Source organism: Felis catus, chromosome F1, assembly GCF_018350175.1.
Source record: "Felis catus isolate Fca126 chromosome F1, F.catus_Fca126_mat1.0, whole genome shotgun sequence".
Classification (NCBI taxonomy): Eukaryota; Metazoa; Chordata; class Mammalia; order Carnivora; family Felidae; genus Felis; species Felis catus.
Window position 1 is genome coordinate 3,208,627 of NC_058384.1, and position 144,179 is coordinate 3,352,805.

At 42.7% G+C, this 144,179-nt stretch overlaps 1 protein-coding gene and 2 long non-coding RNA genes across 10 annotated transcripts; 1 reads left to right on the top strand and 2 right to left on the bottom strand.

Moving 5' to 3' along the window:
* Window positions 1-15,931: 15,931 nt before the first annotated feature.
* Window positions 15,932-17,580, bottom strand: LOC109495434. The gene is made up of 2 exons (XR_002150834.2): window positions 17,070-17,580; window positions 15,932-16,397 (listed from the first exon to the last, which is right to left on the bottom strand). It is a non-coding gene; the product is annotated as an uncharacterized LOC109495434 (long non-coding RNA).
* Window positions 17,581-17,901: 321 nt separating this feature from the next.
* AHCTF1 (AT-hook containing transcription factor 1) lies at window positions 17,902-100,030 on the top strand. 8 transcript variants are annotated; one of them, XM_023247872.2, is made up of 37 exons: window positions 17,908-18,040; window positions 20,979-21,078; window positions 29,945-30,069; window positions 31,873-32,126; window positions 36,173-36,350; window positions 42,814-43,021; window positions 44,636-44,752; window positions 49,931-50,015; window positions 51,574-51,724; window positions 53,082-53,214; window positions 53,301-53,482; window positions 54,139-54,200; window positions 55,069-55,197; window positions 58,486-58,576; window positions 59,845-59,934; window positions 62,396-62,536; window positions 63,162-63,266; window positions 64,149-64,242; window positions 65,836-65,959; window positions 66,097-66,153; window positions 66,966-67,112; window positions 67,658-67,845; window positions 72,056-72,200; window positions 72,277-72,408; window positions 73,320-73,470; window positions 73,964-74,114; window positions 74,694-74,792; window positions 77,254-77,446; window positions 79,753-79,956; window positions 80,583-80,997; window positions 82,302-82,425; window positions 84,336-84,421; window positions 87,118-87,326; window positions 89,099-91,094; window positions 95,589-95,722; window positions 97,391-97,473; window positions 98,284-100,030. In XM_023247872.2, exons 3-37 carry the CDS (start codon window positions 29,952-29,954, stop codon window positions 98,471-98,473), a joined length of 6,966 nt encoding a protein of 2,321 aa, XP_023103640.2. In that variant the 5' UTR covers window positions 17,908-18,040; window positions 20,979-21,078; window positions 29,945-29,951; the 3' UTR covers window positions 98,474-100,030. The 8 variants fall into 8 exon arrangements, 7 of the variants coding, with proteins under 7 accessions (XP_023103641.2, XP_023103640.2, XP_023103644.2 ...); XM_023247876.2 differs by having other exon boundaries at window positions 55,087-55,197; XM_023247875.2 differs by having other exon boundaries at window positions 51,574-51,712.
* Window positions 42,631-49,277, bottom strand: LOC123382883. The gene is made up of 2 exons (XR_006592004.1): window positions 49,083-49,277; window positions 42,631-42,992 (listed from the first exon to the last, which is right to left on the bottom strand). It is a non-coding gene; the product is annotated as an uncharacterized LOC123382883 (long non-coding RNA).
* Window positions 100,031-144,179: the final 44,149 nt, after the last annotated feature.

Here is a 144,179-nt window from a genome sequence, read left to right on the forward strand (position 1 = left end):
CCTGTTTCTGCCTTTGGCTGAAGCTGCCAGGCCATGTGGTGGGGGAGCGTGCGCCATATTGGGGGATTTCATTCTCCCTGTTTAACGGTTCTTAATGCTGTTGGCTCTCGGGGAAATTCAGGACAAGTTTCTTCTGTGGCTTCAGGGTTAGCCTGATTGGCAAGGGAGTCTGTCTGGCTGAGCACAAACTGAAGCCATTTGTTCGTTTGTGTGCTAGTAACCTTGTATTCAGGCACAGTTGTTCTAAGGATGGCAAAATGGAAGACTTCAGAATTTCTCATAATGTTGAATGGCTCTCCTCTTGGGACTCCTTAGGGTCTTAGCGGAGTCCCGTGTGCCACACTTACCCCCAGTTTTAGGCTTCTTTTTTCTTAAAATGCACAATCAGCTTCTAGATCCAAACTTACAATTTTTGATGGCCTTCCAGAATTTGTGAATGAATAGAACAGCAGTTAACAATGTCACTCACATTAACCCATTTACATCTACTGGAATCTGCCAACGTTCTCTTACGCTCCTGTCCAAGGGAGGCCTGGCATGTGAGCATATGAGGAAACATGTAGTACAGCAGAGCAAAGCCAGTACTGAACCAAGATTCCAGGAATGTGATAAAACCTGGCTATTGGGGACTGCGGGTCTTCCAGTGGGGACATGCCCCTTCTTGTATGGCCCAGGCCTGGCCAGATCCTTTCGTTGGGTTTCCTTCAGCACGGCTGAGAAAGGCAGTACTTTCCAAAAAAGAAGTTACTGAATACTGGGGGGAGGGGAGGAGCGGGGAAGGTGAATTACACACAGAGACTATCGTAATATCATTTATCCAATGATTCATTCAAAAAATATTCAGGGGCACCTGGGTGGCTCAGTCGGTTAAGCATCCACCTTTTGATTTCGGCTCAGGTCATGATCTCACCATTCATGGGTTCAAGCCCCACGTCGAGCTCTGTGCTGACAGCTCAGAGCCTGCTTGGGATTCTCTCTCTCCTTCTCTCGCTGCCCCTCCCCTGCCCTCTCTCTCTCTCAAAATAAATAAACTTAAAAAAATATTCATCAAGAATCTAGTATACACTGAAGACACAAATGGTGAATGACACTTTAAAGAGAGCTTGAGTCCCCACCACCAGCCCCTTAAGCTTATAGTTTTTAATACCCTTTGCTGATTTAAAAGACAAAACTGGGGCACCTGGGTGGCTCAGTCGGTTGAGCGTCCAGCTTCAGCTTGGGTCATGATCTCAGGGTCCATGAGTTCAAGCTCCACGTTGGGCTCTGTGCTGACAGCTCAGAGCCTGGAGCCTGATTCAGATTCTGTGTCTCCCTCTCTCTCTGCCCCTCCCCTGCTCTGTCTCTGTCTCTGTCTCTGTCCCTCTCTCTCAAAAATAAATAAACATTAAAATTTTTTTAAAAAATATAAAAACTATGTGCAAAATACAGGGAGACACAAAAAAAACAATTTTTTTTTACAATCACCCGTGTATAATTACAGGGGGGCACAAAAGAACCCTTGAAAAATATTCCCTGTGGTCCCTGTTCTCGTGGAGTTTCCATTCTAGTTGTAGAAGCTGTTCTTGGGAAGTTAGACAGGAAACAAATAAAGGTGACGTGTGTCAGCTGGTGCCATGAAGACAGGGCAGGTAAGAGGACGGAGGGAGGGAGGGTGAACTCTAGGCGGGGGGTGTGGGGTGGGTCAGGGAACACCTCCCTAAGAAGGCCCGCCAACTTCATTCTATCTCTTTCTAGTCCCAAAGGGCTGGCTCAACTTTGCAACACCTCGCTTCCCAGGCTCAAGCGTCCCCAAGCGATGGACCCACTTCATGGAGGCTGGTTTTGCAGACAACTTGGATTCCTACAGCGAAGGGCTGGCTCTTCTCTTCGATTGACCGGATACTTGCTTGTTGGTTCTACTTTCCGGTCTAGGAGCCTGTATTATGCCCACAAACTGAAACTTACTCTCTCCCCATCATGGAGGCTAGACGTCCAAAATCAGCGTGTCACAAACAGCATCATGCCTGTTCTGAAGCCTTCCGTAGAAGATCCTCCCTTGTCTCTTCCAGCTTCTCGTGGCCCCAGCAGTCATTCCAGTCTCTGCCTCTGTCTTCACGTGGACATCTTCCCTCCATGTCTATGTCTCTTCTCTTCCTAAAGGACACCAGTCATGTTGATTAAGGGTCCATCCTACTACAGTATGACAAGGAATTATATCTTCAATGACCCTTTTTCCAAATAGGGTCACACTCTCAAGTACTGGGATTAGGACTTCACCACAGCTTAAACAATTTTTTTTTTTATAATTTAAGTACAGTTGACATACAACGTTCCATTGGTTTTTGCACAACATGGTGGCTCAAGAATTCTTTTGTTTTTTTCTTATGAAGGCTCCATGCCCAATGTGAGACTAGAACTCCCAACCCTGAGATCAAGAGTTGGACACTCAACCAACTGAGCCACCCAGGTGCCACTGTGACTCAGCACTCTATACATCACTCAGTGCTCACACAAGAAGTATAGTCACCATCTGTCGCCATCCAACATTAGTGCAAGGCTTTGACTATATCCCCTATGCTGTGCTTTTCATCTCCATGACTTACTGATTTTATAGCTGGAAGTTTACACCTCTTAATCCCCTTCACCCATTTTGCCCATCCAACCCCTCCCCTGGGGCAACCACCAGAGTCTGTTTACGAGTCTTTTTCTCTTTTTGCTTGTTTGTTTTGTTTTTTAGAGTCCACATATAAGCGAAATCATATGCTATTTGTCTTTCTCTGACTGACTTATTTCACTTAGCATCATACCTTCTAGGTCCATCCATGTCGTTGCAAATGGCAAGATTTCATTCCTTTTTATGGCTGAGTAATATTCCACTGGGAGTGTGTATATACAGCACATTTTTATCCATTCATTTACTGATGGCCACTTGAGTTGCTTCCCAATCTTGGCCATTGTAAATAATGCTGCAATGAACATGGGGGTGTGAGTTGTAGAAGTTCTTTATATGTTTTGAATATTAACCCGTTATCAGATAAATCATTTGCAAATATCTCCTCTCTCACGTTCAGTAGGTTGCCTTTTCATTTTGTTAGTGGCTTCCTTTGTTTTGCAAAAACTTTTTACTTTGGTGCAGCCCTTACAGTTTATTTTTGCTTTTGTTTCCCTTGCCTGAGGACATATATCTCAAGTATGTTGCTAAGGCTGATGTCCAAGAGATAATGCCTGTTTTCTTCTAGGAGTCTCGTGGTTTCACGTCTCACATTCACATCTTCAATCGATTTTGAATTCACTTTTGTAAATGGTGTAGGAAAGCAGTCCAGTGCCATTCTTTGGCATGTGGCTGTCCAGGTTTCTGCACACCATTTGTTGAAGAGACCACCTTTTCCCCTTTGTATACTCCTGCCTCATTTGTCATGGATGAGTTAACCATATATGCATGTGTTTATGTCTGGGCTCTCTGTCCTGTTCCATTGATCTGTATCAACGTATCTTTTAGGGAGGACACAATTCAACCAAAAACAGAGACCAAGGATGCAGCCCTTGTTTTCTTCCCAAAACAAGTGACTGGGTCAGGAGTGACTGACATCGTGATAAATGAGCACACACACTGAGAATTTCTTTGTGCCTCCATAGGAGGCTGGTTGTACGGCAAGCCTTTGTGTGGGAAGCACGATATTCCTATAATCTGAGTAACACCGTTCGGTCATGGGAGAACGATGAAGGTCAAACTCTTGGTTTATTACTAACTACATGTTGATTGGTAGTATACAAGGGAATGTCGATCTGAAGAAACTAGAGACTTCTTGTTTCATTTTCTTAAATTTATAGTGATTGTAAGAATAACTAAACACTTCCTGAGCACGTTAGGGGCCAAGTACAGCTGACCCTGGAGCAACGTGTGGGTTAGGAGACGAACCTTCTACAATAGTCGAAAATCCACGTGTAACTTTCGACTCCCCCCAGACTCAACTACAAATAGACTACTCATGACCAGAAGCCTTACTGATGACGTATATAGCCGATTGACACATATGTTGTATGTTATACGCATTTTTTCCCATATTCTTACAATAATACTAGAGAAAAGCAAATGTTTTTAAGAAAATAGTAAGAGAAAATACATGTACTGTACTGTGGTACATTTATTTTTAAAAATCTGCATATAAGTGGACACGTGCAGTTCACACCCAAGTTCAAGGGACGACTGTACTATCCCAAAGTGTTCTATACAGATTAAGCATTTCATTTCCCAGAGAGCACTACGGCATAAACCTACCGTCTTTTTGTATATTGCAAACGAGGAAACAGAGGCAAGGAGTGGTTACGTAACTTGCTCCAAGCCGTGTGGGGCAATAAAACGAAGACAACTTTGCAAATCCCTATAACTTTTCCCTGCTTCTGTACCAGAAGCATTATTTTAATTTTTTTAATGTTTATTTATTTTTGAGAGAGAGAGAGAGAGAGAGAGAGAGAGCGAGAATGAGCGGGGGAGGGGCAGAGAGAGAGGGAGACACAGAATCGGAAGCAGGCTCCAGCTCTGAGGTGTCAGCACAGAGCCGGACACGGGGCTCGAACTCACGAACCTCAAGATCATGAGCCAAAGTTGGACACTTAGCCGACTGAGCCACCCAGGTGCCCCATATAGGGTTGTGTATAATCACAAAGGGTAACAAATCTGAACCTCTTCGGTAATTATTTTTAAACCACTCAGGACAGGGGTCCATCTCAGGTATACATTCATTCTCCTGATTGTAAGCAAACACCAGTTAATAAAATTAAGCAAAAGCAGGAGGTGACTAGATAAAGGTGGTGAGCGCAGAGCCTTTCACGTTGCATTATGTGAACATCTCATTCGTTCACCTGGATTCCAGCAACTGAAACCTGGTCTGTGACTTTAGCACAATAACTTAAATTTTTTTTTTTTTTGTAAACGGAGAACACAGCCACTTAACAATAAAACACAAATGCCCTCCCTTCTTGTGGCATGAGATAAAGAAACATGACTTACATGATAAATTTTAAAGCCGAATTGCTTCGACTCATACGTTTATCTGTCATAAAATGTACTGTCTCTATATTTATGTTAAGAGACACGTACACGGTTGTTACTGCTTACTGATGGTTGCGGTATATAATAGAGCAGTAATCGGTCTTTTCCATGACTTTGCAATTTGGAAAAGGTATCAGCAGTCACACTGACCACATACTCAATGTCCAGAAGGCAGGCAGAGGTGAAGGACCTTTGAGGAGGGAGGGATCAATCACTCTGGGGACATGTAAGAACAAGAACATTCAGGGGGCGCCTGTGTGGCTCAGTTGGTTAAGTGTCCCACTCTTGGTCAGGTCATGACTCACGGCTCGTGAGATCGAGCCCTGTGCCGGGCCCTGCGCTAATAGCCTAGAACCTGCTTGGGATTCTCTCTCTCCTTCTCTCTCCGCCCCTCCCCGAGCTCATGCTCACTCTTTTCTCTAAATAAATAAATAAATAAATAAATAAATAAATAAAAGAAGGAGAACATTCAGCTCAGTCAGAAAGGAAAGCCCACAGTTCAAGGGAGAGAGCTTTACCGAAGACAGTCATCTCACGCTTCCAGCACGGCCATATTGAGCCAGCCAAAGTTCAAGTTCACCTGTTTCTCGCAGCATTAAGTTAGAGAAAAACACCACAATAATGGTAGGCCGATTTTCATTCTTACGAGCAGTGTCCTTCCACTTTGTTCCTACCTTGGACTGTTTTTTTCTTTCTTGAGTTCCGGAGTTACTGTCACCTTTGGAAAACTTCTGCGTGTGGTTGTTCCTCTGAATATTGCGCTACTATTCTTGAAAGTATCTACAAAGCCAGTCAAAACGAAGGAGGAAAACTAGCATTTATTAGACCCCTCTGACGTGTTTGGCACTATTCTGAGTGTGTTACTCGGGCTGTGAATTTTAGGCCCCAATAACAACTCGGTGTGTGTGTGGGGGGGCCCTATTATCATCCCAGTGTCCAGATGAAGGAGTAGATGATGAGAAAGAGACGCTCTGGGGTCTGCAGAGTCGTGAGGTGAATGGCAGTTTGTAAATCCTCGGCCTCTCTGTTCTCTTCCCCTCTGTGAGCCTGTCGCTGCATTACCCTTGCTAGAAAATTCTGCTGTCAGTGCTAAGCTACAATAATAACAGAATAAAATAACACAACAGACAACTATGCATTGTACTCCTGGCATGGATCGTCATTTTTTTAAATCAATTCTTTGAATTTTATTTAATTAATGAATTTATTTTTTTATTATTGTTTTTAAGTTTTTATTTTGATAGAGACAGAGCATGAGCGGGGGAGGGGCAGAGAGAGAGGGAGACAGAGGATCCCAAGTGGGCTCCATACTGTCAGCACAGAGCCTGACGCAGGGCTGAGATCACGACCCGAGCCGAAATCAAGCCTCGGATGCATAACTGTCTGAGCCGTCCAGGCACCCCTAATCATGGATCATCATTAAGTGTACCCCTAAAATAGCAGCTCTAACAAGCCTCCGCGGTGTGTTCTCTGTCCCGTTCCTTGCCACAGTTTGACGGTAAATATGTTACACTAGAACAGGTGCTTTTGTGAAGGAGCTGTTAGAATTATAGAAGAGTGTGATATCGGTACATAGTAATTCGGGGAAGAGAGAGCAAGATATCCCCCAAGAAGATAAAGGAAATCAAATTGCCCCCTTTGAGGCTCAGTCTGTTAAGTGTCTGACTTCGGCTCAGGTCGTGATCTCATGGTTCGTGAGTTCGAGCCCCGCATCAGGCTCCATGCTGACAGCGTGGAGCCTGCTTGGGATTCTTTCTCTCACCCTCTCTCTCTCATGCTCCCCCACTCATGCTCACACACTCTCTCTCTCTCAAAAATAAGTTAATTAACTATTAAAAATATTTTTAAAAAATAAAAAAAATGTTATTTCAGGGCGCCTGGGTGGCTCCGTCGGTTAAGGTCTTCCTTATCCGGCTTCGGCTCAGCTCATGATCTCATGGTCTGTGAGTTCGAGCCCCACGTCGGGCTCTGTGCTGACAGCTCAGAGTCCAAAGCCTGCGTCCGATTCTGTGTCTCCCTCTCTCTCTGCCCCCTCCCTCACTTGCACTCTGTCTCTCTCTCTCTCAAAAATAAACATGAAACACATTTTTTAAAATTATCCTTTGAATGACAGAGGAATGAAATTCACCCATGTCATGGGTAGACTTGACCATCGGTGCGAGTGAACTGAGAGACCGTGCATCGAGAAGTTGGAAACGCCCATGTATCGCTCACAGTGACCCGGAAGCAATCTCAAGAGAGCCAGCCTGGTTGTAGTTTCACCAACAAAAACCCAGTCTGCTGTGCTGGGCCCTGCCTGGACTGACCTTGCGCTCCAATTGGCAGCCGTGAACCTTTTCTCCCTGGGAAAGGAATTCAGGGACCGGGAGCCGGCAGTGTTTGTCTCGCACAGACTGTCCTGTTGTGAGGCAACTGTGAGCCATCAGGCGTCTCAGGCTCGGATGAAATCTCTCTCCAAACAATTCCCGCCCTTCAAACTTCGACTTAGTGTTCATCAAGCAGTCTTTTGGTCATTCCATTTCCCAGATACCTCAGCCCCAGAAAAGGGGGTGCTCTGGATAGGAGTCACGGGGATCCTAGCAAAAGCAAGGAAACGTCCAGGACTGTAAGTCAATACATTAGAATTGAGGTTTGTGTCTATAAACTTTTTACGAATGTGCTTCCTACAAATCAGTCTCCTGGAGACGGATGAGCGCTGGGGTCCTGGCACGGCTCAGTTTCTGGACTGAGACTAGAGCCAGGTTCGTGGTGCTGTCACCCTGAGCGTGTCTGAGGGGCTGCCGGCCAGATGCCTTTGCTCTCAACGCTCTTCTTTCCAACCTTCGAAAACAAGCGCAATGGTTGGCCACGTAAATGTCAGGAAACAAGTAAAAAGTCCGAGAAGGTAAGCAAACTTCTCAGAAGGCTAAAAGTGAATCTGATGGCACACGACTTGAGAGAATAATAGGAACCACATAATTCAGAGAAGTGACAAAGAGGGGGGCACCTGGGTGGCTCAGTCGGTGGAGCGTCCGACTTCGGCTCAGGTCATGATCTCACGGTTCATGAGTTCGAGCCCCGCGTCGGGCTCCGTGCGGACAGCTCGGAGCCTGGAGCCTGCTTCGGATTCTGTGTGTCTCTCTCTCTCTCTGCCCCTCCCCCGTTTGTGCTCTGTCTCTCTCTCTCTCTGTCTCTCTCTCCAAAATAAATAAACATTAAAAAAAAAGTATTCAGAAGACAGCGTCAGAGAGATGTTGTAACGCACAGCCTGAACACCTTTGGGTTTCAAGGCGGCCGGCTTCTCGACCAGTGCGAATAGCACCATTGCTCATTCGTGCCCCTTATCTGGAGAGTCCCTTCCATTAACTTGTTGCAAACACATGAGATAATGGCAGCAATTATGGGGGAAGGTATTTTTTATTCAGGTTCATGAAGCTGGAAACGCTTTGTTTCTCTTTCATATCGCAACTGCGTTTTGTTTCCTGTCTAATCACCCATGTTGATGTTTTAAAGTGGCCAGGAGAATAGGTTTTCTTTATTCTGCTCGCAGTTGTGTCATAAAGGGTAATTAATTCCCTTCGGGTTGAAGTGGATGGGACACAGGAACTCAGGAACCCCGCGGGCTGTTTAGGTTTGCCAACACGAGATGTCACTTTGAGCAAAAATCCCATTGAAACACGCTGGATTAGGTCATTTCGAAGGGCCCCCTGACTCTGGTATTCTGTGATTTATGTATGAAATTATATAGTAGGTGGGTTAACATTAAGAAATCAATGACTAGCTGGGGCACCTGGGTGGCTCAGTCGAATAAGCGTCCGAAGCTCAGTTTCGGCTCGGGTTGTGATCTCATGGTTTTGTGAGTTCGAGCCCGGCATCGGGCTCTGCGCTGACAGTGCAGAGCCTGCTTGGGGTTCTCTCTCCCTCTCTCTCTACCCCTTCCCTACTCACACTGTCTCTGTCTCTCTCAAAATAAATAAACTTAAAAAAAAAATCAACGACTAGCAACTTAAAAAAAAATCTTACTGCAATGACGGACCGTAGCCCGATATTCACGTAGAACAATGCATCGAAAACGATAGAGAAACATGTTCCGTGCTATCACTCATTGTTCTTATCTACCCAGCTTAAATAAGTCATCTGATGTCCAACAAAACATAAGCAATAGCAAACACTTGGTAGAAGTTTGAAGTTTACTACATATTTTTACACATAGTCCTCACAACAGATGGAGAAACTGAGGCTTGGACAGTCTGAGGTCTTTTTGCACAAATGCACTGATACCAAAGATAGCCCAGTCATCAGGATTCACATGTACATCTGCTTCCTGTGAATTCAGTGCTTTTGTGTTTCAACACGCCGCTTCCCAAAGTGTTTCACACATTTGAGGAAAGTCTCAGAATACCGCCTTCAACCACATGCTGTAGATACCTGCCCTCCCTTGTGTGTGCGTTGAGGCTGGTCTAGAGTAGGATATGACTTGGGCTGACCTGGCCTGTGGGCCTGATGGTCTGGGGGGACTTGAAGGATGGCCTAAAGTTGGGAGTTCCAGATCTCCTCTTCTCCAGGAGGCTGACAATATGCAGGTTTGAAGTCTGTCGGCAAAAATAGCAAAGGAAAGAAAGGATTCTAATTAAATACCGTTAACAAAGCCAGTGGGTTCTTAAGGACCCTGCCTGCAACTGTCATTGAATGGCTTATGGAGATTTATTCTACGTAACAGATGGTTTCCAGTTCAGCTGGACTCACACCCAAGTTGGCCAAGGTTGGTTTCCGTGCATCTCTTTGTCCTTCGTGGTTCTGCCTCATGACTCCACCCAAGTCTTTTGGTGTCGGTGGGACTATAATTACTTCTTTGAAACCTTCATGGTCTATATTTATTATTTTGGGGTGGGGAGGGGGAGAAATCTGCATGATGTTTAAACTGAGAGATTCTTGATTTTCCAATCTTTGGGTTTTTTTAATTTATTATTTTTAATTTTTTATGTTTACTTATTTTTCAGAGAGACAGAGAGACAGAGTGTGAGCAGGGGAGGGGCAGAGAGAGAGGAAGACACAGAATCTAAAGCAGGCTCTGGGCTCTGAGCTGTCAGCACAGAGCCCAACTCGGGACTCGAACTCACAAACCATGAGATCATGCCCTGAGCTGAAGTCGGATGCTTAACTGACTGAGCCACCCAGGCACCCTTCCAATCTTTGAACACTAACTCAAAAAGACAGAATCTTGGGGTGCCTGGGTGGCTCAGTTGGTTAAGCAACCAACTCTTGATTTCTGCTAGGGTCATGATCTCACAGTTTGTGAGTTCGAGCCCTGCATCAGGCTCTGTGCTGACAGCGTGGAGCCTGCTTGGGATTCTATCTCCCTTTCCCTCTGCCCCTCCACCCCCTCAAAAATAAATAAACATTAAAAAATATTTTTTAAAAATTAAAAAGACAGGGATTCTTACACCATGGCTCTGCTGGGTCTCTCCTCACCCTCTTCTTTTTAGAGTTAAGGTTTCCACTGTCTACCCTGCCGAGGAGACAGCTACCAGCTTTATTTACTAAAGATTTTTCAAGTGTCTGTTTCCTGAAAGTTGCCCCATTGAAGAGGCAACACATGCTTGTCTTAGATGGGATTGAAAGAGCCAACGAGTGTTGTGCACGTCCCCCAGAAAACGTAGAAACCTCCCAGCCATACAAAAACATAAGTGCTGTGGGAACGGTGTAGGGTAAGGGGGTGTTTTCTATTTGTACTTTAACCAAAGTCGTCGACTATATTTAACACCTGAAATTCGCCAAGTGTATCCAACCCTCTTGTCCACCATCTGTGGCAAAGGTAAGGAAGGGTAGTCATCTAACTTTAAAATTACACCCTTTAAAATAAGAGAATGTAGAATCGTACAAACAAAAGAAATCTGAGAGATTTCTATTATTCAAAAATAGCCAAACATAAAAGTAGCAGGCTTTCCTTAAAAGTGCCTTTTGCCCACCTGGTGGGAAATGAGTCTGTGACCCAACCCATTCTTTGGAATACATGGCTTGACCAAAACCAGAATGGGATGCTAGAATATTCCCACGACTGGCTAGGGCACTGAGTGTTCATTGTAATTATCAGTAAGATATTTGAGAAAGAGTTGTAGCACTCTTTGATTTGAAAGGAGGTTTTAGAAAAAAAAAATATTTCAAACGAAAGTTAATTTTTCCTTTCATTCTGTTCTCCTGATTGCATTGCTGAAGGACACAGGTACTGGTCTTATCAAGCTTTGTATCCCCAGTGCCTTGAGTAACAACCAGCCTATTGAAAACACTCAAATAATATTTGCTGGAATGAACAAATGAATGAACGAATGACGGAGAACAGGAACAAAACTATACTGAAAAATTCGATTTGACAATTATGATTTAGAATCTTAAGGATGTGGGGCGCCTGGGTGGCTCAGTCGGTTAAGCCTCCGACTCGGTTTTGGCTCCGGTCATGATCTCACAGTTTGTGAGTTTAAGCCCCACATCAGGCTGTGCGCTACCAGCCCAGAGCCTGCTAGGGATTCTCTCCCCCGCCGCCCCCCCCCCCCCCCCCCGTCTCTGCCCCTCCCCCACTCACACTCTGTCTCTCTCAAAATAAATAAATAAACGTAAAAAAAAATTTCTGTGTTGTTTTCTTCACTAAGCAGGAATTATGTGGTCTACTAATAAATAATTCACTTCTGAACCCTGAAGGTCTTCTACGTTGAAACTTATCTTCAGGAGGAGACTGCCTTAGGCTATGCTGAACTTTATTCTGGACATTCCATTGCGGCTCTATACATAGGGCATCCTCGTGAACATCTTGCTTTGATTTTCCCAGACACTTCACGGTGAAAAACTGATACCATGTCACCTACACCTTTCTCCAATCAAATCCAACAAGTCTCCCTGAAGTTTATTAAAAAACCAGACAGAGGACCCCAGGAGGAGTAGAAGAAGCAAAAGGGAAAACAAATCCACAGTTTTTCATCCAAACCATGCAGAGATATTGTTTTGACTAACGATTTAAAACACTTCAAAAACTGAAAGTACCATGCAAATGCCACGGTTGATCAAGGACACGTGCGCCCAACGGGATTAAAATACGTTTATGAGAAAGAGAGGCTGAGGATCTAATGAACCAGGCACGAAGCAATTGCTAAAACGGGTGACCTATTCCCTCAATGCAATATCAGATTTGGCCGTGGTCATTTCCATGACTTTTCAGCTCTGCAGAGCCGACTTCTCTGAGCTGGGTTTCCTTAGAGGCCGGGAGCTTCAGACAAGTGAGGGATCTGTGACTTCAGAGCAGTATTTGCAACACCACTGACTAAAAGCAGCTTGTTAACTATTATGTGCCCTCTGGAATCTGGTATAACAGCGCTCTAAGGCAATCGCGAGTCTTGAAAAGGCAAAGGTTGAAAACAAAAATGCAGTGATATGTGTGTGGCAGAATTTCAAGATCTGTCATTAAAATGGTGTTTGGTCGGGGGTGGGGGGGGGATTAAGGAACAGAGAAATCAGAACCTTGACAGTTTTAGTTAAAATGTATAGATTTGGGGGCACCTGGGGGGCTCAGTCGTTGAGCGGCCGACTTCAGCTCAGGTCATGATCTCGCGGTTTGTGGGTTCAAGCCCTGCATTGGGCTCTGTGCTGACAGCTCGGAGCCTGGAGCCTGCTTCCGATTCTGTGGCTCCCTCTCTCTCTGCCCCTCTCCCACTCATGCTCTGTTTCTCTTGCTCTCAAAAATAAATAAACATAAAAAAATTCTTCTTAAATGCATAGATTTTAAGAAGTGATATTGGGAGAGGAAAATGTGAAAGAAAGGGAGAGGCAGAAAGGGAAATAATTTTTAAGAAGAGATTAATTATGATATCATGTTTATGACAAATACTATCATTGTTTAGAGAAAGAAAATATGTGGCTTTTTTGGGTATCCCTCATTTAGAACATTTTTCAGGTGCATAAACACTGTTTTAATGACAGAAATATATTACTTTTCTTCTTTAAAAACTGTAGATTTGATTTAATGTCTTTATTTTTTTAATGTTTATTTTTGAGAAAGAGAGAGCGTGAGCAGGGGAAGAGCAGAGAGAGAGGGAGACAGAATCCGAAGCAGGTTCCAGGCTCCGAGGTGTCAGCACAGAGCCCGACGTGGGGCTGGAACTCACCAACCGTGAGATCATGACCCGAGCCCAAGTTGGAGGCTTAATCGAATGAGCCACACAGGCGCCCCTGATGGGGAGTGGGAGGGTGGGTGATGGGCATTGAGGAGGGCACCTGTTGGGATGAGCACTGGGTGTTGTATGGAAACCAATTTGACAATAAATTTCATATTAAAAAAATAATATCTTTTTTTATAAGGAAAACAAATAAAATCCATTCCAAAGTATTTGTGGAAAATCATTTGACCATCCGTTTCCCCATCTATAAAATGAGTTGTTTGGCCTAACTATCTCTAGGGTCCTTTTTAATCTAATATTGCATATTTTGCTTCGAATGGTGAAATTGATAAAGACATACTAATTCACTAAACAATTATCTTATTTACACGTTGGCATTATACCATCTCTGGAGATGTCATGGGGAACAAGAAAAATAAGATTCTTCACTCACCAAGCTGATTGTCAATTGGAGAAATCCAGGCTGGGCACTGCTGGTTATAACCCATAATCTCTACAAAAATGATGAAAATGTAACTGTTCAGGGCAAATGATCGCCTCTCTTTGAGTCTGGCAAGCTCCACTCGTTGTTGTTAAAGTAGCAAAGCTCCCTGCCCCCACCCATTTCTTTGTAAAACAAACCAAAATCTAAATCACAATACTTCAACGAGATTCTAAAAGTCCCTGAAATCAGATGGTCGTTGGTGGCTCCCAGGATGCTGGGCTGGTATTGAAATATTGCCTTTTAAATAAAACATTCCAAATGGAAGCGGGAGGGGCCATGTCATTATCATTTTCTAGGCTTTCTACCGAAAGAAACCCCCTGAAAAAAACAAAAAACCAACCTGTTGACCATTACAGGTAAAGAGGGAATGAAGTTCTGAGCCGGGCACATACTTCTCCTTAATCTCTGCAACAGCCCCGCAAAGGAAGTGAACAACATCATCCTTTCTCCCCAGTTAAGAAAACAGGCTCAGAGAGCGAAGAAATTCAGTTAAAGTCATGTTGCCAGAAAGTAGCGAAAAGGATTAAAAACCCAAGTTTTTCTGGCTCCAAATGACCATAGTCTTTTCACTACACAATGCTTCCTCCAATAAGGGAAAGGTTTGAAGCTGCCTTTACTAAGGTCCATTCTGGGGAACACTAATGAGGCAAGATGATCCAGGAGGGAGCCTAGATGGAATCCACGGTCACGTAACTCCGGGCAATGCCAAGCACATTAAAGGCGGTAAAATATTACATGAAGGAAATGTGTGATTTTGTTTAGTCAGCTTTTCCCCAAACTCATCTGACTACCAAGCCCAGATTGTTTTTTCCATTTAATACACCTTGTTGGAGGAAAGCATCCTCGAGACTTTTGACTGGAAAGCTGGGGCTTTTGGTGAATGTGCCAAGCTCTGCCTCTAGACTTCTTCCCAGCCTGCACTTAACCTGCAGGTTAACCTCCAGCCCAGCCATCCCTGCTGCAGACTGGCATCCCCCATGGCCACATCCTTCTATCCTGGCCGTTTCTCCCATCTAATGGCGTCTTGTGAAAATACGAGTTTTTCATAAACATTCATTTCTATAGACTTGAGTCAACCGGGAGATTGTTGTAGGAGGAAATCAAGGACCTCCCTTCAGTCAACAGGTTTTCACTCTGATTCCAACCCAAAGTTTCATGCATCTTCCTAGTTTACTACTCACTAAATGTGTGAGTGCCTTCACCCCCTTCATTATTCTACATTCTTTTAATTTTTTTTTCAACGTTTATTTATTTTGGGGACAGAGAGAGACAGAGCATGAACGGGGGAGGGGCAGAGAGAGAGGGAGACACAGAATCGGAAACAGGCTCCAGGCTCCGAGCCATCAGCCCAGAGCCTGACGCGGGGCTCGAACTCACGGACCGCGAGATCGTGACCTGGCTGAAGTCGGACGCTTAACCGACTGCGCCACCCAGGCGCCCCATTTTTTTTTTCTACATTCTTAAAGTCCTAATTTAGCTTTACACCTCCGACAAGGTGAAACGACCAGTCAATAAAATAAGAAATAACCACGAAAAAAAAAAATACACATTAATAGTTCTTGAAGCTAACAAATAATTTGGCATATGCTTAGTTCAATGAAAAGAGGGAAAAGGGTTGAATGAGAGCTTTGAAGTGAAAATTCTGTTTTCAAATGAAATTAAAATAAACAACTAGCAGTTATAAGGGAAGCACTTAAAAAAACGTATAAGATTGGGGCACCCGGATGCCTCAGTCGGTTGAGCAATCGACTCTTGATTTAGGCTCAGATCATGATCTCACCGTCCATGGGTTCGAGCCCCGCATAGGGCTCCTCACTGTCGGCTCAGAGCCTGCTTGGGACTCTCTCCCTCTCTCTCTGCCCCTCCCCCCCCCCAATAAACTTAAAAAAAGTAAGCCATCTCTCAAAAATAAATAAACATTAAAAAAATGTAAGGTACATTCTGCTTTCATGGTAGCTGGGTGACAGGGGTGGTGGACGGATGGACAGAGTTGGAGGCAGACAGGGAAACAGACATAAAATAATACAATTAGCATATTTTCAGCGCCAGTTCTTAATAATTCATGTGGGCTGACCCTGAAGGGAGACTCAGCCTAGGGAGAGAGAAAAAGGGACGAGGGAGAGAGAAAAAAGGCTCGAGCTGGGCCCTGAAGGATATTGAGGTTTAGACAGGCGGAGAGGCTGGGGGACAGTGAAAGGCAAAGATACGTTTGGGGGAGAGTCGATACGGGATTTGTCAAGCCCACTGGCCAAGAAAGAATTCTTGAGACACTTCACAGCGAGGAAAGATGTTTTTATTACGGCATGGGGAGAAGATCCGTGGGCAGAGTCGCATTGTGATTGTCAGGAGTGACGGATCATACAGGGTTTTCTACCCTATGGAGGTGGAGGTGACTAGGGCTCCAGGAGATTGAGTCCAAGGTTCCTGGAGGTCTGTTATTAAGATTGTGTTTTCCTTGTAAATCATTAAGACTGTAGCGGAGTTTCAAGTCCTACATGACTGTGATCTTTATCGGTTGACCATTCGTTCTTCCTTTGCTTCGTTCTTAGCGGTTACTGGTACCTGAGGAATCCCCCCTCAAGGGGGGTGGGTTGTGCAGTGTCAGGGCCCGATTTGCCCTCAGTTTGCCTTTTGCCCCCATCAGAGTGAAGAAAGGATCCTCACAGCTACAGAGGGAAATCAGGAAGGACAGGTAGGGTTGGTCCAGATTTTAGATAGCCATACAGAAACCATCCTGCTGGTAAGGACGGAAGGAAAGGTTAAAATCTGACTTAGGAAGTCCATTAAACTGCATAGTAAGTACGAGGAGATAGATTTTTGAATTTTACAACTGGCAGGGCCCTTAGAGAAAAGCTAACAGATGTCTGTGTAACCCATTAGTCAATCCTCTAATCCAGTCCCCTTTACTCTACACATCTGATAACTGAAGCCCAGAGAGGTCACTCGATTTTCCGAACGTCACAAAGCTTCGGGAGCAGGAAACCAGAATCTAGAACTCCTGTCTTCCGACTACCAAGACGTTTAGTAGTCATGAATGTGGCCAAAGAAAGGAAGTGTAGGACAGGGGCAAGGCCCTGACACAGGCACATTTGCCAAAGGGGTGGTTTCTGTTTGAAAAAGTCTGTTTAAAATAATTAAGACAAACAGCCAAAGACCCCTTTTAACTGCTCCGCCACAACTTAGCCCAGCACCTTTGCAAATACGTGATGTTCAGAGGCTGCTGTCAGTAAAGACACCAAAATTACAGAAAAAAAGGAAATTATATTTCTACAAGGCAGCATATCTCAAAAGACATACGGGAAAGAGTAACAGAAAAGGATAAACTTTCCTGATTAAAAAAAGCGGCCTGCTAGGATCTTCCCTTTACCCCACGTTATGATCCTTTTATTGTTTACGATTAGGGACATACTAGGCATCTAATCGCTTGAAACGTGTTTGGGCACGAAAACCACCACAAGCTGAGGCGCCTCCCATGGGGGCAAAGACGGTCACGCGGCCGCTAGCAAGCGGGGCCACCTGCTAACGTGGCGACGACTCTCCCGCCACAGCGGCGCTCCCTCCCCCCGCCCGCGGGGCGGCGAGGAGGGCGGGTCCCGGCCGGCGCCGCGGACCGCGGGCAAAAAGACTACCACTCCCGACTCCGCGCGGGCCTGCGCGCCCGGCCGCCGCAGGCGTGTGGCGCGCAAGGCATGGCGGGACTCGTAGTTTCCATACACACACACGCCCCGCCCCCGCCTCGACCCCCGACCCCGTCAGCGCTTTGGAGGCGGGGAGATCCTGTTTTATGTAAATGACCGGCCCTTCCCCAGCCGGCTTCCCTTTCCTCCCTTACCCTCCCCCCACCACCTCCTCCGAGAGTTTGAAAATTCCCGCGGAGCAGGCGCCGAGGCCTCTACACTCGCGAGAACTCAGGCCTCCGCGCCGCCATCTCCTTCCCCCGCCGCCCTCCCTCCGCTCCCCGCGCCCCGGCACCCCGCCCCTGCCCCCTGCCCCCCCAACCCGGGTCCCGCCCCGCCCCTCCCCTCCCCTCCCGGGTATATAGGACTCGGTCGGTCGGCCCAGGGTAATGCTCAGAACAGGGCTGGCGGCGTCAGCGTCGGGGACGCCGAGTCGCGGGGAGGAGGACCCGGAACCGCCGCGGCGTTTGAGTCGCTGAACGGCGCGCCGGCCTGCAGCCGGCGGAGGCGCCCGCAGGGCTGTGGGGCTGCCGCGGCCGGCGAGGTCGCGGGCGGAGGCTGGAGGTTCGGTGCGGCGGCGGCGGCGAGCGCGCCCTGCCCGTGGCGGCGGCCGTGTCTCCCGGGAGATGCTGTGACGGCCCCGCGCGGGAGGAGCTCGCGCCCGGCCTCGCGCCCCCTGCACTCGGCCGTCCGCCCTGCGCAGGTAGGGGAAGGGCGGGAGGGGCCGGGCCGGCGCGCGAGGGCGGGTCCGCGCGGCCTGGGCCGCAGGGCCGCGGGCCTCCCCGCGCGCGGCCGGGGCGGCGGCCGGCGGGCGGACGCGGTTGGCGGCGGGGGGCGGTGCGTTCCGGGTCGGGGGGGGGGGGCCTCCGGCAGCGGGTTACATAACCACCTCCCGGCAGAGCGGCAGCACATGGCGGCGGAGAGGCGTTGCGGGGTCCACCCCCCACGACTTCCCCGCCGGCGTCCCGCCCGCGCCGTTCTCCGGGGCGGTGGAGACCTTGGCCGGCCTGTCCCCGGCCGGGCCTGCGGGGCCGTGGGGCCGCTCCTGCGCCGGCGTGCGCTCCACATGCTCCTGGGCCTGGCTCGGGTGAGTGGGGGCGCGGGGAGTGGAAAAGTGCGGCGTGGAACCGCAGGACGTCTTGGAGCGGCTGTTAATCTGCCTTCCGTGTCCCCCCTGCCAACCTGAGGACCGTCACTTTGTTACTAGTTGACTTCTGCGGGGCGGTGGGGGCGGCGGTGTGTGTGCTCAGCGCCAACGGGGTCCATGCTCGCTGTTAACCTTTTTTCAAATTGGCAGTTTGAGAAGTGTTTGGAGGAACCCGGGTCCTTTAGGATAAAACCCAGGTCTCTCGGAAACTCTGAACTTCAGTTGATTCTCAAAATATCCTAAAGAACTAGCAGATTTTAAGAAGCTCTCGTGAGCTTTGACTGTCTGGGTCAGTGACCGGGGGATGTCAAGCCCAGCTCAAGTTAATGCCCGCGGGATGCTCTAAGTGCGTTAAACGCCACCGGAGAAGTCTGCCTTCTCTCCATCCTGTAATTTTTGACCCCTTTTTTTCCCCACAACCTACTACCGAAGTGTTCCCAGGTCGCAAGACAGCAATAATTAATATACACTTAAAAAATATTGTTCTTGGGGGATAGATTCCTCTTGATTAAAGAGGAAATAAACATTGTCTTCTGACCATGAAGATGTTCAGGGACTCCTCATTTTTCTTGAGAAGGAAGACTGACTTCCCCAGGTTAGGTCAGCGGTCTCTAGAGTCCACGTCTGTTCTGTCCAGACTCAACTGTGCTTCAGCTCTTCCAGAAAGCTCCCCCACTGCTGGGCCCATTTTCTTGGAAATGTACTTCTTACCCTTTTGCTTGGAGCCTTGGGCGCGCTACGTGCTTTCTTTCAAGTGCTCAAATTTCACACCTTCCTCAGCTTAAATGCCATCTTTTCTAGTGACTTTTTCATTTCCCCTTCTCCCACATCATTTATCTTCTCTTGTAGCATTTATTTGTGTCTGATATTCTGTCCTTGATTATGTATCTCCTAGAACGCAACTCTTTGAGGTCAGGAAGCAGGTCATCTCTCTGCCCTTGCATTCCCTTCCAGCACAACTTTTTAAAAGTTCTTGGAGCTTCAAAAATGCTTGAGTTAACTTTGAAAGAGCAGCCACTACAAGGCTGGGGATTCCAGAGTTCACTGGCAGCTTCTATGTGCATCATAATTCTTAGTCTTTACTGAAAAGAGCCAAAAAAAGTAAAAATGCATACAAAATGTTCTGTAGATGTTTGTTCAGTATATGTTACACAAGAATTACTGAATTATTTGGTGGAATTCAGCTGCTTTCGAGCATATGTATGTTTTCTACAGAACTGATTTGTGGTATTCTGTTGCTAATAAAATCTTTCCTAGTAATTTTGTGAATTTTGTTTTGCTTCTTAATGTGGAGACAACATGTGTTTAAAAATACTTAAAAATAAGTTGGATCCAGTACTGGAACCCAATATTGAGCCTTTTCTTTTTAAAGTCGTTTTTTGTTTTTTTTTTTAAGTTTATTTTTATTTTGAGAGAGACAGAGACAGCGCAGGTGGGGGAGGGGCAGAGAGGGAGGCAGAGAATCCCAAGCGGGCTCAGCGCTGAGAGTGCAGGGCTCAAACGCACAAAACCATGAGATCATGACCTGAGCCGAAACCAAGAGCTGGACGCTTAACCGACTGACCCACGCAGGTGCCCCGTGAGCTTTTTCTTTTTAATAGACTTTATTTTTTAGAGCCGTTCTGCTCACAGCAGAATTGAGTGGTAGGTACAGGGAGTTCCGGTACACTTTCCCCCATTAGCAACATCCCCCGCTAGCGTAGAACACTTGTTACCGTTGATGAACCCACACAGACACGTCATTGTCACCCAAGTCCATAGTTTGTATTAGGGTTCACTCTTGGTGGTGTGTGTTCTGTGGGTTTGGGACAGATGTATAGTGACATAGATCCACCACGCTAGGATCATTCAGAGTAGTTTTTACTGTTCTAGAAATTCTGTGTGCTCTGCCTCGTCCTCCTTCGCTCACTGCTAACCCCTGGCGGCCACTGCTTTTTTTTTTTTTTTTTTTTTTTTTACTGTCTCCATAATTTTGCTTTTTCCAGAATTGTCATGTAGTTGGAATCATGCAGTGCAGTATGAGCCCTTTCAGGTTGCCTTTTTTCACTTAGTAAGAATTCATTTGAGTTTCCTCCATGTCCTTTCATGGCTTGGTAGCTCATTTCTTTTCCCAAGTTTTATTTGTTTGGTTTTTAAGTAATCTCTGTGCCCAGTGCGGGGCTCCCAACTCAGGACCCTGAGATCAAGAGTTGCAGGCTCTACTAACCGAGCCAGCAAGGCACCGCACTCATTTCTTTTTAGCACTGAACAAATTCCATTGTCTAGATGTTCCACCACTTAGTCAACCCTTCCTTCATTCTGAAGGACATTCAAAAGGACACCTTAGTCCTTAGTCCTCATACCTGTGAGGAAAGCTGTTTTAACACCTTTTGTGTCGTCTCTTGTGTGGACATAAGTTTTCACCTCCTTAGAGTAAATACCAAGAAGTATGATGGCTGGATCGTATGGTAAGAATACGTTTAGTTCTGAAAGAAACTGCCAAATTATCTTCCAGAGTGGCCGTTTCCACCAGCGGTGAAGGAGAGTTCCCGTTGCTCCACACCCTCACCAGCATTTGGTGGTGTCAGTGTTCTGGATTTGGGCCGTTCTAAAAGGTGTGCGGTGGTATCTCATTGTTTCAATACACATTTCTCTGATGATATATGCTATGGAGCTTCTTTTCATGTGTTTATTTGCTATCCGCGTATCTTCATTAGTGAAGTGTCTGGTAAGGTCTTTGGCCTTTTTAAAAAAATTTTTCTTCTTGTAAGGTTTATTTATTTTTGAGAGAGAGCGAGTGAGCACGCACAGGCGAGCAGGGGAGGGGCAGAGAGAGGGAGACACAGAATCTGAACAGGCTCCAGGCTCTGAGCTGGCAGCACAGAGCTCTGCGGGGCTCGAACTCACAAACTGAGATCAGGACCTGAGCTGAAGTCAGACGCGTAACTGAGCCACAGGCGCCTCTGGCCATTTTTTTAATTGGGTTGTTTTCCTGTTGGTTTTTCAGAATATTGAGTTTTTAAAAATTGATTTTATTGTTCAACATGTCTATTTCTGTTCCCTGCTAGTATCTGGCTGTCCTAACTCACCGTGTTTTAGATCTGTTAGTTGCAAGGCATTGTGACTGTCTGGAATTCACAGGAACAAGATATGCTTTTTAACTTGTAGGAATTCATATGATAATGGGGAAGACCGGCAAACATAAGTAATGAATTTCAAAAATATTTATGATTGCTTACCTAAAGGTGGAAAGGAGCGAGCTCAGAGATTCGATTAAGTGGGAAAGGATGGGTCTATTCAGACCACGCTGGGAATTTAGCGTTTGAGTGGTGGACAGGGTCTTGGCAGATGGAGATGGAAAGGGTACAGCATAGAAGAGGGAAAGTACAAGGCTGTAGCAAACTGATGATGGTTTGGGGAGGCAACACTAAAGATAGTCTGGGACTGCCAGGTTGTAGAGGACTTTCATTGCCTGAGGCTGAGGCTGTCTTTTTTTTTTTTTAATTAAAAAAAATTTTTTTTTAATCTTTATTTATTTTTGAGAGACAGAGTGTGAGTAGGGGAGAAGCAGAGAGAGAGGGAGACACAGAATGCGAAGCAGGCTCCAGGCTCCAAGCTGTCAGCACAGAGCTGGACACGGGGCTCGAACTCACGAACTGTGAGGTCATGACCTGAGCCGAAGTCTGACGCTCAGCCGCCTGAGCCACCCAGGAGCCCCGAGGCTGTTGGTTTTTGTATACGTAGTAGGCAATCATTGGAGGGTTTGGAGAAGGGAGTGACATAACCCATCTGTGCTTTATCAAGAAGATGAACAATATCTTTAGCTCATTGGCAGCCAGCACCACGTCATGCTCTGCCTACCTGGCCCTTGAGAAGGTGTTTAAACTTTCAAAATTCCCTTTCAGAGGCCGCCAGTGCTGGCATGTCACGAAGGCCGGGATTCTACTTAATCTTGTACGATACTGAGCTTGGCGGCTGAATGTGTGTTTGTGAACATGCATGTCTATATGGGATGTTCTTTCTAATGGTATAATTTTTAGAAGTTCTCTTCACTGTGCTTAAAATGTTAAAGTTCACACTGTAAATTTGGGATTCGAAAGGGCTTGCTTGAAACCAGTTTTTCCCCTGTAGATTCAAAGGCTAACTTGTAAATTTGAACAACTTTCTCTTTCATTCACTGAACACCTTTTCGAACTCCTTCACGTCGGGCACTATGATAAGCTAAGAGTTGGAGAGAGAAGTATTCACCTTTTCTAGAAGCTTGGGTGTGACATGAAGACCGTATAGAAGTGCAGCATTGCATGCACCAGTGAGTGGTAGAACTTGGACTTAAAGCCATTCTAATTCAAAGTTCCTGCCTTTTCTAGTACTCTGCATGGAACCTGTGATTATCGTTTACCTTGCTACCTCTCCTTGAGAAGCACCTTGAGAGCTTTGAGAAATTCTTTTTACTCTTGACATAGGCATCAGTGTAGGGTGGAAGTTTGAGAACCCTGCTCTAATTCCGGACTAAAGGCTTAAATTCCTGTAGGTAGGTGGAAGCTAAGTGTAATTAACTTGCAGGACCAAAAAGTGGATTTTAATTGTTACCTTAATCCTGAGAAACAATTGAATAAAGAGGGGACATGGTGAGATGAAGATAGAAAAAGACTTAGGAGGAAGCTAGGATTTCAGCATTTCATTTTTGTGCATTTTAGCATATGGTAAGCATTTAGTCTTGGTTGAATGAATTAAGGAATAGATTCAGAATCGATAAACTGATTATCCCTTGAGTGTGGGGGTTAAATAGGATCACTAAAGAAGTTAGCACCTTCAAGAATTCAAAGTTCTAGAGTCTTCACATTTAATTTCTAAGTTTCTAAGGATAGCACTAACCTAACATTGTTATACTGTTAACCTTTTGTGGAAATTTCTGGGCCGTAGGACAGATCTACAGTGTATTTGGGATTGCTGTAAAGGAGCACCTGTTGGGTGTGCTTGGATGTATGGTGTTGAAGTGGCTGTAGGCTGTCTTGTTACCAGCCTGAGTTGAAAGGCGTTTGGTTAGAGCAAAAGTGTCAGAGCTTTGGAGAAGTATGGCTGCACCCTGGATGTACCTTTACAGAAATCTGTCCGCATTATGCGCTTGTGACTGGGCCCAGCAGAGAGAACATCACAGATCAATTTGGGAGAAGTACTTTTACAGAAAAGCTGTGCCTGAGAACCGGCGTGGCAGGCCTCTCCCCATGAAGACCAGCACAACCTCACCACCCCCACCCCCTCACCCCCTCACGCTCCACCCCCATGTGCCACTGACAAGAGTGTCTACTCTTGTCTACTGACAAGAGTGTTGCAAAGCTTCAGCTCTAGTGGAAACAGCATCAGGTCTCTTTTCGCAGGCAGACCAGAGTGGACCCTAGTTGAAACTCACCACACTGTGGCCAAGGTCCAAACACTCCCCACTCAGACGAGGAGAAATTCTGCAGAAGACTGATTTGAGAGAAAGAGCAGCCAAAACACAGCAGCGGAGTGCACACAGCATACACCAGAGACGCTTCCTGAAGCACCAGGCCTTAGATAGTATATGACCTCTTCTTAGGATAGGCATTACTCTAAGGAGTGGTGTGTTAGGCTTTCCTAAACCAGAGAAGAAGACAGAGCCCTAAGACAAAATGTCAAGATGGAGGAATTCATCTCAAAAGAAAGCAAGAAAAGGTCATGGCCAGGGATCTGATCGAAACAGATACAAGTAATATGCCTGATCCAGAATTTAAAACAATCTCAAGGATACTAGCTGGGCTTGAGAAAAGCATAGGAGACACCAGGGAGTCCCTTACCCCAGAGATAAAAGGTGTAAAAACTAGTCAGGCTGAAATAAAAAATACTGTAACAAAGATGTGAAACCAATTGGATGTGATGGAAGAAGATGAAGAATGAATCGGTGATACAGAAGATACAATTATGGAAAGTAAGCTGAAAAGAAGAGGGAAAGAAAAAATATTGGATCACGAATGTAGACTTAGGAAACTCAGTGACTCCATGAAGCATAATAACATTCGTATCATAGAAGTCTCAGAAGAATACAGGGAAAAGGGGGCAAAGGTTTATTTGAAGAAATCATTGCTGAAACCTTAAGTAATCTGGAGAAGGAAATATATCCAAATCCAGGGGAGGCACAGAGAACTCCCAATAAGATCAACAAAAGCAGGTCAACAACAAGACATACCACAGTTAAATTTGCACAATGAGATAAAGAAAAAAATTTATTTTTGTCATAAGTGAAATAGTTCCGTCTCTGGTCTCTCACTTTTGTTAATCTATTTCTTTATGTTGGTAGTTTTTTTTTTTTGTTTTTTTTTTTTTTAATTCTTAGCAACCAGCTTTTGATTTCACTTCTTTTTCTTTTTATTATTATGATTTTTCTGTTTCATTAAATTCAACTCTTTTATTCCTTCTGCTGATGCTGGGTTTAATTTGTTCCTATTTGGTTTCTAAAGGTGGAAGCTTAGGTTACTGATCTGAGATCTTACAGAGGTTTGGTGCTATCACTTTCCCTCTAAGTACTGCTTTATACTGCATCACACAAATTTTGATACGTCATGTTTTCATTTTCATTCAGTTCAAAGTACTTTCATTTCCCTTTTGATCTCTTTGATCCATGGCTCATTTAGAAGTGTGTTATTTAGTATCCAGATATTTGTAAATTTTCCAGAAGTTTTACTGCTTTTTAGTTTCCTTGTGAGCAGAGGAAAGGTTTTGTATGATTTGAATCCTTTTAAATTTGAGATTTTATGGCTCAGGATATAGTCTATCTTGGTAAGTCATTTGTGTGAGTTTGAAAAGAGTGTGTAGTCTTTTGTTCTTGGGTAGAATCATCTATAAAAATCAATCAGGTTGGCCAGATGTGTTTAGGTCTTTTGTGTCCTTACTGCTCTTCTGTTTAGTTGTTCTATCACTTGTGGAGAGAGACGTGATGAAATCTCCAATTACAGCTGTGGGTTTTTATGTTTCTCCTTTCAGCTCCTAGTTTTTGCCTTATTTATTTTGAAGCTCTATTATTCAATATAAATGTTCAGGATTGTTAATGTTCACTTGGTGAGTTAAGCACTTTATCATAATGAAATGAACCTTTTTATCCCTGGTAATATTCTTTGCTCTGAATTCTACTTTGATATTCATATGGCTGTTCTACCCTTTTTTTTTTTTTAATCAGTGTTAGCGTGATCTAGCTTCCATTTTTACTTTCAACCTAGCTAGCCTTTTTACTTAAACTCTTGCTTTTAAAAAAAAAATCCAATCTGACAGTCTGCTTTTTAATGGGATCGTTAAAGTCATTTCATTAATGTGGATGTAACATGGTTAGGTTTGAATCTACCATCTTCCAATTTTTTTTTTGTCCCATCTGTTCTTTCATTTTCCCTCTTTTTGTGCCATCTGTTGGATTAAGTTTTTATGGTGATATTTTATCTCTTTCATTGGTAAATTAGCGATATAGTTCAGTGCGTGTGTGTGTTCAGTGGTTGTTCAAGGGTTTACTGTGTACATCTTTAAATTATTGCCGTCTACCTTCAAACAGCATTAGAGCATTTAACATACAGTATAAGAACTTTGTAACTGTGCTTCCATTTCTCCTCTCAAAGCCTTGTGTTATTGTCATTTGTTTAACTTGTAAATATGTTATAAATTACGTATATTATTGTCATTTTTGCTTCAAATAGATAATTGTCTTCTAAGGAGATAATTGCCAGTTTTTGGTGGTCTGTATTCTTTTGTGTAGATCTAGATTTCCATTTGGTATCATTTTCTTTCGTCCTGAAGGAATTTCTTTAACATTCCTTGTAGTGCAGATCTACTTTATTTTACCTTTTTTTTTTTTTAAATGTATTTTCAAGTTAGCTAACATACAGTGTAGTCTTGGCTTCAGGAATAGATGCCAGTGATTCATCACTTGCATATAACACCCAGTGCTCATCTCAACAAGTGCCTTCCTTAATGCCCATCACCCTTCCCCTCCCACCCCCATCAACCTTCATTTTGTTTTCTGTATTTAAGTGATGTTTTCACTGGATGTAGAATTCTAGCCTGACAGCTTTTTTTTTCAGTTCCATTGTTTTCTCTCAGTTATTGTTCCATTGTCTTCTGGCTTGCATCATTTTCCACAAGAAGTCTCCTGTCATTATTACCTTTTTCCTCTTTGCAGTGTGACACTTTTAAGATTTTGTCCCTTGATGAGGATGTATTGGGGGGGGGGGGAGTTTCTTCGTGTTTCTGGTGCTTGAGGTTTAGTGACCTTTTTGATGGTGGGTTTATAGTTTTCATCAAATTTGGAAAATGTTGGCCAATAATTTTGAAATATGCCTATTCTCTCTTTTTGGAGATTGCTTTTGCATATATTAGGGTACTTAATGTTGTCCCACAGCCCACTGATGCTCTGTTCTTGCCCTTTCTGCCCCAGCCTTTTTTCTCTTGGTGCTTCATTTTAGATCATGTCTATTGTGGATGTTTACATTAAGTAATACTTTCTGTGTCTGTCTATGAATCTCAGCATATTTCTCATCTCTAGAAGTTTGACTTAGTCTTTTTAAATATCTTCTGAGTCTGAGTCTTTCCTTGATGTGCTTATGCTTTCCTCTGTCTTCTTGGACATGGGGATTATAGCTAGAATAACTGATTTCGAGTCCTCATCTGGTAATTCCAACTTCTGTGTCATTTCCTGGTCTGTTTCTATTGGTTAGGGTCCCCCCCCGCCCCCCGCCTTATTATAGGTCACATTTTCCCACTTCTTTTGCATGCCTGACAATTTTTGACTGGATGCCAGATACTGTGAATTTCACTTTCTTGAGTACTGAATATTTTTTTGCATTCCTTTATATATTCTTGAGGCTTCCTTGTTCTAGGGTGCAGCTTAGTTATTTGGAAACAGTTTGATTCTTTTGAGGCTTGCTTTTGTTTATACAGGACCAGAATGAGTATTAGACAAGGGCTAATTTTACCCCCCCCCCCCATCCCGCCCCCCACTGAAGCAATCAACACCATTCCAAGTACTCTACTCAGTTCTCATATATTATAAGGCTTTTCCATTCTGGAGCTATTCCTGGCCTTCTGTAAGCTTTAGGGACTGTTTCCCTTCTCTTTTTCCAGTGATCCATTCCTTGGCCTCTGGTGGTTTCCTTACATGCTTACGCTGATCATATAAAGATTCAGGGAACCCACTGCAGATACCTGCATCTCTTTGCATCTCAGATCTTTTATCGGATCACCATTCGACCTGAAGCCTTCTATAGATAATCTTTTCAAACTCTCGTTAAGGGAGAGTTTATTTGTGGTGAACTCTGTTTTTCTAAAAACGTGTTTCATATCTAATGATAACTTCAGTGATCTATAATTATATGTTGACAGCTATTTTTGCTTAGAATTTTGAAGATATTCCAGACTTCTGGCTTTCACTGTTGTTGAAAAGTCATTTCTTTTTATTTATTCTATATAGGATTCACTGGTCCTCCTGATTCCAAAGAATTGGTGTGTCCAGGTCTGGGAAGTATCTTTCAGAATATTGCTTCTACCTTATCATTTAATGTTATATTCTGAGGGATTTGGAATAAACATATGTTGGCCCTTCTCCCTCTCTCGTCTCTAACTTTTTTAAGACTTTAGTTTTAAGTAATCTCTATACCCAATTGGGGGCTCAAACTCCCAGTCCCAAGATCAGGAGTTGGATGCTTCACCGACTGAGCCAGCCAGGCGCCCGTCTTGGCTGTAACTTCCAACTGCTCATTTCTTTTTCTCTGTCTTAGGTTCTGCAAGAGTTTTGGGGCTCTCTTTCTCTTTCTAGTATGCCATGTTACTTCTTTTTTGATTTGGTTTTTGTTGACTTTAGGTACAAAAGGACTATTTGCTGAGTGGATATGAAAAAGAATATTTGTAAGTTACAAAGAATCTTGGTGCAGTGAATACGTGTCTGCTCACCGTGGGGTTTTAGAGAAAGAACATTACTTTGGAGTCCTTGCGTTCCCATCCCTTTCCCTCTTAAACTACTGTTGGGTTTTTGTGTTTATGGTTTCCTTGTTTTATTCATAGTTTTGCTATACATGTTTGTATTCTTGGTATTATTTTGCTTAGTTTCACAGCCTTTTTAACTCTATGTAAATGTAATCATTCTGCGTGTATTTCTCCTTTTATTGTTTAGTGTCGTACTCTGGCGTTTTTCCATCTTGTTGCATATGCCACAGTTCTTATAACTCCATTGAGGTTTTTTCTCCGTTGAGTTCTCAATTTTACTTAATTTTTTATTCCATAAGTTCTCTAATTTTTGTCAAATCCGCTTGACCACTTTTCATTATTTTTGTGAAGTTTCTTCCTCATTAGCAAGCTAGAACTTTGATTTCTTTAAACCTATTAAACGTAATTTCTGTTCTCTGATCGTTTTCAGCATCTGAAGCTGATTCTGCTGGCTGTTGATCATGGTATCCTTGTTACAGTTTGTTATTTGACTGTGAGCTCATTTTCTTGGAGTTTCATCTTTGAGAACTCTTTGAGATTCTGGAGACTGTTTGGTGGTTTCTGTGGATTGTGTGGAGCATTACCAACCTGAGAAAAATTGATAAGAAATCCTTCCCTGGGTGTTTTCAGATAACGTAGCTTGAATTCTGGCCACCAGTTTGTGTGAAGGGAAATTTTCGGAATAGAGACTCACAGTCATGGTCAAAACGGGCAGCATTCATTATTGCTCCCGTCTTGCACACTGGGTGCTTTTCTCGCTGGCCTTGGTGCCGATGATACAGCCTGTGGAGTTCGGTGGGGGGGGGGCTCTTCTTAGCTTGCCTTGGCTCTGCCAGCCCTTGGCTTTACCTTCTGCCTCCGTGGATCTCAAGAGTCTCAGAAGAAGATCACGGTCACCGCAGTGGATTTGGTAGCTAATTTCCAAAATTCCTGCTGTCTCTTCGTGTTTGACGTTGCCGATTTCATTCAACAAGTGGTATTTTAACCATTATTTTCGGTCGTTGACAATAGAAGGGTCATTCCAGGAATCTAATCTTCTATACGTTGGAAGTGAAAGATAATTTTCAGGTTTTTTTCTATCCAGTTAAAGATCTGTCCCAAACTCAATCCCTGAGATTATTGTGTATTTGGACTCTTTTTGTGGACTTTCTCCCCCTTTCCCGTAGCAGTAGTTTTTGTAAAATTCATCAGTTTTTCCTGTTTGTGTGTGAAGTGTTCTTTCAGAGTAAGTCAGGCAATAAGATTAATTGCACAGAACCAGGCTTCGAACAGTCTGGGGAATCATGTATATCCTTAGGCCATCTGGCTTAATAAATCTTTACTCCTAAAGCCGTTGGGAAACATTTTATTAGGAGGGAGTACCTCAGACCCAGAAGCACATAAAATGTGTTTTATGATCAGGTTTTAGTTTATTTACTCTCGTGTGGTGGCTGTTTCTTTTTTTCTTCTGGCTTAGGCGTATCGTAGTATGAATATAATGTTATCTTTTACAAATACTTACAGTGAAAGCATGCGTGGCCTAACAGCACAGGTGACGGCTCTCCTGCGCTTGCCAGAGGTGACCGTGCAAGCCTTTGCGGAAGATGGAGTGACGTCAGAATGTGTGCTTCATGGCAAGCTCACTCCAGGTAAAATAACGTTACTGAAAATTTACTGATGTGATTGATTTGTAAGAGAATAATAAGCACGTATTGTAATTTCCTTTAACGTGGGAGAAAACCGCGACACCCAGTTGTAGTCGTCTTACATAAACATCTGGCAGCTACAGCTGCATGTGTAGTAACACCCGAATACTCGAGAACACATTTCCAGTGAACGAACCTTGGGTGGGTTTTTCCTTATTAAAAATGCTGTGCGTTTTTTATCTCTACACTACGTATATACTATATCTTTTAGTATTGAATGTTTAATATTGACTGTTCATATTTAGAAGGCAGAAATAATACACAGCTGTTATTTCTTTATAATCAGTAAGTTTTATTGGTGATGAATTTCGATTAGAATCTGAATAGTCTTACGAGTAGAAAAATCTGATTGTAGGGCCCCGAGTAATATCCAGAAAGTCTTACTTATTAATTCCGTTAACTTGAACAAGATCGTAATAGATAGTTTTGGTCATATCATAGAGCAGAAAACCATACCAGAGTAGCCATCAAATTGTGCATTTCAGTCTAGTGAAAGATGCTGCAGGCGCCTTTTCTGAAAATGAATTTCACAGCCATCCATCCTGGCGGGTAGACAGTAAAACATATGGGTCACGTGGCTATTTACAGTGCTACCCTCTTGAATATTGACAGTAGTGACAGTACTTACTGTCGTGCCAGGCACTGTAACAACTTCAACTGAGGTATTAGACTCTTCTAAGTAGACACTCTTCTGTGCAACTAAGAATCCAACAGGTTAAGTCACCTGCTCCCAGTTGTGCAGATAGCAAGTGGTGAAAATTATCTCTGAATCCATGTGTTCTGGGTCCCCATTGTGCCACGCTATTGCCTTAAACCGTGGAGGCTCCCGTAGCTGTAACCTGGTTTATCCAGCTGTGTACTTGGATGCGTGGTAGACCTCACAGATTTAAAAGTTACCATTGACCCAGCTGCTCAAGGGAAAATTCGAGTCTGTTCTTGATTCTTGTTTTACTTCCTCCCCATATCTTCATCAGCAAGCACAGCCTTTTAGTCCTGTCTCTAAGATGAATCTCTAGTCGGTCCATTTTTCTTCATTCACGGTCGCCGACCAGGCACAGGGTGTCGTCTCCGCACCTGTGTCCTGTGCTCCTTCTTGTCCCTTTTCTGCTTAGCAGCGAGGGTAACATTTGAAAACAGAAATCAGATAGGTTAAAAAGCTCCGATTACTTTACATTGTGTACATGATAAGATCCAAACATGGCAGGTGAGGGCTTCAGAAGGGCTTCTGGCATTTCCTATTGTCACACTAGTTATGTCTTCTCAGTTAGATTTTGAACTCTTCGGGGATAGACTCATGGGTTACGCTTTATGAGCCTCGGAGCGCCTCGTTTAACTCTTGAGGTATAACGTATTGAAAGTGTGAGCTGTGGAGTTAGGCTTGTGATGCACTTCTAGCCGCGGTATTTGTAGCCATCTGGCTGGGGACAGTTAGTTAACCGTGTGAAAGTTCAGTTGCTTTTTCTCTGTATTGGGGTGTGACAAGGACTAAATGAGATGGTCTGTTTTAGCATATAGCATGGTGCCTTTACCCAAATGTTTATTATTGAGATAATAGTTGTCTAATATATTTTACTAATCTTTGGACCACTGTGTCCTATAAATGGTTAGATTTCACTTTAGAGATAATGCGTCAAGTTACACATAATGAGCTATGTGTCATATGTGTAAAACATCTAACTTCTGTCTAGTTTTGTGGCGTACATCGAAATAAGCAGTGTTTTTGCTGTTTTCTTCTTCTTCTTCTAGGGAGAAACGCACTTGCTTGCATGGCTTGTGGTCCACAACTTGAGGTAGTAAACTTTCTCACAGGAGCGCGGTTGTCTGCATATCGATTCAATGGAGTGAGTCAGCAGCCTCCTGTCGTCCTGGCTATGAAGGAGTTCTCCTGGCAGAAGAGAACCGGGTTGTTAATCGGACTAGAGGAAGCAGAAGGGAGTGTTCTCTGCCTTTATGACCTTGGTGTGTCCAGAGTGGTTAAAGCCGTTGTTCTTCCTGGAAGGGTAGGTACTGTTTTTTGTTTTTAATATTTTTTTTTTTTTTAACGCTGATTTATTATTGAGAGACAGAGCATGAGCATAGGAGGGGCAGAGAGAGGGGGAGACACACAGTCCAAAGCAGGCTCCAGGCTCCGAGCTGTCAGCCCAGAGCCCAGTGCGGGGCTCGAGTTCACAAACCGTGAGATCATGACCTGAGCTGAAGTCAGACGCTTAACCGACTGAGCCACCCAGGCGCCCCGGGTAGGTACTGCTTAAGATTCGTGAGCATTCTGCTTTCAGAACTAAGCCCCTGCTGGTCACACAGGTGTGTTCGCTTTGTGAAAATTCATTGAGCTATACATTTTTATAATTCATTTACTTTTGTGGAATCGTTGTTTTTCATTAAAAGTTCAAAATACAGAGGTTAAAGGCAGTATGTTATCGAAAGAACATTAAGTTCTTGGGGCGCCTGGGGGGCTCAGTCGGTGAGGCGTCCGACTTCGCCTCAGGTCATGATCTCACGGTTCGTGGGTTCGAGCCCTGCGTTGGGCTCTGTGCTGACAGCTCAGAGCGTGAAGCCTGCTTTGGATTCTGTCTCCCTTGCTCTGCCCTTCTCCTGCTCACGTTCTGCCTCTCTCTCAAAAATAAATAAATATTAAAAAAAAAATTTAATAATGCTGTGGACTAGATGTCTAGATTATTATGGAGCCATTCAATAATTTATGCAATTACTTCATGCAATAATACAAAAATTTATAATAATATAAATCCCAACATTTGAGGTATTCTTTTAAATTTCCCCTGACTACTCAATATATGTCATTCATTTACTTTTTTATCTATAATAAAAATTAAATTTCTCTACAAAAAAAAAAATTTAAGAAAGAACGTTAAGTTCTTTCGATAAACAACAAATAGAACTTTTTATACTTGGTTAGAAAATTGCAAAGTGAAAATAGGGATGACCTAGTTGTTCTGATGCTCTTTTGTATGAAGAGGGTCATCTGTGTCTTGTCGTCTTCACTTGTGTTTTACGAGGACACTGAAAGTTTATATTAAAATATTCATTACTATAGTGTTTTTTCGGTTTGTTTTTTCTTTTTAATTTGAGACTGTAGCCTTGGAGCAGTAGGGGAAATATGTCTTCACTGTTGTTTAAGAGTTGAATGTTTGTTGTTGTTTTAAGAGTCCAATGATATTTAAATAATGGATTCATTTAAAAACATTTTGGGGGGGCACCTGGGTGGCCCAGTTGGTTAAGCGTCCGACTTCGGCTCAGGTCATGATCTCGCGGTTCGTGAGTTCGAGCCCTGCCTCGGGTTCTGTGCTGACAGCTCGCAGCCTGGAGCCTGCTTCGGATTCTGGGTCTCCCTCTCTCTCTCTCTGCCCCTCCCTTGCTTACGCACTCTCGCACTGTCTGTCTCTCTGTCTCAAGAATAAATACTAAAAGAAAAAGAAAAATAATTTTTTTTAACATTTATTCATTTTTGACAGAATGTGAGCAGGGGAGGGGCAGAGAGAGGGAGACACAGACTCCAAAGCAGGCTCCAGGCTCCGAGCTGTCAACACAGTGCCCGAGGCGGGGCTCGAACTCACAGACAGGGAGATCGTGACCTGAGTCAAAGTCAGTCCCTTAACTGAATGACCCAGGCGCCCCTAGAATAGAATTTTTAAAGCTAAAAGGGAGGTAAATGTCAAAATACAATGTTTTCACAGTTTGAGGAAACTGATGCAGTGGGCAGTGTTGGGGTCTGAAGTGGTCATAGCCTGGTATCTTAAATGTACTTACTTGCCAGTGTTGATTTTAAAGTCAGAATTAATTTAGCAGTTTATTGAGTGCTTACTGTCAAGCTGTGTCCTAAATTTTGGAGATAAATAGATAAATAGAACTTGGTCTATGCTGTTGAAAAAGCTAGTCATCTAGTGGGAAAAGACAGGTAATGAGATTACAGCCTAAATCCAGTAACTATTTTGTTTGATAAACTCAAGCACACAGAACATGGAAACACCTGGATGATTTCTGTTTATAGAGGTTGGACATTTTAGGCAAAGAGACCAGCATGTAAAAAGTCCTAGTGTGTGGAACATTTAGGAACTGGGCTTATTTAGAATGGCTGCGGGAGGGGACAGAGGAGGTGAGGTCTAGGAATGGTGAGGGTTGAGAGAGTGAATGGACGTGTTGCAGTTAGTGACCTCCACCTGAAGTCTTTGGTGGTCATTTTAAGTGCAAAGCAGAACTCTAGTATCAAAAGCTCGTTGGATCGGAGTAGTTCAGGTAGCTGATGATAAGGAACCGGACAGGGAAATGACCGTGGACGTGGAGAGGACGGAACAGGAGTAGAGTACACTCAGGAGGTAACACGGACCGGCCCTGCCGATCACTTGGATGAGAGCACTTGAGAAGGAACAAGCAGTGGGTAGGTTCCTGGTGGCTCCCTTGCGTGGATGCTTGGTGTCCCATAGAAGAGGGAATACAGAAGGGAAAGATTGGAGGGGAGTGATAGATACCTTCAGAAGAATTTGGTCAACTAGTTGATTTGGGGCCAGGGCCCAGTATCCCCTCTTAAATTTGTTTGCTTTTAAGTGTCTCATTTTAAAATTAATTAAGGTACCATTATCAGTTACGTGGTATTTGTATGAGGAATGCAAACTGAGTTGGATTTCTTGACCATTCTGAGAGGATTGAAGAGACTGGGCTTTAGTATTTGTCGACATTATTACCAGAAGTTAGACCAGAAAGACAATCCGTGAAATCACAGCTTTCAGAGTTAGAAACTCTGTAGAATGTTCTGTATACCAATGAGATATAGACAGCCAGGCTTTTTCTGTAATAATAAGTTACAGCCTGAAAAAAACTTTTTACTCTGACATGAATGCATAGCCCATTGATAGTAAATTTCCTCTTTTCTTTCTAGGACATTTATCAGTGTTACAATAGAAATCACTAAGTACTCAATTTTCATATGTCATACCCAATTTTTGTGAATTAATAGGAAACTGAAAGGAAGTGAACTAGCAAATAAAATACAGACTATTAGGTACAGACATTTAAAATTTGACCATGAGGGGCACCTGGGCGGCTCAGTCAGTCGAGCGTCTGACTTCGGCTCAGGTCATGATCTCACGGTTCGTGCGTTCGAGCCCTGCTCGCTCAGAGTCTGGAGTCTGCTTCAGATTCTGTGTCCCTCTCTCACTCTGTCCCTCCCCTGCTCATGTTCTATCTCTTTCTTCTCTCTCTCTCAAGAATAAGTAAACATTAAAAAATGTTTAAAAAAATAAATAAAAATAAAGGTTAGACCTCTTCAGGCTTTAAGGCATAAACAGGACTTTTATTTTTTATTTATTTATTTATTTATTTTACATTTTTTTTTCTCTGTTTTTATTTATTTTTGGGACAGAGAGAGACAGAGCATGAACGGGGGAGGGGCAGAGAGAGAGGGAGACACAGAATCGGAAACAGGCTCCAGGCTCTGAGCCATCAGCCCAGAGCCTGATGCGGGGCTCGAACTCACGGACCGCGAGATCGTGACCTGGCTGAAGTCGGACGCTTAACCGACTGCGCCACCCAGGCGCCCCAGGACTTTTATTTTTAAAGAGTAAACCCGTAAATTTTTCTTGAATGATTTCTTTTTACTCTTCCTCAGGAGAACAGGCTATATGATGAAGGAGTAGCTCGTTGACAGTTTTAAAGAGAAAAATCTAGGTTTGAGTTTAAATAACCCAAGTTAAACTTTGTAGGCTTCAGGGTGCTTCATCTTTAACAGGTACAATTACACATAATCCAATATCCAGGGTTACCGTGAGTGTTACGTGAACCAGTTAGTACAAGGCCTGGCATGTAAGTTTTCATAAACGTCGACTATTATTCCAGCTGCACATTTTATATGGTGAAATGATGGTGTCATTTCTATTGTACCTGAAGTTTTCATTATGTTACTCAGATCCACAAGTCAAATACAAATTTATAATTCTCTGTTAGAAAATGTTTAAATCTATTATAGCTAGTAACCTGCTCCAACCTCCAAATTGTTCTGTTGTTTCATTGTATTTTTTCACTTTCTGCTTCCAAGGTAACTGCCATCGAGCCTGTTATTAACCACGGTGGAGCCAGCGCAAGCACTCAGCATTTGCACCCCGGCCTGCGGTGGCTCTTCGGTGTGGCGGCCGTGGTGACGGACGTCGGACGGGTCCTCCTCATTGACTTGTGTTTGGATGACTCGTGCGGCCAGAATGAAGTGGATGCGTCAGGTAATTATTTGGAACCTCGGACTGAGCGCCTGCATATTCTGATGCAACGGACCGGTTTTCCTTTTTCTTTTTTGTTTTTAATGTTTATTTACTTTTGAGAGAGAGAGGGACAGAGTGCCAGCGGGGGAGGTGCAGAGAGAGAAGGAGACACAGAATACAAGGCAGGCTCCAGGCTCTGAGCTGTCAGCACAGAACCCGACGCAGGGCTCGAACCCATGAACCGCGAGATCAGGACCTGAGCCGAAGTCGGAAGCTTCGGACCCAGGCACCCCTCACGGACTGGTTTTTCTTAAACAGTGAAAAATATTTATATAGAAGCTTCTGTGTACCTTTGTTTCTTTCAGGGCTTGGACCTATTGTATTAGTGTTTTGGGGCACTGTGGAGACTTTTGTGTGAGTTACTCTGTTTATTGGTGAGGTACTAAAGTAGGTCTTGAAAGAGATTGAGGTCCAGATTTGCTTTAGATACACACTTGAACAATAGGTGTTATTACGTATACGCCAGGAGGAGGGCTGAACGTATAGAATCTTGATTGTTATCAGACAGTATAAAATTATCCAGTGTGTCGGATCTAGCACACTGTTTTTGGCACACTGATTACGTGTCTGCGGTAAGACCAAAGCAGAAATAAAGTGATATAATAGGAAATAACACGGTAATTGAAGGTTTTCTTTCACAGAATGACATCCTAAAATAGAATTAATGCTACTCAGATTTTTAAAAAGTGAAGAGAGACAATTTTTCTCCTTTAATACTGTTTTTATTTTATAAATCTCTTCTTTATCAAGTGCTTTCAGTTTTTTTATTTTTTTATTTTTTTTAATGTTGATTTATTTTTGAGAGAGGAAGAGAGACAAAGCATGAGTGGGGAAGGGGCAGAGAGAAAGAGAGACACAGAATCCAAAGCAGGCACCAGGCTCTGGGATGAGAGCAGAGAGCCTGATGCGGGGCTTGAACCCACAAACTGTGAGATCATGACCTGAGCCGAAGTTGGACGCTTGACCGACCGAGCCACCCAGGCACCCCTCTTTGTCTTTTTCTGGGGCTTTTATAAGATTGGTTTATGCAGGGAGGAGAGCTAATCTAAAAGCCTTTAAAAAATGTATGTATTATAAAGTTTCAGGAAAGGACCATTTAATCTTGAGAACATTCTTGATTTTTAAAGCAATCCTGTATTAGGGCAGATCTCTATCTATGGATCAGCTAAGAAAGATACAAACGATCATTATTTTTTTTTTTAACTTTTTTAATGTTTTATTTATTTTTGTGAGAGAGAGAGACAGAGCATGAGGCGGTGAGGGGCAGAGTGAGCGAAGGACATAGAATCCAAAACAGGCTCCAGGCTCTGAGCTGTCAGCACAGCGCCCAATGCAAGGCTCAAACCCACAAGCCTCAAGATCATATCCTGAGCGGAAGTCAGATGGCTTAACTGACTCAGCCACCCAGGTGCCCCGAGGTCTAATCTTCTTTAAAAGGACTTACTACTACAAATGATCATTGTTTTATCCCAATTTATAATGAGCATAACTAATGAAAATTGTCAGTGTGTAGTAAAACTGATTGTAACTGCAAGTAGTAAAAATATTTAACCAGAAATTTAAATTTTTTTTTTCAACGTTTATTTATTTTTGGGACAGAGAGAGAGAGAGCATGAACGAGGGAGGGGCAGAGAGAGAGGGAGACACAGAATCGGAAACAGGCTCCAGGCTCTGAGCCATCAGCCCAGAGCCCGACGCGGGGCTCGAACTCACGGACCACGAGATCGTGACCTGGCTGAAGTCGGACGCTTAACCGACTGTGCCACCCAGGCGCCCCATTTAACCAGAAATTTAAAAGCCAAATCAGATTTCTGAACATTTTAAATTTTACCAATTTATGTAGTATGACTTAAAAATACTTGATTTGGCAGAAATAATGGCTACATGTACACTTAAAAAAAAATAATCCTGGGAGTGTCTGGGTGGCTTGGTTGGTTAAGCGTCCAACTTCAGCTCAGGTCATGATCTCATGGTTCATGAGTTCAGGCCCCACATCGGGCTCTGTGCTGACAGCTCAGAGCTTGGAGCCTGCTTCAGATTCTCTCTCTCTCTCTCTCTCTCTCTCTCTCTCTGTGCCCCTACCCTGCTTGTACTCTGTCTCTCTCTCTCAAAAATAAATAAACATTAAAAAATTTAAAAACCTCACAATGATAAAAACTGTATCTGTAATTTTGATATGTACAAAGATCTGATAAACTCTGGGTAAAGTTAATGAAAAGAATTGACTCGCAGAAATCATAGTAACTGAAAGTGAATTTATAGAATATTATAAAATGCTTAAACTGCTCTTTACAGAAAATTGGTAGAGGAGTTAAATGGTCTTGATGGGGTTTTGTTTCAGAGTTTTGTAGATAACATCCTTCTAGATGTGAGGCCAATCAATATGATTGTATTCATAATTAAAGCTCTCTTCAGACCAAAATAGTAAAGGTAGAACATCCTTTATTTCAGAAGTCCACAACCAGTAGTGGAATTCAGGGCAAGGATAGTTTTTATAATGGAATTCTTTGGATCGTGATCAGAGATTGGAATCATTTCTCAGTTACAAGAATTATAAAGCCATTGAATAAAAAATTGGGGTTTAATGCAAAATTGGTTTTTTTGCTTATAAAAGATAAATAGTTGGCACAAAAACAGACACATAGACCAATGGAATAGAATAGAAACCCTAGAACTGGACCCACAAACGTATGGCCAACTCATCTTTGACAAAGCAGGAAAGAACATCCAATGGAAAAAAGACAGCCTCTTTAACAAATGGTGCTGGGAGAACTGGACAGCAACATGCAGAAGGTTGAAACTAGACCACTTTCTCACACCATTCACAAAAATAAACTCAAAATGGATAAAGGACCTAAATGTGAGACAGGAAACCATCAAAACCCTAGAGGAGAAAGCAGGAAAAGACCTCTCTGACCTCAGCCGTAGCAATCTCTTACTCGACACATCCCCAAAGGCAAGGGAATTAAAAGCAAAAGTGAATTACTGGGACCTTATGAAGATAAAAAGCTTCTGCACAGCAAAGGAAACAACCAACAAAACTAAAAGGCAACCAACGGAATGGGAAAAGATATTCACAAATGACATATCGGACAAAGGGCTAGTATCCAAAATCTATAAAGAGCTCACCAAACTCCACACCCGAAAAACAAATAACCCAGTGAAGAAATGGGCAGAAAACATGAATAGACACTTCTCTAAAGAAGACATCCGGATGGCCAACAGGCACATGAAAAGATGTTCAGCGTCGCTCCTTATCAGGGAAATACAAATCAAAACCACATTCAGGTATCACCTCACGCCAGTCAGAGTGGCCAAAATGAACAAATCAGGAGACTATAGATGCTGGCGAGGATGTGGAGAAACGGGAACCCTCTTGCACTGTTGGTGGGAATGCCAATTGGTGCAGCCGCTCTGGAAAGCAGTGTGGAGGTTCCTCAGAAAATTAAAAATAGACCTACCCTATGACCCAGCAATAGCACTGCTAGGAATTTATCCAAGGGATACAGGAGTACTGATGCATAGGGCCACTTGTACACCAATGTTCTTAGCAGCACTCTCAACAATAGCCAAATTGTGGAAAGAGCCTAAATGTCCATCAACTGATGAATGGATAAAGAAATTGTGGTTTATATACACAATGGAATATTACGTGGCAATGAGAAAAAATGAAATATGGCCTTTTGTAGCAACGTGGATGGAACTGGAGAGTGTGATGCTAAGTGAAATAAGCCATACAGAGAAAGACAGATACCATATGGTTTCACTCTTATGTGGACCCTGAGAAATTAACAGGAACCCATGGGGGAGGGGAAGGAAAAAAAAAAAAACAGGTTAGAGTGGGAGAGAGCCAAAGCATAAGAGACTCTTAAAAACTGAGAACAAACTGAGGGTTGATGGGGGGTGGGAGGGAGGAGAGGGTGGGTGATGGGTATTGAGGAGGGCACCTTTTGGGATGAGCACTGGGTGTTGTATGGAAACCAATTTGTCAATAAATTTCATATAAAAAAATAAAAAATAAAAAAAAATAATAAAATATTAAAATATGAAAAAAGATAAATAGTTATGATTATAACTATTTGGACTTCATTGTATACACGTAACATAGAAAATGAAATTTCTGATGTTTATTATACTATAAATACTGTTTTATAATATTTTCAACCTTAATGGTATCGTACATCTTTCCACATCAGTAGAGTCTATCTTACTCTCTTGAGTAAGAGTAAGTTTACGTTTTTCCATTGTATGAGCTATTTATTTTGGCAAAATTTAGTCGCTTGCTCTTTGGAAAAATAATCAGAAGTGGAAGGGATCAGGAGGGTAATCGTTCAAGTACAATACATGATTTTTCCCCTCTTCATAACAACAGCATTGAGGGAATCTGCCCTTTCACAAGGGTTATATCACTACATGGGCCTGAGTATTTTTCCTTTTTATGAAAGATTTCAGACATCTTCTGGTAGATAGAAGAATATAAGAATTTCCACGTCCATCAACCTAAATTCAAGTTTGATTTCAGAACTTACCATGAGTGTCTTTTTTTCGTTTCCTTCTCTCCCACCTTTGCTTCTGAATTAATTTAAAGCAGATAATGGCTGTTTCACTATATAGTCACAATGCCATTACCAGTCCAGACTACATTAATAATAACTCCTTGGTGTAATCTAGTAACTAATCCGTAAGTCAGATTGCTATGATGGCCTCTAGGGCAACTTTTTGCATTTGTATTGTTTGAGTCTGGATCTAAATAAGGTCCATGCATCACATGTGAGTTACGTCTCATATCCTTGAACACAGAGTGGTCGTCCCTCTCACCTCTCCTTTTCTATTTGTAGTACCACTGCCTTGCTGAAGAAGTTAATCTGGTAGAATGCCCCACATTTTTGAATTATCGGAGTGTTTACACGTGGTGTCATTTACATTTTGCATTTTCTGCGAACGTAAGTTAGCTCTGACTAGAGTCAGATGTGACATCTGGCAGGGATACCTCAGAAGTGCTGGGTGTTTCATACTGTGTCCTGTCAGGAGGCACGTCGTGTCTCGTTTCACCTTTAGTGATCAGTAGGTCCAGGGGATGACCGCATGATTCTCCTTGGTAGAGTTTCCCCTCAACCTTTGTACCGGTGATTCTCAACCAGGGGTGACGTTTGCCCTCTAGGGGATCTTTGATGATGTCTCAGGACATTTTTGGTTGTAGCTCCTGGAGGGAGATGGTGTTAGTGACATCTGGTAGACAGAGGCCCGGGATGCAGTTTACCATCCCACAGCGCATAGGACCGTTCCTCAGCAAAGACTGATCTGATCCCGAGCGTCAGTAGAGCCAGTGTTGAAAACCCTACTTAAATTCATTGTTTCATCCATTCATAGAGCGTGTTTTGTTTTGTTTTAATTTCTTAATGTTTATTTTTGAGAGAGAAACAGAGTGCAAGCTAGGGAGGGGCAGAGAGAGACAAGGAGACCCAGAAACTGAAGCAGGCTCCAGGCTCTGAGCTGTCAGCACAGAGCCTGACATGGGACTCGAACTCACAGGACTGCGAGATCACGACCCGCACCGAAGTCGGACGCTCAGCCGACTGAGCCACCCAGGCAGCCCTCATCCATGGAGATTGTTACCTCAATCTCTTCATTCATTAGGGGAAACAAAAATGATGATTTTGAAATTCTGTTAATCTAAGGAAGAAGTTTCTCATTAACTAGGGCTGTTTGTTTACCCTGAAATACAGTTCGTACAGAAAAGGCAGGATAAATGCTTACTATTTCTTTAAGTACTAATTTTCAGAGTAAGGAGCTGGTACTCAGGGACTTAAAATGGTTTATAGTAAGGTCTTTTGTAGGTGAGCAGGATAGGAACTCATGAAGTTTTATGGGTGTGTGTTTACTTACTTACTTGTTTCGTTCATTCATTTTCATTGTTTTTTTGATGTTCAAAATGTTATTTTTTACTAATGAAAGCCCCTTCGTTTAGTCTGACAAATCCCCTTTAGACTATGATAGCTTCCTCTGTTTCCGGCACGAGATGAACTAGGCTCATCTTATGTATTTCCTGCCCCAGACCTGGAACCGGCCACTGCTCCAAAGGGAATATTTAGGTTCTTAGTTCTAAATTTAAATAAAGAAACCATCAGCTTTGTTTCTGATTAGTAAGGAAATCGTTCAATACTTCAAAAAGAAGAGCATACTTCTGAGAATATTTGAAAACGTACCATGAGATTTTTTTAAAAAATTACACAACTAAATGTATTTTGAAAATCGTAGCATTTGAACAGATACAGGTGGCCGTCATATAGTTCAGCCTGCTTTGTCATCATGGATCTTGTCGTAATTGACCACAGTGGTCTTCGGGTGAAGCTTGCCTAGCAGGTGACCCGTTCGCTTTTGTGCTCTTTACGATTTGTTAATCTTACTCCCTTTGTGTCTCCAGACCTTGAAGTCGTCACCGGCATCCCAGCTGAGGTGCCGCACATCAGAGAGACCGTGATGCGGGCAGGGCGCCATCTGGGTCTCCAGCTCGCAAGCCCGTCCGGGACAGCTGCGTCGGCGCTCTGTTACATCGGCAGGACTAACCAGCTGGCCGTGGGCTTTTCCGATGGCTATCTAGCTCTGTGGAATATGAAAAGCATGAAAAGAGAGTAAGTACAACTTTTTTCTCGTTTGTTCATTGGTAGCTGCTTTCTGAATATAGCTTGTACTCAGGTATTACTATTTTAAAATTAGCGTAAAGAGAAAAAGTAGGATAGGTGACCAGTTGAGTGTGAATAATTCCTTGCTGCGTGAAATCACAGCTTGATATAAAGGAATGACTTAGCACGTGAATTTAGGTCGAGTCTTTTGGTGTACATTTAAAAGGCATTTCAGTTATTGTGTGCCATTTGCTAGTAAAACACCACTCTGTAAAGGTAAGCGATATATTCACGGGGTACGAATTCTGTCCAGAGTACTTTCCTTATAACCACACATGTAAAGCTAATGGTAGAAGTTCTTGGTTGACGGAAAAACAGAGACTTTTTTAAAATCAACGTTAAAAGATACCATGTTTTGAAATTTTTATCCTGTTTAAATTTCCCTCAATTGTATCGATACTTTTTAAATTGGTATTTTTGGCGTTCAGATTGCTGAAGGCACGTGGCTGGCTCAGGCAGTAGGGCGTGCGGCTCTTAATCTTGAGGTTGTGAGTTTGAGCCCCACGTTGGGTGTGGAGATTATGTTAAAAAAAAAATTCATAAAAAGTCCTTAAAATGCTGTGGAATTGACCCTTTATTGAGGGAAGTAGCCCTTTACTGAGGAAGATAGCAAATAGGCATTACAGACTTCTAGTCTCTATACAGAGTTAAGCGGATGCCCATTTTTCTCCCAAGTTGTTAATTTGATATTTCTTCGTTTTTTTTCAAGGCCTATTGGAATATTTTCTTGAGCAATTTATCTTGCCAAAAAGTCAACAGTAGTCACCCTTCCAAACTTTCTGTTCCGTTATTCTCGCCAAGAAATTGGTACCTACCGGGCTCGTCTTGGTAATCAGTGTATGCCCTATGCCACGTTTGAAGCGGACGAGAAAAGAGAGGAGGAAACTAACGAGGTTCTCTCATCTCAAACCAGGCCCTTTGCTCACTGTTGCGTTCTTTGATAATATCAGAGAATGACAAGCCCTTGAAGTAACTTCCGTCCTTGCACCTCCTCAGAGCCCTTTCTTTTGGTTTGGGTTTTGCAAGGTACCCATGATGAGGTGGTGGTGCTGTTGCCTGGTGGCCCCCTCGGGAAGGCCACCTTGGCTCTCTGCACGGAGAACCTTTTCCCAGCTCTTGTCTTTTAATTGCTCCCGAGAGCCTGGAGACCGGCCTCTCCGGCTCTTCCCCAGCACCAGCCGGCCTCTCGGGGCTGATTTCTAGGTGCTTTACGGGAGCCCCTTGGGCTCTTGCCGCTCCGGTGTCGCGATGGGGAAACTGGCCCGGGGCGAGCAGCCGAGGTGACGCGCTGTGTCGGGGTTTCAGCGCCCATGGCTGCCTCCCCGGGGAGCAGCACACGGTGGCACTCGCGGGGCTGGAAGGCGCCCTTGTAGTGGTTTTAGCCCTTCCAGCGCCGCGCCCACGGTCGGCCGTGACCTGGTACGCCCTGTGTATCTTTGAAGATGAGACAGTTGCGTGAACGGCAGTTGCTCTAACCCGAGATTGTCCCAAGACCCCTGATTCTTTCTTCAGGAAACCACCAGTTAACAGTATGACGCAGATCACTTTTTGTGCCTGTTGTAGGTACTACACTCAGTTGGAAGGTGGACGAGTTCCCGTGTACGCGCTTACTTTTCAAGAGCCGGAGAACGACCCTCGTAATTGCTGTTACCTGTGGGCTGTTCAGTCTACACAGGACAGGTAAGCGTGAGATGTGTTTTTAAAAACATTTGCCAGCGATGCGGCAGCAGTTAATTTCTATTGGAAAGTTTCATAGTACGTTGTCTCCGTTCGGTGCAAACGACATAGTTCAGTGGATTAGCAAGTGGTGGTTGAAATGATCTTGAAGGTGAAGGGATTGTTTCCACGTGGTTGAGTGAGTTCTGAGCTGGCGGTAAGGACACTGTGCTCGTCTCTCTGCCTGCCGTACCCGGGAGTGAGCCAGTGCGCTGAGTAGGCGACGGCCTCGCTGCCTTACACCGGGGTCTGCGGCCTCCCGTGTTCTCGCGTCCCACCATCTTTCTCTGTTGTGTGTGCCTCTCATTTTTATCGACCCCGACTCTGTTCTCTGGTCCTCCTGTTTGCCTGGCCCAGTGTACTCCTAGCATTCATTTGGTTAGTTTTCACTCTATCACACGGTCTAACTTTGTCCCAAGTATAGCTCGCGAGAAACCTTGCAGCTGAATTCCATCCGTTTAGCTTGCTCATTTCCAGGGTTAGAGTGGCAGAAGTATTGATTTCCTCATCTTTTTCCTTGATGTTTCATTCCTTCTTGATCGCTGAAACAGTCAAGCTTGTGGGATAAAGCCCATGACGGTGGTGACCCGTTGTTCCCGGTACTTTCTCCCAAGTCCATCCCACCTTGGGCTCTAGGTACCTGAATTGGGGTCTCTTGGGGTTTTTGTATTAGACATTCCCACTTCGTGGTTTTGTCTTACCTTCTTACTCTGTGGTGAGTGATGGAAACGAAGAATTGATTTGCCACTTTTGTAATTTGTCCATCCTGAAAAAATAGTGAAATGGAAATACAGAGACCGCTATTGGGCTCTCCCTCATGGGGTCCGGTCCATGTTTCCATCCATCTGAGTGCAGTGGGGCGGCAGCAGTTTGATGGGTTCACAGTCTTCTGGACTGTTCAAGCAGGGCTCTGGGGGATGGGGAATGCAAGGGGACTTTCATCTAAACGATTGTTGTATTTATTTTTCCTCCTAGGATTGCCTCTTAGGATGAGTTTGGTTATTATTCTTTTTTTTTTTTTTTTTTCAACGTTTATTTATTTTTGGGACAGAGAGAGACAGAGCATGAACGGGGGAGGGGCAGAGAGAGAGGGAGACACAGAATCGGAAACAGGCTCCAGGCTCTGAGCCATCAGCCCAGAGCCTGACGCGGGGCTCGAACTCACGGACTGCGAGATCGTGACCTGGCTGAAGTCGGACGCTTAACTGACTGCGCCACCCAGGCGCCCCAATTCTTTAAAAAATTTTTTAACATTCATTTTTGGGAGAGAAAGAGAGAGCATGAGTGAGTGGGGAGGGGCCGAAAGAGAGGGAGACACAGAATCCGAAGCAGGCTCCAGGCTCTGAGCTGTCAGCACAGAGCCCGACGCGGGGCTCGAATTCACAGACCAAGAGATCATGATCCAAGCTGAAGTTGGATGCTTAACCAACTGAGCCACCCAGGCACCCTGGCTTATTATTCTTTATGTGTTTTTTTTTATTTTGCTTTTTCTCAATTTTCCACACTAAGGTCTAGAGTGTTTTCCTCTTATTTTGGAACTTGGTGAATAAGTCTGCGTTCTTTTTTACCATACCACTCTTGATTCTTGTAGTATTATCAGTAGGTGATGCCCACTCTGTTCTTATAATCAGGAAGCTGTGTGAATATTCTCTGCTCCTGATTTTCTTGTGTAAAATCCTCATGAACTGTATGCACTTCCCTGAGTCCTGTTTTGACGTAGTTTTCAGACCCCTATAGTTGACTCTTCGACTCACCCCCACCCTGCCCCCACCGTCAAAAATCCACCTATAACTTTTGACTCCCCCAGAACTACACTACTAATAGCTTACTGTTGACCAGAAGCCTTACTGATAATATCAACAGTCAATTAGCACATATTTTGTGTGTTATATGTGTACATACAGACTGTACCAATGTCTAATTTTTTTTTTTTTTTTTTTTTTAAATTTTTTTTTTTTCAACGTTTATTTATTTTTGGGACAGAGAGAGACAGAGCATGAACGGGGGAGGGGCAGAGAGAGAGGGAGACACAGAATCGGAAACAGGCTCCAGGCTCTGAGCCGTCAGCCCAGAGCCCGACGCGGGGCTCGAACTCACGGACCGCGAGATCGTGACCTGGCTGAAGTCGGACGCTTAACCGACTGCGCCACCCAGGCGCCCCTAATTTTTGGCTTAATTTTTCCAGTATACCTATGCTGTGTGGTTCATCTACGTTTTTTTCAAATTGTCACAGATCTCCAAAAAATCTCCCTTTGTATTTATTGAAAACAATCTGTGTGCAATCTGCACAGTTCAAACCCATGTTGTTGGAGGGTCAACTGCATTTGCACTTGAAGCACAAATGAATCACAGTTTAAAATGTGGGCAGAATATACTGTTTTCTGTTTCTCTTAGAGTGATGCCCTGCATTTACTTACCTTGATTACCTACAACACACTGAGTAACACATGGGAATAACTCTCTAGTGACTTTTAAACCACTGTCTAGTAGTCTATTCCTTTAATAGGACAAGGTTAATTTATTTGGTAATTTGGATTATTTGTTCCTACGTGATTTACTTTGCATTTGTCAGTATTACTGATGTGAGATATTTTTGAGAATGGTATTTTTGTGGTCTTCTGGTCTTTGACTTAATCGGTCGTGGGCCTCTTTGAGAATCTGGTGAAGGCTGTGATATATATTCGTATGTGTGTGTGATATGACTTAAAGCAGGATTCCTGACCTGAGGTCTGTGGGGAGACAAAGAGCAGTCTGTGAGCTCCCGTTGTAAACAGGATTATTTACATTTGTTTATGCGTGTCTGAGTATCACATACGCTCTGTGTAGAGGTGTTGTTTGTACGTGTGTGATTTGTGTACGTATACGTGTATCATTTATGTGTGTGTACATGTGTGTCTTTTTTATGTATTGTTCACATCACATATAAACAGATGGAAATAATCTTGTTTACAACTCATGGGAGCTCACAGACTGCTCGTCGTCTCCCCGCAGACCTCAGGTCAGGAATCCTGCTTTAAGCCATTCTTAGGCTACTCTCTCACTTTACGAAGGTGTGTGATTAATTTAACAAAGGCTCTTCTTCCATCCCCTGGTCATGGACTTTACCAGCATCTTACTGGTATTGTAAGCAGGTGAAAATAATACAAATTTAGATTGAAAGTCTAAATCGGAAGGACAGATGGTATGGTCCTTCCTTTTTGTCCCCAGAGTGAGTACTTAAACAGGGTAAAAAAGGGAAGAGAAGCATCACTGTGGAGTGACTGTGCCACCATGGGATGACACAGGCGTAGGTCTTAGCTGTTGCCACAGAGCTCATCGATTATGATAAAAGCCACGTTAATTTTGTAATATGGAAAATTGAGTGGAAAAACTGTCTGGTGTCCCTTTAATGGTGGTTGTATCCAGTTTATCCTGTTTAGTATTTGGTCTTTTCGAGGTTATTTGTCTTTGTTTCACGTCCGCGTGTTTATTCATTCAACATAATTATCGAGCATTTACTGTGTGCTGGTGACAGTTGGAGATATGTAGCGATGCATAACCAATAAATCTCTGTTCTTCTAGATGTTATATTTCAGTGAGTATATTTCGTAAGTATATGAGTGCGCATATTTAACATAATTTCAGGTAGTGATGTTAAATACAGAAAAGTAAAGCTGGGAGAGGAGATACAGAATGTGTGTGATGTAGGGAACTGCTATTTCAGATTGTGTAGTTAGGGAGATGTGGACGAAGTCGGTTGGGACAGGGAGGGAGGAGAGCCATGGGAAGATCTGGGGGAAAGATTGCAAAGGCCTTAGAAAAACGTCACAAGGAAAAGCAACAAGAGCAGGAAAGGGTAGAACGCAGAGTCGTCACGGGCGAGGTCAGAAAAGTAGAACTGGTCTCTAAAGGGCCATGGAGGTCAGGATAATGTGACTATTTGAGTTTGGTCTGGCTGTACCAGACCAATGAAATCTCTTTCTGGTGGTAGGGTCTATCTAAGCATTAGTAGTTTTTCAAAACTCCTCTGGTGATTCTAATAATAAGCAACCAAGGTAGAGAACCCCTAGCCCAGAGTGAGACTAGCTAGAGAAAAGAAGAAGCTGGGAAGCCTTCTGCCCTCAGAGATGATTGAAGGTTGGGAAGCAGGGGGCAGAACCGCCGGCAGAGGACTACGGGTAGTGTAGTGTGGGGACCATTAAGACAGTGTGGTATCCTTGGAAGCCAGGTAAAGCAGGCGTTCTAAGAAAGACGGGCCCGAGAGAAGAAGAATTCAAATTCAGACAGTATGGAAGTCTGTGCTCTTAACATTTACCGCATGCTGTACTTGAGCAGTGCACAGCTGGTTCGGCATCTGCTTTATGTCCGTACCGTGTAGCCCTCCTGCTGTGGTACAGGGCAACCCCGTCATTTCAGCCAGAAGCCTCCCAGGATGGAGGGAGAGACCAGGAAGGAGGAGCAGAGAACGTGCTGTCCCGTGCCGAGGGCTTTCTGTGGTTGCCGTGGGATAGTTCTGTTTACATCTGTTGCCTGGAACTTGGGCCTCCTGCACCCAGCCGCAAAGGAGGCTGGGAAATGTGGCATATTTTAGGCAGCCATGTGCCTAACGAACACTTCCCTATGAAAGAAGGGCAGAGGGAATGTTGACCCAACAGCTGTAGTCTCCGCCACGTAAGGGGTCACCTAAAGTTTGCAAATCACATCAGCTTGAGCTAATTAGAATTAGTTAAAAATAAAAATCAGGGGTGCCTGGGTCGTTCAGTCAGTTAAGCGTCCCACTTGGGCTCAGGTCATGATCTCGCGGTTCGTGAGTTCAAGCCCCACGTCGGGCTCTGTGCTGACAGCCCGGAGCCCGGAGCCTGCTTCGGATTCTGTGTCTCCCTCTCTTTGCTCTGCTCTCCGCCACTCGCTCTATCCTCCTTTGCTCACGCTCTGTCTCTCTCAAAAGTAAATAAAAGATTAAAAAAATTTTTTTCTAATAAAAATAAAAATCAGTTATTGTTTCAGAGTACTGCATTTTGTGAAAACGACCAAGTAAAAGTAAGTTCTTCACAATGATCTTAGTTTTGTCACGTGCAGCGTTGCATACTGGACAGTAAGAGATGCTTAATGTATGAATGTGATATTTAGCGTTTCTTCTCAGTTAATCTCTGTTTCTTTCAGTGAAGGGGACGTTTTGAGTTTACACCTGCTTCAGCTGGCCTTTGGTGATAGAAAGTGTTTGGCATCGGGACAAATCTTGTATGAGGTAAATGGTACTGGGGATGCGGGTTCGTTATTACCATTTTGTCACTGTTTTGCCTTTTTTAGTCTTTGTCTGAAGATATTAACATATTGAAAAGTTTTTCTTCTATTCAAGTGAATAATGTATTCATAATATAACAGAAAGAGTGTTAGAGTAGAGATCACAAGACTAGCTGTTTTACCCGGGTAGCACTCTTAACTTCCCCAGGTATCGTTGTCCTCTAAAATGAGATTAGACAAGACTCATCTTGTGACCTAATTGGTACCAGAGAAAAACAGCTCCACCTTGTTGCACTAATACCAAGGCAGTAAGCCATGAGGTGACTTTATAAACGGTCTCAGGGTGCCGGCCTGGCTCAATTAGTAGAGCACGCGACTCTTGATCTCGGGGTTGTGAGTTCAGGCCCCACGTTGGGTGTAGAGATTACCTAAAAATAAAATCTTAAAAAAATAAATTAAAAAATTTTTAAATGTTTATTTTGGAGAGGGAGCGCAAGCGAGGAGGGGTCGGGGGTGGAGAGAGAGGGGGACAGAGGATCCAAAGTGGGCTCTGCGCTGGCAGCAGCCAGCCCGATGCAGGGCTCGAACTCACAGACCGTGAGATCGTGACCTGAAGTTGGACGCTCAACTGACTCGGCCACCCGGGCGCCCCAAAATTAAAAACAAATTTTTTTTAAACGGTCTTGCCACTTAACAATTGTAAACGCGGGTAAACGCATTGGACTTTCAGATGACTGTTTTTCCAGCTGAGTTGTAGAGGAAGAAGTGCCGTGCTGCTGATGGCAGTGTGGTCAACCCTCACGTTCCTTTCTGTGGAACAGGCTTTCTTAACCTCGTGTTTGAGGATACGTGGACGGGCTTTAAAGAATCCACGAAGTCTCTGAATTCTGTGTGACATTTTTGTCATCAGTGGATGTTTCTGGGGAGAAAGTCTCATAGCTTTTGTTAGATTCTTACAGAGATTGATGGGCAAAAACAAAGTGAAGAGCTGCTGCTCTAGAGCGAGAATTGCACTGAGAACACAGGAACAGGTTTGCCGGCCTGGAGCGTGTCTGTGTGTAATTTTGATGGTCAGTCCAGTTTATGCTGCAGCCCAAAGTACAGGGTTCCCACGTCTGATAACGGCTTTGGATTTGTTGGTGACTATTTTCGAGACACTAAATTTAGCCTCGTGTGTTGTGTGCTATGTAAAATTTCAGAGCCCTTTTCAGTGATTTGTTCTCTTTATTCTTTAACTTTTTGTGTTTCCTTTGTATTGTGTGAAAAATGTTTAAATCTGGAGAACGCTTATTTTTTATTTTTTAAAGTTTATTCTGAGAAAGAGTGGGAGGGGCAGAGAGAGAGGGAGAAAGAGAGAATCCCAAGCAGACTCCGTACTGTCAGCACAGAGCCTGATGTGGGGCTTGAACTCACAGACCGTGAGATCATGACCTGAGTCAAACCAAGAGTCGGCTGCTTAACTGACCGAACCACCCAGGCGTCCCAGATTTGGAGAATTCTTAACTTTTGAATGACTTTTTGCCTAGAATTCTATTAAGATTTGCGTGTGTTTTATCTTTCAGGGGCTAGAGTACTGTGAAGAGAGATACACACTGGACCTCACGGGTGGCATGTTTCCTTTGAGGGGACAGACTAGTAATACCAAGCTGTTGGGCTGCCAGAGTATAGAGAAATTTCGATATCATGGCGACAGAGAGGAAGGTATGAGTGAAGGTCAGTTAAAAAGTGCTCTTAATATATATCAAGTGCAATGCCTGATTTTAAGATTTATCTTGACGTAAGATTTATGACAGTTACTGCTTTTTAGAGTTCATACTCCTGGCAGTTAACAAATTGAGATACTAATTATGGAAATTTACTTAGGTCTGTCTGAGCTCCTAGGTATTTCTTACTCTCCACATTGCCGTACGGAACTCAAGAATGGAGTAGATTCGGAGACCCTTGATGAAGGGGCCTTGTATTTTCGTCCACCTCTCTCTAAACGGACAAAAATGGCCTCTGGTTTTGACCAGAATGAAGAGGCTGTGAATAATGCTTCCCTCTGTGTATTTTTGAGACCTGCCTTGGATGCCTTTAATTTTTCTGTTTCCTTTCGTGTCCTCCCTTCTTCCTGGTAAACAAGCCTTGCTTAGTCACGGTTGCAGAGAGTTTAGAATCCAGCGCGGATTCGGATCCCAGCGGTGTCACTAGTTGTGACCTTTGACAAATTATGTAACATTTCTGAGCCTCCCTCTCCCCATCCGTGAGTGGAATAATACAGTTGTACGTTCTGCAGCAGGCAGTCGGGAGGATTGAGTGGGACCGTGGGAGGGGTCCGTGCAGTCCCGGGAATTGCACTAGGGCCTTATTTGTGTCGGCGGTCTTACTGGGGTTCATCCTCAGGGGCACTTCATCCGTCCTGAGCGTGTCTTCTGTTCTTGTCCCACGTCTGTAGGTGGTCCAGTCATCACATCGAGCTCCAAATGCCCCAGGCAGAGCTCTCCACCTCTTCTCACTGTCCCCGCCCCTCTTCCGCTTTGTTTCCTGTTTGTTGGGTCTCAGACGTTTGCTTCTTTCTCTCCTGTTGTTTTCTCTCACTTTGTTTCTGACTTTCCATCCCACAGCCACCATCCAAGTCCTTGTCTTTCCTCCCTTTACCGTAAGGCTGGCTCAGTCCTTCTCAGCTAGAATTCCTCTGAGGAATTAAGCCCAGCGCCTAGGCCGCCCGTCGTGGCTGTTGAGATTCTCTGGTATTAACTGTGTTCCGTTGTTGGGACAATACTCATCCAAGTCATTTTCTGCTTTCTACCTCCACTGCATCAAAGTTGCCAAAGCGTTAAGTGAGAGTAAGCCAGGATAGAACTTTTCTGATGCGTACTTTTTAATAAGATCTTCTTGAAATAGGAAAACAGTTAAGATACAAGTGAATGTCACTCTCCTTACAGAATGAACGATAGAAGTGTGCTCTGATAGATCAAATAGCAGTTGAGACTCCTTAATTTGTGAGAAAACGTTGCTGAAATTTTATTCGGGGTAATTTTACTTTGCAATGATTTGTTCCATTTTTTAAAACTACGTGCTTTTCTTTCAGCGCTGTCTCCTGACACCAGTGTTTCAGTCTTTACCTGGCAGGTGAATGTATATGGACAAGGGAAGCCTTCTGTGTACCTGGGGCTTTTTGACATAAATCGTTGGTATCATGCGCAAATGCCAGACTCGCTAAGGTATGATTTCTCTCTCTTTTTCTCTTTCTCGTATTTGTATGTGTAGCCGCTCGGTGACTTCATGATTTTGTAAAATTTTCTTGTAGATCAGGAGAGTATCTGCATAGTTGCTCCTATTTTGCATTGTGGTCACTGGATTCTGTCGTGAGTAAGGCTTCCCCACACTACATCTTGGATGTGCTGGTGCACGAGAGAAGCTTGAGTCGAGGAGTGCCTCCCTCGTTCCCACCTCCTGAGCAGTTTTTTAGCCCAAGTACTTACAATTTTGGTATGTGTTTCCTTAACATGACCTTTCAAGAAAAATCACACGTGTCTGTGTGTTGGTGCGAAATACGTATATGTATAGTATGCGTGTGCATATACATACGGTACATATACAGCGTGTGGTATGCACTGCAGGTAATTACCTGCTCATGTCTCATTACCGATAGTTAATATATGGGCAGCTGAGGAAATTCATTTGATACGTACATGAGAAATGTAATACTTAGATGTTATGTAAAGAAAGTATCACTATTTTGAATTTGTTAGAAAAGATAAATATTACTTACGGTGCAGCTTGGTATCTTGCCAGGATAGGAGAATTATTTTATTTATGTATTTTTTAACGTTTATTTATTTTGTGAGAGTATGCATATGCAGTCAGGGGAGGGGCAGAGAGAGGGAGAGAGAGAATACCAGACAGGCTCCGTGCTGCTAAGAGCCCAACGTGGCCCACGGACCGCGAGATCATGACCGGAGCCGAAATCAAGAGTCAGACACTTAACCGACTGAGCCACCCGGGCGCCCCGTTTTTAAATTTATTATATGCAATGATCTTGATAACCTTGCCTACCAGCCTCTTGTTAGGATAAGTTTTGTTGTATTAGTGCCCTCTAAAAATCTAATATGTGAGCGGATATTTTTTCATCTTTTTCTTTTTAGATGCCACTTGTTTATTAAACTCAGGAATTGTTCGTATAACTTGTAACGGCTTTCACAAGGAGGTAGGTGGCAACTGACGCTGTGGACAGAGTGTCTTATCGGGCTAAAGTCAGGTCGTGGATGCGAGCTGCATTTAGCGTTAATTGTACAGACTGTTGTTTCAGCTCAAGTGGAAGGTCCCGCTAGGTTTGTGACGTCGGCAGCTAGTGCCGTTAGTTACCGACAGCCTGTTCTGGCAATCCGCCAGAAGAGGCGTTGGGTTGTTTTTAGCAGCTTTGTGTGGACGTCGGCTACTTGAACCTTAAGGAGAATAGTGAAGTAGGTCGGTGCCTTAACCACATCCCTTTTTGTCCGTCCTCTTAATTCTCCTCTTTCTCCTCAGGAAGCTTATGAATAAATGAAGTAACGCAAAGAAGGTACCTAGGACAGTGCCTGGCAGAGTGGGCGATGACTGATGTTGAAAAATACTTTTCTGGGGAAACACAAAATGGCAGATTTTTAAATGGATGATCAGCTAGATGTGCATGAATGCCGTATTCATACTTGATATTAGATCCTTTCCCATCAGATCGGGAGGAACCAACTGCCGGGGGCAGTGAGCGGGCCTGGGCGGGGGGGTGTGCATTTAGATCTGTCACCAAGTCTGTCAGCTTTAGGGAAGGAGTAGGGTTATCTTTCATAAAAAGAAAAAGCGACCTACAATCTCCTCATCAGTAATATTTATAACTAATAAGCATTGGTTTAGCTCAAGAACCTTATAAACCCTGTTCCTTGCCAGAAGTGTAAAAGTGGAGTCTTTTGCAATTTCCATTCAGCGTCTTTTAGTTTTATTCAGAATATTAAGTGTAAAGTAAGGTGATTAGCTTATTAATTCTTCTTAAATTTGATTAAGTTGTGTATTTTTTGATGTTTATTAATCGATCTTTACAGACTTTGACTTTTTTAAAGAAATCAGGGCCATCTCTCAGTGAATTCATACCTGATGGTTATAATCGATGTCTTATGGCTGGCCTTCTGTCACCGAGACTTGTTGATATTCAGCCTTCCAACTTAACTCAGGTGAGGTGATTTCTAACTCTTGTTTATTTTGGGTCATAGATTATTAGCTTCTATTGTAATAAAAGTCTACTAGATCATTTCTGCGAAGGTAGGTTAGGTGATGTAACGCTCACTCTGCGTGATCCGTAGCTGTGGTCTTGGGTGTGGCTTACGTCACATACTCCCAGGACTCATTAGCCGTAACTCGGCCCCGGGTTCACTTAGCTGTATGGGAGGATATGGGACAGGAGGCACCCCATGGCGGCCTCAGGCTTGTCCTGAGTGGAAGCTGTTAAAACAGACTGGGGGCCATTTTCTGGCCCCTGTGAGAACAGCACTGGTGCAAGAGCGTGAGACCAGGCGAGTCAGGGATTGAAACTGCCTTTCCGTGCCAAATGCTTCAGCTTGGTGATAGCAGAGAGCTAACTGTTCGTCATCCTCAAGGACTTGGGTGCTCTAAGTGCTCCATTTAACCCTTTTACTTTAGGAAACTTCATACTGATTATTGTTTTTCTAATTGCATACTGTCAAATTAAGGCAATATCTTAAAACTTTGACATGAGAGGGGGTGCCTGGGGGGTTCAGTCGGTTAAGCGTCCGACATCGGCTCAGGTCATGATCTCACAGTCTGTGAGTTCGAGCCCCGTGTCATGCTCTGTGCTGACAGCTCGGAGCCTGGAGCCTGCTTCAGATTCTGTGTGTGTGTGTCTCTCTCTCTGCCCCTCCCCCACTTGTGCTCCTGTCTTTCTCTCAAAAGTAAACATTAAAAAAAAATTAAAAAAAAAAAAAAACTTTGACATGAGAAAAAATTACCTATAATTCAGCCATGTGGACAAAACAGCATTTAGTGTTTTCTATGATTATTTTAAACCTGGTATTCCAACTCATTTGGGTATTTTCTCCCCAATTATATAAATAATACGTGAATAATTTGAATTTAGCAAATTGGCTAAAGTGTATAGAGGCACATAAATAGTGACATTTTGTGGACCATTCCTAGAACAGGCCAGATGACACTGTATTCTTTAGTGATGCATACGCAGAGGTAAAACAAAAAGAAAAGCAAGAAAATGATTCCTTCGGAAGGCAGGGGAGCAGTAGTGGTCACCGTGGGAGATGGTAGGGGGAGGTGGGACTTGCTTCTGATCAGGGAGGAGGAGAGGGCGGTTTCCAGGGGGCTGGCAGTCGCCTCCGTCTAGACCCGGGTCATGGTCTGGGTCATCATCTGTTTGTTTGTGTATATGGTTATGAGGACTTTTTAACTTGTAGCCTTTTTTTCGTATACCTCTTTACATATCCTTTAGTATACATGCAGTACACGAATTGCGTGATGTGTATGCCATTTCATATTATTGGCTGATCATTAGTTACATATTTATAGGTTTTACCATTTTTTACTGGGCTGTCTATAGAAATTCTTTATGAAATACACATTTACCCTTTTTGTCAGAAATTTTACAGGTATTTCCCCTGCTGTTTTCTTCTCGATTGTCTTACAGTGTCTTTTGCTACATACAAATTAATATTTTTGTGGTCAAATGTATTTTATAGCTCTGGCTTAAAAAAAAATCTTCCTAACACTTAAAACGTCTCTTTAACATTTAAAGCTTTAATTCATCTTTGTGTATCAAATCACAAAGATAGGATTTTTTTCTTTTTTCCCAGATGATGTTTAGTCTAGCTGTCCTATACCACTTATGAAACAGAACACAGAATGTCCTTTTCCCATGCTACTGAAATACCACATTTATTTGATTTCCTATGTCTGCATGTACTGGGTTTTGTTTCTGGGTTTTAATTTTGTCCTATTCATTTCATTTATTTCTATGCCATTTTAATATACTGCTTTAATATTTGCTAATGCAGCCCTCTTTTTTCTGTAATTTTTGGTCAGTTCATAGGCAGTTTTTTGTATTAGTTACAAGATGATTTTATCCAGTACCTCCATTGGAATTCTTTTTGGAAATTTATTATATTCGCATACTAAATTTAGAGAGAATTGACATCTTTATCAGATCCAAGTCTAAATGGTGCATCTTCCCATTTATCCACGGTTGGTTTTACATCTGTGAGCAAGAGTTTATGGTTATTTTCCTACGGACTTCTTTCTGTTTTCATCCGTAAGTGTTCTCTAGTTTTGCTCATTGTGAGTAGAACCTTTTTCCTATATTCATTTCCAAATGGTTGTTGCTAGCACATAAAAATGCAATTGACTTTTGTGTCTTCACTTAATAACTACTTAACTGAATTAGAATCTCTTAGATTTTCAGGGTACGCAGTCGGCAGCAAATCTAGACTCCATTTCGTTTCCCACTCTTGTTTATTTTCTCATACTTGGTAGAACCTCCACAGACTGGAAAAGTAATGGTACCAGCAGACATTCTTGTTTTGTCCCTGATTGTAATGTAAATGCTTTAGTGAGTCTCCTTTTAGAATTGTGCTTTTCTTCATTTGGGGGAACCTTTATCATATCGTAGCCCCCTGTATTCCTGTGTGACTCATCTGTTTATTCATGCAATTCGTTGTTAAAAGAATGGATGAATGAAATTCATCGAGTTCTTTGATATTAAACGTGACTTACGATATTTTAAGTAACACATTTATTAAGACATAACTCCTATACTTTACATCACCTGTTTAAAGTGGCTAATTTAGTGGTTTTGAATAAATTCCTGGAATTGTGCGCCCGGCCCCACATTCGGTTTTAGAACATTTTTCTCGCCTCCACAAAAACCCCCATACTGTTTCCTTGCCCTCCGTCCCCCAGCCTTTGATAACCGTTGATCCGCTTTCTGTCTTTGCAGACTTACTTATTCTAGAAACTTCACATTTGTATGAATTTCAGGTTCACTGTGTGGTAGCAGACACCAGTACTTCGTCCTGTTTGATGTCTGTACAGGATTGTGCCACGTTTTGTCCATCCGTTCTTTAGTCGGTGGGCATTTGGCTTGTTTCAGTGTGGGACTATGACAAGTAACGTGTCGTGTACACTTTTGGTGTGGGCGTGTGTCTTCATTTCTCTTGGGTGTGCAATTGCCGGGTCGCGAGGTGACTCCGTATTTACGACTGTTTCCCCAAGTGGCTTTTACCGTGTTACATCCCCGCCACCGGTGTGCGAGGATGGTAGTTAGTTCACGTCACCAGCTGTGTGTTCTTGTCTGGCTTTTTGTTGAGAGCCACCTAGTGAGTTAGGAGTTTTTAAGCCTTTATCCGTTTGTATTATTGAACTTGCTATCTCTGAGTCTGCGGTCAGTGGTCCTTTATCTTCATTTCTTACTTCTTTTTCTTCTTTTAACGTGTGTGGTTTAGGAAGAACAGTTAGAAGCTATACTGTCAGCAGCAATCCATACGAGTTCGCTGGGACTTTTGACTGGATGTATCAAAAAGTGGATAGCAGAAGGTAAGATTTCAGTTTTTAACAAATAGAAAATTACTTTTGTATTTTAAAATTTTTAAATTATTCAGTTTGGGGAGGGGTGAAGCTTTATTTTGAGATAATTGCACATTGACATTGTAGCTTTAAGACATTATGTAGAGGTCCCGTGTACCCTTTCAGCACCACCTTCCCCCGGCAGGGTCTGGGAGACCTCTGGTACGGCACCTCAGTCAGGACCCCCACGTTGCCCTTTTCATAGCCTCGCCTGCCTCCCCCGATCCCCACCCCTAACCCCTGGCAGCCACCAATCTGTTCTCTACTTCCATAATTTTGTCATTTCAAAAATGTTCATGGGGCGCCTGGGTGGCTCAGTCGGTGAAGTGTCTGACTTTGGCTCAGGTTATGATCTCACGGTTTGTGAGTTCGAGCCCCGCATCGGGCTCTGTGCGGACAGCTCGGAGCCTGGAGCCTGCTTCGGATTATTTGTCTCCCTCTTCTGTCTCCCCACTCGCGTACTCTCTCTCTCAAAAATAAACATTTTAAAAAAAGTTCATAAATGTAATTATATAGTACATAATCTTTGGGATTGACTCTTTCACTCAGCAAAATTCTCTGGAAATTTCTTCCCAGTTGCGTGTATCCCCCTTTTTACAAGCATATACTCCACATACACATTATTTTTGTTCTGAGTCATTTGAGAATAAGTTGAGGACACCATGTTTCTTTACTTGTGAGTAACATTTCAGTATTATTTCCAGAAACAAGAACTTTGATTACCAAACCACTTTGTACTTCTAAAAATCAGGAACACCTTGATACACGTGCGATTATCTGATCTCCAGACCTTACTGGGATCTTGTCAGTCATGTCAGTCACGTCCTTTGTAGCATTTATAGGGGTAGGGAATCCAGAATATACTCTGTGTTTAGGTTTTGTGTCTTTTTGATTTCTCTTTATCTTGTATAATTAATTCCTAGGCCTTTATCTTTGAAGAAAAGACTTTGACTTCTTTAAAAAATATAAGCCTGTTATTTCGTAGACAGCCTCCCAAGGTATATTTGTTCATCTTTCCCCAGGACTAGATTCAGGCTCACATGTTTCGCAGCAGCACTCCGTAAATTGACGCGCTCCCTGCCGTTTCATGAGGGTGTGGCGCCACTTTGTCTCTGTTACTGTTGAACTTAACCTTGCTCGTTTGGTCAGGGTGGCTGCTCTCTTTTCCCGCTGAAGTTACTGATTCTTTGTTTGTAATTAATAATTCTTTATTTTTTCCGTTGATATTTGCAAATAAGAACAACCAAATTCTGCTGCTAATCTGCGCTTTGTGCTCGAATGGACATGGAATAAAGTGATTTTCACAAAAGAGGAATTTGACAGACTATGTAAGTATTACATTAAAAAATTAACCTTGGTTTGCGTGTTAAGTACCTGACAACTTTTCATCAGTTTGAAGTTGTGAACTTTTTAAAGAACTGTCTGAAGAAAAGTATTTCTTTTTATTTTTATTTATTTTTTTTAATTTTTTTTTTAACTAAAAAAAAATTTTTTTTTAACGTTTTATTTATTTTTGAGACAGACAGAGACAGAGCATGAACGGGGGAGGGGCAGAGAGAGAGAGGGAGACACAGAATCAGAAGCAAGCTCCAGGCTCTGAGCCATCAGCCCAGAGCCCGATGCGGGGCTCGAACTCACGGACCGTGAGATCGTGACCTGAGCCGAAGTCGGACGCCCAACCGACTGAGCCACCCAGGCACCCCAAGTATTTCTTTTTAAATTGGGGTGACAATTACTGTTTTTGTTTGATTTTTAAAGATTTTTTTTGGTGGGGGGGCGCCTGCGTGGCTCAGTCAGTTGAGCTTGATTTCGGCTCAGGTCACGATCCCAGGGTTGTGGGTTCGATCCCCGTGGCAGGCTCCACGCTGACCGTGGAGCCTGCTTAGGATTCTCTCTCTGTCTCCTCTGCCCCCTCCCCCACTTGCACTCTCTCTCCCTAAAACAAAACTGTTTTGAAAATTAAAAAAGCTCTTATTTTTAATTTCCACACCCAACGTGGGGCTCAATCTCACAACCTCCAGATCAAGAGTCACACGCTTGCCCCAACCGTGTCGGGCTCTGTGCCGTCAGCTCGGAGCCTGGAGTCTGCTTGGGATTCTGTGTCTCCCTCTCTCTCTCTCTCTGCCCCTCCCCCACTCACACTCTGTCTCTGTCAAAAAATGAATAAACGTTAAAAAAGAAAAAGAGAGAGGGTCACACACTCCACCACCACTGCGCCAGCCAGGTACCCTGACAAAATTCTTTTTTGAGCAAGATTTTGCAACAGATTGTCAAACTGGCAGCATGTTAGTGTGTGTACAGGACCGAGTTTCAGGATTATATCTTATTTTTGATCTTACAAGATTAATTTATAAAACATGCTGATGATGGAGTTAGAATATGCCAGGTAACTTCAGAAGCTCCTCTGTTTTTTCATTTTCCATGTAAATATATTTATGACTATAAAAAGGCTGAATAGGAGGGCAAAGAACTCCTCTGTCTTCTACGAGCAGATGTTTTTATCAGTCATTCAAAGTCCTTTTTCTTAACAGTTTTGCGTATTCACTGTACATTGAGTTGTGTGGTGTCCTGTGAATATCAAACGCTATACCTAATTAGTGCAAAAATAATGGAATAATGTGATTGCCCTGTATATGAAAGTAAAATTTAAGTTTTAGATGTATATGTCTTTGTTATTTGTATCATCGTGTTAGTGATGAATGAACAAATGGACTTCTTAAGTAAATTACTCTTCGTAGAAGATTTTTAAGTTTTTTAGGAAGACGTGAGGTTCTATAGTATTTTTAGGGCATACTTAATGAAATAACAAACATGAAATAATTTTAAATATTTTGGCAATCACTTAGTATAGTTGAAGTGAGGGACAAACACTGGATAATTCAGAGTCAGGGTAAAAATGTACTTTTTTGAAAGGAAAATATTTTTAGAACTCGTTATGGTTATGTAATTCATGTAAGAAAATTTCAAATCCGTTCACAAATTGTATGCCTTCATTATACTTAGAGTATAATGTGGTGCTTCAGGCTTGAACTTGGTAACTCAGCCATTATTGCTGCCTTCAACTTCCGTTATTGGTTTAATGGGTTTTTTTTTTTTAAACCTAATGTAATTAAAATACAAAGCATAATATTTTAAACGTCGGAAGTAGAGCGTATCATTTGAGGAAGGGTTTCTGCTTAAGATACTTGTTGTGTGGTTAGTCACCCATGAAATATTAATGAGATTAAATTTTATCTAAAAGATGTGACGAGTCGCAACTAAAATACCCATTTTTTCCCCAAAAAATGAATTTATAAACTCCATCTTGAGTTTGAAATGAAAAGACAGCCAAATCTACAACGAATTGTAACAAGCATGCAATTTATTGTCATAAGTCTTCATCTGAGGCTCCAGTTCGCTGTCTCGCTTCTGAAGACTGGAGGTGGAAGGAGTGCCCTTACAAAATACTAGTCACAAAACAACGCTGTACGTAAAACATCTGCCGTAAAGGACTTACTTGAAGGAGAAGTGTTTAATGAACTAATTTCCAGTGAATCTGAAGTTGACTCTAGATCACCTTCCCCTCTTCACATATTGCTTATTACTCCGTCCTGCCTCTTAAAAAAATAGTAATTTGGATTTGTCTCTTCTGGGGTTCTTGAGGTCGTGTGCCGTTTCAACCTTGTGTTTGGCGAATCTCACAATGTATAGACTAAGTCTGTGGCCGATACGAGTTTGAGAAACCTTGCATTTGCGATTTTAATTCATACTTATTGTGTCAAAACGCATCTTGTATTTTATCCTTGGAAGGTACACCATTATTTGATGGCTCGTGTCGCTTCATCGATTCGCAAACCATACAGTCCCTCCAGCAGTGCCGTTTGCTTCTTAGCAACCTTAATTCGGTCTTAAACTGTTTCACGAGAGAGGCCCAAGACATCACCGAGAGAGGTGTGCGCTTTATCTTTTGTAAATGAATTTTTATTTCAATTTTACTTCTTGGCTTCGAGAAAGAATAAACCTCCGTGTCTTAGATACATCATTGTGCAGAGGCTCTTGTTTTGTAACGAAAACTACAGAATGTTATTCGATGTGCCGTGAGCTCCTGCTTAAATAAGCTTGGGAAATTTGGGTTAAACTTTCTGATTGTTGAGGCAGAGTACATACTGACGGTAGAGTTTCGAATTCTTATTCGTTTTTATTCACAGAGGTCACTGTAAATTTTTTGTTTCTGTTTGCCATTTAAACAAAACACGCAGTTTCATTTAAAGGCCTGGTTTGAGCAGCCTATGTTAATATTACTGTACTAGTTTGTATTAATGTCTAAATTTGGCTTCTGAAACTAGGTAGATGGAAGCATAGCTAAGGTGGAGGCATTTCCCTAAAATGTCTGCTTAGTAAGTTACTTATTTTAGCATTTTGGAGATTACTTGTTCAAGCGAAGTGTGTTCAGAAATACACATATACCGTTAAAAGTCTCCGAATCATTAGTTTTTGAGAACCGTCGAGTGTCTTGATTTTTCGTTTGTGATTGACAAATTGCAAGTTGCACATCTGGTGTTCGACCTCCCCGCAGGCCTTCTGGACCTCCACAGGAAGTGCCTGGTCACCCGGCTCATCTGCCGGTACACACAAGTGGTGCTTTGGTTCTGCCGCTCCGGGCTGCTACCAGAGGGCTTAGGTAAAAGATTTACGTGACCTGTGGATGGGCGTGGACGCGGTCTTAAATCCTTATAACTTGCTTGTTCTGGGGGTTTCAGATTTCCTTTCTCCCACCACCTCACTTACGTTTTCTCCTGTTCTCACCTCCGAACGTTCTTCCTCACTTTGTGTCTGGAGAGCCTCGCCCCGTGCCGTTCCCAGGTGTCCACACACTATTTATTGGGCTGAATGACACGAAACTTGGCTTCCGATAAAGGGTCCAGCGATATCACCAGCTCTGTTTAGATCCATTCATCCGTGGGTTTTCTATTCTAATTTGCTGATCTTTTTCTCCTTAAGAGTTCTTTTAATATAGTTATTAACCAGTATTATTTGCCATCTGTTCAATGTCTCCTTTTAGCTAATAATTTATGCCAGTACCAAGAATTTGAGGATTTGACTTTTGCCATGTTTGTCTAGAGCACTTCCAAAGCCTCTAACTTCTTGCACGTCCGGGGCACACGTTAGATTCTGTTTAGAAGTGCTTCTGTCCTGTGCGTAATTGCTTTGATCTTACGCTTTCTTTATGCTCTTTGATTTTTACTTAAATAGTCGCCGTTGCTGGCTTTCAGATGATCATTTGTGATTAAGGGAGTAGAATCATTTTCTGGAATGGCTTTTCCAGAGTTTTAAGCCAGCACCCTTGTTTTTTCAGACTGTCACGAGAGACTCTGTTTTCTCATTTGTGTATCTGCTGATTTATTTACTTCATTTAAGTAAATTTATTACTTAAATTGAGGAGACCTTCAGATTAAACATCATCATATGATTTTAGTAAAACGTTAATATGTGTAACCTTAAGTATCGTTGGGAAGTTTTGGAAATCTTACCAGCCTTCCCCCCCCCCCCCACCAATATTTAGATGATGCCGTGCACCTGCCCCGCTTATGCTACAACTACCCCGTCATCCAGAACTACTACACCAGCCGTCGACAGAAGTGTGAGCGTCTGTCCAGGTACAGTATATCCGGAACCTTCCAGAACATTTTAAGAATCACTTTCGTAAGAAGTCTCCCTACCTCAGAACAGAATTCGTCGTGCTACAAGAGCTGAAATCGTGGAATTCTTAAGTATGGTGACAGGATTTGTTGCCAGCCTTATTATTTTAGTTGTAACGTTTGCTTGTCTGCCTTGACCTAAGGGTTACCACCTTTACTCTATAACTCAGTATTTCCTAATTTAAAGTAGTTCCCACAATTGGTTTATCAGAGGAGATTCTGTAGTGTAAGCGTGTATTTTTCCTGAGAATTTGTATTCAGGAAAAGACTAGAAGCTCCGAGTCCTCAAAACATAAAACATACCACCAGTTAGGCATGTTACGTTATTTCCACTAACAGCTGTGGTTCGACACTTCACCCACTTTTTTCTGTTTTTCTTATTTCCTTTATTTCTTTTGAAAACACGTGACTGTTTGCCTCATTGGTTCCTTTGAAATAAAGAAGTAGAGGGGCGCCTGGGTGGCGCAGTCGGTTAAGCGTCCGGCTTCAGCCAGGTCACGATCTCGCGGTCCGTGAGTTCGAGCCCCGCGTCAGGCTCTGGGCTGATGGCTCAGAGCCTGGAGCCTGTTTCCGATTCTGTGTCTCCCTCTCTCTCTGCCCCTCCCCCGTTCATGCTCTGTCTCTCTCTGTCCCAAAAATAAATAAACGTTGAAAAAAAAAATTTGAAATAAAGAAGTAGAAGTACTAGAAGCAAGAGCAGTGAGTGAGCCTCGGTTCTGCCTCAGGACTTAGAGCGCCTTCTCCCTTGGGCCAGAGCGGCTCCGTGGTAGCATAGCCCGCAGCACTGACCGCGCTGGCTCACGCAGGCACAGGCGCAAGGTCACGGTCACCCAGAGATCAGTGCCTTTGGTGCGTGGCAAGTGTGGAGTCCGGTGCTTAAGAACTAATCTCGGAGACGAGCGCGGACTTGGGAGACTTACTAGGCATATCTGAAAATTCTGGATCTGTTATTGCTAAGAGTGAGTGTCCCTGAGCGGGTTTGCTAAGCTTTCTGGTCCTGTTTGTCACAAAGTTACGCAGTCAGTATGGCTGCAGACTGAGCAGCTGCCCGCCCCCAGGAGCAGTGTTCTTCGAGGAGGAGGCAGGCACTGTGTCTGCCTCTCGCCTCGTAGGCGCACAGCGAGGCAGTGGTGAAGAGATCGCTGGGGCCAGAACCCCCTGGGTGATGAAACTGAGGGCCTGGCTCTTTCACCCTGAACTGCAGCACGTTTTCACCAACGTTTCACCAACGAGGGCTGCCGTGCTCTCTCGGGCTGTAAAACCCAGAATCGCTTCAGGCACCTGGTGGGCGGGACCCGGTTCTCCTCGGGACCTGACCTTCACACACTGGCTTGTTGGTGCCCCAGCCAGAGGCGTCTTCGGGGTCTAGCTGGTTCTTGATGACTAGAGCTCACCTGGTGCTAAACAGGGCCCTGTTGTCGACTCTCTGGATTGTTGGGATCGTGATGCTTATTCTGATAATACTAAGTAATTATTTAGATAAAACTAAATTATTTAGGTAATACTAAATAAGTTAATACTAAGTAATCGTGAATGTTGCCCTTCTTGCAGAGGGAAGTGGAATCCTGATTACTTGATGATTGACGGAATGGTTTCTCAGTTAGGAGATGGCGTGGAGAAGCTGTGGAAACGGGATGAAGGAGGCACAGGAAAATACCCCCCCACCAGTCTACACGTAAGTGCCCGACAACAGAGTTGGGGGGAGGGTGGTCGTGCTTAGCCCTATATTTCACACCTGGCACAGGCTCGGGAAACCAAGGAGCCTGAGTGAACGAATACATAAAGCACACCGGATGTTTTATCCTTTTGTAGGCACTGCTGGACATATACCTCCTAGACGACGTTACCGAAGCGAGCAAACACGCTGTCGTATCCTTTAAGCGCTGTCAAGTAATTCACACGTTACCCGAATCCTCAGATTTGAGAGTGGTGGGAACCTCGCACATCTAAAACCAGTCTCCAGTTCACATCTGAAACTTCTCTAAAGGAAGGTTTCCTAACCTGGGGTCCGTTGGTGGGGTTCAGAGGGTCTGTCGCGGACCTGAAACCATGCAGAACTGTGTTTGGTGTTCAGTTTTCTAGGGATAGCGTCCACAGTTCTCCTCGACCGGACCATGTGTCCCAGATGTTCCCAGCGTTAGAACAACGGCTCCAAAACATGGCCGGCCAGATGCTCTTTCTTAGTGAGGTCAACTTCTGTGTTCAGTACGAATACATGAGAAGTTAGCTTAATATTACCTTAGGTATTGGCTGGCTTGGAGCCCGGTGGTCTTTGCAGTAATATTTTTGTGCTAACGTCAGTTTCTTTACCTAAAAACGTGTAGTTCCATTCGTGATTTATAACAGAGATGATGCGCTTGCTTAAGCTGCTGGGTTTTGCTGCCTAACTGGAATTTTGTCTGTGGCTCTGCTTCTTCAGTTTGCCCGTAAGCCACTGGCTTCCTTAAGCAAGTGTGCTTAGTTCATCTCCTTCGTGGTGGTACTTGCTGTTGAGAACGAGTGAGGTCGGTTGTAGGACTGGCTAGGCCCACGTTTCATAAAACTACCACGGTTGGTTATCCGTCCGGGCTTTCCGAATGCCAGACGCAGCCCCTTCGAGCCTCTTTGCTGTTGCTGCCTAACACAATTAGACGTGTGGGAGTTTTCTTCTTGTTTATTGCCCTTAATCCTCTTTTTTAAAGACCATTTATTTGTTACTCGATATCATGTATTCCTTCCCCAACAAAACAGATGCTTGCATCGAATCATTTCCGACCGCCTTTGCCATTTCTTGGGGCCAGGTCAAACTTATCCAAGGGTTTTGGCTGATAGATCATAATGACTATGGGGTAAGTCTGTTCGCTTAGAATGTCAACGTTCGTAAACTATTAGGATTTTAGAAAGAAATACGTAGCTGGATTAAATGTGATGTTACAGATACGATACAGTCTGCTTTTAGAGGTAATTTAAGGACTCCGTTCAATCAGTGCCTTTACCAAGCACTATTTATCCAGTGAGGATACAAAGATAAAACAGTTTCGAACCCCAGGTTCCGTACTATCCAAAGAAGGAAAGAAATAATAAGCGATTGCTAGTAGCGCAAATACGGAGCATTGTTCTGTTGGAGATACACTAGGTGTGTTGCTGTAGGAGGCAGAGTTCGGCATTGATGCGTGACGGTGGTGGTGGAAAGTTTTTTATAATAGCTTAAATGAGGCCTCAAAAGAATGAAGCTTTTACTTAAAACACACCATGTGTTCAAGTAGACCTTTACAGGTTGCACTTAAACTGCTTTTTGTGGCTGTAGCATTGCCTGTCTTTGTAAAGGTCGGCTACCTTGTCTAAACGCAGCGCGTCACGTTTGTATTTAGCGACTCTCATGTCCTCTTTGCAGAGCGGCTTGGACCTTCTGTTTCACCCAAGTACTGCAAAACCTGTGTCGTGGCAGCATTCAAAGATTATTCAAGCCTTCATGAGCCAGGGTGAGCACAGACAAGCCCTCAGGTACATTCAGACCATGAAGCCGACGGTGTCCAGCGGCGATGACGTCATCCTTCACCTCACTGTTCTGCTTTCTAACAGGTGAGACCGCATTTTGAAACCAGTCAGACTCTGGATTATACGTCAGTAAATCAGCGGTGTATAATCTCGCTTCGGTCGTATCACGTCATATTCATTCTTAGGGTTCTTCATCTCTTGGCGTTAGGAAGAAATGTGCAAAAACCTTTTGTCATAGGAAAGGATGAATAAGGAGTAACGGGAAACAAAGCTGAGGTTTAAAGTTCCATCTGTTGCCAGGGCGCCTGGGTGGCTCACTCAGGTCGTGATCTCACGGTGCTCCGTGTCGAGCTTGCCACTGTCAGTGCGGAGCTTGCTGGGGATTCTCTCTCTCCCTCGCTCTCTGCCCCTCCCCCACTCACACGCATGTGCTCTCTCACACTTGAAAAAATACTTGATTAAAAAAATTATATCTGTTGCTAATTGGCTGTATTGGCAGTCGGCCACATGGACGGTTGGGGTTTGAGTAGCTGAAGAGGGGCCAAAAATAGAGAGGAAGGATGAAGTCATCCTGAGTTGTAAAATCAGGTTGGGTAATCTTACATACTTGAACCAGATTTGAGCACGAGATATCTTTGCATTGCCTCTTGCCTTTGCCTTATTTTAACGTTCTCTAATCAGTGTGGTATTTGCCGTTTATGTTACAGCAATATATGTATATATTGCTGCAGTTATTTGATCTGTCACATTTGTAACAACAAGTTAAATGGCATGATTGGAAATACAACGATCTCATTATTGGGTTTCCTTGTTAACCAAATTAGTTGGGGAAGTTGCTGGGAGCTAATGTTTCTTACTTGGTTGTAACTGTTTTACACAACTCTTTTTTTTATTTTCCAGTTCTATCGATTGGCCGCTTTTATATTTTTAGAAAATGGTCACTTTACTCACCACAAATTGTCCTTAATGAACCAAACACCACTTCAGTGCCAGCACTCTGGGAGTTAATGTTTTCTTTGTTCTCTTGGGTTAAACAATGCATCTCTGAGAGGGTTGAATCTCTGCATCTCAGATAGAAGACAAGTTCTGTAGTGTAATCGTGGGTTGGTTAGACAGGTAGAAACTGCCAGTGTCCTCAAAACTAATGAATTAGGAAGTACTTGTTGAAATGAAATAATTTGGGTTAGCCAGAAGCATTTGGCTGGCTGAATAAATGTGCAGTGAACATTAGAACAAAAAGAAAGGGTTGCCTGGGGGCTCAGTCGGTTAAGCGTCAGGCTTTGGCTCAGGTCGTGATCCCACGATTTTGTGGGTTCGAACCCCACAATGGGCTCCGTGCTGACAGCTCAGAGCCTGGAGCCTGCTTCGGAATCTGTGTCTCACTCTCTCTCTCTGCCCCTTCCCTGCTTGTACTCTCTCTCTCAAAAGTAAACTTTAAAAAAATTTTTTTAAAAAAGAAAAAAATTTTAAAAAGCTAACGGTGATAAATGTTTATTCAATAAATGGGTTCATTATATGCTGACAAGTGCTTTTCAAAAGGTGGGGGGAGGGCTTAAGTAGGGGTGGGAATGGGAAGAAACAGATATGTGTTTGCTTGTGTGTGTCCAGAACTTCTTAGGAAGGATACATGAGAAATTGTTAGTGATGATTGGGCACCAAGAAGCAGCTTAGGAGGCTGGGAGTCCACTGTGTATCCTTTTGAACCTTGTCAAAGCATGTAAGTATCTTACTGTTGAAAAACAAAAAGCCCCATATTCTCATGACCCTCCCTCCACATGGCTTCGAGCTGCAGAGATACAGGCTCCCCACGTGCCCTCACTCTCCTCCGCAATTTTACTGAAGAGTTTGGCCTTCACTGTGACAGGCTGTTTCAGGAGCTTTCCCTTCCCCCGGAACCTTGTAGCAGTCCTGTCACTGTAGCAGTGAAGGGGGCCGCTCCAGGCTTCTGTTGGGCAGCGTGGACCCATTGAACACCCCCCACCCCCTTTAAAAATACAAGTGGCCTACTATACGTCTTTCTGCAACATACTTTTATCACCTAGGTCATTTGGAACTTATTTCAGAATAGTACAAAAAGAGCTTCCTTATTTTTGTTGCATAGTAATTCGGTGTGATGGACCAGTATTTATTCAATTTCCTCCCCTTAGTGAACATTTACGTGTTTTGCCATTTTAAACATTGCTACGAGTAACTGCACGTTTTGCACAAGCACAGATGCAGCTCATAAGGTATAAAATCCTACAAGTGGGATTGCTTGGTGAAAGGACATTTGCAGTTATAATTTTGGGAGATGTGGCACATTGCCCTCCATGAGGGTTAGGCCGCTTTACCCCGCGTCACCTTACCCTGTGTCCTTTAGTTGGAAGAAGTTTTAAGAAAATTATTTGCTTGATAGTCATATTCCTGTGTCCTTGCCATGTTTTTATTCTGCCCGCCTCCCCCCACTCCAGTCCTGAAAGCCGCCAGCCCCTCCAAAAATTCCAAGTGCTAGATTAATTACTGTCAGATTTAGTGCGGATCTTTCAAGACGTTTTGTTATCTTAGGAAGTACGAAATAAGTCTGTAAGTGTTTATAGGCTTTGTTCATTGGTTAGTTTTTTTAAATAATTAATAATAATTAATGTTCATACTGTTGTAAGCTTGCTTTTTTTTTTTTTTTAACTTAACAGTATATCATGGGAAACACTGCTTATCCAATGGTCTTACTGCCCGTGGAAGGACAGCCTCATGGCCCCCACATGATGTCCAAAAATGCCTAGTTGAACCCGTGTTCTCTAATCAGATCTTGCTTTATCGATTAGTCACGATATTTTTTTACTGAGTGAAGCAAGCCCATCACCGGCCCATAAACACTGTTCCATGGTCCCACTGCTCTCATGCTGGGTGTCTGTTCCACGGGAGCCGGCTTTTTTCTGCCACACCACACTACTCTTCTTCTGTCCAGACCACATTAGCTTATGTCTTCTGACTCCTGTGTACTTACTTAGCTTTTCTATTTTACACGTAAGTAATGGTCCCGAACAGCATCACGTGAAGCCTTCTCGTTGATATTAGCAAACTTCATTATGTAATAAGTTTTTGTTTTTTTTTAATTTTTTTTCAACTTTTTTAAATTTATTTTTTGGGACAGAGAGAGACAGAGCATGAACGGGGGAGGGGCAGAGAGAGAGGGAGACACAGAATCGGAAACAGGCTCCAGGCTCCGAGCCATCAGCCCAGAGCCTGACGCGGGGCTCGAACTCATGGACCTTGAGATCGTGACCTGGCTGAAGTCGGACGCTTAACCGACTGCGCCATCCAGGCGCCCCTGTAATAAGTTTTTTTTTTATTAACTTGTTTTATTTTTTATTTTTTAAAATTTACATCCAAATTAGTTAGCATATTGTGCAGCAGTGATTTCAGGAGTAGATTCCTTAGTGCCCCTTACCCATTTAGCCCATCCCCCCTCCCACTACCCCTCCCGTAACCCAGTTTGTTCTCCATATTTATGAGTCTCTTCTGTTTTGTCCCCCTTCCTGTTTTTATATATTTTTTTGTTTCCCTTCCCTTACGTTCATCTGTTTCGTCTCTTAAAGTCCTCATATGAGTGAAGTCTTACGATTTTTGTTTTTCTCTACTTTCACTTAGCATAATACCCTCCAGTTCCATCCACGTAGTTGCAAATGGCAAGATTTCACTCATTTTGATTGCCGAGTAAAACTCCATTGTATATATATCCCACCTCTTCTTTATCCTCATCCATTGATGGACATTTGGGCTCTTTACTTCCTTTGGCTGTTGTCGATAGTGCTGCTATACAAACATAGGGGTGCACGTGTCCCTTCGAAACAGCACACCTGTATCCCATGGAGAAATGCCTAGTAGTGCAATTGCTGGGTCGCAGGGTAGTTCTAGTTTTAGTTTTTTGAGGACCCTCCATACTGTTTTCCAGAGTGGCTGCACCAGCTTGCATTCCCTTCTTTTTTTTTTTTTTTTTATGAGAGACCAGGAGAGTGAGCAGGGGAGAGGCAGAGAGGGGGGAGAGAATCCCAAGCAGGCTCTCTGCTGTCAGTGCAGTGCCCATTGCAGGGCTCAAGCTCACGAACAGGGAGATCATGACCGGAGCCGAAACCAAGAATCTGACTCTTTACCGACTCGGCCACCCAGGTGCCCACGATGATGAGTATTTCATAAAAGCTTAAAGTACTTGTAAATTATATACACAGAGCGTGATGAGGTTCTGTGGGTGGAGCGCTTATTTTGAATACCTCAAACAGCTTTTCTAACACGGAATCGTGCTGAACGCCGGTTTCAGGTACGTGGTGGAGGCCTGGACTTTCCTGCGGCAGCACTCCGCCGGCCTCAACGTGGAGGAGCTCCTCAGGCACGCATACGAGGTCTGCCAGGACGCGGGCCTGATGGAGGATTTGCTGCAGCTGCCTTTCACCGACACAGAGCAGGTGATGACCCCCAGCAGCAGCTCGGCAGAAGTCCCGGATATGCTGGCGGCTCACGACTGTGTTTGGTTCTTCCTAGGAGTGCTTGGTGAGATTTTTGCAGTCCAGCACCAGTGTTCGAAATCAGGAGTTCCTTCTAGTTCACTACCTGCAGCGTGCCAATTACGCCTCTGCCCTGAGGCTGAACCAAACTCTGAAGGCCAATCTCACGGTATGGTTCAACTTGTTTCATTATGGGGGACAAGAGAAGAAGGAAAACTGGTGACTTTGTTGTATAAGAGTTTGTACTTTGGGGGCGCCTGCGTGGCTCAGTCAGTGAAGCGTCCCGACTTGGGCTCAGGTCACGGTCTCGTGGTTCGTGAGTTCGAGCCCCGCGTGGGACTCTGTGCTGACATCCTGGAGCCTGCTTCGGATTCCGTGTCTCCCACTCTGTCTGCTCCTCCCCCGCTCACACTCTGTCCCTCTCTGTCTCTCAAAAATGAATAAATGTTAAAAAACAACAGAGTTTATACTGTGGTAACCACTGGGGTTTTTATATAACCTTGAGCTTGGAGAATTCCTCTTGTTAACTTCTGTAGCAGATTGGGAGCAGGGAATTAGTACTTACCTGATTCTCTCATAAGTACGTCATTTCTCTTTGGCTAACTACCCACACTTCTTGCGAGACTAACCACCCCACTCGGAGAATAGGAGGCAGGGGTGGAGGGGCAGTAGGAGTTAACACCGTGCAAAGAGCATGGGCCTTAGGGGTCCGATTGATTCTTCTTTGTGCTCTGTGCTTGAAACACATTCTCTGAGCCTTGGTTCCTTACCTGTAAAATGTCAAGGTCTCTTCGTGGGGATGCGCAGAGGTGTGTCTGAAGGGACATGGTGCCTGACCCAGGTAGACCCTTGGTGAATGATAACCATTGTTTTAGTAGTTGTGAAGGATTGAGGCCAGTGGACAGGGACTGCTAATGTAGTTAGGTGTATGTCAGAGGTCCTGGGTTGGGAAGAATGGATATGAAGGGAGGAGGAAGATACTCTTAGGTATGCAGAATTTATTTTAAATGCTAAGTACGTAAACGTAACGCTTAATGTTTTTGAATATTAAATTTTTACCAATTACGGCATATTCAATAGAATGATCGGGATCCTCTTTTGCGGGAGAGATCAGAGGTTCGGAATGCTATAATAGACCAATATGGGAAAGTCCTTCCTAAAATCCAGCGAAAATTAGCCTTTGAGCAAGCCAAGCCTTACCATCTGTCCACATCACCAGTTCTTCAAGAAGGTAAGATTTCATTGAAAACTATCAGAAAGTATCGGGTGAGAAAGGATATCAAATGATTACCTTCTGAACCATTGTTAGCTTCTGTTTAGCTCACTTTTGCTTTGATTCGTTACAGTAGTTTTGTGGGTTTTTTTTTTTTTTTTTTTTTTTTTTACTGGCCACTTGAGCTGCCCCCCCTGCTCCCCGTCCCCCAACATAAAAGTTTTCTTGGAAGTTTGTATAGTTTATTTAGCAGTGTAGTACAGAGTAAAAGAACTCGTTTTATTTCATTTGGACACTCCTGTCCAACTTTTAGAGAACATGTCGGATAATATTTTTACTGCCTCCTAAAAGCCCAAGTTGTTGAATCTCGCTGCATAGATGTTGTTAAACTAAGTATAACTCTGAACTACTCTTCTCTCATGACCCCTGTTTTCCAGTCACTCTTTCATTATTAGTCTGGTAAAATCCTGGCATCAGAGATGAAATTGACTTTGCGTTCTTTGTTTCACAGTTTCTAGACCCAAACCATTATCGACTGTCACAAAGCAGACCGGAACAGGGACTGTGTTAACAAGATCTACCTTCATCAGTAGCGTGTTGTCTAAAATTGGAGAGGTTTGGGCAAACAGCGACCCTAAAGACGGCACATCAGCCTGCAGCAGGTACTCTCTCCTCACACCCCGTGACAGCCCGGCTTCTTGTTAATCCTCCCTGGATGTCAGAAGCTGTCATCAGCAGTCCAGCCTTAGCGTTTATTAGTGTGTCTAAAAAGGAGAAACTTGTATGTTGACTATTTTTATTGTAAGAAGGATTCTTTTTGTCTTTAAATTTAAAGGCATTTATATTTCTTATTATTTGTAGCTGAACGGAAACGTACAGAGTAAAAAGCGAAAGCCCTCCTTTCCTCTCTAATCCCTTCTTGTTTTTTTTTTTAGTTTATTTATTTTGAGACAGAGAGAATGCGTGCAAGCATGGGAAGAGAGAGAATGTGTGCAAGCGTGGGAGGGGCAGAGAGAGAGGGAGAGAGAGAATCCCAGGCAGGCTCCGCGCTGTCAGCACAGAGCCCGACGCGGAGCTCTGTCCCATGAACCGTGAGGTCATGACCTGAGCCAAAATCAAGAGTCGAATGCTCAACCGACTGAGCCACCCAGGAGCCCCTAATCCTACCTTCTTCAAGCATATTTTAATGTAATACTCTTTGTAATACATAATCCAAAGTTAAATTTTTATTTTCTTTGTAGTCCTAAAACAGAAGGACCATCTCCTTCTCTCCCACATGCAAAAATGCCTGAGGCATTTGTTGGAACACCAATTTTAAAAACGTCACAAAAAGTTTCGAGGTAAGACTTAACTGAATCATTTTTAAGTCACAATGTTACACAATAATTGCACTGTAATTTTTAATTAACTTTAAAACTTTACATGATTTTAAATTCTTGAATGAGTTTTCGTGCATGCTTCTAATTTTTTTCTAACTTGGTAAGTTGTGTAGTAATTTTAGGAAACTTTACACCAGCTGCTAGCCTACTTAGAAATTTTGCTGAATGACATCAGACTGCTTAAAGAAGCAAACTTTGTTTTATTACAATCATGAGCTAAGTAAACTGTTAACTTGCTTTCTGTAATATAAGTTCCTGGTTGACCTGTGACTCAAAGTCGTTTTTATAATTTGTGACTAATTCGGTTGGCTCATCGAAACTTTCTCCTAAAATGCCCACTAAAATGCCTTACGTGGCTTCAGATGCAATAATGTTTGTACATCTTCACCTGTGGTATTAGGAAAGTAAATAGTTAAGTTGAAGTTTTGCATCCAAGATGAAATTGCGATTGTATTTCATTGAAAATGTTGGATTGTCGGAAAAAGTATTCATATCCTCAAGAGTGGAGAACAAACAGGTGTCTCTTAATGTTTGGTTCTTTGTCTTTAATACACCATGCTCATGATTGTTGTAAATTTCTGATCTTTTACATTTTATCAAGAACAGAATTACATTATTTTAGGAGAATAAAATCTGAATTTAAGGTACTCAGAAGAAGTTAGTAATTTACAAACGGGGTCTAAGCTATTTATAATAAAGTGGGCATATTTTCAAAGCTTGACCAGGGTTTTCTGTTTTGGGGGGTTAGATTTAATTAGGTGGAGGTGGTGTTCTTTTAATTACCGTGAAGGTTATCTCAAATAAAAGTCATTATTATTGTCATTCTGTTTTCCTATCAGTAGTTCCACTTTTTCCCCCACAAGTCAACTTTTTCTCAGCCCCTTTGTACTTTAATAGATCTGGGGTTCAAGAAGGGAGCAGTAATAAAGGTTTTCAGACTCATGACTAATGGCCTAACGACCTAAAGAAAAAGAAGTATTGAGACTCCTTCAAAGCTATGATTAACTCAGAAGGAAGAAAGTCAATTGAGGTGTGAATACTTATTTTTATAGAAACCATTCCATTCCCTAATTCTGTGTTTCAAACTGGTTTGCATTAGTGGGTAGTGAGTAAATTTAACGGATTGTGACTAGCATTTCTTTCAACGAAACAGAAGAGGTCGTATCAGTGGGCACTGCATATAGCGAGGCTAAGTGTTAGTCTGTGTAGTTTATGTTTTGTGTGTGTGTGACCTGAAATGCATTACTTATTTGTATCATGGTAAAAAATTGTGGAAATCCTAAGAACTACATTTTTAAAGAAAATATCATAATCAAAAAATGCTTTTTCTTGATAACTGTTTTAGTAGAATTTCAATATATTTGGTCTTACACTTATTAGTATAAGAATTTTGTGTTTACTCGATAGGTAACTTTGTTGCACAGGCTGTGTTTTTGAGAATCATTCATAAACAGGCACCTCGAACATAAATATTGACACAGTGCAAAGGCACGTAGCAAAAGATCTATGGGGGATAGTTCAGCATAAAAGTGAGCAAACAGTTTACAGATAAAGATTTTGAATACAAATGAGGCAGAGAAGGAAGAGAAGAATTAGGAGAGGCAAGAAAATGTCTAGTGGCCTGACTGGGTATTTTTGATTTGGTGGAAATCTCAAGGCTGTGCTTATTAGTAAGCATTATTTATTAAGCTAATACTTCGAATCCAACGAATGTTTCCCACTGGGTAACAGGTTGGGTCTTAAAGCCCCATCTGTGAACTATGTTCATCTACCATCACAGTCATGAAAGTCTCACTTGAATGTAGAGGACAGAAGGGCAAGGACGGGGGTGGGTAATTCCTGGGCACCAGACAGGCACTACCTTCCGGTTCTTCTCAGCTGAACCACAGAGTCATTTGGGGGAATTAAAAATGTTTTCTTTTTATTGCTACAAAATATAACCATCAAATAGACTGTTGATGAGGAAATTGGGGAAGGAGCGGCTTATGCAAATAAATGGTCTATCAGAATTTGTAACCTGAATTTTCACTTTTGAATTTAAAGTCTTTATCTGTAAATTAAGTTTTTAAGCTGTTGGGACTATGCGTGCTTAATACAAATTCTTGGTGAGATTAGCGTTATCATTTGTATAAACTATGTCCAGGACATCACAGAAAATGATTCAGCAGAATCTTGAGATTCCATTTTGTCACTGCCCTCATTAATTTGAAAAAATAAGTAAGGTTTTTGTGTGTGTTGGTGATCATTCTTACCTTGCAATAAAAACCAAAAAGGTCAAGCAAACCAGTGTTCATTATGTAGGTCATATGTAGAGAAAAGGAATTTTTACGTGTTCATAAAAATGAATTCTAGCAAATGGATCTGTCTACAAGTTAGTTATCCGGATCTTTCTGTGTACTGTGTGTGTGTGCTGTGATTACAGACCGCCGGATTCGGTCGTTCATCCCGTGCCCCAGCCGTCTCAGCATTTGGGATTTATTCAGCAAACCCCCCCAAGGTCTCCTTTATACCGAGCGTCCAGTTCATTGCCAGTAAGGTCACAACAGAAAGGATCGAGTCAGAGCTCTCCCAGAGCTTCGGAATTCCGCGTACTTGAAACTCCCTTTGTAGTGAAGGTGAGTGTTAGGTACCTCGCATTTGCGGGGAAGCTGGAAGCTGGGAAGCTTTCACCTTCCAAGTAGAAGGGAGAAGGAAGCTGTTTATAACTGGTATCTCTGGGTAATTGGCAGCTTTAAATCTTTTGGGGGGAGTTACCTTTCCAAACTGTTTATTATATTTTTACATCTTAAACAGACTTTTACTAAATTTACCTTGTGCGCTTAATTGAGGTTAACAATTACATTGTTGTTCCGAGAGTAACGCAAGTCTCTGTGGTTATTAAAAGTTGAAACCTGTAAGTTAAAACCTCTGGAAAAAGGTTTCACGTTGTTGGGTTTGCTCCCCCCACCCCCGCCCCCGCCACTCCTTCTCTGCTGCTGTTTGCTCTTTTTCCTTATATCAGATGCTTTTAGTTCTTAGGTTTGTTTTTATTTATTTACATTCTCTCCTTTGGTGAAACTGTAAATTGTTACTCCTTGCTAGCAGCATATCTGCCTTGAATTCCTTTTCCCCCACATCTCTGTTAAGTCATGAGTTGGGAAACCACAACAGTAGACCTGCGGTGGCAGGGAACGGGCACCTGCTTCCGTCCCGCTGTCACAGTGGTCAGCTGTGTGCTGGCACCTAGCCCATCATCCTGCCGAGTCCCACAGGCTCCCTGCCGTTGTTTTTGTCAGTTGTTTCTGGATATTCCACATTGAGAGTAAAGCCAGGGGATTCTTAAGTTTCAAAGTGAATAAAATAGTTCAATAAATGCCAGTCCAAAAATAGTTATTAAAAGCACTTGAAAAGAAGGTGGATAAGCTAATTAAGTTCCTGACATTTAATCTGTAGGATACTGTGATTCTTGTTTTCTTTCTTTCTTTCTCTCTTTTCCTTTTCTTTTTTCTTTTCTTTCAATGTTTATTCTGGGAGAGAGAGCGTGCACACACGAAGTGGGTGAGTGGGGTGGGTGGGGGTGGCAGAAGGAGGGAAGAGAGAGAATCTTAAGCAGGCTCCACGTGGAGCCCCCCTCGGGACAAACCTGAGACCATGATCTGAGCCAAAATCAAGATTCCAACGCTCAACTGAGCCACTCAGGTGGCGCCCCCCCCCCCTTTTTTCCCTTAAACTTGTTTTTGTTACTTTGTTTTTATCCATAAAAAAAATCACATTTTGGGGCACCCGGGTGGCTCAGTTGGTTAAGTGTCTGACTTCGGCTCAGGTCACGATCTCATGGCTCATTAGCTCAAGCCCTGCATTGGGCTCTGTGCTGACAGCTCAGAGCCTGGAGCCTGCTTCAGATTCTGTCTCTTTCTCTCTGTCCCTCCTCCACTCATGCTCTCTCTCTCTCTCTCTCTCTCTCTTGCTCTCTCTCTCGCTCTCTCAAATATAAACATTAAAAAAATTTTTGTTAAAAATCACATTCCATATTCTATCATGTAGTTATTTTGTGCCTGCTACCAAAAATAATCTAGGAAAAAAATCTATGTAATAATTGAAATCTGATGGAATTTAGTAATCTAATGGGATACACCAGTTTGCTAGTCCTTTAGAGGAGAAGTTAAGTGAAGGAATTATTTCTGCTAAACAGTTTCTGTGCTAATTATTTTTATTGATTATAGTAAATCCTCAGAGGATTCTCAGAAGTAATCAGTTACTGTTGGATTCATGTGATGAAATTATATTTTTCGTGAAACAGTCTTAAAGTCAGGCTCATCTGTATTAACTTGCTGTAATTAAGCCTAGTTCTTTTCATTGCATGCTATCATTTCTCTTCGCCTAGCTAATGTTTTGTAAGCAACCATTAAATAATTTATCTCTATGCTGTATTTTTGTTTTTAAGTTTATTTATTTTGAGAGAGAGAGAGCACGTGCATGCGGGGGAGGGGCAGAGAAGGAAGGAGAGAGAGGGAAAGGGAGCGGGAGTAGAGAGAGAATCCCAAGCAGGCTCCACTCCGTCAGCGTAGAGCCTGATATGGGGCTTGAACTCACAGACCGTGAGATCGTGACCTGAGCCGGAATCAAGAGTCGGACACCTAATCGACTGAACCAGCCAGGCACCCCTACACTGTATTTTTTAAGTGGAACTTCAACTGGGAATAACCAAGGCCTTTAGAATGATTGTGGGTGCAGTTTAATGTCTTGTAGCCTTATGTTATAGAAACCTCTGAGTAGAATTTTGTATTTTCTTCCCGGTAATCCATAATAAAAGTTTTTATTGATGTGTTTATTGGAGATGAGCATATATAGCCACTGCTGTGACTTGGTTGACCCTGTCTGTCCTTCTGTAAGTGTCTTTTACAAACACTAACGGTGCAATCCCATTTGTTCCTTGTCACAGAAAGCTAAAACTCTGGCCATGTCAGTCGCTTCCTCTGGATTTGCCGAGTTCACTCCTCAGTCCATCCTAAGGTCTGGTCTTCGAACATCACCTTTACCGTCTCCGTCTCTGTCGCCTGGAAGGTCCCTTTCCCCTCCTCTGCGACTTAAAGAAACTAGAATTTCATTCATGGAAGAAGGCGTGGCCACAAAACGGACTGCTGAAGTAAGCCTGTTAATAGTTGGAACAAAAAAGACTTAATAAGAATATATTAGCTTTTACAAGTAAAACGATAAATCCATTTAAATAATACCACTCCAGAGTTTTGTATGCACTCTCGCAGAGTGTCATGAAATCAGAAAACATTAGTTCAGAAAGAAACTCATGGTATTGGCCGAGCCAAACCCATCATTTACAAGTGAAGAAAATACAGCCCAGAAGCACCAAGTAAATTGCCTAGAATCAAATAGCTATTTGGTGGCAGAAACCTCCTAATTCTTAGTCCATGTTTTGTTTCTTACCTTATTCATCCTCTCTCTTACTGAGACCTTAATTGGTTGTTTAGGCAGGTATGTTGTCAGACTTCCACTGTGGTTGATAGGACACCATTTGGTAGCAGTGGGCCATCTTGCCTCCTGTGTTTACTAGTCTTTTGGAAAAACTGCCTTGTTACCAGTTAGGGAAACATTCACAGCCATGTATCTGTATCTGGAAAGATGGATTTAGAGCGAGTGTTGACTGAGGAGAGAATCTAGACAAATACCAAAATTGGAGAGGGTGGAGAGCTGAGACTCGACTGCGACTTCTTTTTACTAGTCAGTATTTTTTTTCCAAAACCTCTTACTTGACAGGGGGCAGACGAGAGCAGAATAAGACTATCTTTTACGTCACCTTTCCATAAATGTGGAGTTCCGGCAGAAAACAGACGGCTGAAGAGCGAAGACAGGACAGCAGCCTTTTCCCCGAATAGTCCCGAAAAGGACCATCGGGAAATGGATGTGAGATCGGAGGACACGGCCTCACAGAGTTTGGAGAAACTGGACACGAGCAAAGAAAGTAGCGGTACCTCAACCAGGTCGGACCAGACCACCTTGGAGTACCAGGACGCGCCATCCCCAGGAGACTTGGAAGATCTTTTTGTGGCCTCAAAGCCAGTGAGCCCTCCCACAGAATTAATTGCTAATTTGACTGAACAGACAGAGAAGGACAGTGATCCAGACGTTCTTGAATCAGAAATAACTCCTCCAGACCTGGAGAAACAAACGGGTAAGAACTCATTTCCCGATATGCACAAGATTTGTAATAGAATTCTTCCATTGTAAGAAAAGCATCGGGATTGAACAGTCATGATCACAGCGGACTAGCTTGTAGGCACAATGCGCGCAGGTGACGTCAGGCCCTCTTACGGCTCTGAGAAGTAACAATACGAACTCTGCAGACTAGATTGGTACGGTTTTTAACTTGTCCAGCACCCTCAACTTTCTAGAAAGCTGCTCAGAAACCAGGTCGTTCGTTCGTGCTCTTCACTGTCCCCACTGCCAAAATAATCTCTGGGCGATCAAAACAAATCTCCAAGGGCCCATGAATTTATAGCTTTATGTTTATCCATCGGAAAGATTTTGAGCCCCTAACGCATGTGCAGCAGGTGGGCTCTTTCTGTGTGGGTTCATTGCTGAGAGTCAGATAGTGAGTGAGGCAGACATGGCCTTGCCCGTCGGTAACTTAGAGCCTAGTGGACTATAGATAAACGAACAAACACTTAGACTGTTGTTTAATACATGCTATCGTAGGCAGCATGGAAGGGGCCGGGGGAGAGAGGAGAGAGACTTGGCTTAAGATTGCATCAGAAATTTAGCCCATTTTTGTATGTTTCGACCCCCTGCGCATTTAAAGGTAACTCCTGACTTTAAAACTGTTAATCTAAATACTTCTATAGAAATCTGTGTCCTAGTGGTTTCTTTGGGGCTCTGATGTCTGTTTCCCAAACACAGGCATTGGCAATTGCTCTAAGGGCCTAGGGCTGTCCCCGTGAATAGCATCTGTCACTTTGGATGTGCTCGGTTCCACTAAAATATCTGAATGATAAAACATGAAGATGTTCATGGCAGTATCTTCATCGATGATTCCCGAAAAGATCAGGCAGTCTCAAATAGAAACTTCTGTTCTCATGGGGGATCGTGAGGCACAAACTGTAGAGTAAAACTGACTACATTTGAATCTCAGCTCCTTACTAGGCCTGGGATAAGATGTGACTGCATGCCTTTGTTTCTTTGTCTGTGAAATGGGGGGACAGTTCAACCACTTTGACTGTTGAGGACTAAGTGCGTCGATCTGTGTACAGCACTTACACGTTAAGCCAGAAGTGAGAGGTGTGGATTAAGGGGGCTCTTGGACTGGGCTCAGAGAACTCGAAGGATCTGTGGCATTCTGATGCCGGGGAGTAAACCTAACGGTATAAAAAAGCGGAGCCACCAAACGTGTTCGAAAGTAATCGTCCAGGAAGGACTGTGAGGAATCGCTAAACATTTGGCATAAATCATTGTAAGTGGTCTCCACCGTGTGATTTCCAGGCCCTTTGGAAGAGGCGGAGGCACAGGACCTCTTAGTCGCAGAGGCAGAACTTTCCGAGTTCAGTCACCTGAGCCCCGTTCAAGGAGTCGAAGCTTCCCTCAGTGTACCAGCGGCCCACGAAGGGTAAGTTAGTGGAGAAAAGTTCCCATGTTAAGAAAGTGTAATAAAACGGTGAACCGGTTGTTTAATATTCGTGCGTAGATGAGCTTTTATTTTAGATCTTGGACATTCCCATTTCAGTAACGGTTTCTGTTAGGAAGGACATTCTTTGGGTCCAGTGTGTGCTACTTGGTAGTTACCGTGAATCCTAGAATGAGACTCCACATTTCCTGAATTTATGAAGTCATGATGAATTGAGGCAGATCTCCTCTCACATGCTTTGGTGATCCCATTTTTGTTGAGGACCAGAGTTGGATTTCCAGCCGTGTGTTCCTCCACACCCGTTTCCGGTGGCTTCAGGCCGATGAGGTGCGTCTGCTGTAGCACAGGATGGAGTGTAGGAGAGGCAGTGCTGTTTTTGCCATCCTGTGAATCCGAGACTCCGCCGGCCGAGTTTCTGGTTTTGAATGACTGCCTGAACCACCGTGCCCCCCCCCCCCCACCAGTTTTATTCGGCGTTTGCACATTTGGGCGGCGTTCCTAGGTGGTGTCGGGGAGGGTGGGGCGGTGTCCTAGATGGTGTTGGGCAGTGGTGCTCAGTGTGCTCCAACAGACTGAGGCCGGTTCCTGGTTGGTTCACGGTCTGCGACAAGACAGACAGGCAGCTTGTATGAGAATATCGGTCAGTGCACCACGTCCCTTCTTGGACGTCACCGAACTGACCAGTGAAGTGATTGACCTGGCAGAAGCTCTTCATCGGGTCGCAAGGCGGACACCTCGCACATCAGGACCCTGAGCAACACTGTTACAGAGGAAACAGAAAGTGGCAGCTTTGATCTCGAAGTCGTAAGGGTGAATTAGCGTGCACACAGTGTGATCATGTCATGCTGTCCATGGTTCATCACCCTGTCGGGCCTGCTGGAGTTCACAGAGCACCCACGAAAACCAGTATCATGAAGGTCGCGTCTCCTACATGACCTCAGTCGCGTGCTGCCCTTCCGAGAAGAGAGATCCTGATTAGCTGGAATCTTTGCCAGGCTTTCATAGAAAAATGGGAGGACATAAGATGAAAGGATTGTCTAGATTGTCTTATTATCTCATTCTCATGTTTCTTGAGTTTTAATGAAAATATTTATTGCAGTGGGTTAGATGGTTAATTACAAAAGTTACAAAGCAAGGCGCAGTCACGTGACAAGAAACTTTGTGGTCACCGTGGGTAATAATCTGGGCGGATAGTCCCCATCATGACAAGCTGTGTCCTTTTTAAATATAAATTTATCAGCCGTTGGTTCTTGGTTAGCTTAACGTTATGAGATGAGTCTTAAAAATACACCTATGAAATAAATATATATAATATTCCAAATGCATGCTTTTTCTTGCATTTATTTTTTAATTTTATTTGTCCCCTCTTACAAAGGCAGCATGCTTTAGTTGGGTTTGGGGGAAAGGCCAGCTCAGCATAGGAAGGGATCGCTGTCCCCATATTTGCAGAACTTAACTTTCATCAAGTGATACAGGTCCCATCGGTCTCCCACTGTTTTATCATCCTCTTTTTAGATGACACTAAAACACCGAAACTGACTTTACTGAGTATATAGGAGATACTCCATAATACCTGGTAGACTTATTTAAGGATGTGCCCACAGTAATTTAAAAACTGGCATAAGTGTAAATTTATATTGATCGGCATGCCACTGTTGCCAACAGAGTAAAATATTAGAAAACAGGAATACCGAATCCAGCACTGCTTGTTTCTGAATTCACCTACAAATTTTACAGTGTTCTTCAAAATGAACTTGGGTGGTTCATTCATAATGAAAACCTCAGTTTTCATTACCAAAATGACATGTGGCAGAGGGAGCAGGATTATTAACACAGGTAAGAGCAGGTGGGGGCCTTCGCACACGCTCACGGACGTACTTCTGTTTCTGAAGGAAAATCGTCGCCCTGAAATCCCGGGTACCAGTTCTAGACGAAGGGGTAGTGTCTGTCGCCGCCTGTTCCTCTTCACTCAGAGCAGGTAACAGTACACGTGTATATTTTCTTGCCTTCAGAATTCTTTTGTTTTAGTGTTTTAGGAGTGTTCTGTTCCTAGAACAAAGGAATCTGTTATCTAGATTTTCTTATCACAGTTCTTCCTTTTTGGTCAGATTCCGTAGCTAAGGGAAGTGAGTCTCTCTGAAGGCATTCTGTGGTCTGACAGTAGAAGTCTTAGGATGGTTTTTGTGGACATATTTTCCTTCAGAACATCAAAGAGAGGAAAATAAGTTCTCAATCCCCAGCCAGACTGCATATCTGCTTTTTGATCTCCTGGGACTGAGGTGTGTCTACACAGGGCAACTTCTGGTTTTGTGTTTGTAATAACTTAAGGCCAAAATTGGCTTTTTACTATTAGAAAATAATCACAAACAACTGCATTTACTCTAGGGAAGTTAACGAATATATAGACTTCATTTGATACATTTTTTTTAATCCAATGACTTTTTTTTTTTAAGTGCCTCCTCTTAGACCCTGGTTGTATAGAGATGAGAGAGGAACATTTTCCTCAGCTTCCAGCTGGGTTTGGGGAAAGCAGGCATCTTGAACTTAGCATTTTGCGTGATCACCTAACAGTACTATGTTATGATGTTGCTGCTGACTCTGGAGCCCATGCTGTTAACTATAATACCGCCTGCCCGTCTCATTATGAATAGGGATTAGGACAGACTTGAAAAAACTTGTTTTTTTCCCCTCATTAAGAATGTAATATGTCTTCTTTTAAGTTTATTTTTGAGAGAGAGTGGGGGAGGGGCAGAGAGAGAGAGGGAATCCCAAGCAGGCTCCACACTGTCAGTGCAAAACCTGATATGGGACTCGATTCCACCATCCACGAGATCATGACCTGAGCTGAAACCAAGAGTCTGTCCCTTAACCAACCGAGCCCCCCCAGGTGCCCCTAGGATGTAATCTACTTTTATTGTAAAATAATGAGGAGAGCACAGCCAAGTAAAGTAGAAATCCCCATAACCTGGTTATCTACTTTAAGGACCCATTATTGGCAATTTAAAGGATCTTTCCTGGATTTGTGTGTGTGTGCATATTTTCCTGCGTATGTGGGAAGAGAAGGTAAATGTGGAGGCTTTGCTTGGACTCATAACCTAGTTCCGCACTTAATATGTAAAGGCTATGGGCTGTACCTCCCATTGCTTTGTCTATAAAATATTTATACCTTTAAGTGTTAATAAAAGCTCAATTAAAAAATGAAGGCTCAATAAATGTTGTCTATAATTATAAAACGTCACCAGTTTATTACCGAAACAACTTTCTTTTTCAGTTAGCACTAAACTTCTGACTTTTTCCTATGTCATTAATATAGATTAACCCTGTCCTTTTTAACAGTCGTGGTCGTGTTCCCTCGTATGGATGTTCTTGGTGGGCTTAACTCATGCTTATTGATGAACATTCGGGCTGATCGCCATTTCTGTTTTGCCATTTCATTTCTGCCTTGAATTTTTTTGTGTGTCCATATCTTGGCACATTTTGTGTCAGTAGTTCTCTTCAGTAGTTCCAAACCATGAGCTTCCCAGGCAGGTCAAGGATTATGCACAGATTTCTAGGATTTTCTCCAGGGAAGGTTATTCGCGCTTCCACACACCTACCGTTGGAAGGTAAAGTGCATGCTTCCCCCATTCCTCTGCCGGATGGACAGGTGACAGCTGCCTTCATTTTGTTTTATAAGCTGTCTTTGCGTCTTTGGGGTGCTGCTGGCCCCATTATCTATTAAAAGTGTGAAAATATTTTTTGTTTTTTTTCTTTAAACCTTTTTATTGATTTTTGTTAAATTCTAAAGGCTTTTAAGTTAGACACCCCCCCACCCCACCCCCCCGCCCACCTGCCGCAAAGTGTTTGGGATTTTGTGTCATTCACAAACCCAAATGGCATATAAATAACTATGAGTGCTAGTAAGTCTTTGGCAAAGATAAAGAGGATTTTTGTTTTGTTTTGTTTTGTTTAGATGAGCTGTCGCCCTCCCTCAACTCCCCTCTAGCTTTTCTAAGTGGTAGAGTGTATTTGTGGTCATTTGGATGCTTTCTGCCAAAAGAGATCTAGTCTTTTTCCAGCGAGATAAAGCCCTGATTGCATGTCCCTCGCGTCATTCTGTAACCGCTCGGCGGGGATAGCTGGTTGCCACTAGTCACCTGATGAAGTTTCCAGGCTAATTGAATGGAGAACAAACATCTGAGCCCCTCAGAGCAGTCGTGTTCATACTGAAGTTTCAGAGTAAGAGCAAGAATTCTATCCAAGTTGAAAAGAACCCGGGCAGGGGCACCTGAGTGGTTCACTCGGTTGAGGGTCCGACTTCAGCTCAGGTCGTGATCTCACAGTTCCTGGGTTCCAGCCCCACGTCAGGCTGTGTGCTGACAGCTCGGAGCCTGGAACCTGCTTCGGATTCTGTGTCTCCCTCTCTCTCTGCCCCTCCCCACTCCCGCTGTCAAAGCAAGTATGTGTTGTTTAAACCGAATGGATACCGAAGAGATGGGATTCACGTGTAAACCCTCACTGGCTTTTCCCGTCAGATGTCAGAAGCTGTGTGGCAATATGTCTGGTTTTCAAGGAAACAGTCTCCAGTGCAACACGGCCCTAACCTTTCTGTGGCTTCTCACATAGTGTGCTGTGTATCTTTCTGGTTTTCTTTCCGTCTAAAACCTGGAGGATTAACTCTCGTTTGTCTTTCAGCTGCGTCTGACGTCCATGGTGACACTGGGGACCTGGGGCTTGTTGCCTCCGAAAGTCCCGTTACCTCCGGTCATAAGTCTGACCAAGAAATAGCACTGACCTTAAAAGAAGATCATGAAGTAGCAGCCGGTGTGCTGAAAGCAAGTGTTGACTTTCCAGAAGAAAAGCCTCCTGTCTCTGACGGTCCTCCGGATACTCAAGAAATTCATGTAAAGACATTAATTTTTTACTTGTTAGTTGTGGTTTAGTTAGGTTTCAAACCGTAGTTTAAACCTAATGTATACGTTTACCTGACTGCTATCTAAAAGCCTCTTTATGATAACGTGCGTGGAAAAAAAAGGTGTGACTGTTTTGTGGAATATGAAAGAATAAATCCTTTAAGTGAGAAATTGTTTTTCATGAAAACCAAAAGGCTATGTGAAGTCACAATTTTAACAATTTAAATTACAAAAAAGATTTTTTTTAATGTTTATTTTTGAGAGCGAGAGTACGAGCGTGGGAGGGGCACAGAGAGGGAGACACAGAATCCGAAGCAGGCTCCAGGCTGCGAGCTGTCAGCACAGAGCCTGACGTGGGGCTCGAACTCATGAGCCATTGACATCATGTCCTGAGCCAAAGTCGGACGCTCAACCGACTGAGCCACCCAGGCACCCCTAACAGTTTAATTTTTGCTTAGTATCTGGTTCAAATGAAAGGTCTTTTAGCCATGAGAAAACAGACCCTGGCTACTCCAGAGACAAGTATGGCATCAAAACTACTCAGAGCCTATATTTGAAAATAATTGAATACAGTTAAATAGAACTTTTTCCCCCATGCATACTTGTACGAGAATGATAACCAGTTGGCTGGGGTTTAACCTCTATACCCTTGAGAAAGGATTTCTTTCTTTTTTTTTTTTTTTAATTCTTTTTTTTTTTTTTTTGGTATTTAATACGACTTGCTTTCTAAAAATTCCGTCACGTTTCTTTTACAATCAATGGGCAACCTTTGTACGATAAATGAATTTAAGATAAAGCAAAAACACCTCTAATTTATAGAAATGTGACTGGGTCGTATTTGGGAAGTTTCTTAACTCACAATAGTGTGGTGCTTATCCGTATTCGTATTCGTGAGTATTCTCACTGTAACATAGGTGGCCATAGTTCCCATTCTTTCAGCTGGGAAGCTAATAAAACTGTGGGTGTGGTGTGAGTGGGAGCCCGCGTCTCTGGGTGCTTGCAGTCTCTCCTCGCTGAATGTTTGGGGAGTGGGAAAATGTCATTGTCTAGGTGGGTGGGAATGTTCTACCTTCTTGGTCAGGAGATCTCTCTGTTACTTTCTACCTCCTCCTTTTTCTCCCCTTCCCTTACCAAAAGGTAAATGCAAGGACCATTCCTTCTTCCACCAAACCCTTGCAAGAGAGGTACTGAACTTGAAAGCCTTAGGAATTTCATGGTTTATGCAGCCCCAGCAAAGGCAAGAGGATTGAGTCTAGCCCAAGGGAGCTTATGTAGGTGAACTCTTCTTCAACCTTATGGGGATCGTGCTGTTTAGAAAAAGTGTGGCTAGTTAGGTAATGTGGGGATTCCCATTAAAATGCGATTTGGGGGTTGTTTCTCTCTGGTTAATTTTTTTTTTCCTTGGGTGAGAACAGAATAAGTCCTTTAAGTTCTTCTCACAGCTGTTGTTAGCATCGTGATAATTTTCAAGGTTTTATAAAGACTGTCTTTTTTTAGCTAGGGAAATGTGGGATTTCTATTTTAATTCCATTCAGAATCTCAAAATCTTTTTTTGTCTAGTTATTTTGACTGAGTAATAATGTCTGATGGCTTAAATGGACGTTTTATAAAATAAACCCATAAGCATAGGCCAGATTAAATGTAGTTTATGTTTAACAGCTCATAAACCAAGGGTGAGATGATGATTTAAAACCTTTGTGCTTTAGCTTCAACTAAATGCGTGAAAATCCTTTAACCCTTCTCTTATCTTTAATTCATTTTAGGTGATTGAACATGAAAAGCTTGGAGTTCAAGATTCGGGACACGAGGCTAACGATCTTTCATTTAATGAGTTGTATCCCTCAGGGGCCCTTAAGCTCCAGTATAACTTTGATACCATTGAGCGGCAGTTCTGTGACTTGCCTGATAATAAAGACTCCGCTGAGTGTGACGTTGCCGAAGTAGATGGGGAACTTTTTGGGGCGCAGAGCAACTTTACCTTGATACTGGAAGGTGAAGAAGGAGAGTTTGAGACAGGTGATTCTGCCGCATCTAACGTGTTAGCTACAGCGGCGAACACGGCAGCGGAGGAAAAACCCGCGTGCGACGGGGAGAATGATGGTCGCCGACACGCCGCAGATTTCGCGTCTGTCACCGCGAGTGACCAGGAGTCCCAGAAGCTGGAGACGTTACCATATGTGCCTGAACCCATTAAAGTAGCCATTGCAGAAAATTTATTAGATGTGATTAAAGACACAAGAAGTAAAGAAATTACTTCAGATACAGTGGAACCACCGTCCATTCACGACAACTTACCTTTAATAAGCCAGAAGGTAATGTGTCCCAGCAAGGTAGTCAGATCTACGCCGAAGACCGTGCAGGAAACCAGTACACTGACCGTAAGCGTGAGCCAGACGCATGACATGATTTCCTCTAGAACGCGCACGAGAGGACAGCGCGTCCAAAACCTGAGTGTCAGACCAGCTCAGCAGGAGGAGTCCGCGGATGTCGCCACCCCTGGCACCCCGGGGCTTTCGGGCGGGAGGAGAGCGAGGAGAACGAAGGACCTCTCTGGGGCTTCCGAAAGTGCCTGTTCTGACGTCAGAGGAGCGTCTCTGAACCAGCAAGTACCCCAAAATTCTGTTACTCCTCGGAGAGGACGGAAAAGAAAAGATCACCAAGACACTTCAGAAAGTGATCATCCTCTGGCACGGGAGCCACCGGCCACTCCGGGTGGCTCGCTCGGGAGGTTAAAATCCTCTCCGCTGCTGGAGCCAGCAGCTGAGGAAGTTAAGCTTTCATCTGTCACCAAAAAGACCCCTAGAAGAATTAAAAAAGCGGTGGAGAATGACGACAGTGTTGAAATGGTAGATCTAGGCGTAAAAGTTAGTAAAGGAGCACGTTCTGGCGGAAGCACCAGAAAACTGAGAAGTGCTAAACTAGGGGCTTCTGAAACCACGGGATATAAGCAAGATGGAGAAAGTAAGCTTTCACCTGTTACAAAAAAGACTCCTAGAGGCATTAAAAAAGCAGTAGAAAATGCCGACAGTGTTGAAATGGCCGATAAAGATGTAAAAGTCAGTAAAGGAGCACGTTCTGGCGGAAGCACCAGAAAACTGAGAAGTGCTAACGTCGGCTCTTCCAGAAGTGTAGGATGCAAACCAGATCCCATGTGCATTGAAGAGGCACCGCCTGTTCAGCACAACAACAAGGCCAAAAAGAGAGAAGTCAGCACGCCGGATGTTCTGGAAGACCGTCAGCGTGACACATCCCAGCTGGCTCTTGAAACCGAATCGGATCTGCCTAGGAAACGGGGAAGGCCGAGAAAAAAACCACCCGAAGATGTGGGGTCTAAGGCCACTAAGGAAGTGAGGAGTCCCAAGAAGACGCAGACTCCCAGCCGCCAAAGGAGGTCCGCCAGGAGCACCCCAGCCAGAGGTGGCAAGGCTGACGCCGGGAAGCCAGCTTTAGAAAAGTCCGTTTCCGTGCCAGCGGAGGAACTCGCCACGGTGACCAGCGCAAAGAGGAAGCTTACAAAAAGGACCGAAAATCAAAGCCAGACACGTGCATTACGCTTAATATCGGAAAAATGCACGGGCGAAGACCCAAAGGAACCGGGTGACCCAGAAGCCAAAGTGCCCGCCGCGGTGGCCGTGACCCAGTCCGCGCGCGGCAGGAGGACTAGGGCCAGCAAGGCCGTCTCACTGCTGGACCCTTCGGAACCAGAAACGGAGTTTGTCTTTTCTCCTCCTGTGTCAAAGGCTCCAAGGAAAGAGAAAGGTACTTTTACTTGTGTTCAAAGCACAATTTTCATCTCACACAACGTCTTCTATTTTCAGCACAGTTCAAGACTGTAATTGGTTATTTCTCCTGAAAATGATTAGTAGTTATAGAGAAGTCCTCCCTGTTCCAAAGAAGAAAACAGTCTTGGTCTTTTAATAGTAAAATTTAAAGATTTTCTATTTCAAGGCTTATCGTAGATTCAAGAACTTTCTGGTCCAGTAGGACTCTTTAAATCCTATAATGCACTTGTCATGGGTTTTATCTTTTAGAATAGTATCCTCTCGTCATTCTGCCGTCACTGACTTCAGTGCAGCCGTGTTTGGCTCGTGACCCAGCTGATATCTGCAACCTCAGATTGTTTGGAGGGAGGGGAAGGAAGGAGTGGTAACATTTTGTCATTTAGGACGCAGATTACCTAAATGCGTGCTCCCGGTAGCCCCTCCCCTCCCAGTTGGCTCGGCTGCCTGTCCAGCCTGCCTCATTGCGCCGATGAGGCACTGTTGGGTTGGTACAGGGCACACCTTCCCAAAGGGGTGATGAGAACCTCTTACTATGTAGGTCTAAAGCATGGGTCTACATAGAATAACAAAGAGATTACGATGTCTCCGTGCTGTTAAGATTTGGAGGGGGATTTTTCAGTAAAGCGGGCAATCAAGACAAAGGATCTAAAAGGTGCTGTGGCCCGACAGACCTGGTGCGGGAGTTCTTTGCAAATGTGATAGAAGCAGTTGTTTACCTAAGGTTTAAGATGTTAATTTCAGCAAAGCAGCTCAGGGACTTGTGAGTGAAGTAGGTGACTGTGTTGTTGTATTTATTTAAACCTTTTCATCATACAAACGCAGTGAGGAACGACCCATATTGTTAGACGCCTCCTGACTCGAGGAAGGCCATGGGGAGATAAGCCATTTAAAAATCTGCAAACTGAAATTTTCTATATTCAGCATTCACTGCACAAGCACTTCTTTAATTTCCATATTTACGCAGTAATCCATTATATTAACATAGCTTGAGCCCAGGAAAGGGCGCTTGTCCTCATTTTTTAAAAATAATTTGAGGGGTGCCTGGGTGGCTGTCTCTGTTAAGCGATCAACTCTTGACTTTGGCTCAGGTCACGATCTCATGGTTCGTGAGATCGAGCCCCGCATTTGGCTCTCTGCTGACAGCATGGAGCCTGCTTGGGATTTTCTCTCTCTCTCTCTCCCCCTCTCTCTCAAAATAAAGAAACTTAAAAAAAAAATAAAAATAATTTGTGGTTGGGGCGCCTGGGGGGCTCATTCTGTTAAGCATCTGACTGGCTCGGGTCATGATCTCACGGTTTCTGAGTTGAAGCCTCACATTGGGCCCTCCACTGTCAGCATGGAGCCCGCTTTGGATCCTCATCTCCCTCTCTCTGCCCCTCCTCCTCTCTCTCTCTCTCTCTCTCTCTCAAAAATAAATAGACATTAAAAAAAATAATTTGTGGTTGTAGAAGGTCTCCTCTGCCCCCTCCCAGTGTTTTAAAGTCAGATCTTTGATTTTGCGGTCCTGTGTAATTCAGTTCTTCCTGGTGTTAGGAAAGGTGGGCCACACCCATACTCTGCCCAGAACAGAACAGAACCGAACGCTCCTCGCAGCTCACGTTACGAAGCTGCTCTGTTAGAGCTCAAATTACTGAAAGGCAGCAGTGTGGGGAGCAGAAGGTCATTAACACAAGTCTTTTCTGCTTTCCTCGTGACTTAGAACAGTGCAGCCAACACCGAAGTTGTGTGTTGTTCTGGTACAGACGGCAGACATCTCAGGAATTCTGAGTTTTGTCACCTTTGCAGAGTCATCCTCCCTCCATGTGCCCATTAACTATAACTTTTTCTGTAATAAATTCATGCCTGCCATAGAAAATCAGAAAAGTCATCTAGAGGACCAATAACCAGTGTTTGCAGTCTCTTCCCGTTGTAGGTATAGTTTGTTTGTTTTTAAATGCTTATTTATATTTGAGAGAGAGAGGGCAAGTGGGGGAAGGACTGACAGAATCCGAAGCAGGTTCCAGGTTCTGAGCTGTCAGCACAGAGCCCGATGCGGGGCTTGAACTCAGCAACCATGAGATCATGACCTGAGCCGAAGTCGGACCCTTAACCGACGGAGTCCCCCAGGTGCCCCTGTAGTTTGTTTTTTTAAAACGCAACAGCCTGATGTGTGTACAGCTGTGTATTTTGCTTCCCCCCTCGCTCGCTGAGTATCTTCAGATGCTTGTGTGTTTTGTCACTCACACACTGAGGGCTCCTGGGTGGCGTCGCATCCCGCTGACGGGCCACAGGCTGCTCACGATTTCTCCTGGTAGGTATTTGAATGGTTTTCAGATTTTCTAGTAGTAAAAAGAGACCCCTTCTGGTGAGAAGTGATGAGAAATGGGGGGGTGCTGCAAGATGTCATTTCTGCCACTTTACTAGCTGGGCGGGTGGGGGGGAGGGGGCCGCATAGCCCTCCTGGACCTGCTTTTCCTCCGTGTGCAGTGAAGATGCCAGCGCCCCGCTCTGTCGCTCCTTCACCGGGGTGGCCACCCCCCACGGAGGCTCTGTCCATCCTTCTGCCCTCTCACTGCGCCTGTGTCCCCTATGCTGACTTAAGTCGTATTTTGAAAGCTCTTCGGGGAGGGGTTGGAAGTGCAGGGAGCAGGTGCAGGAAGTCCTCTAATCGAAACCCATCAAAGAACCCACCGCTCCGAATGTAGTCAGAAGTGTTTTGCTGGCCGGAAGAACGCGAAGCTTGGCGTTTCAGTGGACTTTGTGTAATTTCTGTTGCTAGCAACAGTTACTGAAGAGGGGCACGCCGTCTGCCTGAGGCCGGAGTGGGTGTATGTTCGCCAGCTGATCTGACTCTCCGCAGCCCGGGGAAGGGTGCTGTTGTCTGCGGTGGGAGACGGAAGTTCAGGGACACAGAGCTTCCCCCCACACCCTACCCCCCCAGGATAAGTGTCCGTGGAGCCAACTCCTGCTGGCTGCTCAGAGTTGTTAAAGCTGCTTACCAGTACGTTCCTGGCTCTGAAGCCAGGACTTTGGAACTCCTCAAGCCTTAAGTAGCGCTGGAGAGAGATGGGTGAGGAATTCACATGCCGACAGGTAGAACAAAGTCTTGTCTGGCTGATACAAGCGTGTGGAAGGCGTGGTGGAGGCCGGATTCTTTGGCACGTGGTAGTGTAGGTTTCTAGTTCCTGATCGCCCGCCCTCTGCAGCGCAGGGGGAACCGGAGGTGAAGAGCGTGAGCTGGTCTTTGAAAAGGCAGAGCCGCTGCAGAGAACCGAATGTTTTCATTTCCTAGAAAGAATATAGATACGTTTCTTTTTAACGTCAGAAAGGGAAGGTCACCACCAGCAACCCCAGCCGTTGCCATTTCTGCCCTTTATCAGCAGGCAGCAGAGAGGACTTCTGGTTCTGACCTCACCTCTGTTTTCTTTTTAAGAATCCTAGGCTTTAAAAAGCAGAATTTGACGTCTTACAGAAGTTTTGATTGTCCCGGTCGGTGAAGTAACGTTGAACCAGACTTTGAGAATCTTATTTTATGATTTGTAAATTCTGAAAGTCATGACTCCGTGACCAGTGCAGACCTCCACAAAGCACTTGCTGGGCGTCCCACACTCTTGTGACCCTGTAATCTTCACGGCGACTCCGTAGGTCCCGATACAGTGATCCCATTTTATGGACACTGAGGCAGAGAGAGTTTTATCTGATTTGCCTTTGGCCCCACAAGTAGAGGATCCAGAAGCTGGAATCTAACCTGTGGCAGACTGGTTTGGCTGCACCTGCCACGTCCATCGTGACTTTGCTAATTGCCTTTGATACGGAGACCCGATGGTGAATGTAAATCTGAGAGAACGTCTGTGATGTTTTTAGTTATATGTTCTGGGCCAGTTCTTAATTAAACCATTTTTATTTATCTATGGAATATCTTCCAATCAATCAGCCTGTTTTTTCCTGTACTAGTTACCTTCACTGCTTCCATTTTCCCTTTATGACGTGAACTTTTCTGTTGTTCCTTTGGCCAGAACCACTAGTTCAGAATGATCTGGAAAGAAAAAGGTTTTGAGTCTCTTTGAAGATAAAATTACTTTTATAAATAAAAACGTCATCTTTGGAATAGTAGGGATTATGAAGCAAACTAGCTCAGGTTATATAGAAGATTGATGTTTTCCTTCCCCAGAATGTATGAGGAGCAGTGACGGTTAACACTCCTAGAAAAATAGTTCTGGGTTTGATTCTTTAATTTTTATGTCGTAGGACTATTTAGTTTGGGGCATTAAATGTTCCACACGCCGTATTTACCCAAATGGTGTTGAGATTTTCCCCTGCGTTTGTCTCTCAAGTGGCCACCGTGTCCCCGTTAGTGTTTCTAGGCTTGGAAATGTTCATGTCTTTCCAGCGTGCATCCTCTGTTCCAAGCTTTTAGAAAAAATAGATCTGGAGATACATACACATAGACCTGGATTACAGTGTGCGTTTGTTCTTTCCTACCTTTCTTCAGCCAAAAAAATAGAGGCTCCAGCACAATTGCAAGAACTAGTTTCAGATTTATCTTCTCAGTTTGTCTTCTCACCGCCTACTTTACGGACCAGGCAGAAAAACACATCCAATACACCCAGACTTGGAGATGAACTGGTAAGAAGTGCGTTTTATTCCTTTGTATGCTTGTTTAAACATGCTCTTGGGGTGACTGGGGGGCTCAGTGGGTGGAGCATCCGACTCTTGATTCCGGCTCAGGGCATGATCCCAGGGTCGTGGGATCGGGCCCTGCATCGGGCTCCGTGCTGAGCATGGAGCCTGCTTAAGAGTCATTCTTTCTGTCTCTCTGTCTCTCCCTCTGCCCCTCTCCCCTACTTACTCTCTCTTCAAAAAAAAAAAAAAAAGTGCTCTTTACTTTTTTAAGCAACGTTTCCTAAATAAACCTCTTTTAAAAGAGCAGACATTTGGGGCACCTGGGTGGCTCCGTCAGTTAAGCGACTCTTGACTTTGGCTCAGGTCATGATTTCACAGTTCGTGAGTTCAAACCCTGCATCCAGCTCTGTACTGACAGCACAGAGCCTACTTGGGATTCTGTCTCCCACTCTCTCTGCCCCTCCCTTGCTCTCTCTCTCTCTCAAAAAATAAATAAAAATAAACTTTAAAAATATTTACAAGAACAGACATTTATACTGAAAGCCCTAAATTGCCTTCTCTGCACTTTGGGGCACCCTCCCTCTGACACATCTGTGACATGTCGCTGATGGTGTATTACTGGCAGCTGGGGTTTAGATTACCTATTGGGGAAGAGGTTTTTAACTTTTAGCATCTCATCAGAATTCTCTGGATGTGTTTATCTAAAATAGAGGTCCCTGAATGAACTCCCGGGGTGTCACTCATAGACCACACTTGGAGGGACAGTGTTTCAGAGTTGTGCAATCACCTGACTGCGCATAACCCTAAAATGAAAACAGCTCATGGACTGAACTAGTTACCAACATTAATTCAAAAGCGTTTCTTGAATTACCTGCTATGACCAGTTACTATGCAAGGGCAGAGACGCCCATGGAAATCACTTGGGCAAATGCCTTGTCTTTCAGGAGCTCAGTTTAAAGAGGCTACACGTAATTATTTCACAGCCTGATAAGAATCGATTTATACCCGAGTAGCCCTCTAGATAGAAGGTGAAGGAAGCAGGCCTTCCTGGAAGGGAAGACTGTGGACTGCAGAGACCCAGAATGTGGCCGTGCAGGGGGCGGGGGCTCCTTACATACTGCTGCCCAGCCACGTGCATATTGAAGGAAGGATGAAATGAATTCTGGGGAGGAAAAGTAGTCCCTGGTGGCCTGTTCCTTCATGAGGCGAGGAGAGCTTGGATTTGGACAGAGGGCAGCAGACAAGGAAACGTGTGCCTTGGAGACACATTGAACGTACGGATGGGGATGAAGAGTGCCCCTGAATGACCAGAGTTCTTACTGAAACTCTGGGGGGGGGGGGGGGGGGCCCTGGGTGGCTCACGTTGGTTAAGTGGCCAACTTCAGCCCAGGTCATGATCTCACAGTCTGTGGGTTGGAGCCCCGCGTCGGGCTCTTTGCTGTCGGTGCAGTCTGGAGCCTGCTTCGGATTCTCTATTTCCCTCTGTGCCCCTTCCTCGCTTTCTCTCAAAAATAAACACACATTTAAAAAAAAAAAAAATCCATCTGGGACTTGTTGCGTCTGAATTCATTAGCACCGTTTGGCGGTATTCCTTGACTCAGGATAGAATTCAGTTTACGTTGCGGATATGTAATTACTGAAGATTTCTCTCTCCAAACTTGTAACCCATAGAAAGATAACACTCAATCAACAGAAACTGTGAGAAAGCAAAAAGTGAAAACCACCAGGACTGCAAAGACCAGACAAGCAAGCAGGTCTGACCTTTTTTGTGCGGTAATTTTTATCCATTTTGTTTTGTGAATTAGATTTGAGAAGAGTCTTGTCTTAGAGAAATCAAGCTCTTCAGAAAAGGGTAATTCTTAGGAGAATCTGTGCGTACCAGCTCCTGGTGATCGCTGGATTTCACCGAGGGAGGACGAGGCGGGTCTCCACAGGGCGGTGAGAGCCCATTCAGCCTTCAAAGCTGGGCTGTGGGGGCGGGGCGGGGCCCACTGGGTCCTTCTGTTCTGGCAGCGGGGGTGGGGGCTCGGCGGCGGGATGTGTCATCCTCTCCTTAGTAAAGGTAGGTAACAGTAAAAATAATTACAAACTTGGCAGTAAAACTTCATTCGTGGGGAAGTTCCTCCAGGTTTATTTGTGCTTAGGCATGGTTGAATTTCATAAAAGCATAAAGTAATCCATTTCATCTTACTTTAAAAACCGACTTAATGTGTCTTTCGACTGTAGGTAATAACACCATTTATACATCAGTTGGCTTTGTGACATATGTGGGGCGCTTGCATATTATGGAAGTATGCACAGAATCGTGAACTGTGCGGTTTGAGGGTTGCCGTTTCTCTCCCGTTCACGGGCCTGCCGGGCTCTCAGCCCATCCAGGTCACGTGGGCCTTTATTCTGCCTCCGGTTACCTTCATGACACAAAGCTTCTTCGCTTCTCTTATAAAATCAGAGCACCAGGAAAGGGTACCCGCTCCTTGAGGCTTTTTTCCGAATACAGTGGGAAAGTGGATTCTGTTTTATATTACAGTGTGTTTATTCTTACTTGAATTGTTTTTGGTTTTCAGAAACAAAGAAGACGACCCCTGGTCCCCTCCTCCAGTGAAGATCAGGCTGATTTCTCCTTTGGGAAGCCCGGTTGACGATGTAAAGAACAAGCCTAGAAAAGCTACTACGGTACCGACGAGAGGTCTGGGAAGGAGCAAGAAGAAACTGTCTTCCTTTCCAAAGCAAGTTTTACGGAGAAAAATGCTGTAATTTTTTTTTCAAGTTTTTAATGTACACCAATTTGTAGAGTCATCAAAATTGTGTGGATTAAAAATCATCTAATTTGGAAGAAAATGATTTGTATAAATTCCTGTAAATTTTTGTAGACAGAAGCTCTTCAATAAGCAAAGTAACTCCATAAGGAGTGTGATTCTTTTAGTCCAGGCAGTTTTTTCTATTTTATATTAAGACTTCATACATTTATACAGTATGTAAATATGGCTTATTATTGGAATGTTAAATAAAGTGTATACTTCACAGTAGTTTGTGTCTGTTAGATTTTTGAGAGGGGATTTCTGTTTTAATCATGACTTTCTAATGCTAGTAGGCACTGGCCCCATTTCTTCCTCTGCAGTTAATGGTGTTAGGCCAGTCTTAAAACGAGGATGACTGAATAACTGTTGATTCTTTTTCAAAGTTGCTATTTTATAATTTATGCACTTTGCTTCTATGAGATTTCTAATCAAAAAATGTATTTTTTTTTTTTTTTTGCTTGTTATTACTATGTTGAAATCAAATTATGGGCATGTAATTTTGCCGCGTTTTGTAGTCTAACACATTTTGTATATTCTACCTCAAATGAGTGATTTTCCAAGTAATGCATTGGTTAAATATAACGTTGGCATTCCTTGTTCAGCAAGCGTAAAGGCTATTTGTCCTTACGGTCTCTTCATTATTCAGAGACTAATTATCCAGGTTAGATTGACCGGTTCACTGCTCACTAGCAACTTCTTGGAAAGGTTTGAGAAGGGGGAATGTGAAACAAGTCCGTTTCGTGGCTGTTCGGCACACCTTGTATGTGTGCCTGCTGTCGACGGAATGACAAGACCGAACAAATTTTTTTATAATACTCTTGCTGTGAAGGAGCTTGCTATCAAATTACAGAAATCCCTTAACATTCAGGTTTTAAAACTGACACATTTTCATAGGACCTCAGGCCAGACTATCGAGGATGGGCCAAGAGTGTGAGTAGAAGTGGGGAGGGGAAAAAAGAACAGGACCCTGTCCTCCGCAGTATGACTGTGTGCAGTGAAGCGGAGATACTTGATGTGGGCTGTAAAACTCATTAATAAGTAAGTGTTGCAAAATAATTTATAACAGGTCATTGATAGTGTGTAACGAATGGACCGTGAATAATTGATTGTCTGGAAACGAACTGCTTTTGTTGGCTAAGCTTTTAATGTTTTAGTGTGAAGCATAAGCAGCGCACTTTCTACCTTATTTTTCTACCAAATAAATAACATGAGTGACGGGAAAATGGTGAAGATGCCTATGCCACGTATGGACAGTGTGACAGTCGCGGTGCGCGTGCGGCCTTTCAGTCAGGTCAGTGATGAATGTTACATCGCCTTGTTGAAATTTTGACTATGACTCATTTTATTAACTTTTTAACGATAGTGATCAAATGTGTAAGCTGCTTGTCATTTATGGAATATTTAAATGAACTTGTTAAATGAGTAATTTAAAGATCTGAACATAATTTAGTAAACACGTAATTACATTCCTTTGCACAAGTAGCTCAATAAAAAAATTGATGAGAGAAACGTACGTACTGTCAAGTTAATGATTTTTTAAACCAGTGCGGTTTGGTCAATGTAGACGTGTTGTTTTTAGTAAATGTACTTCTCCCCTCCTCAGTAATAGCAGATCATAAGCAAATAAGTTGCCGGTTCGGGAGGAATTCTGTAGATTTTAAGTGCATTTACGCATACACGTATTTATGTAACTTACTACCGCTGGTCATTCAACTGTGTTGCTACAACACTAAGATACAGATTATACTTGTTCTGGGACCCTGCATGCTGATAATCAGTGCAGTAGTTAGGTTTTAAGAGAATTCTGAACAGTTGGCCCATTCAGCACACTTTTGGCTGCTCTGGATCAAACGCCACTAAAGCGTGCAGTCCTGTGTGAGTAAATGGTAGTAGTGTGTATCGCCATGGTAAGGCAAGCAGTGTGGGCCCCCAGAGACAGATTGGGTCTAGTGAAAACTCCTGGAGATAGAAGCATTCAGGATGACCCAAAGAACAAGATTTGGACAAGGGTATGCTAGAGGGAGCAAACATGCAAAGGGCGTACCGGACGGTAATAACTGGTCCGCAGCGGCAGACGACGAACGTGACGGAGACCTTCCAGGAGGTCTTGTTTTCCTGCTCGGACCTTGTACAACCCGCTGCTTTTCCGCTCTTGTCCATCAGTGTTCAGTACTGTCCTGCACGTTTTCAGTTTGTGTCCATTGTTTCCCGTCTCTTAGCATTCATCTGTGTCACGGAAAATATTTTAGCAGCCAGGCAGATATGTAATTAGACGGCTTTAGGGAGAGAGACAGCAGTGACCGAGGCAGTGTGATGCTGGCATGATGACAGACCTGCAGGTTAATGTGTAGAAACAAATCTTCCCAGGCCTTCACGGCCAACTGATTTTCAACAAGGCTGCCAAGCGGTCCTGGAAAAACTTGGCAGCTACATGCAAAAAATGAACTTGGGGGTGCCTGGGTGGCTCAGTCGGTTGAGCATCCGACTTCAGCTTAGGTCATGATCTTGTGGTTTGTGAGTTCAAGCCCCGCGTCAGGCTCTGTGCTGACAGCTCCGAGCCTGGAGCCTGCTTAGGATTCTGTCTCCCTATCTCTCTGCTCCTTCCCTGTTCACACTCTGTCTCTCTCAAAAATAAACATTTAAGAAAAAAAAAAAAAAGAACTTGGACCCTTACCTCACACCATGTACGAAAATTAACACGAAATGGACCAAAGACCCAAATATAAGAGCTAGAAGTACAAAAAAACACATAGTAAATATTCGTGACTTTGGATTCTCCGATTCCTTTAAAAGGAACCGTTTCTGAGATCAGTGGCATATTTTTCATGACTCCAGGTGGGTTCATCCCAGCTGTCTTACTTCCCAGCACCCCCTGCACCCCCACCACCTCTGCAAACTAGAAGGCCTATAATTTAACCATTATCAAAACAGACTTCCTCCCGATCGCCTTTCATCACACCCTCTTCTGTTCTGAGTGTGCCATTAGGGCCCACTTCTGTAAGAGAGGAAATCAAGCCACCTTTGAGAAGAGAGGAGTTGCTATCCCCCTAGGCAGCGTGTCTAACGCTGGGCTCTGGGTCTGGAGGTGGGAACAAGCAGCTTCCGTTTTGGAAGCCCCAGCACGTGAGGAATGTGGGACAGCAGTCTGAGATCCTCAGCTGATCCCCCCCCGGCATGGGATCACCCCCTCGGGCCGGGGCAAGGACAGCCAGCACCCTTGTATTCTCAGCATGACATAACAAAGCGGAGCCTCCCTGCATGCGTGGGCACTGGGTGCAAGAAGGCATCCCACCTCTCACCAAGACCCTCCCCGCACTTAGCCTCCGCAACAGGCGTGAAATGCTGATATCCTGCTCCTGCTGGGAAGAAAGCCCTGCGACTGGAATCTGGGGGGAGAGGGAGCCTTGTGGTCGGGGCTCCAGCAGTCTGGAGCGGAGTCTCCACCTGGCTCAGCAGGCAGGGGGAAGAAGGCATGGTCTCGCTTCACACACCAGACTCCACCTTAACAATTTTGATACAATTCCTTTGAATAGATGTTTTGTCATTGGCTGTTTGCCCTTAGGACCATTACCAGAGTCTTGAAATGGTTGTTTTTCCATTTTCATTTTTTCTTTAATGATTTTCACCAGTCTCACTGGCGCGTGAAACAGGGAAGAAGCTCTCTGTTGCTATCGTTATCGCCATTGGTATAGTTGGGTGTTAGGCTACTCTCAGAAAATTAATATGACTAGAGATAAGACTCAAAAATTCTGAGTGAAAGAGTCACTGTTTGTCATAACGGCTGCTAAGAATAACACCGAGAAGAACCCCTTTCTCAAAATTAGGATTGTTAACTGGCACTTATTTAAATACACAAGCTCAAATGGCATTTATAACAAAACACTTCACCAATGTTAAAACACACACACGGAGAACAAAATGAATCGATGGTAAGTTCCTGCCTTAATTTTTTACAAGGTGTGTATAAAGACTTGCAAAACAGCTTGGAAGACAAAGAAATACTACAATGATTGACCGAATTTGTAATTTGACTGTAGAGAGAGAAGAATTCTGGGAGCAAATGTGTGATTTCCATGCATTCCAGAACCACCACAACCATACAAGACCCTAAGAATCCAGAACATAGGAAGACGTTTACTTTTGACCTGGCCTATTGGTCTCACGATGGATTTCAAAAGGATAAAGATGGTGTGTTTATTTCAGCTGATCCTAGCAGTACATTTGCAAGCCAGGTAAATTGCTTTAAAACCCAACTTCAAAGGAAGTTTGTTTGTTTTTAAATAAAATGTTAATAGGACAGTACAATTTTGTAATACAAGCATGGTACGATATATACTTCCATTTAGGAGTTGATTTTAATTCCTTTTTCATGCTAAACATGGGGTCCAAAAGTGCAGCTATTGTCTAAATAATTTTTAGGCACTCAAATCAATTGATTTCCCAATATATTGGCATATTTTGAAAAAGAAACATCAGTTATATTTTGCCTGAGATAAAATAAACAAAATATGTGATGCACTCAGCATTTAAGAACACTTGTTTTATCAAGTGTTTATCGTGTGCTTTGCATTATTCCATAATAAAGTTGCCCACAACTTGGTATGGGGAGACTTATGGTGCATTAAAAAATGTTACAGGTTCTGTGATAGGAATATGGGTTATGATGGGGTACGATGGAGAGGTGGTCATTTCAATCTGGACAAAGCTCATTAAGTTTCTTGGATCTGGGTGTGTATAGTTTCCATCAAATTTGGAACACTTTCAACTCTCATTTTTTCAAATCTCTTTTGCCCCCCGCCGCCCACCTTATTCCTTCTGTGATTTTGATCGCCCTTGCCCCACAGGTCACTGAGACTCTGTTTATTTCCCCCAAAACTTTTCTCTCGATTCTTGTCTGCCTAGTTGTCTTTCAAAGACAGCTGAAAGCTTGCAGATTTATTAAACCACTCCTAAAAATAGCCTCTATCAAGTAGCTCTGACTTCACAAACTCACTGAAAGGGCCTCATGGCCCCTCGAATGCACTTTGAGAACAACCATCCTAGATAAATCAGTAAAAATCAATAAAAAAGTCAAACAGAATTACAACTAGTCAGTCAGTTGTGGGGAAATGGGATCATGAAGCATTCAAAACAAGGCAGGAAAAGTGGGGAAAAGTTAAAAGGAGATGGGATAAGTAGAATACAAATAGCAAGATGGTAGACTTAATGCCAGCCATATTAGTTATTACACCAAATGTAAATAAACATGCCAACTAAAAGTCAGATGATCAGATTTGATAGGAAAAACCAGATCCAACTACATCTGTCTGTCAAAACCCAACTTAAAAATAGATACTACCATGTAAACACTATGAAAAGAAAACTACAGAGAAAACTACTATATCACATAAAGTAGACTTTGAACAAGAAACATTCTATAATGATAATTCATTAAGAAGACATTCCATTATGGGGTGCCTGGGTGGCTCAGTTGGTTAAGCGTCCCACTATTGATTTTAGGCTCAGGTCATCATCTCACAGTCCATGAATTTGAGCCCCACATCGGGTTCTGTGCTGACAGCATGGAGCCTGCTTGGGATTCTCTGTCTCTTTCTCCACCCTTCCCTGCTCACATGCTCTTCCTCAAAAACAAACATTAAAAAAAAATTTTTTAATAATTCATAGATCAAGGAATAAACCACAAATTAGTAAATACTTTGAATAAAAATTTAAGGGGTGCCTGGGTGGCTCAGTCGGTTGAGTGTCCGACTTTGGCTCAGGTCTGATCTTACCATTCGTGAGTTCAAGCCCCGCAACGGGGCTCTGTGCTGACAGCTCAGAACCTGGAGCTCACTTTGGATTCTGTGTCCCCCTCTCTCTCTGCCCCTCCCCACTCACACTCTGTGTCTCTCTTTCTCAAAAATAAACATTTTAAAAAACTGAATAAAAATTTAAAAATTTATCAAAGTTTGTGGAACACAGCTACCACAGGGCTTAGAAAAATTTTATAGCATTAAGTTATTAGAGAAGCACAATCTTGAGTCTTCCACCTAAGAATTTAGAAAAAGAAGAGTAAATTAAACACAAAGCAAGCAGAGGAAGAAATAAGGATAAAAAGAGTAATTAATGCAAAACATTAAAATAGTAGGAAAAGTCTATGAACTTTGTCAAAGCTAATTCCTTCAAAAGATGAATAAGGGGCGCCTGGGTGGCTCAGTCGGTTAAGCGTCCGACTTCGGCTCAGGTCATGATCTCGCGGTTCGTGAGTTCAAGCCCCGCGTCAGGCTCTGTGCTGATGGCTCAGAGCCTGGAGCCTGTTTCAGATTCTGTGTCTTCCTCTCTCTCTGACCCTCCCCCGTTCATGCTCTGTCTCAAAAATAAATAAATGTTAAAATTTTTTTAAAAAGATGAATAAAATAGAACCTCCACCCCAATTGGTTAAGAAAAAACCATAACAGTACCAAGATGAGAAATGAAAGACAGTCATCACAACAAATCTTACAGACATTTAAAAAAATGGGACTACTGTGAAAAACTTATTGCTAATACATTCAACAAGTTAGATGAAATGATACAAGCCACCAAAGGTCACACAAAAACAGATAACTCAAATAGCCCTCAAGAAATTGAATTTATGGTTAAAACCTTCTAACAAAGAAAATTCTAGGCCAAGATGCCTTTCCTGTGAATTCTACCAGAGGAAGAAATAATGAGAAATCTTTAAAAAAAAATCTTAGAGCTGACAGAAGATGGAACATTCATTTTTTGAAGACAATATTACACCAAAAACAGCCAAAGATTACAAAAACACTGCAATGTCTGTCATGAAGACAGACACAAAAATTCACAAAATTTCAGTGAATAGAATCCAACAAAAGATTTAAAAAACTATATATATATATATATATATATATATATATAGTTATGGTGCAAAAGGTACAAAGGGTGTATCTATATATAAAATCAATCAAGTGGGACTTTTCCTGGTAATTTAAGACTGGCTAAACATTTGAATAGCAAGGTAATTCATCATAAGAACACAATACCGGGGGGGGTGGGAATATAGGGTCAGATGCGGAAAAAGCATTTGACAAAATTCAACACCCAATCAGAATTAAAACTCTCAGTAAACTTAAAATAGGAGAGAACTTCCTGGAAATCAAACTTCCCTGAAGAGAGGGTAAAGACGGCAGAGGATTAGGGTGACCCTAAACTTGCTTCCTCCCCCGATCAGCTAGATAAATATCAAATCATTCTAAACACCCAAGAAATCGATCAGAAGTCTTAGAGAACAAGGTTGCACATCTACAAACAGAAAAAAAGTACAAACAAAAAAGGTACAAACAAAAAGTACAAAAGTCTACAAACAAAAAAAAACGTAGGAACTGTGGAGAGTGGATTTGTGGGAGAAAAGAGCCGGTGGGTGCTGCAGGGGTAAGGATCCCTGATCACAGAGAGCTGAGCTAAGAGTGAAGAAAAAAAAAAAAAAAAGAATGAATGAAAGCAGGCACAGGGAATTCCATAAGAAAACTCTCCCAAAACCATTGGTGGGGAAAAAGGAGAGGGTTTCTATACCACCAGTTTTCTATAAATAGTGGAACACAGAGTCTGAAGTTTCAGAGGTCAGTGCTTGGCAGTACTCCAGAGAGGTAGCAGGGCAGAGACAGGGGAGTGGGCAGCATCATCTGATGATCCCCTGGGTCACCCAGGGAGAAGCAGTTCCACTGCTTGGTGTGCATTTGGTAGAGGCCATAGGGCCTCTCCATAGGCAAGACCAGGTGGGCACAATCAAGCTGCCCCATTCACCAGTATACAAAGACTCCAGCTAAGGGCAGCAAACCTGGCACCTTACCATAAACTCTGAGCCACTGCCACTGTGCGGTCACGTGACTATTTCCTGGGACAAGGTGGCACGCACCACGGTATGGCAAGACCCACCCCAGAGGATCAGCATGGGCCCAAGCAGAGGGGGGGTCTCTGAAGTGTGGGGTTTTGAAATATAGCCATGCCTGAGATAAAACTCTGGAGGGAGGCACCGTCTGGTAGGTGGACAGCTAGGACACAGAGAAGGGGAAAGCAGGGAGCTGATGGAAATGGGAGACACAGGTGGAGTGATGGATTGTGCGTGTCTACAAGGGTGTGAACTTCCCAGTCTGGAGACTAGATACCAGAGTGAAGCCATTTTCACCCCTAGCTCACTCACACAGATCCACCCCAGTGAGCTAAACAGCGCCACCAAATGGAGAATGGAGCCATTTCACCTAGCCCTACACCCTGCGCCCTCCAAACATCTCTACTAGGGCAAGTTGACCTGAGAATCAGAGCAGCAGCCCCCCAACCAACCGCACAGAAGACCAGCACAAACCCCTTCCACACCCTAAGTCTACTGACTGTAGACTGCTGCAAAGCTTCAACTCTAGAGGAAACAGGATCTAGCTTCCTGTGAGATTTTTTTTGTTTTTGCTTCTGGTTTTGTTTTTTCTTGGATACAGAAAGCAAATTTTTCCAAAAAAATTTTTTTATCTTTGTTTTCTTTTTTCTATCAAGTTTCTCTTACCATGCAGCCCAAAACACACCTAGGACCTATCTTCCTTTATTATTTTTAAAAATGTTTTTAATTTAAATTTTATTTTATTATTTTTTTCTTTTTCTTTTTTCCCTCCAAAATGAAAGCCAGCAATTTAATCAATACAGATATAAGTAACATGTCTGAACTAGAATTTAGAAGAACAATTATAAGGATTCTAGCTGGGCTTGAGAAAAAGCGTAGAAGACATTACAGAATCCTTTAGAGCAGAGATAAAAGACCTAAAATCTTGTCAGGCTGAAATTAGAAACGCTATAACCAAGATGCAAACCCAAATGGATACCATAACAGCGAGGATGGATGAAGCTGAGGAACAAATTAGTGATACAGAAGATAAAATTATGGAAAATAATGAAGCTAAAAAGAAGCGGGAAACAAAGGTAATGGATCATAATGGGAACTCAGTGACTTATTAAAACAGAATAACATTTGAATCATAGGAGTCCAAGAAGATGAAGAGAGAGAAAAAGGGGCAGAAGGTTTATGTGAGTAAATCATAGCTGAAAACTTTCCTAACCTGAGGAAGGACAAAGACATCAAAATCCACAAAGCACAGATAACTCCCATTAAATTCAACAAAAGCCAGCCAACACCAAGGCATATCATAGTCAATTTTACAAAATACACAGACAAGGAAAGAATCCTGAAAGCATCAAGGGGGAAAAAAGTCCTTAACCTACAAAGGAAGACAGATCAGGTTCGCAGCAGATCTGTCCACAGAAACTTGGCAGGCCAGAAGGGAATGGCAGGATATATCCAATGTGCTGAAAGGGAAAAATAGGCAGTCAAAAATACATTATCCAGCAAGACTGTCACTCAAAATAAAAGGAGACGTAAACAGTCTCTCAGCCAAACAAAAACTAATGGAGTTCATAACCACTAAACCAGCCCTGCAAGAAATATTAAGGGGGACTCTCTGAGTTGGGGGGGAGGGAAAGGCCAAAAACAACAAAGACTAGAAATAAATAGAGAACATCACTAGAAACACCAGCTTTATAGGTAACACAATGGCACTAAACTCATATCTTTCAATAATCACCCTGAATGTAAACGGACAAAATGCTCCAGTCAAAAGACATAGGGTGTCAAGACCCATCTATGTGCTGCCTACAGGAGACTCATTTTAGACCCAAAGACATTAGCAAACTGACAGTGAGGGGATGGAGAACCATCTATCATGCTAATGGATGCCAAAAGAAAGCCAAACTAGATTTTTTTAAAAAAGACAGTAACAAGAAATAAAGAAAGGCCCTATCTCACAATAAAGGGGTCTATCCAACAAGAAGATCTTACAATTGTAAATATTTACACCCCCAACATGGGCATATTTGTGCCCCCAAATATATAAATCAATTACTAACAAACATAAAGAAACTCATTGATAATAATACAATAATAGTAGGGGACTTTAACATCCCACTTACAACAATGGGCAGATCATCTGAGCAGAAAATCAACAAGGAAACAATGGCTTTGAATGACACACTGTACCAGATGGACTTAACAGATATATTCAGAACATTCCAACCTAAAGCAGCAGGATATACATTCTTTTCGAGTGTACACAGAACATTCTCCAGAACAGATGACATACTGGGTCACAAACCAACCCTCAACAAGGACAAAAAGACTGAGATCATACCATGCATATTTTCAGACCAAAACACCATAAAACTTGAAGTCAACCACAAGAAAAAAACTTGGAAAGAACACAAATACATGAAGGTTAAAGAACATCCTACTAAATTGGGGCACCTGGGTGGCTCAGTTACTTAAGCATATGACTCTTGATTTCGGTTCAGGTCATGATCTCACCATTCATGAGATTGAACCCAATGTCACGCTCTGTGCTGACAGTGTGGAGCCTGCTCAGGATTTGCTCTCTTTCTTATTCTATGCCCCTCCCCCACTCTCTAAATGAATGAATGAATAAATAAACAAACATTTAAAAAAAGAGAACGTACTACTAAAAAATGAATGGGTTTGCCAGAAAATTAAAAGAAGAAATAAAAAAATATATGAAAGAAAATGAAAATGAAAACATGACAGTCCATTACCTTTGGGATACAGCAAAGGCATTCCTAAGAGGGAAGTATACTGCAATACAGGTCTACCTCAAGAAGCAAGGATGATCTCAAATACACAACCTAACCTTACATCTAAGGGAGCTAGAAAAGGAACAGAAAATAAAGCCTGAAGCCAGGAGAAGAAAGGAAATAATAAAGACTAGAGCAGGAGTAAATAACATAGAAACAAAAAACATCCAGTAGTAGAACAGATCTACAAAACTAAGAGCTGGTTCTTTAAAAGAATTAATAAGATTGATAAACCTCTAGTAAGACTATCAAAAAGAAAAAAGAAAGAACCCAAATAAATAAAATTACAAATGAAAGGGAGAGATCAGAACACCTCAGAAATATAAACAATTATAAGAGAATATTATGAAAAATTATATGCCAACAAATTGGGCAATCTGGAAGAGATGGATAAATTACTAGAAACAGATAAACTACCAAACTGAAACAGGAAGAAATAGAAAATTTGAACAGACCCATAACCAGCAAAGAAATTGAAACAGTAATCAAAAATATCCCAACAAACAAAAGTCCAGGGCCAGATGGCTTCCATTTCTACCAGACATTTAAAGGAAAGTTAATACCTATTCTTCTGAAACTGTTCCAAAAAATAGAAATGGAAGGAAAACTTCCAAACTCATTTTATGAGGCCAGCATTACCTTGATTCCAAAACCAAAGACCCCACTAAAAAGGAAAATTAGAAACCAATATCCCTGATGAACATTAATGTCAAAATTCCCAACAAGATACCAGCAAATTGAATCCAACAGTACATTAAAATAATTATTCACCATAATCAAGAGGGATTTATTCCTGGGCTGCAGGTTGGCTCAATATTTGCAAGTTAATCAACATGATACACTACATTAATAAAGGAAAGGATAAGAACTATACGATCCTCTCAACAGATGCAGAGAAAGCATTTGATAAAATACAGCATCCATTCTTAATAAAAACCCTCAAGAAATTAGGGATAGATGGAACACACTTCCACATAACAAAGATGAACCCAAGGAAGTCCACACCAAGACACTTAATAATTAAAATGTCAAAATTTAATGAAAAGAATCTAAAGAACAGCAAGAGAAAAGCAAATGGTTATATACAAGGGAAACCCCCATAAGCCTATCAGCTGATTTTTCAGCAGAAACTTGGCAGGACAGAAGTGAGTGGCAGAAAGGAAAGTGCAGAAAGAAAAAAAAAAACCCTACAACCAAGAATACTCTACGTGGGAAGATTATCATTTAGAACTGAAGAAGAGATAGTTTTCCAGGCAAAAATTTAAAATTTAAAAAGTTCATCAGCACTTAACCAGCCTTATAAGAAATGTTAAAGTGGCTGGGGCGTCTGGGTGGCTCAGTCGGTTGAGCGACTGACTTTGGCTCAGGTCTTGATCTCACGATTTGTGAGTCCGGGCCCCGCATTGGGCTCTGTGCTGACAGCTCAGAGCCTGGAGCCTGCTTCTGATTCTGTCTCCCTCTCTCTCTGCCCCTCACCCACCCGCGCTTGATTTTTGGCTCAGGTCATGATCTCATAGTTCGTGAGTTCAAGCCCTGTGTCAGGCTCCGCAGTGACTGTGGAAACTGCTTGGGATTCTGTCTCTCCCTCTCTCTCTGTTCCTCCCCCACTTGTGTACTCATTCTCTCTCTCAAAATAAATAAGCATTAAAAAAAAATAATTACTTTAAATGTAAATGGACTAAATGTTCCAATCAAAAGACATAGGATGACTGGGTGAAAAAACAAGACCCATGTATATATTGCCTACAAGAGACTCCACTTTAGGCCCAAGGACACAAAGAGACTGAAAACAAAAAGATGGAAAAAATATGCCATGCAAATGGAAGTGGGGAAAAAAAAGTCAAAGTAACAATATTTATATCAGACAAAATAGACTTTAAAACAAACACTCTCACTGGGTGTTGTATGGAAACCAATTTGACAATAAATTTCATATATAAAAATAAATAAATAAAAAAAAGAAAATAATTCAATCAAAACAAACTTTCTAATAAATTCTAGATATGTTCTGAAAAAAAATAAATAAAAATAAAAAAAATAAATAAATAAAACAAATACTCTCAGAGACAAAGAAAGTCATTCTATAATGATAAAACAAACAATCCAACAAGAGGCTATAACAGTTGTAAATCTGTCTGCACCCAACATAGGAGCACCTAAATATATAAAGACAATATTAACAGACATAAAGGAAGAAATTGACAGTAATACAATAATAGGAGGGGACTTTAACACCCCACTTATGTCAGTGGATAGGTCATCCAGACAGAAATCAACAACGAAACAGTGGCTTTGAATGACACATGGGATCAGATGAATCTCACAGATACATACAGAACATCCCATCCAAGAACAGCAGAATACAAATTCTTTTCGGGTGTACATGGAACCTTCCCCAGGGTAGAGTGCATGTTAGGGCACAAAACAAACATCAATAAACTTAAGGAGTTTGAAATCACATCAAGCATCTTTTCTCACCACAAGGGTATGAAACTAGAAATCAATTACAAGAATAAAACTGGAGAAAACACCAACATGTGGACACTAAACAACCAATGGGTCAAAACAAAGGACAGCAAAGAGGCAATTAAAAAATACATGGTAAGAAATCAAAATGGAAACACAATGGATCAAAATCTTTGGGATGCAGCAAAAGCAGTTCTAAGAGGAACTTAGGGGCACCTTGGTGGCTCAGTCAGTTGAGCATCTGACTTCAGTTTAGGTCATGATCTCATGGTTTGTGGGCTCGAGTCCCGCATCGGGCTCTGTGCTTACATCTAGGAGTCTGGAGCCTGTTTCAGATTCTGTGTCTCCCTCTATGCCCCTCCCCCATGTGTGTGTGTGTGCGCGCGCTCTCTCAAATAAATAAACATTAAAAAAAAAAACTTAGGGGCACCTGGGTATCTCAGTGGGTTGAGCGTCTGACTTTGGCTCAGGTCATGATCTCGTGCTCATGGGTTCAAGCCCCACATCAGGCTCTGTGCTGACAGCTGAGTGCTTGGATCCTGCTCTGGATTCTGTATCTCTTTTCTCTCTCTGCCCCTCCCCTGCTCATGCTCTGTCTCTTTCTCAAAAAATAAAACATTTAAAAATTTTTTTTTAAAAAAGAGGGAAGTTTATTATTGTAATAGTGATAGAGGCCTGCCTCAAGAGACAAGAAAAAGCTTCAACAACCTAACCTTACTCCTAAAGGAATTATAAATAGAAAAAACAAAAGCCAAATTTAGTAGAAGGGAGAAAATAATAAAGATCAGAGCCAAAATAAATGAAATAGATCCTTATAAAATAGAAAATATCTATGAAACTAAGAGCTGCTTCTTTGAAAAGATAAAAAAAATTGATAGAAAGAGAGGGAAGAGAGGGAATCCCAAGCAAGCTCTACACTATCAGCACACAACCTGATGCAGGGTTAGAACTCATGAACCATGAGATCATGATGTGAGCTGAAAGCAAGAGTTGCATGCTTAACCAACTGAGCCACCCACGTGCCCCTAAAATGGCATATTCTAAATGGATGAATATAATGTGTGTCAATTCTGTTTTGAGTTTTTTCCAAAAACAATAAGATACCAACTAATACATTTAACAAAGGAGGTAAAAGACCGGTACATAATATGTACCTGTACATAAAATGATGACACTGATGAAATAAATTGAAGAAGACACAAATAAATGAAAAGATATTCTGTGCTCATGGCTTGAAAGAATTAATATTGTTAAATTTCCACACTATTCATAGCAATCTACAGATTCAATGCAATCCTCATCAAAATTCCAGTGGCATTTTTCACAGAAATAGAATAAACAATCCTAAAATATGTGTGAAACCACAAAATCTCCAAATAGAGCAGCCTTGAGAAAGAAGGACAAAGCAGGAGGCATTACACTCCCTGATTCAAACTATATTACAGAGCTATGACAATCAAAACAGTATGGCACTGGCATAAAACCACACATAGATCAGTGGAATGGAACAGAGAGCCCAGAAATAAACCCATGTGTATATAGTCAATTAATCTATGACAAAGGAGCCAAACATAGATGATGGGGGAAAGGACAGTGTTTTCAATAAATGGTTTTGGGAAAACTGGACAGTCACATGCAAAAGAATGAAACTGGACCCCCACATTACACCATTCACAAAAATTAACTTGAAATGTATTAAAAACTTGAACATAAGGGCAAAACCCACAAAACTTCCCAGAGGCAACATAGGTGGTAAGCTTTTACATATCAGTCTTGGAAATGATGTTTTGGATTTAATAACAAAAACAAAAGTAAGTAAGTAGGACTATGTCAGACCAAAAAGTCTTCTGTACATAAGGAAATCATCAGCAAAATGAAAGGGCAACATACAAAATGGAAGAAAATATTTGCACATCATATATCTGGTTCATATCCAAAATAGATAAAGAACTTATACAAGTCAAGAGCAAACAACAACAACAAACAACCCAATTAAAAAATGGGCAGAGGAAATGAATAGACAGTTTCTCCAAAGAAGATATGCAAATAGCCAACAGGTACAAGAAAAGATGCTTAATGTCACTCATCATCAGGAAATGCAAATCAAAACCACGGCGAGACATCTCCTTACACCAGGTAGAATGGCTATTATCAAGAAGACTAATTCTGGTAATCAGTTCACAATATGTACAAATATCATATGTTGTTCACCTGAACCTAATATAATGTTGTATATCAATTACATCTCGATTTTTGAAAAGATAGTTTTAAAAGACTGCAGGAATTGTGCTGTAAAGAATTCACTTGGGGATGAGGACCACCATCGAGCTTTTTTGACCACCTGTTACGAGATCGCAGAATTACTGTTTCACACACCGTAGTGCAGGACAATGCTTCGTATATTTGATGATAGGGTGGGGGGTAGGAAGAAATTAGAAATGTAATTCTAACTCCAAAACTAGTTACTTTACTAAGCTTAGTAGGTGCTCCTTAGGTTTAGCTAATCACTCTTAAGGTATAGAGTAGATACCCTTTGTAAGAACACATTTCTCTGGGAAAAGTATAATTACAACGATTTCAGAAACCACTGGCCAAATTCTACATCTTAGGCCTGAAGCTCCCCTAAACGTTGTAGTCTAATAATTTGTATTCCTTTCTCATGAGAAATGAACAGTATGAGAAAATCGGTTCCTGTCTATTGTCCACATATAAATCATACTATGTTGGTATGTGCATCTTTCTCAGACGTAAAAATTATATAAATTATACAAATGTACCTACTGCAATGGAGGGATCATGTAAAGCTTACTATCTTTTTTTGTTGTTTGAGAGAGAGAGAGTGCACATCCTTGTGTGCATTAGCAGGGTAGGGGCAGAGGAAGAGAGAGAATCCCAAACAGGCCCCACACTCAGCACGGAGCCAGACATGGGGTTTGATCCCATGACTTGGGATCATAACCCCAGCTGACAACAAGAGTCGGATGCTCAACCAACTGAGCCTCCCAGGCACTCCAAGCTTACTTATTATTTTATTGATATTAGAGATCAGAGAAGAATGTACTCTTTGAAACAGCCTCAAATAAGAGAATATTGCTGGCTGTGGTCATGGCCCAGATAACGAAGGAGCCAGACCACATCTTCTCTTTCAAGCAATTGTGGGCACAGGCATCTGTGTCTCCCACTTAAAAAGGGAGTGTGTGCCCATGTATGTATGTGTGTTGTAGAAATGCTCCAAAACCACTGGGTCTTGTGGCCACACACACACACACACACACACAAAAGAGCTCAGCAGCAGAGGACTGAAATCAGTGCAGGGACTTTGTGATGTTATTGTTTGGAGTCAAGAACAAAGAGAAAGTAGGAGACACTTTGACTAGTCTCTGACACCTTGAAATTTTTGTCTGATTGCTGAATTTTAATGACCTAGCAAGGCTAGGTTTTGGCAAAGTTGTGAGAGGCACAGATTTGCTATTGATGGACACCAGCTAGTTGAAGATTCGCGATCATCAGTGTTTTCCAAATGGCCAAATCTCATTTTTGGTTTCCAGCTTTATTTTATTGGTTCTAAGACAGCTTCAGAATTTTATTTCAAGTAGGTCATAGGGTATTTGATGAATTAAACAATTCATCAAAACCAGAATATTTATGTTTTGAGAGTATCGTGAAAAGCCCGAGCTGAACACTGTGTCTGTGATCTCCTTTGCAGAAAGATGTTTTCCATGATCTTGGCAGGGGAATTCTGGACAGCGCTTGGCAAGGCTATAATGCCACCCTCCTAGCCTATGGCCAAACTGGCTCTGGAAAAAGCTATTCCATGGTTGGGCTTGGCGCAAACAAGGGTATCATTCCAAATGTATGTGAAGAACTCTTTCAAGCAATTGAGGAGCGGGAGAGAAATCAGGAATACCAGGTGTGTACTCTCCTAAAATCCCTTCTTGGAGGGATTTCTTCTCTCATTTTGGAAATCCCTGGCCCCAAATTATCAGCATCTCTATTGGGGGATAATGTTAATTTTCCATAGCAAAATGTTTTCAGGATCACAAAATCAAGTTGCAGATAACGAGAATGTAGAATTTTTCTTGTCCTGAGGCAAACCCAAGGAAATATTTTTTAAAGGCATTTTGAATATCCTAGAAGCAGCTGTCTTAAAAGCTAACACTCCAAGGGATCGATCATTGTTGGGGTTGCTCGACAAGACCATCACTGACTCTCCTACAGTCACCTTTACTCCCCTCTTCTGCTAAGGCTGTGGCTGTGTCTTCATCTTCATTTGTGTATTTTTATTTCTTTACAAAATTTTTTTTAACATTTATTCATTTTTTGAGAGACAGAGAGAGACAGAGCATGAGCAGGGGAGGGGCAGAGAGAGGGGGAGACACAGAATCTGAAGCAGGCTCCAGGCTCCGAGCTGTCAGCACAGAGCCCTACGTGGGACTCAAACTCCTGAACCGTGAGATCATGACCTGAGCTGAAGTCAGACGCTCAACCGACTGAGCCACCCACGTGCCCCTATGGATTTTTATTTCTAAATAAGGACTTTTATTTTCTTTCTCAGTTTCCCCAGCAGAGTTTCTTACTTGCCCCAACATAGAAGGCCCACACTGAATTTTAAATTCACTGAAGGTGGGCGACATCACCACGATGGACAGTAACCATTAACAAATGTCTTTAAGACATGACGGTAAATTGTCTACAAATACCTGTAAGCAGAGCCTGTGTTTGTTTCCTCTAAGTGACAGGTGAAATTTATGTCATGAAAATTCAACAATGCATCATCTTTTTTTTTATCTCAATTTTCCTCCTTATTTTAAAAGCAATGTGTTCAAGTCAGAGAACAGAAATTGCTCACAATCTCATCACTTAAATACTGTCAACATTATAGTATATTAGTAATTTTGTAATTAATTTTTTTTCAAAGTAATACAAGCATAGTTTAAAAACCCAAATTACCTAAGGGAAAGGAAGGCCTACGCCCACACAAAAAACATATACATGAATGTTGCACAGCAACGTATTTGCGAAGGTCAAAAAGTGGAAACAAGCCAAGCAGCCATCAAGTGGTGAATGGATGAATGGAAGGCAGTATGGCCAGACAATGGAATATACTCAGCAGTAAGAGGAACTATAGCATCTGGCACCCGCTACAACATGGATGAAACTTGGGGCACCTGGGTGGTTCTGTTGGTTGAATGACCGACTCTTGATCAGTTCAGGTCATGATCCCAGGGTTGTGGGATTGAGCCCCTCATCAGGCTCTGCACAGGGCATGGAGCCTGCTTGGGATTCTCTCTCTCTCCCTCTCTCTGCCCCGCCCCCACTCACATGTGCTCTCTCTCTAAAATACAGTAAAACAAACAAAGCAATATTTAAAAATGGATGAACCTTGAAAACATTATGCTGAGTGAAAAAAAGCCACACAGGAAAGATACCATACCGTTTGATTCTCTTCACATAAAACGGCCAGAATAGGAAAAATCTATAGAGACAAAAAGTGGGTTGGTGGTTGCCTAGGGTTGGAGCGGAGCACAGAGGAACAGAGAAGGTTGAGTGGAGACTGACTGCTAATGGGGTTCTTTTTGGAGGGGACAAAACATTAACTTAGGTTGTGGGGGTAGTTACACAGCTCTGTGAATATACTCAAGACCATTGGGTTGTACGCTTTTTTTTAATGTTTATTTTTGAGAGAGGGAGGAAGAGAGAGAATCCCAAGCAGGCTCCATGCTCAGTGCAGAGCCCAATGTGGGGCTTGATCTCACGAACTGTGAGATCCCGATCTCAGCCAAAACCAAGAGTTGGACGCTCAACTGACCGACTGAGCCACCCAGGCGCCCCAGATCATACATGTTAAATGGAGGGATGGTACAGAATTGCACTGACAGCCTTGTTGGAAGCCACCAGTGTCTTGCTGTCCTTCCTCCCCTCCTAGCCCATCGTGGCCCAAAGGTTACCATCTTCCATGCTTCGCCATTTGCCCTGGTATCCATCTGCATATTTTCAAACAATGCTGGTTTTTCTCCTCTTAGTAAAAATGTCTGAAATTGCTGTTGACCTTCTTGCCACAGTAAAAGAGAATTTATCCCCATCACACCCACACCATACACAACGATGCTTTCTTGGCCACATAACTGCTGCGTTATCGCAAAATTTGGTTAAATCAGTAGTGTTTAGCATCTTAGCTGTGCAACTATTAGTCACTGCTGAACCAAGGAATACATAAACGCCTTTCTACACTGTTTTTATTCAAGTATTCTTTAATTTTTTAATTTTAAAATTTGTGGGGCTTGTTTTTCTTTGAATTTTTAATTGCCTTGTAGGTATGTATGTGTATGGTATTCTATAAATCCCTCTGCGGGTTTTTTCTCAATGCACTGTCACCTACCTATTAATCCTATTTCCAATACATTCAAGACTTATCAGCTCCATTAGTCAGGGGTGGAGGTCTCCTTCAGCAAGAGTCTTCCATTTTCCTGCTGTGATTTGGAGCAGTATTTCTCCAAGGCCACTGCAAAGTGTCATTTTGGAACTCTATTGCCACATCCTTCTCTGCTGCCTCCTTGGACTACTAAATGCAACATGTTTCTGTTTCTTAGTTTACACTCTCCTTTTGCTGCAATTTCCTCAGGATAGGTGGATCGGGTATACTTTGCATCTTTGCATCACTGAAAATACCTTTTCCTCCTCCCACATTGATCGAAGTGTATCCAGAACAGAATTCCAGATTTCTGAGAATAATTTTTTTTTTTTTTACTTTTAGCTTCTCTCTCAGCTTTTAGGATCTTATTTTCACCCCTGATGGTCTGGTGTGTCTTAGTGTAAGCATTTTTCATTCATCGTGCTGGACACTTGGGGGAACCTTTTCAATCTGGCGATCTTTGTCTTCAGTTCTGAGTAGCTTTTCTTATGTTATTTCTTTTATAATTGTTCTCCCTTCTAGAACTCCTCTTAATTGGATTTTGGACCTCTTGTGCTAATGTTCTAATTGTATAATTTTTACTTCTTGCTTTCCACTTCTTGGTCTTTTTTCCCCCTTCATTCTAGAAGATTTCCTCAACTATGTCTTATAACCCTTCCACTACACTGTCACTTTGGCTATCTTTCCTCAAGTTTAATGTACAAACATTCTTACTCTCTTTTTCCTTTGTAATAGCATCCTGTTTTTTCATGGATAGAATTCTTTCTCTCTCTGATGCTAGGAATTATAGGACTTTTTTAAAATATATTTTTTAATGTTGATTTATTTTTGAGAAAGAGGGAGACACAGTGTGAGCAGGGGAGGGGTAGAAAGAAAGGGAGACACAGAATTCAAAGCAGACTCCAGGTTCTGAGTTGTCAGCACAGAGGCCAACATAGGACTCAAATTCACGAACCATGAGATCATGACCTGAGCCAACAAAGTTGGACACTTAACCGACTGAACCACCCAGGTGCCCCTATAGGACTTTTAAAAGTGTTTTCTTCTCTCCGTGCATTGTCTGCTTTCTTGGAGTTCCTTTTTTCTACAGTTTGTTTGCTCTCTCATATTGGAGGCTTTCCTGGTCTGCTAATCCTAGGCCATTTGTTTAAAACATGTGACACTCAAGTTAGTTGGAAGCTCTGGGGACAGGAGACATGACTGGCAAGAACCACGATGGGGTAATGAAATGCACAAGCCAGCCTTCCCCTTGGTAGAGGGGTGGTGGCAAATGTCAGTATCTTGGGGTCTTTTCTTTATGCTAGAGCCATTCAGAGCCCTCCAGTCTCCCGCTTAAGGGGTGCTGGCTTGTCCAGCAATATTCCAAAAGCACAGTAGGGTAAAAACCATCCTTTTTCTGTACATATGTTCAGAGTGGGGGTGAACAATAAAGAATAACCTTTTTCTAGCACACCTGGGTGGCTCAGTCGGTTAAGCATCCGACTTTGGCTCAGGTCATGGTCTCACAGTTCGTGGGTTCAAGCCCCACGTCAGGCTCTGTACTGCTTCAGATTCTGTGTCTCCCTCTCTCTCTGCCCCTCCCCCACTTGTGCTCTCTCTCACAAAGAAAAACATTAAAAATTTTTTAAAATAATCTTTTTCTGTTTCCAATTGAGATTGAAAGACACACACTGACACACACACACACACACACACACACACACACAGGTGTATATCTGTTTTTCATTTATATTAATAACTTCCTCCAGATCATTAAAATTATGCAAGAATCTCTTACGACATGTGAAATAGAGCACTGGTATATTTAATAATAGCCTTTCCCTTTGTGGGAAATTTTTGTTGTTCCCACATTACTTTTTTTTTTTTCCAAAGATGACTTTCCAAAGAATATTTACTTTATGTTCTTTTCTGTACAGGTTACATTCAGTATGCTGGAAATTTACAATGAGCAGGTAACGGCGATTCTATTCTCTGACACACAAATCTGGGTGACTCTGCAGCTTAATCAATATCAGCTTACTCAATATTAATAATATCAATATCAATCAATATCCCCCACAATACAGATACAGTCAGAACTCTATGGCCTGGCATTGGCTAGCCAGCTTTGACCCACCTCTCTGGCTCTACGTCTTGTCCCGTTATCTCCACACACCCTATGCTTCAGCCGCATAGACTTCTCCTTCCTTTCCAGAACACGTCGTTCCGTCCTGCATCTCCCGTTCTCTCCCTGGAACGGCCCCCTGCTTTCTCCGCCCTTGAAGAAAGCACTGCCCTTGGAGGTACAGCTCCGGGCTCAGGGCTCCCACACATCCTGCAGCAGTTGACCTCAGTCAGCATGTGGGGTAGAGGAGGTGGCGGCAAATTTATTTTCAAAGGGCCAGTCTCTGCTGCAACTACTCACTTCTGCCCTCGTAGAGCAAACGGTATGTGCATGAACAGGCACAGCTGTGTACCCATACAATTTGATTCCTGGACACTGAAACTTAAATTTCACATAAATCTTGATGTGGGGCCATGAGCCAAGAGTCAAGAAAGAATTCTTGAGATATTTTCGGTGCAAAAAGGTGCTTTTATTATAGCACGGGGACAGTACCCATGGGCAGAAGGGGCTGCACTGAGATCATGAGGAGTGACTGATGATACATTTTTTAGTTAGCGGGAGTTAGCGATAGCAGAGGTCTCTAAGGAATTTGTGCACGTTAGAAGCCCCCTGGGGGGGCAACCTATTGTTAAGATAAGGCTGCTTTTAGTCTTTGGTGAAATATCAACATTAAGGCGGCCGTGAATTCCTTGAGGAAGGTCATGCTCTGCACATCTCAGGGATTTATCAGTGGGTTGCGGGGTGTAAGGAGACTTAATTTTAGCTACATTTCTCTTGCCTTTGTTCTTCTCATCAATTTTCACATACCACAAAATACCTTTTGATTTTTTTTCAATCATTTAAAAATGTGGAAAACGGTCTTATGTCAAGGATCATACAAAAACACGTGGTAGGCTGAATTTAGCCCCCAGGCCTGTCCCTAAAGGAAAGGCATGGTCTCAGACCCCAGCTCTCTCATGGACTAGCCATGTGACTTTGGAAAATCACTTCAACTCAGAACTCAGTCTTCTCACTTATAAAGTAGAGAATTTCTAATAAGACAGTGCCCATTGAGATGTACTGTGGTCTCACTGCCCTTTCCCCATGAATTGGTCATATTATACTGTGAACTTTAATTAAATATTTGTATCTCCCAAACAGACCATTTCTTTGTGAACACCCTTCTACAGGAAATACCGTCTCAATAGCCAATACACTTTTAGGCTTAAAAGGGGTGCTCCTGAATATTTACAGATGGTCCCCTCTGGTAACCATCAGTTTATGCTCTGTAGTTAAGAGTCTGTTTCTTGGTTTATCTCTCTCTTTTTTTCCCCTTGGCTCATTTGTTTTGTCTCTTAAGTTCCACATATGAGTGAAATCATAAGGTGTTTGTACTTCTCTGAATGACTTATTGCACTTAGCAGATACACTCTAGCTCTATCCATGGTGTCACAAATGGCAAGGTTTCCATTCTTTTTTTATGGCTGAGTAATATTCCAGTGTGTGTGTGTGTGTGTGTGTGTGTGTGTGTGTGTGTGTGTATACATCTTTTTTATCTTTTTATCGGTCAATGGACACTTAGGCTGCTTCCATAATTTGGCTATTGCAGATAATGCTGCTATAAATATTGGGGTGCATGTATCCCTTTGAATTAGTATTTTTGGATTTTTTTTTAAGTAGGCTTCATGCTCAGCATGGAGCCCAGTGTGGGGCTCAAACTCACGACTGTGAGATCCTGATCTGAGCTGAGATCAAGAGTCAGATGCTTAACCGACTGAGCCACCCAGGCAGGCCAGTATTTTTGTATTCGTTGGGTAAATACTTAGTAGTGCAATTACTGGGTCATAGGGTAGTTATGTTTTTAACTTTTTGAAGAACCTCCATACTTTTCCACAGTGGCTGCACCACTTTGCATTCCCATCAATAGTGCAAGAGGGTTTCCTTTTCTCCACATCCTTGCCAACACCTGTCGTTCCTTGTGTTGTTAATTTTAGCCATCCTGACAGGCGTGGGGTGGCATCTCATCGCGGTTTTGCTTTGCATTTCCCCGATGATGAATGATGTTGAGCATCTTTTCAAGTGTCTGTTGGCCACCTCTATGTCTTCTTTGGAGAAATGTCTGTTCATGTCTTCGGTCCTTTTTAAAATTAGATTATTTGGTTTTTGGGTGTTGAGTTTGATAAGGTCTTTATAGATTTTGGATACTATCGTTTTGATGTGTCATTTGCAAATATCTTTTCCCATTCCATGGGTTGCTTTTTAATTTTGTTTATTGTTTCCTTTGCTGTGCAGAAACCTTTTACTTTGGTAAAGTCCCAAGAATTTATTTTTGCTTTTGTTTCTCTTGCCTCAGGAGACATATTTAGAAAGAAGTTGCTAGGGCTGATGCCAAAGAGGTTATTGCCTGTGTCCTCCTGTAGGATTTTGATGGTTTCCTGTCTCACATTTAGGTCTTTACCCATTTTGAATCTATTTCTGTGCATGGTGTAAGAAAGTGTCCAGTGTCATTCTTTTGCATGTTGCTGTCCAGTTTCCCCAACACGATTTGTTGAAGAGACTGTCTTTTTCCCATGGGATATCTTTTCTGCTTTGCCAAAGATTGACTGACCATATAGTTGTGGATTCCAAATGGGTTCTCATGTCAAGGTCACTGGTTAATTTTCTATTTCTTTCAAGTTGCTAAGACTTGGAAGATAGTATGGCTCCTTTACCTTACAGCAATAACCTTAGGAAGACAATTTAATTTCTTTTATGACCAACCTCTGGTGGGCATCTCATTGTGGTCTCCCTACTGACATCTGTTTATGATGATACGCTGTCTAGAATTCTGTCTTCTTGTCTCTAAAATGAGAACACTGGACATCTTAGGAACATTTCCGTTTCTCATATTCCATGAGTCTCCGGTATTTTTCCTCTAGGTACTTAAAGTGAAGCTTATTAGGTACCTGTGATGTTTCAGACATCATACCAGACTCTGAGGACGAGTGAGTCCCAGGACTTAACTCCCGCCACGGAGGAGTCTGGTGGGAGCTTAAAACACCTCTCCAGACAGTGATGCCTTACGTGTGCGGCATGAAAAGTAAAGTGCATTGGCAACATCGGTCAACGCTGGACTCAGACTGGGCCCCGAGAGATGTGTATGAGATTGGTGAGGCTGCGGGAAGGCTCGGGGCACAGATAGGGGCACTTTGGGCCAGGATTAGTTTTCACCAGTCGAAAAATACCTGAAAGCGCATGGCACTGAAGGGAGCAGTGAGTAAGTACTCTGGGTAGCCGGAGTTGGATGCACGGTGGGGACGTCAGGAGATGAAGCCAAAGATAGGCTCTGCCTGAGAGCGAGGCGCCTTTGTCCTGCAGGCAGTGGAGAATCAGTGGAGGATCTTACAGGGAAATCGGCTAATCGGACTGGGATTCTGGGAGCGTTCTCTAGCAGCAGAGGGAAGTTGGATTTGAAGGCGTGCCAAATAGAGGCAGCGTTAGGGGAGTCCCGGGAAGCCCAGGTGAGTGAAGAAGGTCTTATGAGAGTCACCCAATTCTGATCTCCAGACACTCCCTGGAGGGCGCTGGCACCAGGATCTGCCCCTGTCTCTGGCACTTTATGTCCACTGTCTTAGTTTGGCTTGCCTGAGCTTCCATCTGCGATCTTGCCTTGGTTCTAGGACGCAGAGCTGTGGAGCAACAGACCTGGGGGAGATCTCAGAGATCGTTTAATCCGCCCCCTCCTATTATGAACCCTAGGAAAATAAGAGATTTTCCAAAGCACTCCCAGGCTGGAAGCAAAACAGGACTGAGAACCCAGGTCTTCAGGCTCCCAGCCCAGACGTCTCGGTACCATAAGACACCGAACCACCCCTCTGGGGGCCTCTGCCTCTACCAGACTCCCACAGCAGGACCTACTTGGCCCTGTCCAAAGTGGCTCTTCTTGGGGGAGAGGCAACACGGGCTTGCACCCGAGGCCGTGGTCTAGGTGTGACAGCTCACGAATCTCCGACAAGAAGATTCAAAGAATCACCCTCATTCTCTTGTTAGACTTGACTGGCGCAAATGCCGTCGGGATTGAATCAGTTTCTCTTGGAAGTAGGGTTCGGGGTGGTGGCATTTGGGGGATGATGATCCCATCCCCCCCCAGGTGCATCAGGCCTTCTGCTGACCTTGGGTACTCAGCACGCTATTCTCTGCTATTTATTTTTATTTTTAGTTGTCACTGTTTTCAGTAAAATATCATCACTTTGTAATAGAGACTCTGTGGTAATTCAGACCGGGGCTAGGATAGTGTGTTTCTATGTTATCCCCAAAGGAGTTGCTAATCAAATAAAACGGTTAACAAGGCTCCTGGGAGAACGTTCATGGCAATAAGAGAATAAGGGTTTCAAGCACAAATGTTTTAGAAGCACCTGTTGAAAGCCAGACGCCCGCGCACACCCACTCCAATATTTCGTCATGCTGTAGAAGTGGTTCCAGACGCTTCTAATGCACAACATACAGTGTGTTAAACATTATTCGTTAGCCTCGCTCTGATTACACCGTCCTGTGAAAAAGCATTCACGGAGTGTCTCTCCTATGTCAGGAACTATGTCAGGATCTACTGGTCCCACAGGAAGGGAGTTCACAGGCTGGATGGGCTGCCTGAGGTACTAGAAAATACTAGAACTGAGTTTCAGAAAACTAGGCTTACGTCAGCAGTTACAACAGATTTCCCTCGTGTTGGCTGTTCCCCTATTGCTTACTTACCTAAATTATGAGAGTGTCCAGTACCTACTGAAATTTAGCATCTATTCATTCAATAAATATTTATTTATTTTTAATGTTTATTTATTTTTGAGAGAGAGAGAGAGAGAGAGAGAGAGAGAGAGAGAGCACGCATGCACGCGCACAAGGAGAGGGGCAGAGAGAGAGGGAGACACAGACTCCAAAGTGGGCTCCGGGCTGTCCACCCAGAGCCCCCCACACGGGGCTCGAACTCACGAACCATGAGATCATGTCCTGAGCCAAAGTCGGACGCTTCACCAACGGAGCCACCCAGGGGCCCCGATAAGTTTTTTTTAATTTAATACATCCTAGGCAGAGGCGTAAGAGCGACGTAAATGGAAATCCCTGGCTTCCTAAAGTTTATACTCTTTTTTTCCACAGATACGAGACCTGCTGTCTAGAACCAAGCAACCCGGAGGACTAAAAGTAAGGGAGGATCAACACCTGGGCTTTTATGTGGACGGCCTGAAGTCAGTGCCCTGTGAGAACTACGCGCAGATTGAAAGGCTGATGGAGCAAGGGACAAAAATAAGGACCACGGCCTCGACCAACATGAACGCCAGCAGCAGCCGGTCTCATATGGTTATCACCATTCAGTTCAGGCAGGTGAGATGTGCGGGGAGGCGGCCGTCCCGGTTCCCCACCAGGCTTGGGGTCTGTGGGGAGGGTTCCCGAGGGCGCGAGGAGCTGGTGGGTGTTCCGGAATCCTTTCAGATTTGACCTGTGGATTACGGTGGCTGCTTCCAACCAGGGGCTCCGGGGTCAGGAGCAGGAGGAAGGGAGGCACCTTGCCTCTCTCCACCCTGGCTCCCCAGTACGATGATGACCAGCTTGCAGATCCCTGAGCCTAGAGGACACCAGATACTCAACCACCTTTCCGATTCATGCAAGTTGCAAGATAAAGTCTTCGAAACTAGCTCACCCATGTAACTCTCCACTAACTGGCATCCCTGATAAAACCGAGCACATTTTTCCCCTCCGCACTCCTCGGTAGATATCAGAGAGTGAACTCTAGATCGTCACCAGCCGGATTCAGAAACAGTTATTTACAAAGCCTGGGCAATCGGTGCAGGGAGCTGGGATTTCACCATCTCTGTTCCCTACGCCACAGCCCGAGTCACAGACAGAATGGGAATAAATGAAGGTTGCCCCGCTCTGATCAGGAATAGCGGGACAACACTGGACTATACCTGACCCTTTGTTTACCGGCTTTGAAACCTCGGGAAATAACTTCCTTGCCCTCAGTCTCCATTTCCTATTCTGTAAAATGCGATCCTGCAGGAATGCTGGGAATCTTAAATAAGAGCCTGCATCTTAAAGAAGTTTGAGGGCAGACTGTGAAGATGGCGGAGAGGGACCTGAGCCCGTTTCCTCCTGCTCACACACAGAGGCCATGACTACGCATGATCCAGCTCACTCTGGAAATGACTCGAAGACTAGCAGAACAGCTCTTCCACAGCTAAGGACACGGAGAGATAACCCCCATTGAGAAGGGTAGGAGGGGTGGAGACCTGGCTGGAAAGCAAAGCCCAAGCATAATGACGTCCAAGCGAGAAGGATATCCCAGGCACCAAGATTTTCCCTCACGAGCGAGGGTATCAGACTTTACCTCGGGCACCCCCTGCCCTGGAGACCTGCATCGGAAAGACAAGCCTTGTAACACCTGGCTTTGAAAATCAGTGGACTTAACTCTGGGAGAGCAAAGCGCCATAAGAATCCAAGAGTCTGGGCCACCTGGGTGGCTCAGTCGATTAAGCACCTGACTCTTGGTTTTGGCTCAGGTCAGGATCTCACCGTTCGTGGGATCGAGCCCAGCATTGGGCTCTGTGCTGACAGCTCAGAGCCTACTTGGGAGTCTCGCTCCCTCACTCTCTCTCTCTCTCTGACCCCTGCCCACTCACTCTCTCTCTCTCAAAATAAATAAACTTAAAAATATATCAATTAAAGAATACGAGAGTCCACTCTTAAAGGGCCAGCACAGAAGCAGTGATTTTAAGGCATGTGTCAGAGGATCAGAGATCTGTAGGAGCTTTCTCAGGGAACGAGAGTGCTGAAGGTGCTGTTTTCCGTGACCTCCTTCAGCCTAGCTGGTCAGTCCTTGTGGGAGTCAGTTCTGATGCTCTCCATCCACCACCTTAGCCCTGCCTGTCCTGACCCTGTGTTCCACCCACCCATCCACCCAAAAAGACTCCTGCCCCAGAGGAGGGGAGCCAGCCTTGACCACCGGCACACCCACAGCTGCCACGGCCAGTCACACAGGAGGGAGCACGCAGCCCACACAACTGGCCTCCCTGGAGTTCCTGGTTCTGCTGACCAGGGGGGATTGTGCTGCTGGGCCCCACGGGACACCTCTACATAAGGCCACTGCCGTCATCACCAGGAGACATAGCTGACCTAATACACAGAAACAGATGAAGGCTCAGACAAAATGTGAAGACAGAAAAATACATTCCACGCAAAAGAACAGGACGCAACCTCAGTAAGGGAACTAAGCAAAACGGAGATAAGCAATCTGCCTGATAGAGAGTTCAAAGCCATCGGCAGGTGCTACACAGACTGGAGAGAAGGGAGGATGAGCTCAGTGAGACCTTCAACCGAAGAGACAGAAATACAGTGGCTGAGTGGCTTAAGAGTCTGACTCTTGATTTTAGCTCAGGTTGTGATCTCATCGCTCTTGGGTTCGAGCCCAGTGTCAGGTTCTGTACTGTCAGTGCTTGGGATTCTCTCTCTCCGCCCCTCCCTGACTCACCTTTTCTCTCTCTCCAAAATAAATAAACGAACAAAGAGGAGTTTCCTACTCTGTTTAAAGAAAAAAACAAAAAGAACTAATCGCAACTGAAGAATATACTAACTGAAATGAAAAATACACTAGAGGGAATCAACAGCAGATTGGAGAATGCAGAACAAGGGATCAGCAATTTGAAAGACAGGGTGATGGAAGGCAGCCAGCTGAACAGCAGTTTAAAAAAAAAAAAAGAATTTTTTAAATGAGCACAGCTTGTACTAACATTTGGATTAGAGGGGTTCCAGACAGAGGAGAGAGAGAAAGGGGCAGAAAACTTATTTGAAGAAATAACAGTTGAAAACTTCCCTAACCTTGGGAAGAAAACAGACATCCAGGTCCAGGAAAAACAGAGAACCCTAAACAAGATGAATCCAAGGAGGTCCACACTAAGACACATAAAAATTTAAGTGTCAAAAATGAGTAACAAAGGGAGAGTCTAGAGAACAGCAAGAGAGAAGCAAATAATTGCGTACAAGAGAAACCCCATAAGGCTATCAGCTGAATTTTCAGCAGAAACTTGGCAGGCCAGAAGGGAGTGGCACGATATAATCAAAGTACAGAAAGGAAAAGCCTACAATCAAGAATTCTCTACCCATCAAGGTTATGATCCAGAATTGAAGGAGAGATAAAGAGTTTCCAGGACAGGGATGCCTGGGTGGCTCAGTCAGTTGAGCATCTGACTCCTGATTTCAGCTCAGATTATGATCCCAGGATTGTGGGGTTGAGCCTGGCGCCTGCTTAAGATTCTCTCTCTCCCCTGCTCAAGTGCTCTCTCCCACTCTGAATGAATGAATGAATGAATGAATGAATGAATAGCTGGCTAGCTAGTTAGCTTCCAGGACAAACAAAAGTCAAAGGAGAACATTACCACTAAACTGGCCTTACAAAAAATGTTAAAACAACTTCTTTAAACAGAAAAGAAAAGGCTATAACTAGAATTAAGAAACTTATGCAAGGAGAGGCACCTGGGTGGCTCAGTCAGTTAAGCATCTAACTCCTGGTTTCCGCTCAGGTCATGATCTCACGGTTAGTGAGTTCGATCTCCACACTGGGCTCCACATTGACAGTGCAGAACCTGCCTGGGATTCCCTCTCACTCCTCCCTCTGCCCCTCCCTCACTCGTGTGGGTGCACGCCCTCTCTCAAAATGAATAAACTTTTTTTTTAAGAAAATTATGCAAGGAAAAAATGTCACTGGTAAAACCAGACATAAAGGTGATAAATCAATCACTACTAAAGCCAGTATGAAGGTTACAAGGCAAAGGTAGTAAAATTAATTATATATACAAAAGTCAGTTAAAGGATACATAAAATTTTTAAATATAAAGTATGACACCATATACATAAAATGTGGAGGGGAAGGAAAAATGTAGAGCGTTTAGAATGTGTTTCAACTTAAGCAATCATCAACGTAAAATAGACTATTATTTACACTGAATTTACATGTGAACCTCATGGTGACCACAAACCCAAAACCCATAAGAGACACAAAAAATAAAGAGAAAGGATTCCAAGCACAACAATAAAGAAAGTTATCAAATCACAAAGGAAAAGAGCAATAAATTTTGTTTACTAACAAAATAACAAGAACTATATACTTATCAATAATTACTTTAAGTGTAAATGGACTACCAGCATTTTTCACACAGCTAGAACAAACAATCCCGAAATTTCTATGCAACCGCTAAAGACCCTGAATAGCGAAAGCAATCCTGAATAAGAAACGAAAAGCTGGAGGAATCACAATTCCAGACTTCAAGCTGTATTACAAAACTGTAGTCATCAAGACAGTATGGTACTGGCACAGGAACAGACACACAGATCAATGGAACAGAATAGAAAACCCAGAAATGGACCCACAACTATATGGTCAACTGATCTTTGACTAAGTAGGAAAGAATATCCAATGGAAAAAAAGATGGTCTCTTTGACAAATGGTGTTGGGAAAACTGGACACCAGCATGCAGAAGAATGAAACTGGACCACTTTCTTACACCACACACAAAAATAAATTCAAAATGGACAAAGACCTAAATGTGAGACAGGAAATCACCAAAATCCTAGAGGAGAACATAGGTAGCAACCTCTTTGACCTTGGCCGGAACAACTTCTTACTAGACACATCGCCGAAGCAAAAAGGAACTATTGGGACTTCATCAAGATAAAAAGCTTCTGCACAGCAAAGGAAACAATCAACAAAACTAAAAGGCAGCCAATGGAATGGGAGAAGATATTTGCAAATGACATATCTGATAAGGGATTAGTATTCAAAATCTATAAAGAACTCATCAAACTCAATACCCAAAAAAACAAATAATCTGGTCAAGAAATGGGCAGAAGATATGAATAGACATTTCTCCGAAGAAGACACCAGATGGCTAATGGACACATAAGATGCTCAACATCACTCATCATCAGGGAAATACAAATCCAAACTATGATGAGATATTACCTCACACCAGTCGGAATGGCTAATATTAACAACACATGAATCAAGAGATGTTGATGAGGATGTGAGAAAGGAGAACCCTTTTGCACTGTTGGTGGTAATGAACAGGTGCAGCTGCTCTGGAAAACAGTATGGAGGTTCCCCCAAAAGTTAAAGATAGAACTACCCTATGATCCAGCAATTGCACTACTAAGTATTTACCAAAAGGATCAAAAAAATAGATTCGGAGGGGTGCATGCGCCCTGATGTCTAAAGCAGCACTATCAACAATAGCCAAAGTATGGAAAGAGCCCAAATGTCTATCAACTGATGAATGGATAAAGAAGATGTGGTATGTACACACACACACACACACACACAATGCAATACTACCCAGCCATCACAAAGCATAAAACCTTCCCATTTGTGACAACGTGGATGGAGCTAGAGTGTATTATGGTAAACGAAATAAGTCAGTCAGAGAAAAGACAAATACCATATGATTTCACTCATACGTGGAATTTAAGAAACAAAACAGATGAACATACGGTAAGGGGGGACAAAGAAAAGGAAGCAAGCCATAAGAGACCCTTAACGACAAAGAACAAACTGAGGATTGCTGAAGGGAGGTGGTGGGGGATGGGCTAGGTGGGGGATGGGTATTAATGAGGGCACTTGTTGGGATGAGCATTGGATGTTGTATGTAAGTGATGAATCACTGAGTTCTACTCCTGAAACCAATAATACCCTGTATGTTAACTGATTAGAACTTACTTACTTACTTATTTATTTATTTATTTATTTATTTATTTATTTATTTATTTACTTTAAGACAGAGTGAGAGTGCCTGAACAGGGGAGGGACAGAGAGAGAGGGAGAGAGACAATCCCAAGGAGGCTCTGCGCTGTCAGCATGGAGCCCCATGTGGGGCTCAAATTCACTAACTGGGAGATCATGACCTGAGCTCAAACCAAGAGTCAGACGCTCAACTGACTGAGCCACCCAAGCGCCCCTAACTAGAATTTAAACCAAACCTTGGAAAAAATGAACGTAAATGGACTACATGTTCCAATCAAAAGAACATAAAGTGACTGAATGGAATAAACAAACAAACAAACAAGACCCAACTATATGCTGCCTCAGGGATTCACTTCAGACCTAAGGATACATACAGACTGAGAGTGAAAAGATAGCAGAAGATATTCCATGCATGTGGAAGCAAAAAACAAATGCTAGGGTAGACAAAATTGACTTTAAAACAAAGACTGTAACAAGAGACATCATTACATAATGATAAAGGGATCACTCTAACAAGAGGCTATAAGAGTTGTAAATCTGTCTGCACCCAACATAGGAGCACCTAAATATACAAAGACAATATTAACAGACATAAAGGGAGAAATTGACAGTAATACAACAATAGGAGGGGACTTCAACACCCCACTTAAGTCAGTGGACAGATCGTCCAGACAGAAAGTCAACAAGGAAACAGTGGCTTTGAATGACACATGAGACCAGATGGATCGCATAGATACATATCCCATCCAAGAACAGCAGAATACAAATTCTTTTCAAGTGTACATGAAACATTCTCCAGGGTAGATTTCATGTTAGGCCACAAAATACACCTCAAGAAACTTGGGGAGTTTGAAATCACATCAGGCTCTGCACTGGGATTGGAGCCTGCGGGGGATTCTCTCTCTCCCTCTGGCCCTCCCCGACTTGCACACACTCTCTCTCTACAAAGACTACTACAAAAGATTATATACCAACAAATTGGACAAATGGATAGAAGAAATGGATAAATTCCTAGAAATGTACAAGTCCAAGTCTGAATTGGGAAGAAATAGAAAATCTGACCAGACCAATAACCAGGAAAAACACTGAATTGGCATTCAAAGAGCTCCCAGCAAACAAAATCGCAGGACCACATGGCTTCACAGATGAAGTCTACCAACATTTAAAGAAGCGTTAATACCTATTCTTTTCAAACTATTCCAAAAAATAGGAGAGGAAAGAAACGTTCCAAATTTTTCACAGTAGGAGGCCAGCATCATCTTGATGCAAATTAAAAAATGTTAAAAATTGATATCCTTGATGAACATACATGCAAAAATCTTCTACAAACCAAATTCAACAATACACGAAAAGTATCATTCCCACAATCAAGTAGGATTTATTTCAGGGACGCAAGGGTAGCTCAAGATTTGCAAATCAATCAACGTAATGTACCACATTAACAAATGAAGGACAAAAATCATATGATTAACAGATGCAGAAAAGAACATTTTACAAAACTTAACATGTGTTCATCACGAAAACTCTCAATAAAGTGGATTTAAGGGGAACATAACTCAATGTACATAATAAAGTCCACATGTGAAAAACCCACAGCTAGCATTATACTCAGTGGTAAAAAGCTAAAGGCGTTTCCTCAAAGACCAGGAACAAGACAGGATGTGCACACGTTTATTCAACATGTGGAAGTCCTAAAAAAAAAAAAAAAAAATTAAAAAAAAAAACCTTAGAAAAATAGGGGCGCCTGGGTGGCTCAGTCAGTTGAGTGTCTGACTTCGGTTCAGGTAACGATCTCACAGTCCGTGAGTTCGGGTCCCGCGTCGGGCTCTGTGCTGGCAGCTCAGAGCCTGGAGCCTGTTTCGGATTCTGTGTGTGTCTCTCTCTCTCTGACCCTGCCCCGTTCATGCTCTGTCTCTCTCTGTCTCAAAAATAAATAAACATTGGGGTGCCTGGGTGGCTCAGTCGGTTGGGCGTCCGACTTCAGCTCAGGTCATGATCTCGCGGTCCGTGAGTTTGAGCCCCGCGTTGGACTCTGTGCTAACCGCTCAGAGCCTGGAGCCTGTTTCGGATTCTGTGTGTGTCTCTCTCTCTGACCCTCCCCCGTTCATGCTCTGTCTCTCTCTGTCTCAAAAATAAACAAACGTTAAAAAAAATGTCTTTTAAAATAAATAAATAAATAAATAAATAAATAAATAAATATTTAAAAAAATTTTAAAAAACAAACAAACATGTGGAAGTCCTAGCCACAGCAATCAGATGATCAGACATGAAAAAGAATATAAGGTATCCAAATAAGTAAGAAAGAAGTAAAATTTTTCACTATTTGCAGGCGACATGATACTATACATGGAATACCCTAAAGTCTACCAAAAAACTACTAGAATTAATAAATGAATTCAGTAAAGTTTCAGGATACAAAATAGATATACAGAAGCCTATAGATTCCTATTTCTATACATTAATAACAAACTAGTGGAAAGAGAAATTAAGAAAACAATCCTATTTATAATTCTAGCAGAAAGAATAAAATACCTAGGAATGACTTTAACCAAGGAGATAAAAAGAAATGTCCTCTGAAAGCTATACAACATTGATCAAAGACATTGGAGAAGACACAAATAATTTTTTTAACGTTTATTTATTTTTGAGAGAGAGACAGAAGGAATCAGAGTGCATGCGTGCAAGCAAGGAGGGGGGTGGGCAGAGAGCGAGGGGGACAGAGGATCCAAAGCAACTCTGTACTGACACATGATCGCGAGATCATCACCTGAGCTGAAGTCGGACACTCAACTGACTGAGCCACCCAGGCGCCCCAAAGAAAACACAAATAAATGGAAAGACATTCCATGTTCAAGGGTTGGAAGAACAAATACTGTTAAAATGTCTACACTACCCAAAGCAAGCTACAGATCCCATGCAATCCCCATCAAAATACCAGTACTGTTGCTTTTTTTTTTTAATAGAACTACAACAAATAATCCTAAAATTTGTACAGAACCACAAAAGAGCCCAAATAACCAAAGCAGTCTTGAGAAAGAGGAGTAAAGCTGGAGGAATTAGAATCCCAGATTTCAAAGTATACTACAAAGCTATAGCAATCAACAGTATGGTACAGCCACAGAAGCAGATACATCGATCAATGGAGCACAAGAGAGACGCCAGAGATAAACACACACTTTTATGGGCAATTAATCTACAACAAAGGAGGAGAGAACATTCAACAGGAGAAAAGACAGTCTCTTCAATAAACCATGTTGGGAAAACTGGCGAGCTGTGTGCAAAATAATGAAACTGGACTACTTTCTTTTTTTTAAAAAAAATTGTTAATGTTTTTATTTATTTTTGAGACAGAGAGAGACAGAGCATGAGCAGGGGAGGGGCAGAGAGAGGGGGAGACAGAATCCGAAGCAGGCTCCAGGTTCTGAGCTGTCAGCACAGAGCCCAACGTGGGGCTCGAACTCACGAGCCGTGAGATCATGACCTGAGCTGATGTTGGACACTTAACCGACTGAGCCACCCAGGCGCCCCGAAACTAGACCGCTTTCTAACACCATACACAACAATAAACTCAAGATGGATTAAAGACCTAAAAGTGATAACTGAATGTAGTAAATTAAAAAAAAATGAATTAAATTTAAAAAAAAGAGGAGTGCCTGGGTGCTCAGTTGGCTGAATGTCCAACTTCGGCTCAGGTCATGATCTCACGGCTCATGGGTTCGAGTCCCGCGTTGGGCTCTATGCTGACAGCTCGGAGCCTGGAGCCTGCTTCGGATTCTGTGTCTCCCTCTCTTGCTGCCCCTCCCCCACTCTTACTCTCTCTCTCAAAAATAAATAAACATTTAAAAAATGGTTTAAAAGGTCTATTTAAAGAAAGAAAGAAAACATAGGCTATAAATGCTTAGATAACAGTCTTAATATTTTTCTGGTTCTGTCTCTTCAGACAATAGCAACAAAAGCAAAAAGAAACAGTTGGGACACACCAAAATAAAAAGGTTTTGCAGAGCAAAGGAAACCATCAACAAAATGAAAAGGCAACACACTGAATGGGAGAAGATAAATGCAAATGGTATATTCAATAAGGGGTTAGTGTCCAAAATACATAAAGAATTCATACAACTCAATATCAAAAAACAAAAAAAAAAAACCCAACCCCAAATAATCTGACTTAAAAATTGGGCAGAGGGCCTGAGTAGACATGTTCCAAAGAAGGCATACAGACACATGAAAAGATGCTCAACATTACTCATCATCGAAACCACAATATCACCTCACACCTGTGAGAATGGCTAGAATCAAAACCACAAGAAATAACAAGTGTTGGTGAAGATGTGGAGAAAGGGGAACTCTTGGACACTGTTGGTAGGAAGGTAAGTTGGTGTGGCCACTGTGGAAAAGTGTGGAGTTTCTTCAAAAAATTAAAAATATAAGTACCATATGATCCAGCAATCCCACTACTGGGTACTCACCCAAAGAAAATGAAAACACTGGCTCAAAAGATATACATACATCTACATTTATTGCAGCATTATTTACAACGACCAAGATATGGAAACAACCCAAGCGTCGGTCAATACCACGTGGTATATATCCTCAATAGAATATTACTCAGCTATAAAAAAGAATGAAATCTTGCCTTTCGGGACAACGTCAATGGACACAGAGGGCATTGTGCTACGTGAAATGAGTCAGAGAAAGAAAAATACCACAGGATTTCAATTATATGTGGAATCTTAAAAAACAAGACAAATGAACAAACACACAAATAGAAACGGACTTAATAAATACAGAGAGCTAGCGGTCACCAGTGGGGAGGGTTTGGAGGGATGGGTGACATAGGTGAAGGAAATTAAGAGGTACAAACTCGTAAAATGAGTGAGGCACAGGAATGAAAAGTACAGCATAGGGACTAGTCAATAATATTGTAATAACAGTGTATGGTGACAGACGGAGACTACACTCCCCGTGGGGAGCATTTTGTAACATACGTAATTGTCAAATCACTATGTTGCCCACCTGAAGCTAATATAATGTCGAGCCCCAACTGTACTTCAATTCAAAGTAAAATAAGGAACTTTGTAGGCTTTTAAGGACTATTCAGATATTTTCCAATTGTTAATAAACTTCATATAGGTTTGCGCTATTTTTGTAACTTGATGTTTTATTTTAGTTGTTTTGTGTTTTCTTCCATTGTTGTTTTTTTGTTTTGTTCTCTTGGGCAGGGTAGGGGGCGAGACAGAGGATCTGAAGCGGGCTCTGTGTGGAAAGCAGAGAGCCCGACGTGGGGCTTAAACTCACAAATCCTGAGATCTTGACCTGAGCCGAAGGCAGACCCCTAACTGACTGAGCCACCCAGGTGCCCCTTAATTTGATATTTTAGAGTCAAGCGAAGAAATCCACTGAAAAATATATGTGTAGAAACCGAGCATTACGCTCTGCTTATTGGTGTCAGTAATAATATTAACACCTGTTACTGTATGCCAGGCATTGTTAGAACCAGTATTTCTCTTATCTGTTGCTCTCCTAACACCTGAGATGCTATTATCCCTGATTTCCAACTCAGACAGTTGAAATTCTGACAAGCTATTTCTCACATTCATGTAACCAGCAAGGTGACCTACCATATTCTAAAATCTATGTTCTCATCCCTTCCATGCATGACCACACCATCCTGAACACTTACTCATTTTGTAGATTTCCCAGTATCTTCTATTTAAAATGTTTGATCCAATAATAAGAGAATATTATGAGCAATTATATGCCAACAAAATGGGCAATCTGGAAGAAATGGACAAATTCCTAGAAACATATACCCTACCAAAACTGAAACAGGAAGAAATAGAAAATTTGAACAGACCCATAACCAGTAAGGAAATTGAATTGGTAATCAAAAATCTGCCAAAAAACAAGACTCCAGGGCCAGATGGCTTTCCAGGGGAATTCTACCAAACATTTAAGGAAGAGTTAACACCTATTCTCTTGAAACTGTTCCAAAAAAATAGAAATGGAATGAAAACTTCCAAACTCTTTCTATGAAGCCAGCATTATCCTGATTCCAAAACCAGACAGAGACCCCACTAAAAAGGAGAACTATAGACCAATTTCCCTGATGAACATGGATGCAAAAATCCTCAACAAGATATTAGCCAACCGGATCCAACAATACATTAAAAAAATTATTCACCACCACCAAGTGGGATTTATGCCTGGGATGCAGGGCTGGTTCAATATCCGCAAAACAATTAACGTGATTCATCACATCAATAAAAGAAAGGACAAGAACCATATGATCCTCTCAATAGATGCAGAGAAAGCATTTGACAAAATACAGCATCCTTTCTTGATAAAAACCCTGAAGAAAGTAGGGATAGAAGGATCATACCTCGAGATTACAAAAGCCATATACGAGTGACCCAACACTAATATCACCCCCAATGGGGAAAAACTGAGACCTTTCCCCATAAGGTCAGGAACAAGACAGGGATGTCCACTCTCGCCACTGTTATTCAACATAGTATTGGAATCTTAGCCTCTGCAATCAGACAACACAAAGAAATAAAAGGCATCCAAATCGGCCAGGAGGAGGTCAAACTTTCACTCTTTTCAGATGACATGATACTCTATATGGAAAACCCAAAAGATTACACCAAAAAACTGCTAGAACTGATTCATGAATTCAGCAAAGTTGTAGGATATAAAATCAATGCACAGAAATCAGTTGCATTTCTATACACCAACAATGAAGTGACAGAAAGAGAAATCAAGGAATCGATCCCATTTACAGTTGCACCAAAAACCATAAAATACCTAGGAATAAATCTAACCAAAGAGGTGAACAATATATACACTGAAAACTGTAGAAAACTGATGAAAGAAATTGAAGACACAAAGAAATGGAAAAAGATTCCATGCTCCTGGATGGGAAGAACAAATATTGTTAAAATGTTGATACTACCCAAAGCAATCTACATATTCAACGCGATCTCTATCAAAGTAATACGAGCATTCTTCACAGAGCTAGAACAAACAATCCTAAAATTTGTATGGAACCAGAAAAGACCCCAAATAGCCAAAGCAATCTTGAAAAAGAAAACCATAGCAGCAGGCATCACAATCCCAGACTTCAAGCTATACTACAAAGCTGTAACCATCAAGACCCTATGGTACTGGCACAAAAACAGACACTCAGATCAAGGGAACAGAATAGAGAACCCAGAAATGGACCCACAAACGTATGGGCAACTAACCTTTGACAAAGCAGGAAAGACTATCCAATGGAATAAAGACAATCTCTTCAGCAAGTGGTGCTGGGAACACTGGACAGCAACATGCAGAAGAATGAACCTGGACCACTTTCTTACACCAGACACAAAAATAAACTCAAAGTGGATGAAAGACCTCAATGTAAGACAGGAAGCCATCAAAATCCTCGAGGAGAAAGCAGGCAAAAACCTCTCTGATCTTGCCCGCAGCAATTTCTTACTCAACACGTCTCCGGAGGCAAGGGAAACAAAAGCAAAAATGAACTACTGGGACCTCATCAAAATAAAAAGCTTCTGCACAGCGAAGGAAACAATCAGCAAAATTAAAAGGCAACCGACAGAATGGGAGAAGATATTTGCAAATGACATATCAGATAAGGGGTTAGTATCCAAAATCTACAAAGAACTTATCAAACTCAACACCCAAAAAACAAATAATCCAGTGAAGAAATGGGCAAAAGACATGAATAGATACTTCTCCAAAGAAGACATCCAGATGGCCAACCGACACATGAAAAAGTGCTCCACATCACTCATCATCAGGGAAATACAAATCAAAATCACAATGGGATACCACCTTACACCTGTCAGAATGGCTAACGTTAACAATTCAGGCAACAACAGATGTTGGCGAGGATGCGGAGAAAGAGGATCTCTTTTGCATTGTTGGTGGGAATGCAAGCTGGTGCAGCCACTCTGGAAAACAGTATGGAGGTTTCTCAAAAAACTAAAAATAGAACTACCCTACAACCCAGCAATTGCACTACTAGCCATTTATCCAAGGGATACAGGTGTGCTGTTTCGAAGGGACACATGCACCCCCATGTTTATAGCAGCACTATCGACAATAGCCAAAGTATGGAAGGAGCCCAAATGTCCACTGATGGATGAATGGATAAAGAAGAGGTGGCATGCATATATATATATATATATATATATATATATATATATATATATATGATGGAATATTACCCAGCAATCAAAAAGAATGAAATCTTGCCATTTGCAACTACATGGATAGAACTGGAGGGTATTATGCTAAGTGAAACTAGTCAGAGAAAGACAAAAATTCTATGACTTCACTCATATGAGGACTTTAAGAGACAAAACAGATGATCATAAGGGAAGGGGAACAAAAATAACATAAAAACAGAAAGGGAGACAAAAGAGACTCATAAATATGGAGAACAAACTGAGGGTTGCTGGAGGGGTTGTGGGAGGGGGGATGGGCTAAATGGGTCAGGGGCATTAAGAAATCTACTGAAATCATTGCTTCACTATACACTAATTTGGATGTAAATTTTAAAAAATAAAAAATAAAGTTAAATAAAAAAATAAAAATAAAATAAAGTAAAATAAAGTAAAATAAAATAAAATAAAATAGAGTAAAATAAAATAAAATAAAATAAAATAAAATAAAATAAAATAAAATAAAATAAAATAAAATAAAATAAAATGTTTGATCACCGGGGCACCCGGGTGGCTCAGTCGGTTAAGCATCTGACTTCAGCTCAGGTCATGATCTCACAGTTTGTGAGTTCGAGCCCCACGTTGGGCTCTGTGTTGACAGCTCAGAGCCTGGAGCCTCTTCAGATTCTGTGTCTCCCTCTCTCTCTACCCCTCCCCCACTCACTGTGTGTGTCTGTCTCTCAATAAATAAACGTTAATAAAAATTAAAATGTTTGACCATCAAAATACTTGAGAGCAGCAATTGGTATCTAATAGATCACTGGGAATAGGTCTGCAAAATTGAGAGGGAGTAACAGAGATATTTGGGCCTGGTGGTGTATTACTGTAAAATGCCATCGTAAAAAAGATGGCTTTTTCATTTTCATTATATGTTTTAAAATTTTATTATATGTTTTAAATTTATAATATTAATTTTTATTTATAATATATATTAATTTATGTTTTAAATTTATATTTTTTATTTATAATATATAATACATATATCATATATTACATATTAATGTGTAATATGTTTTTTTTAATTTAATGTTTATTTACATTTGAGAGAGAGACAGAGTGTGAGCGGAAGAGGGGCAGAGAGAGAGGGAGACACAGAATCCGAAGCAGGCTCCGGGCTCTGAGCTGTCAGCACAGAGCCTGATATGGGGCTCAAACCCATGAACCGGGAGATCATGACCTGAGACCCAGTCGGTCACCTAACCAACTGAGCCACCCAGGTGCCCCAATAATATTAAATGTTTTAAATGTTATTATATGCTTTTGAGTGTGAAGTACAAGTAGAAAAAAGTGTTTTAATGTGTAAACTGGACTGACTTCATATGTAGCCTGCTACCACTCTGATAACATGACTGTGGTGCTCTCCCACACAGGTTTTCCTGGACAGAGACCTCACCAAGCAATCCACGATTAATTTGGTGGATTTAGCAGGAAGTGAAAGGCAGAAATCTTCAGGATCTGAAGGAGACAGACTGAGGGAAGGATCACAAGTTAACTTAAGTTTAACCAATTTAGGAAATGTTATCAGGTAAATAACCTGTGCATGGGTATTTATTTCTATCGTAAAAATGACCCCAGATATCAAAAATTAATCATACCCTTGATTCATGACCCACTGTCATCATTGGTTCATACATGGTCCTCCTATTTCTTTTAAATGAATTGCTTTTTAATAAAATTAAAAACACTAATAAAGCCACCACCCAACCCAAGAAATCGTTGGTATTTCTCTACTGTGCTCCCCTTGGAGGTAACCGCCATCTTGAATTTTGTTTACCCCTCTCTGTCCCTCCCTCCCTTTCTTCTTTCATCCTTTCTTGTTTTTATCACATGTGAATATTATTAGTTAGTGGCACTCATTTTTGAAATGTTTAAAAAGGGTATAAAATATTACATTGTTTTCTGGATCCTGTTCTTAAGTGATTAAAATATAAACTACAAAAAAGTGTGCAAATCTTAAATGTTCAGGTCAATGAATTTTTATACGTATATATCTGTGTAATTATCACCCAGCTCAAGATATAGAACATTTCCAAAACCCAGAAACCTCCCTTGTACTTCCCTCCTAGCTTTCACTTCCACCAGAAGAAACTGACCTTTGCCACTACAAAATGACCTTTGCCTAACTGTATAGATTTTCATATAGATGTGACCATTTATAAGAGGCCATTGTTTTTTGCATTTGGCTTCATTCACTAAGGACTGTGTCTAGGAGACTAGGCCATGTTTCTCATGTAGCAATCATTAGTTCTTTTTCATTGCTATGTAGCATCCCATTGTAGGAATGTGCCACAATCATTTATCCATTCTCCTATTGATGGACATTTCATTTGCATCCAGGTTTTGAGTATTCTAAATAAGGTTGCTATGAACATTCTTGTATGTGTGCTTTGGGGAAAATAATTTCTCATTCCTCTCAAGTACATACCCAGGAGAATTGTCGGGATTGGCTTTTAGGTCCAACATTATTAACAGTATGTGTCCATGCTATCTGTGGCTATAGTTAATTTACCTTCTGTTCTGTCACTAAACATTGTGCCTATGAGATTCCTTTTTGTAGTAGAAGTTGTTACTTCTTTTTCCTTATGATGTAGTATTCCATGGTGGGAACATGCCACAACCTCTTCATTGGTTCTCCTGTTGATTGGCATTTTGGTTGTTCCCAGGTTTTGGTTTTTTTGCTATTACAAACGGCGCTATTATGAACATTCTTGTACAAATCACAGGGTATCAATATATTAAAGTTTCTTTTGAGTATAGAAAAAGGACTGAAATTGTTGGATTATATATAAGTTGTGTGCAATAATAAATTTTGAGGGTGGTGACAACTTATTTTCCAAAATGGTGGGGCCAATTTACATTCCCAGCAGCAATGGATAAAATATCCCATTGATCCACATCTTTTCTAAGGCTTGGTATTATCACACTTCTTGATATTTACTAATTAAATGGATATGAAGATACCTTACCGTGGTCTTGATACTCTTGGTTTTTAGCAAGTTTGAGCATCATGTGATACGTTTACTGGCAATATGTCTCCTCTCAAAACGTTCTGTTTTTCCCATTATTCTATCCAGTTACTGTCTTTTTATTGATTCATAGGCATTCTTTACATATTTTTATTACTCTTTTCTCAGGTATATAAACACCTTCACCCAGCACATAGCATGTCTTTTCAATGTAAGGTGTCTATTGATGCGTAGAAATCATAGTAGTGGTTTTTGTTTAGCATTTCCTGAGTCTTGTTTAAGAAAAGTAGCATCTGAAAGCCATCTCCCTAAATTTCATTTAATTTCCTATCCACCTGGACTTGATTTCTGTGTGTAGTATAAGGTAGGCGTCCTTTTCATTATTTTTACCTTATAGATTACCAATTTTTCCAGTTAGACTGTTGAATAGTTCCTCCTCTCCTCGGGGGATCTTTTATCACTGTCATAGACCAAAATTGAATATATGCTTAACCGTTACTTGCATTTTTAATCTGTTTGATTGGCCAAAGTCTGAACAATAGTGAATGCTTTATCCTCTTCCTGAATACTACAAGGATCTCCATCCTCCATATGTAATTTTGATATGTATTTTAATTCTATTCTTCTTTAACACCAAAATACATTATTATTTCTGTTTGACAGTGTTCGTTGTGTTTTTTTTTTTAATTTTTTTTCAACGTTTTTTTATTTATTTCTGGGACAGAGAGAGACAGAGCATGAACGGGGGAGGGGCAGAGAGAGAGGGAGACACAGAATCGGAAACAGGCTCCAGGCTCCGAGCCATCAGCCCAGAGCCTGACGCGGGGCTCGAACTCCCGGACCGTGAGATCGTGACCTGGCTGAAGTCGGACGCTTAACCGACTGTGCCACCCAGGCGCCCCAACAGTGTTCGTTTTTTAAATTCTTCACTTTTCCCTCTCGAAATCCTCTTTCTTCATTAGTGCTATTGATATACTAGATTTCTTTCTGTCTCTGAATTCATTTTTTTAATTTTATTCATTTATTTTTAAATTTACATCCAAGTTAGTTAGCATATGCAATGATTTCAGAAGTAGATTCCAGTGATTCATATCCTATGTATAACACCCAGTGCTCATCCCAACAAGTGTTTTCCTTAATGACCCTTACCCATTCAGCCCATTCCCCCTCCCCCAACCCCTCCAGCAACCCTCAGTTTGTTCTCTGTATTTAAGAGTCTTTTATGTTTTGTCCCCATTCTTGTTTTTATATTATTTGCGCTTCCCTTCCCTTATGTTCATCTGTTTTGTATCTTAAATTACATATGAGTGAAATCATGTGATATTTGTCTTTCTCTAATTTTGCTTAGTAAAAATACCCTCTAGTTCCATCCATGTAGTTGCAAATCGCAAGATTTCATTCTTTTTGATTGCTGAATAATACTCCACTTTATATACATATACCACATCTTCTTTATCCATTCATATGTTAATGGACATTTGGACTCTTTCCATACTTTGGCTATTGTCAATACTGCTGCTATCAACATTGAAGGGTGCATGTGCCCCTTTGAAACAGCACACCTGTACCCCTTGGATGAATACCTAGAAGTGCAATTACTGGGTCCTTGGGTAGTTCTATTTTTAACTTTTTGAGGAAGCTTCATACTGTTTTCCAAAATGGCTTCACCAGTTTGCATTCCCACCAGCAGTGCAAAAGAGATCCTCTTTCTCCACACCTTTGCCAACACTGGTTGTTTCTCAAGTTGTTAATTTTAGCCATTCTGACTGGTGTGAGGTGATATCTTACTGTGGTTTTAATTTGTATTTCCCTGATGATGAGTGATGTTGAACATTTTTTCAGGTGTCTGTTAGCCATCTGGATGTCTTGTTTGGAAAAATGTCTATTCACGTCTTTTCCCATTTCTTCACTGGATTATTTGCTTCTTGGGTGTTGAGTTTGATAACTTCTTTATAGATTTTGGATAGTAACCCTTCATCTGATATATCATTTGCAAATATCTTCTCCCATTCTGTTGGTTGCCTTTTAGTTTTGCTGATTGTTTCCTTCACTGTGCAGAAGGTTTTATTTTGATGAGGTCCCAGTA

Coding starts and splice junctions, on each gene's coding strand:
- AHCTF1 (XM_023247873.2), top strand. CDS start 29,952: ATGCGTGGCCTAACAGCACAGGTGACGGCTCTCCTGCGCTTGCCAGAG. Junction 50,016..51,573: donor CGGGACAAATCTTGTATGAG/GTAAATGGTACT, acceptor TTTATCTTTCAG/GGGCTAGAGTACTGTGAAGA. Junction 77,447..79,752: donor AAACTCCCTTTGTAGTGAAG/GTGAGTGTTAGG, acceptor TCCTTGTCACAG/AAAGCTAAAACTCTGGCCAT.